Here is a 144179-nt window from a genome sequence, read left to right as displayed (position 1 = left end):
ATCAGCTGGGAACTTGAAGTAATACAAATCCTCAGGTCCTAATCCAGGCCCACTGAATCAGAATCTTTGGGGGTGGAGCACACGACAATCTGCTTTATAACAAGCATTCCAAGTGATTCCAGTGCCTACTAAAGTTTGAGACGTACTAGTCTAAGCCTATTTTGATGAGTTTGGTTCCTGCTTTCCCAGCCTCCCGTTCAACAACAGGTTGCCATGCGACCCACTGCTGGCCAATGAGACCTGGAAGACTTGGTTTCTGAGAAGGCCTTTATTTTTTCTCTTTCTTTCTTGCTTTCTTCCTTCCTTTCTTTTTCTTTCTTGCTTTCTTCCTTCCTTTCTTTTTCTTTCTTTCTTTCTTTCTTTCTTTCTTTCTTTCTTTCTTTCTTTCTTTCTTTCTTTCTTTCTTGTAGCTTTATGGTTTTATTAACACAAATATGATGCATATAAGCTGTCTGTATTCATTTTCTTCACTGTACAGCATGGCACTGGGATTAGTGACTGATCGCCAGCTGGCTGCTTTCCACATGGCGTTGTGGTTCTTGGAGGGGACACTGTGAGCAATCTCTGCACAGTAAGATCCGTTGCACATCAGGAGCACTTCAAGCTCCTTGACGTTATGGACTAGGAACTTCAGGAAGCCACTGGGCAGTATGTGCTTTGTTTTCTGGCTGCTTCTGTAACCAGTGTTGGGCATCAAGATCTGGCCCTTGAATCTTCTGCACAACCTATTGTCAACGCCTCTGGGTTTCCACCAGTTGTGCTTAATTTCGACATATTGGTCTGACTGGTGCTGGATGAACTTCTTGGTCCTCTTTTTAACAATCTTGGGCTTCACCAGAGGTCTGAGGGCAGCCATGATGCTGAGTAGGAGATGGCTGCCACCTCTGCAGTCAGTGTGGAGGAAGACAGCAGGTTCTTACTTTCTTGATACAAGGGAACAGACAACGCTGGTAGTGTGCTCCTGCTTCTTCCTCCTTTGCCATTTTGAAAGTAGGTAATCCCTGGAACTACAGCTGCCATTTGGGAGGCATGAGGCAAAGCCCAAGAGAGTCACAGAGATACTGACCCTAATGTTAGCACACTGTTGACCAATACCAGCAGTAACCTATCTCCAGACTCCTAGTTACGGGAAAAATAAACCCCTATTTGTCTAAGCCATTGCTAGTAAGGTTTTATGTTGGTTGCAGCATAACACAATTTTACCCGATAGAGAATCAGATCTTCAAGTACTTTTTAAACATGGAGAAAACTCGGAATTAAATAGAATATTTATATTTGGAGCTAATCATGCTGAATTTAAGGAAATGTCACCTTCTAATTGTAGTATTCTAAATACTACATCTGTGGATCCCAATAGATTTACATGAGAAATGATTCGTGAACCTCACCCTAGTTGTACTGAATTGGAATCTCCCAGATTTGGACTGGGAGACTCAATAACTTAACAAGGTAACTATTTATGCCCCCAGCTGCCCCAGTCTACAGCATGGCTAAGGCTAGGGGGAAGTAAGTAAAGAGACTAAGGTGCACAATTTAAAGAGGTGTTTACTCTTAGCATTGTGCAAGTGTAGGGTCGACAGTTGCGTGACCCTGAGAGTAAACCCCTCCTTAAATTTTGTGCCCTAAGCACCTCATCTAGCCTCACCCTAGCCTCCACTCTGATTCAGATAAAATTTAACAGGTAGTACCTGTCAAATAATCCTTTATACAAAACAATCAGTTAGATTACTGAAATAGTTAATTTTTCAGTGGTGGTTCTAAGTATCGTAAAGCCAAACACATTTACCTAGAAATGATGCCACATACAATTTAATTTCAATTTGGGGTATGCATCTTGGTATCAGATGACATCAATATCCCTCTGAGTTAAAAAATAACTACAGCACTGATTGTCTAAGTCCCTGTTCACCCACATGGAAACCGGAATGTGATCCTGTGAAAAAAGAATTTAATTAGGTGAGTCAATGGGTGTCAGATAGCATGGTGGTGGCAGAATCCAGGACTAAGATCCTCATGTAACTACTAAGTAGTCAAGTATCTGTTACTCGAATTAAAAGTGGAAACTAGTAGGTGTTTGTAAAAATGTGTCAAGCTTGGCTATTCCTGTTTCCCAAAAGCATTTTAGGACACACATATGTAGTGGTCTCCCAGAAATAGAAGTGTGGGTAACTTAACCCAAAGTGTAGTTCCTGTGTCCAGCCTGTGTTGGATGGTGCGTCAGCAGAATGAATGGCGAAGAATCTCAGTGGGCTGACATTCTGGAGCTTCTTAAGAATGCCTTGTTAGGCCTGGCATGGAAGTAGGGGTGCTGGCCAGGCAAAGGAAGGGAAGTCTGCATGTTGAAGCAATGCCAATGGATAGGACTAAAGCTTTAGATGGACCTGTTTCACCCCACGTTTCATGACTCTGACTTACGCTTTTATAGTGTAGTATTGATGGAAACAGCTTGTGGCTAGTAGCAGGAGGACAACCTCAACCAAGTGACCTAAAAAGGGCCCCCTCTTGTCACACCCTCCTTGTTGCAGAAGCGGTATTAGAGCACTTCTCATCTTAATGTGGCTTGTGGGCACTCCAGCATCGATTAGGCAAATATTTAACAAGTAGTTGCTAAAAACAACGACTACTCTTTCCTGCCTGATGTGTGCTGGACACTCCAACTGACTCCTTCTTACTCTGTGATTGTCTCAGATTTATGGCAGCAGGACTCTATGTCCTGTACCTTACTGTAGGGAGGGGATTGGTTATGGTCCTACCTGTGAACCAAGAATTGAGTAATTGTTATCTTAAGGCTGCTTCCCTACTTCCTTTTCTGACAGTCTTTATGCAGGTAAGGCAGCACTCAGCAGCAACTGGCAAACCGGTACTGGATTAAATCAACACCCAAATGTGTCAGAAAGTTTGGACGGAGTCCAAAATGTGTTTGCCAGCCAGGATGATTAAGAACCCACACCTGGTGCCAGAGTGCAACACAGACCTGCCAGTGCACTCGGACAGATCTGTGGTGCTCACTGGAATCTGTGCTCCAGCTATAGGGAAGTCCCAGGTGGCTCTGCCTGCAAAGTCACACTCCTTCAAATACAAAGGTTGGGTGTTTTTATGAGATGCATCCTGAAGTATGAAGGGAAGAAAACATGATATCTGGGATTTGCTTTAAAAATATTTCAATATAAGAACTTCAAAGGAAAAAAGTGATACAAGGGGCTGGATGAAATGTGGCAAAACTGTGATTATTGTTGAATCACGATATTTGGTAAATAGGGATTTATTATGCTATTCTTTCTAATTTTGAATATTTGAACACTTTCATAGTTAAATCTGTTTGAAAAGTTAAGTTGATCATGATAAACCTTGTTAATCTTGCAATAAGTCTACACATAACTTTGCACACTACCCACTTCTTTGAGATGACAGCAAGAAATAGGGAGTCAAACTCTGTGAAATCTGATTTGGATTGTCCTTTCTACCCAGCCCCAAAACCCCCTTGCCTGTGCTCAGGGCCCTTATTTTGCAGTGAAAAGACGGCAGGAATGGGGCTCAAGAAATCTGGGTGCAAGTTTAGTTTGTTAACAATGAGACCTTAGATAAATTGCTTGCTCTGCAGCTTCTTTCCTTCCTCTGTAAACTGGGTATAATCTCTAATAACATCAGCCTTGTGGGTTATTGGAGGATCATATGAAATAACGTACCTTGCGAAGTGTTAAGGAAGTGTTATCAACACCAGCAGCATGACCTTAGACCAGATGGCCAAGTGCTCTGACCTCTGAGTCCTCAGTTATGAGGGCAGAGAATACAACAACATTCCCAAGGCTGTGGGAGAACCACCCAGGAAACTTGTACAGCTGATTCTGCTTTGCAGCCTAGTTGGGGGACAGCTGAATTAAGTAATGATAGTGGTTCTTTCGAGCTCTAACAGTGCAATGGAGGTTGGGGGATTAGGGGTTTGCTGTGCCAAGGTATTTGGATGACTAGGTAGAGGTCACAGTTTTGGGGTAATTTCATGGTGATAAATAGTTAAAGAGAACCATAATATATGAGGAGGAAATCTGAAGTAGTCTGAAGTAATTTCATGGTGATAAATAGTTAAAGAGAACCATAATATATGAGGAGGAAATCTGAAGTAGTCTGGTGTGAAACAAGGTCCATATAGCTAGGCATAGGCAAACAAATTAAGAGTGGAGGGGGTCAGCTGTTCTGCTCATGCCACTGTTAGGTAAAATGACTTGTAAGGGGGTTTTCCTACACCATCTGGGAGAGCTGATCAGCAGGAGAGCAACTGCCTCAGGTGAGAGAAACACCCATAATTTCTGCAGTTCAGGGGCCCTTTGGGGTGTTGGTGGGAGGTTGGGCCACATGTGGGAGGGTGACCTTGTAGTCCTGGCACTAGGCCTGTGCCTTCTTCAGTGTTAGGCCCATGAGATTGACTGCCCACCATGCCCATGCCATCTCACTGGCTCCCTCTTTGCTTTTCTTTGCAGCATATTCCAACATTTGTGCATATTGCTTCCAAGTTGCTTTTCCCACATTCTGATTTCTTTTGGAATTCTTGTTTGTCTCATGTGAAGAGCAATGCAATTCAGTATTTGTTGACTGCCTGTTATGTTCGAGGCCTTGTGCTACTGACCTCAGATGATAGAAACAAGAGGAAAAGGGAAGTTTTTCCTTGAAGCCCCCGTCTAATGTGGAGAGGGAGTAGAGACTAAGACAAGCACACAGGTAATCCCAACACACAAAGAATCTGGCTAATGCCACAGAATGGTGAGGTGGGAAAAGATTTTAAGGAGAATGGTCATATTCAAAAGACTTGATGGAGAAAGTGTATTAGAGATGGGTCTTGAATGGTAACTAAGTTTCTTAGAGGTAGAGGAGAATGGGCAAAATACTTGGGGAAGAGTTGGAGCAAAGGCACAGTGGTAGGAAAAGGTGGTGCATGTTTGGAGAACAGCAAGCAGTACCATTTATTCTGGGTCCTGGAATGAGTAGAAGACCAAGAGGACACAGATGTAGGCTGGGGCCATTCAGAAGAGGCACTTACTTCAATTTTCTAAGCAATAAGGGCCCCTGAAAGTTTTTGAGAGAAGGCCAGAGATGAGTACTTCAAGAACATTGACTTAGTGCCAGTGTGCAGACTGGAGAGCCAGATGGACAAAGCTACTTAGTGTGGAGAGAACAAGAGACTGGTGGCCCTCAGGACAGGCCACAGAGGGCCACATGTTGGTACACAGAGTCCAGGAAACCATGGAGTCAGGCTAAGGAGGAGATGTCTCGAGGTATTATTCTTAGGACTGTATTCTTAAGACTACTTTTTCTGAGGTAAAAAGTTCCCTGTTTTAGACATATTCTTGAGGTCTGGAGAGGTCAACATTTTCCTGTCACACAGTGGAAACACAAAATAAAGTTTTCTCCCCAAGTGGATCTTCTTTCGACATTGACAAATTCACTTTCCTCTAATATCAATAGCTATTCCACAGGTATCAGTAAAAAAAAAAAAATGGTTGAGCTGAAGGCCAGGGTAGTCTGCCTTCTTTGTGCCTCAGAACTTCTTTTTTTTTTCCAGTTTTAACAAAGAATTTATTTGCTGATCCCCAAAAAGCAAGAATCAGAAAACAGCCCCACCCCCTCACTGCAAGAAGAGTTCTTTTTTTTTTTTTTAAAAGATTTTATTTATTCGACAGAGATAGAGACAGCCAGCGAGAGAGGGAACACAAGCAGGGGGAGTGGGAGAGGAAGAAGCAGGCTCATAGCAGAGGAGCCTGATGTGGGGCTCGATCCCATAACGCCGGGATCACGCCCTGAGCCGAAGGCAGACGCTTAACCGCTGTGCCACCCAGGCGCCCCAAGAAGAGTTCTATAATAAAACATTTTCCATCATCTTCTCCTCTCTTCCTGAGGTGTGCCCTTGCTTGCGTCCATCAGCACAGAGTAGACCACAGATGGAATTACTTTGTACAAAAGGCACACGGCAGCCAGCACACCTCCCCAGCAGGCAAGTGGAGCCTTCTCCACAGCCTCCCTCTTTTGAGAGAAATTTATTGAAACATTTTCTTTATAGCAAAAATATTTAAGGATATTTCCCCCTGTTCATCCTACTTCAGTTACCTAATGAAAAAGCATAGAACTGAAAGGTTTTTTTGCCCCCATTGTGGTCCAAACACTGAACCATGAAGAACATCTGGATATTCTCAGTTTTGGGGTTATATACTCACCTATCACAGAGGAATCTCAACCTCAAGTTCTGGATTTGATTAGAACAGCTGAAAAATGGTGGGTCAAGGCAGGCTTTTTTAACCGTACTACCTCAGTGATCCCAAATCCCGTAGCGATCCAAGATTTGAGCCTCTCATATAGACTATATTTCAAAGAGAGTCAGTAGAGGAGAGTGCTAAGGTATTTGAATAGAGTTGAATGCTAGTGAAGTGTGCCTCAGAACTTCTAAACAGCCCCTGAGTGTAAATGACTTAATTCTTTCATGTTAACAGTTTCCTTCCTCCTCCCCCGCCCCCACGCTCTCAGTTCTATTCCTCCCTGCTTTTCACAGAGTCTGCGAGGTCTCCCTCTTGAATGGCTCCATCCCTCTAATATCCATCTTGCTGCTTCTCTCTACTCCTCCTGCTCCAAACCACCATCTCTCACTTCCATCATTATAAGAAACTCCTCATTGTTGGCTTATGCTCTTGTACCTTTCCTGGCCCTACCCTTTAAGCCACAGCCAGATAGACATCCAGAGCGGTCCTTTTCAGAGTGAAGTAACACCACATAGCTGTCTTATTTCAATCCTCCGACAAGCATGCCCCCACGGGCTAACATCTGAAGTCTGTAGCATGGCCTTATATGGTCCTTCATGACCCAGCCCCTGGCTCCCTCTTTCCCTTGCTCTGCAGCAACCCTGGCCTCCTTGCTGTTCTCATGTCCACCGAGCATGTGCCAGACTCAGGCCTGGCCCTTGCTTTCCCCTCTGCCTGGAATGTTCTCCCTCAGATATTTTTATGGCCCACTTCATCATTTTAGGGTTCTGTGAATGCCACCTCCTCAGAGAAACCTTTTTGGACCACCCTGTCATAATCTCTCCACTTAGCCTGCTTCATTTTTCTTGGTAGCACTGACCACAATCTTTGTGTAATGTCTGTCTTCTCCAGTAGAATGTAAGCTCCATCAGGACGGGATCTTAGTTTTGCCCACCTCTGTTTGTTCAGGGCCTGGATGAAAGCCAGGTTCTCAATAAATATTTGTTGAATGAATAAATTTGGAGATCTCTCTAGAAAACACTTTCCTTTGACTCTGCTTCTGTTTCTTGGTCCTCATTTGCTTTGGTCTTTGAAGGTTTTGACTTAACATAATGACCTTGCCCCTTGACTGGCATGGAGCTAACTGTTTCTCTTCCTCCATCTCCCACCATTTGTGATACTTTCATGGACTCCCTAAATTTAAATTTGCTCCAAGATTTACTCCTTACTCTCCTTTTCTCCCTCCCATCTCTTTGTGCAGATGATACCCTATTACTTTCAGCCTAGACTTCTCTAAACTTGGTCCTTCCAGTGCCTACTGGACATCCTAGTGGCATCTCATATTTCATATACTTAAAAATTTCTTCCTCTCCCTCACCTTCCTATGTGTGTTAATAGTACCACTATCTTCTTGGCTCCCAAGTTATAAGTCTTAGAATCATTTTTTAATTCTTCCTTCAGACCCCTTTTCCTAGTGGTCACCAATATTACTGGATCTTCCTTCTAAATGGCTCTTAACTCTCTCCAGCTATTTCCATTCCCATAATCACCACCCTGATATGATTGTTGCCTGCCTGGCCAGAACAGCTTGACCTCTTTGATGGTTCCCTTCCTGCTTGTAGGCCCTAATTTAAGCCACCCCCCTGCCCTATATCTCTTCAAAAAGTCCCTGTAGACTCTGCACCAGCAAGCTTCACCTCACTGATGATCATACATTTCCAGTCCAGGTTTGGCTTTCTGCTTCTCCCTGCACTGCCCAAGGCTCTCAACCCTGCTCTTCACTGGATGTCTAGGGGCCATGTAGGCCAGACCCACTCACTTCACAGCCTAGACCCCTGCTCTCATTTCTCAGGGCAGTGAAGTTTAAGGTTACCTCTCCACCAGCCCCCTGCTTCCATTCTCCCCTCCTAATTCCAAGCTTCAAATAAAAGTCAGAATCATTTTTGAAAAAGTTGCTTTAAGCCTTGTCTACCCTACTAAAAAATTAACGGTACTCTATTTCCTATATAATGCAGATAAAATTCCTCAGCTTGAAACTCAAGTTGGACTGTGGTCTACATTTTTTAGCCATAGAATTCCTAAAATAGGCCTAGGATACAACAGCTTAAAGGGGTTGGGAAGGCAATGGGAGTGAATAATATATGGGTCCTGTATAACTTCATAAGGAGTGGTGGAGACTGTGGCAAACTGGAGAGCCTGTGTCCTGTTTAAAGAGGAGGGCCAGCTGTTGGCATGAAGAAATTTGAGCCTAGGATTGCCACATGTTCTGATTATTCCACAGAAATGAGAAATCTGAGGTTTTAGGCAAAATTTCTGGCCTAATATATATATTTACATATATAATACATGTATTATATATTATATATATGTTGGCCTAATGTATATATTTACATATATAATACATATATTATATATTATATATAGATTTATATTTATATATATATACACATATATATATGAATATGGTACAGTACAAATCATATCTTCAGGCTGAATCTGTCTACAGAGCCACCAGTTTGGAATTCAGCCTCTATATCTCCCAAACTAGTCAAAAGTTCTGAGCCTACACTTGTTAAAACAGTAATAATAGCAATCAGCAAGTGTTAGAACAGTGTTAAAGATCTAGCTCCAAACTGAGACCTTTTCCTTGGTGTAATCAGAAGGAAAGAGAATTAGAATGGTGGTAATTTTCTCAGGATGTGAGTCAATGGCATTTGCTGCCCTGTCAGTGTGCAACCTAAAACCAGCCTGTAGCATCAGCAGCAATGGCCCAGTTTATGAAAGCACAGACAAGTACTTCCCAACCTGGAATAAGGTATATGAAAAATGCTTGTTGTAGTAAATAGGTGGCATTTCTAGAGGCCTATATGTCACCATTCTTCAAAGAATCTGTGTTCCATACATTTGTTTATCAGAGTTTTGTTTTTTTCAACATGGTCTCAGAAACAATGATATATATAGGGCCACAAGAAGCAATACCACCAATGGATTACTTTATATTTCAATGAAAAAGAGTAGCAAAGAAGCAAATGTATGGTGTGTTGGTTCAATCCCACAAACTTCCTCTGCCCTAGTGGCCCGGGTCAGAAACAGACCTCTGGTAGGCAGGCCTTCAAAGAGGAGCATGGACACAGGGATTGGGTAGGGTGGTTAAGAAAAGTGTTTAACAGAAACATGGTTTCTGAAGTCCCTCTAACCACACACCCTGGACTTGCCATTAGCATTGTCCCTGGAATGGCCCTTCTTTCTGGGGGGCTTTGGGGTTTGGCTGGAAGTAAAGAAGGTAAGAGCAGGAATGGGGGGAATATTCTTCCAGCTGTCCTGGAGCTGAAAGGGGCCATGGGACAAGGCAGTTTTCTTTCCTGACAAGGGTGCAAGTGCAGTGAGGTTGAGAGTGGGAAGGGAACCACATCTGGAAATGTCTCTAACTTATTCAGGTCAAGGGTCCCTCTCAACTCCCAACTCCTCCCAGTCCTGCCTCTCCCCAGGAGCAGGCTGAAGGCATTTCCTTTACCTAGTATTTCACTCTGTCTCCAGAAGTTCAGCAAGTGGAGCTGACAGCACCCCAGGGGACTCCTACCATTTCCTCAGTCTCCAGGGAGATGCCTCCTGAATGAAAGGATCTAAAAAGAGATACACACACATTTATATATACGCCTTCCTGTTCTCTCAAGCACCAGAATATTTTCTGCTCTGCGCTCCCACTCCACAGCCTCATTATCTTCTCTGAGATTTTTCTCTCCTTCTTCATACCTCTGCCTCCACTGCCGCCCCCACCAGACACACACACACACCCCCCGTTTCCGCTGTTATCTCTGAGGGCTAGGAGAGCTACTGAGAAGAGAGGAGCATTTCTAGAGCTTCATCTACCTCAGTTTGGTCTCAGCTTCAATGTGTGAATACCAAGAAAGCTGTTCCCAGAGGTGTTGGAGGGAACATTGCTCTTTCCCCAACCCTGTTCACTCTCCTCCAAACACCCCATCAATCACTGAGCCCATCACTCATTTCAAGGCTTCTTTTAAACCTAATTCTCTTCAGTCAAGACAGCCACAAAAACTTTGAGCTCCTTTTCCTCTTCCCCCCTCTCCTACCCTTTGCTCCATTCTCCCATCCCCCTAGTTTGGGAGACTGTGCTGGTTTTTCTATTTTTTCCCATTGGTGAGATACAAAGCTAACAGTAAGACAGCACAGGCTGTTCAAAAGTCAGATACATTTCTTTATAAACAGTATTTTAGTTACTTTCCAAATAATATGCTAAATGATTTTCTTCAACCTCCAAACCCCTCCTCAGGTGAAGCATCTCTAAATATAAAGCAATGGGTCCAATTGTTAATCTGGAAAGTACAATAAAAACACTATGAATGGGGGCGCCTGGGTGGCACAGCGGTTAAGCGTCTGCCTTCGGGTCAGGGCATGATCCTGGTGTTATGGGATCGAGCCCCACATCAGGCTCCTCCGCTATGAGCCTGCTTCATCCTCTCCCACTCCCCCTGCTTGTGTTCCCTCTCTCGCTGGCTGTCTCTCTCTCTGTCAAATAAATAAATAAAATATTAAAAAAAAAACCCACTATGAATGCTCTTCTGCCATTGTCGCCACCATCCTCAACACAGCTCACTTCGCTTGGATTTGCCTTGGAAAATCCACTGCCATCCACTACCATGATGAACTTCATAGTAGACCAGATCTGGGCCATCATGGAGAAGAAGGCCAACATCTGAAACATGTCCATTATTGCCCACAAGGACCATGGAAGTCCATGCTGATGGACTTGCTGGTGTGCAAGGCCAGTATCATTGTCTCTGCTGGTACTGGGGAGACCTGCTTCACTGACACATGAAAGGATGAGCAGGAACACTGCATCACCATCAAGTCAATGGCTATCCCTCTTCTATGAGCTCTCAGAGAATGACTTGAATTTTATCAAGCGGAACAAGGATGGTTACGGCTTTCTCATCAACCTCAACTCCCCCAGGCATGTGGACTTCTCCTTGGAGGTAACTGCTGCCCTCCATGTCACTGATGGTGCCTTGGTGGTGGAGGATTGTGTGTCTGGTGTGTGCATGCAGACAGAGATGGTGCTGTGGCGGGCCACTGCTGAGCATAGCAAGACTGTGCTGATGATGAACAAGATGGACTGGGCTCTGCTCAAGCTGCAGCTGGAGCCTGAGGAGCTTACCAGACCTTCCAGCACATCGTGGAGAATGTCCGTATCATCATTTCCACCTACGGCGAGGGTGAGAGTGGCCCCACGGGCAACATCATGATCGACTCTGTACTTAGGACTGTTGGCTTTGGGTCTGGACTCCATGGTTGGGCCTTCACTTTGAAGCAATTTGCAGAGATGTATGTGGCCAAATTTGCTGCCAAAGGCAAGGGCCAGCTGGAGCCTCTTGAGTGGGCCAAGAAAGTGGACATGATGAAGAAACTGTGGGGTGACTTGTATTTTGATCCAGTCAACAGCAAATTCAGCAAGTCAGCCACCAACCCTGATGGTAAGAAGCTACCACAGACGTTCTGCCAGCTCATCTTGGACCCTGTTTTCAAGGCGTTTAATGTGGTCATGAATTTCAAGAAAGAGGAGACCGTAAAGCTGACTGAAAAAACTGGACATCAAGCTAGACAGCAAAGACAAAGACAAAGAAGGCAAACCACTTCTGAAGTCTGTGATGCGAGGCAGGCTACCTGCTGGGGACACTTTGCTGCAGATCATTGCCATCCATCTGCCTTCCCGTGACAGCCCAAAAATACCACTGTGAACTCTTGTATGAGGGGCCTCTGGATGACAAGGCACCCATGGGCATTAAAAGCTGTTACCCAAAAGCCCCTTTATGATGTACATTTCCAAAATAGTGCTGACCTCCGACAAAGGCTGGTTCAATGTCTTCGGCCATGTGTTCTCAGGTCTGGCATCCACTGGCCTGAAGATCAGGATCATGGGGCCCAACTACACCTCTGGGAAGAAGGAGGACATGTACCTGAAGCCCATCCAGAGAACAATCCTGATGATGTGCTATTATGTGGAGCCAACTGAAGATGTGCCTGGTGGGAACATGGCAGGTCTGGTGGGTGTGGCCAGTTCCTGGTGAATACTGGCACCATCACCACCTTTGAGCATGCCCACAACATACAGGTGATGAAATTCAGTCTGAGCCCATTGTCCAGGTTGCTGTGGAGGCCACAAATCCATCCGACCTTCCCAAGCTAGTAGAGGGTCTCAAACAGCTGGCCAAGTCAGACCTTATGGTGTGTCATTGAGGAGTCAGGGAGTATACCATTGCAGGGGCTAGAGAGCTGCTCATGGAGATCTGTCTGAAGAACCTGGCGGAGGACCATGCCTGCATTCCCATCAAGAAATCTGGCCCCATAGTCTCATACCATGAGACTGTCAGGAGTTGAATGTGCTCTGCCTATCTGGAGATCTCTATCCAAGTTCTCCAACAAGCACAACCAGCTGTACATGAAGGCACAGACCTTCCCTGATTGCCTGGCCAAGGACATTGACAAGGGCGAGTTGTCCGCCCACCAGGACCTCAAGCAGTGGGCCCACTATCTGATCAAGAAGTATAAATGGGATTTGGCTGAGGCTCACAAGATCTGGTGCTTCGGCCCTATGGCACCAGCCCCAACGTCCCCACTGATATCACCAAGGGTGTGTAGTACCTCAACAAGATCAAAGATAGTATGGTAGCTGGCTTCTAGTGGGCCACCAAAGAGTGGGCTCTGTGCAATGAAAACATGTGTGGCATGCACTTCAATGTCCATGATGTGACCCTGCATGCAGATGCCATCCACTGTGGGGGTGGCCAGATCATCCCCACTGCCCAGTGCTGCCTTTATGATAGGAGGCTGACCACCCAGCCCTGGCTTATTAAGCCTATCTACCTTGTGGAGATTCAGTGTCTGGAACAAGTGGCTGGTGGCATCTACCAAGTCCTGAACAGGAAGCAGGGTCATGTCTTTGACAAGTCTCAGGTGGCTGGCACCCCCATGTTTGTTGTAAAGACCTGCCTGCCTGTGAATGAATCCTTTGGCTTCACCGCTGACCTGAGGTCCAACACAGGTGGTAAGGCCTTCCCCCAGGGTGTTTTTGACCACTGGCAGATCCTGCCCGGGGATCCCTTCCACACCACCAGCCATGCCAGCCAGGTGGTGGCCGAAACACACAAGTGCAAAGGCCTGAAGGAAGGCATCCCAGCCCTGGATAACTTCCTGGACAGTTTGTAGGCAGCCCTCCCCTACACCCTGGGGGGGACTCAGCACAGCCCCTACACCTGGCTGACAATCGACTATAGCAACAAGCCTTCGCATTCTCCATGATACCTTGAGACTGTCCAGACAGTGATATTCCACCTAACAGGTGCTGGGACACACTCAGTGCCATCACTCAACATGAACACTTGATGCCATTTCTTTCAATATTTATTTAAAGATTTCAGAAGCAACAGAAATGCCCTGGCAGCAGGGATTTATTTGGCTGATGGGGGTGGGAGAAGTAGGGATGGGACACTCAACACTTTTTTTTTTTCCATTTCAGAAAGTCAAATGTCCAAAAAACAAACAAACAAACAAAAGGAACATTAATTCACTAAGAGGTTTATTTTGGGTAAATGGCCCATAGTGGATTTTCTCCCAGAAAGGAGGAAGGAACAAGTGGGTAGACCTTTCTCTTTGGACAGGAGCTAGAAGGCAGGAAACTGTGCGCTGTCACCGTGATCACCTCCAGCTGTATCAGAGCCATTAGAATAATAAATTTGACATGGTGGTGACAAAAAACAAAAAACAAAAAAAAACCACTATGAGAATGTCCAAAAATTCGGAAACATAGATAAAATTGTGTATTCATTGTACTTATTTAGATTAACAATTAAGCCCACTATTTTAAATGGAATGATTCCCCACCTGAAATGTAGTTGTAATTGAAAAGAGAAACATAAGTTTCTCCTCTGCTTTTTTAAATTATGTTCAACTAGCCAGCATATAGTATATCATTAGTTTTTGATGTAGTGTTCAATGATTCATTAGTTGTGTATAACACCCAGTGCTTTCTGACACTAAAAACACCCTGCATATTTCCCTGTGATTTAAAAAAACTTAACAAGTGGACAATATGATTAGTACGTATTCCCCATATAGTCTTTGGAGCTAAATGGATTAACATAAGAGCTATTAATCTACACATAAATCCTCCCATGAGGATGACCAATTCAAATTCAGAGTAAGCTTATAATATATTTATCATGATATACCAAAAATAAAGATGATTTTGAATTTTGCATTTTAATGAAATCCTGGAGACTCCAATGAGAAGCCAAGTAGAAAAGGGTTATAGTGTCCTATTTCTCCTTTGCCCTAAAAATAGAATTTCTTTTACATAAATATTCTATCTGTATTACACAATAAATCTAAATAAGTGAGAGAGAACTTGTGCTCACAATCTTGTCACCTCAGCAGAGCTAAATTTTCTTTTGACCCTGCTCCCTTCTAGCTCCGGTAAGTAATTGCAATGACTGCATTCTCCCATTTTCAATTAATACTATCTCAGAAGCATGTTCCATGTTGCTATGTAGTCTTTGTAATTTGAATTTTAATACCTACACCATATTTTTAATTATTCCCCAATTGCTGGACATTTATTTTGTAATCTTCTCCATAATATTTAACACTGTGGCTAATCTTCATTTATATAGCTTTTTTCCTTATGGATTATTTCTTCAGAACATTCTAGGAAGTAGGATTAAATAAAGGTCAAGAGTGTAGATGTGAGGAGGTTTTAGCTTACTCAGTGACCAACGGGCTCTAAGGGCTCTGCCCATGGCCTCCAACCTTTTCCATCGAGACAGACAATTCTCTATCAGAGGTTTATCAAGTGGCTGCAGTCCCTTACTAGAATGCTGGGACAAGTTCAGAGTCCATTTCAGAAAAATATAGGCTTAAGTATTATGACCTTTAACACAAATGAGCTTGCTATATTTTACGACCACATGATTCTCAACAAAAAGTAACAACAGCACTTTCAGACTATAACAATTTCACTGAAAAAAAAAGTGACCAAGGAGTGACATTTAGAAAGTTGTATGCCCCATTAATAAGTGTAAAATGGTTCTCATTCTTTTAATTTGCATTTCTTTTATATTAGAGATTCAACTAGCTTTCATGTATTTGTTTACTAGTTATTTCTTCTTGAATGAAGTGTCTCTTTCTTTCCCCACTCATTTACTTGTGAGAATCTACTATTTTTGTATGAGCATTTTATATGACATAGATTTTAATTCTTTTAAATATGAGCTAATGTTTTCCAGTTTATTTTTTAATATAATTCTAACATTGTGTTAATGAGCTATATCCACCTCCAATTCTCATAGTATTGCTTCAGAAAGCTTTGGATATAGACTTTGGTTCAAAGGGCAATTTAACTTGTGTAAATCACTAACATATATGTTTCCAGAGCCAATAACACAAAATTGTCAAGTGTTCAGATTTTTACAACAAGCCAGGATTAAATGATGGAAATATCTTTGGTCAATGCTAAATTTATGTAGTAACACTTTTTTTTTCTTGGTACCATATAAACAGAATAATTAATTAGTATAGGCTGGGACTTGAGGGAACCTCAGCGTAGGTAATGGGGTTGGGGCTCTGGAATGTGGAGAGAGAGGATTTGGGCTTTCTTGGGATGACATGAGATAAGGTCATATGGTTTGGGATGGACAGAAGATGTGAGACTGGGAAGAACTGAGTTAAGAGGAGTTTCTCTTTCCTGTCTTTCTACATTCTTTCTCCAACCCCTTTCTGATCACCAGATCAGATTTCCATAGGAAGTGTTTACAAATATTTTTAGTGTCTCCCTTCATATCCTTTCTCCCTTCCTCTCTTCCCAAACTCCCATGATCCTTCCCTTTACTTTTCTTATAGCAGGACAGTGGAGTCAGACAAGCTAGATCCAAGGCCCTATCATCTGATTTTTTAAATATTTATTTATTTGAGAGAGAGAGAGCGCAGGAGGGGCAGAAGGAAAGAGAATCTCAAGCAGACTCCACGCTGAGCATGGAGCCCAACGTGGGGCTCAATCTCAAGATCCTGAGATAATGACCTGAGCCAAAATCAAGAATCAGATGTTTAACTGACTGAGCCACCCAGGCCCTCTGCTCCATTTGATTATTACTTGACTTTTGCCAGGTTACATTTTGAGTCTCAGTTTCCTTATCTGTAAAATGGAGACAATAATAGTACTTATTTCTAGAAGGCTGCCATGAAGATTAAAGAAGAAAGTGTTTGAATTCTTAACACAGTGTGGTAGACTACTTTATTCACAAATATTTGATGCTCCCACCTAGGGGAGGATTACATTCTCCAATCCTACTGATGTCAGCGTTGGTCATGAGTCTTGATTTAGTCAATGAAATATGGAGGTAACATATGGCACTTGGAGGCAGAAAATTTAAGAGCCAGTACACAGTTTGCCGTGTTTTCTTTTCCCTCTGCCATAATGATCACAATGTTCCAGACAGAAACTGTTCTATCATTCTGAGTCTCAAAGTGAAGAGGACATAGAATAGTCACAGTCAACACGCAGTGCGCATGTAGCATGAGCAAGCAAAAACAAAACAAAACAAAAAAAACTTTGTTACAAGTTATAAGCCACTGAGCTTTGGGAGTTGCTTATTATCACAGCATAATCTAGCCTATATTGATTGATAAACACAGTATTTGTCATATTGTGAGAGCTTATATAATGACTGGTGAAGTGTTAGCCAATGTACAGTGCTCAGATAGGTGTAAAAAACATTTGAGTTCTGACCAGCCAGAACGGGGTATCCTTGATCACACATATAAAAGCTTCAAAATACATGAAATGAACTGTATGGGAAAATAGGCAAATCCACAATTATAGTCAGAGATTTCAATACTTCTATCCCAACAATTAAGGGAACAACAATCCATCCAACAATAGCTAAATACACATTATTTTCAAGTACGTACAAAGCGATCATCAAGATAAACTATGTTCTGGGCCATTTAACAAGTCTTAATTGAAATCATTCAGAGTACATTCTCTGACTACAAAGGAATTAGAAATCAATAAGAGAAAGATATCTGAAAAAGCCCTAAATATTTGGAAATGCACAAACAATTCTATACCTGCATACCAAAGAAGAAACAGGAAAACTAGAAAACATCTCAAACAGTGTGAAAATGAAAGCACAACACAGCGAAATTTGTGGGGTGCAGCAAAAGCCATGCTTAGAAGATCTATACCTTAAAACCTTATATTAGAAAAGAAGAAAGGTCCAAAATCAAGAATCAAAGCTTTCAACTTAAAAAGCTGTAAAAAGAAGAGACTTTAAACCAAAGCAAGCAGAAGGAAAAAAATAATAAAAATCAATAAAATACACAGACAAAAGAGAAAATGAATGAAACTAAAAGCTGGTTCTTCGAAAAGATCAATAAAATCGAGAGACAAGAAGAAAGAAGACACCAATATTATAAATCAAAAAAAGGACATCACTGCAGCTTCTATAAATACTAAAAGTATAATAAATTTATCAGTAAATTTGACAACGTAAATGAACAAATTCCTTAAAAGACACAATCAACAGCGATTCAAGAAGAAATAGAAAACCTGCTTAGCTTCATATCTATTAAAGAAATTAAATTCCTAATATCTATTTTAAAAATTGAAGTCCTAATCGGAGCCCAAGTCTAGACCCAGAAAACTCTACTAGTGAATTTCATCAAAAATTTAAGGAAAAATATCATCAGTTCTACATAAAGTCCTTCAAAAAATAGAGGTGAGGAAGGAATATGTCCCAACTCATTTTATGAAGCCAGCATTACTAATATCAAAACTTGTTAAAGATCTAAGAAAACCACTGACCAGTATCATTCAGGAATGTGCACGCAAAGATCCTTACCAAAATATTAGCAAATTGAATCCAACAATATTAAAAATTATACTATACCATGATCCAGTAAAGTTTATCCCTGGAAAATGAATTTTAAATCAACCACAAAAACTGGTCAGTGTAATTCACCATATTAAGAGAATAAAGGAAAATACAATATGATCATCCCCATAGATAAGTAAAAGCATTTGATACGTGTTTCATTTATAATAAAATCTATCAGCAATTCAGAAGAAGGGAACTCCTTAAAGCTGTAGATGAGGACATCTACAAAAGCCTGCAATTAACATCATACTTAATTGTAAAAGACTGCATGAGAAAACATGGGAGAAAATCTTTAAACCTGGGATAGGCAAAATTTCTTAAAAATAAGGGAAAATCATAAAAAGTGATAAACTGAACTTCACTGAAATAAAAAAAAAACCCTCTGTTCTGAGATAATATTAAAGAAATAAACAGACAAGCCAAAAATTGGAAGAAAATATTTGCAAAATGCACATTCTACAAAAGACTAAAGAACTACAACTCAAGAGTATGAAGATAAAACAATTCAATGAAATAAGGAGCAAATAATCTGAATAGATACTTGACAAATGAAGATATATAAATGGCTAGTAAACACATGAAAAGATGCTCCATATCTTTAGTCTTCAGGGAAGTGCAAAGTAATACCACAATGGATCACCACTACATACCCATTAGAAAGGCTAAAATTTAAAACTGTTGGCAAGGACATGGAGCAACTAGAGGGGTCATACACTGCTGGTAGGAACACAAAATGCTACAAATCCTTTGAAAAATAATTGGGCAGTTTCTTAAAAAGTTAAACATACACTTACCATACAACCCATAAATCCCATTCACAGTTATTTACCCAAGACAAATGAAACTTGTATCACAATATGCCTGTACGTGAATGTTTGCGGCAGCTTTATTCACAGAATTCAAAGGTGCAAATAACCCAAGTGTCTGTCAACAGATGAATTGATAAATCACGAGATACTCATCGAGTATTACTCAGCTATTTAAAGGAACTACTTAACTCATGCAACAGTGTCAACGGTCAAAAGAAACTAGACATAAAAGAGTACATATATATGAGTCTACCTGTATGACATTCTAGGAAGGCAAAATCTATAGTTACAGAAAGCACTTTATTTGCCTAAGACTAGGAGTTGTGGGTCAGGGAGCCTGGACTGAAAACGGGTACAAGATGATGAAAATTTGTGGGTTTTTTTCTTTTTAAGAGCTTATTTATTTATTTGACAGAGAGAGACAGCCAGCGAGAAGGGAACAGAAGCAGGGGGAGTGGGAGAGGAAGAAGCAGAGCAGGGAGCCCGATGTGGGGCTCGATCCCAGGACCCTGGGATAATGCCCCGAGCTAAAGGCAGATGCTTAACGACTGAGCCACCCAGGCCCCCCAAAATCTGTGGTTTCTTGACTGTGGTTGAGGAATGGTTGTATTTACGCGTTAAAACTCATTAAACCATAACTTAAATTTGGGTGCATTTTATGGAAATTATACCTCAATAAAATTTATCTCCTTAAAAAAGTTACAGATAGTGCTTTAAGGGCACACACACTGAACCTATCAGCTTGGGTTGAAAATCAGCTCCCACTCTTGTTAGTGGTGTGACCTTGGACAAATTACTTAATCTCTCTTTGCCTCAGTTTTATCACCTGTGGCAATATGATAATAAAGGTACCTACTTCATAGGATTGTTGTAGGGATTAAATGAATTAACACACATTAAGCTCTTAGATCAAATGGCAAGTATTAATACTATTACTGGCATAACTTTTATTTTTATTTTATTTTTATTGGTCCCCTGGCCATTCACAGAAAGGCACAAATAGAGGCGCCTGTGTGGCTCAGTCATTAAGCAGCTGCCTTTGGCTCAGGTCATGATCCCAGGGTGCTGGGATACCCCTGCATCGGGCTCCCTGCTCCGCTGGGAGCCTGCTTCTCCCTCTCCCACTCCCCCTGCTTGTGTTCCCTCTCTCGCTGTCTCTCTCTCTGTCAAATAAATAAATAAAATCTTTAAAAAAGAAAAGAAAGGCACAAATATTAAAAAATGGGCCACTCTGTTGTTCACTCTTCTTCAACACATCTTGCTCATTGTTCATCTCTAGTATCAAGCACAGGATGATAGACATAGTAGGTATTTGATAAATATTTATTTTTTAGTGGATGAACTGTTTAATGAATAAACACTTATTGGACATGTTGCATAAAATATATAGTGATAGAGAGTTTCTGTTCAGGGTGATAGAAAAGTTTTGATGATGGTTGCACAACATTGTGAATGTGGTTAATGCCACTGAAATATATGGTTAAAATGGCATATTTTATATTTTGTCTATTTTACCACAATAAAAGTAAAAATGTATATATAGCTGATGAAAAAGAATCTACAGCTTTGGGTTTCAGCTCTGCAGAGGCTATATAAAACCTCAGAAGAGTCACTACAGTTCTTTGTGGCTTAAATGTGGAGGAAGATGCTCATTTGTAGTGTCCTTTAAGNAAAGAATCTACAGCTTTGGGTTTCAGCTCTGCAGAGGCTATATAAAACCTCAGAAGAGTCACTACAGTTCTTTGTGGCTTAAATGTGGAGGAAGATGCTCATTTGTAGTGTCCTTTAAGGTCTTAAGATGGGTATATTATGAACACTTTGACAGAAAAAGTGAAAATTTGGATCTACCATGGGGTGAATTAACAACCAAAAAAGCTTGATCTATCAAGCGTTTATCTAGTAAGATAAAATTTCCACCAACTAAACTACAGCTTACTTCCCACACTAAAGTTATAAAAATATAGGAGATTCAGCACCTGCTAGTAAAATTACGAATTGAAATATCTTGAGTTCCGGTGTTAAGTTGCTCAGTAACTATACGATTAACATTCTTCTTCTTTAGAACTTATGTAACATGATTTGCTTGCATATCTTGAATACTTCTATAAAAATACCAATTTTGTTGATATGGTCAGTTTTTAGGAAATGTTCTCAAACTGACAGCTTGGAAAATATTATTAGTTTATTTTGGACACTTCGAGCACTTGAACGAGTGTTCATCTTATGGCTATAAAATATTTACCTGTTCCTCCTTCCCTTAGTGGAAATTACTTAAGAACTAATGGTGTCTAAAATTATTAAAATCATACAATAAGTACAGAGGAAAAAGAGTTTTTAGTGGTTAAATTAGTTTTGACTAGTATAACTATGCAGTTATACTTCCTATCATAAAGACAGAAAAAAAAGATACTCAATAGTTCCACTCAAAAGGAAAGTTTTATTCATTTCTTTCCTCCCCATTTCTCTCTCTACTGCTGCATGGCAACCATTGGAGAAAAGAGGAGGCGTGTTAGATTCCATGGTGGCATCTGCATTGACACAGAGCAGTGCTCTGCCGCCTGTTGTGTATTTTGGCTCTGGTAGAATATCTAAACTTCCATTACCTTATTATCAAAATACCACAATGATAAGAGTTTCTCTCCCCCAAGGAATCTAATTCACTTTACAGTTACTAATCAGCAAAGAGCCACAGGGAGATTTTTTTTTTTTTTTGGAAGAAAAGAGCTAAATGAACCATGTGTATTATTTTCTTTACATAGGCTAAGGCTTTGAATAGAATAGGGGTGGGACTTTGCAAGATATTTTAAATATTTCAAAAAGCCCAGTAAAAATTTTATCAATACTAAGACAAAGCTACCTGGCCCTGCTTTTGGATTCCAATTTTCATAGCATGCTCATTAAATGCTCTAATTAGGGGTTATAATATATCTAATTAGGAATGGAAAAGTAAATTATTACAGGATAAATGTAGTTTGTTTACTAGACAGATGTTTTTAAAAATATGAGGTCCTTATAGGAAAAGGAAAATAAAACAAATCCTTGGTGATGAAAATGATGGGAACCAGCAGCCCATACTAATTTGGTAAGTAGACATCTTTCCATACTGCTGCTGCCTGAGTATTTATTATTTGTGGTTTATACCCTACCATTTTCTGAAAACATTTAAATTATCTCATGCTAGCTAAATATTCTTTCAATATTTTTGTTACTTTCTTACTTGCCCAGTGAGATGGTAGAATCCCTAAGGAAAAGGAGGACCAGTCTTAGATGTCTCCTTGAACTTCATTCTGTTTTTCTAACAGGCATTTTCTGGCACAGAATAGGTGGTTTCACTTTGTCCTACTTACTGACCAATGGGTCGTTGGAGGAATTTTCTGGTCAGATCCATTTGTTGCCCTATATCAGCAAATACTTCCTGAGAGTCTACTGTGTGTCAACCCCTGTACCTAATGTCAAATGTAATTAGGTGAAGGGAATACACATGAAAGGAGTAGGCAGAGTGTTCAAGGCAAAGGAACAGTTTATGCAAAAAGGCATGAGACAGGAAAGAGCTGGGCTGGTCTAGGGAACTGAAAGGACAGCAGGTTTAAGTTCTGTTGGTGCAGGAGAGCACAGAATGAGATGAGCTTGGAGAGGTTAGTAAAAGCCAAATCATGCATGGCCTTGTAGGTCATAGTAAGGAGCTCTTAAGAGTTTACTCTCTGACTGTCCTGAGTGAAGAGACTGGGGCTGGGGCAAGGGTGGTAAGAAGTGTGTCAGAGAAATCAGTCTGGAGACCAGGTTTGGCTTAAACCAAAGTGGTAGAAGGGGGAGGAAGAGGAGTACATTTGAGATTTATTGTGAAGGTAGGAACCATACGGTTTACAGATGGATCAGGGAAAGATGGGGAGATGGGGGAAACGGAGAAGTTTCTGGCTTGGGCAATTGTATGAAATGGAAATGGAACACCATTTACTGAGTTGAAAGACTGGAAAAGAACAGGTTGAGCTGGGAGGCCTTGAAAGGGAATCAAGGGTTCAGTTGGGGCTATGTTATGTTTGAAATGCCCGAGAGACATTGAGAGAGATGTCAAGTTAGTAGTTACATTTACAAGTTTGGAGCCTATTAGATATATGGTTGATCAGCATATATTGATGGTATTTAAAGATATATTAGAGGAACTCCATATTTTGGAGATTGAAGAGGAAAATGTAAGGAGACAGGAACAGGGAAAGGAAGTAGAAAGAAACGAGAACGTGTAATGTACCAGAGGCCAAGAGAGGATAATGGTCAGCTGAGAAGTACACAGCTTGATGCTACTGAGGAGTGAGCAGGAGGAGAGTAAAGTGACTATTAGACTGATGCCACCAGGGTCACCGGAGGCCTCAAGCAGGCAGTTTCAGAAATGTGAAGGATACTGAAGACATACTGAAGAGCAGGTGAAATGGAACAAGGGAGTTTGAGACAGTACAAGCAAATAACTCTTTAGGAGAGCACATAAAAAGGAAATTCAAGAGAGAGAGATTTAGGGGAGGCAGATGGGGCTGAGACAAACTAAATTTTAAGGTATGGTGAGCTTCAGGTAGCTGTAGAGCATCCAAGTGAAAATGTCTTATAGAAGGCAGGATTATGACTGGAGAGAGAGTTTTGAAACCATCTATGTGCAAAGCTGGGACAAGAATCTCTGGACCAGATGCCTTTTAATGAACCCTATCGATGTTCAAGATCCAATAGAAAAAAATTCAGCACATAATCCCTCTTCCAAACATTCGTCTTGGACTACTCAGATCAGCTAGTAATTACTCTAACCTCTCTCTAGAATCTACAAGCCACCTTAGTCCTTTACTTGGCCCTTATGGGTTTTTCTGTAAACTAAATTTCTAGAGTAGCATTTCTGGGCTGCAAGGTATGTCTTGAACCAGCATGTCAGAGGGCAGCTGCACCCTGTTATGGACTATGGGAGGTTGTAGTAAGCTTAATGAGATATGCTGCCTCTCTTCGTTTCTGCTGTGAGTAGCATGTTCCTTCTGCTGGTTTCTGCAGCCTTTGCTAAATAAGTCAGGAACTTAGTCCCTCCTGGGGCAGTTAGTGTGATATCTAGGCCATTCTTTCAATATTGGGAAAAAGAGGGGCACCTGAGTGGTTCAGCTGGTTAAGTGTCTGCCTTCGGCTCAGGTCATGATCCCAGGGTTCTGGGATTAAGCCCATGTGGAGCTCCCTGCTTAGTGGGGAACCTGCTGCTCCCTCTCCCTCTGTCTCCTGGCTCATGCTCACTCTATCTCAAATAAACAAAAATTTTTTAAAAAATATTGGGAAAAAGAGAAGAGTTATGAAAATCAGAGGAGGAGGAGGGCTTTTGGAAGCGGATCCCATTACATATGACTGCTGAGAAGTTTCTTTGGCGCTTTGATGAAGACTTTTAAGATTCCTCATGGGAATATTTCTTGTGAGAGTAGCACACAGGTATATTTTATAGGCTTCTTTTCCTTTTTCCAAAATAACTTTAACATTACACCTACTCAAATAAGTTACTGTCTTATATGAACTGATTCATTTGTCAATAGTAATTGCAGAAGCCAGCGCGTGGGCTCACAACTCCAACAAGAACACAAAGTGTATTGTGTTTCAGCTTAAGTATGTGGAGAGACAGTGAACTTGTTCTTGTTCTAGTGACATCCATTGATTCACATACGGTTTCTTTGTGTCCTGAAACTGTAAGTTCAACGGAAAGGGGACAGGGACACAACATGGGCAGAATGTAAGAGATCATTTATAATATACCAAAAAAGGAATATCTCGTTATATTAGCTTCTTCAGCCTGCCATAACAGACTGTAATAAATGCGTGGCTTAAAACAACAGAAATGTATTTTCTTCCAGTTCTGGAGGCCAGGAGCCCAAAATCAAGGTGTCACTACGGCCTGGCTTCTTCTGAAACTTGTAAGGGAATCCTTCTTTGCCTCTTTCTAGCTCCTGGTGGCTGGCCAGAAACCTTTGGCATTTCTTGGTTTACAGTTGTGTAACACCAATCACTGCTTTCATCCTTACATGGCATTCTCTGCATTGGCACGTGACCATCTTTTTTTTTAAGGACACCAATTATATTGGATTAGGGGCCTACCCTACTCTAGTATGACTTTATCTTAACTAATTACCTCTATTTCCAAATTTGCGTGACACTATTTTCAAATAAGGTTACATCCTAAAATACTAGAGATTAGGACTGCAACATACCTTTTTCTGAGGAGACACAAATCAACACTTAATACTCATAACTTTTCACAAGAGAGTGGGAAGGAAGGAAAGAAGGAGGGAGGGAGGAAAAGTAGTAGTTATGGATAATGGGTTAGGCAGCTACTTGTCCCCATTACCGTTTCCAGACCAGTACTTCCTTACCCTTTTATAACAAAAAATTGCATCCTAGGGGGCCCTGCTAAACTACCCTCTCTTCCTTTTTCTGGTAGATACTGTTATATACTGACCAGTTACTTCTCTCCACTCAATATTGGGCAGTGGTTCTCAAACTTTGTTGTATATTCCAGATCACCTGGGAACTTGGTAAAAATATATAGAAGCCCAAGCCCTATCCTACTTCAACAAGCCTGTTTCTTGTATCTTTTAATGGCTCTCTAGGTAATTCTAATACACTCTGAAGTTTGAGAACCACTGGCCTTGGGCACATGGTTTGTAGTCTTTCTACCCCAACACTTGCCATCCACAAAGGGACTCATCCAACACCAGGTCTATAATTTCTTGACCTCTTCACCCTCAAGGACCTTCTATTCCACTCTATCACAGCCTGCCACTCCCATAGCCACACTCTGGACCTTGCCAGCATTATCTCACTAATCTGGAGTAATTAGTATTATAGGAAATGAGCTGCAATTCTTGAGGGTGGAATTATAAGGTAAGTTCCCTTTTTGCTCTCAACTGCCCTTTCAACTCCCTCTCTAAGCTAGTTCTTGTTTTGTTTTCTTTGTTATTAGAGCAGACCGCTAACTTTTCTGGCTTTCAGGTCATAAAAATTATTCTCGGAATTCTCAGTCACAAGAATAGTCTCAGTGCAATCATTAAAATGTTCAACAGAACTTGAGCCACATTCAAAGCTAACACTCCTCTCCTCCCTCATCTTGTTACTGCTGCTTGCTGGAAAGCGTGTGGCAGGAGAAAGGAGTACCTATGTTCGGTGCTCTTTCCTCTCCATCCTACTTCCAGTTCGGCTGCCTCTGTATCCTCCAGGATTGGATCAAGAGGAGAGAGAAGAGGTTGTCAAGGTTTCACTTGGTTGTCATGGACACAATCCACCATGGCAGCCTTTGGGATGGCAGAATTCCACTGCTTACTCTATCCTTTGATGGCCATTTTTGTGAGTTTTGAGGAGTTATTTCCTTACTCCAGTAAGCTCCCATGATGGAGGCAATGTCTCTCACCTCCTACTGGCTTCCTACAATTTCTTCCTTAGCCCCTGGCCATCTGGTGCCCACTCCCTCAAGCTAGTCATGGAATCTGGGATGACTCCAGACTGGTTCCTGCCATAGGCCTATATCTGGGCCAGGAGAAATACTCACCCACCCTTGCCTAGCTGCTGATGAATATATAGCCTGCTCCCAATGCAGCCTTACATACCACCACCCCATTCCCCTTACATATACCTAATTTGGTCTGAGCTTCTCTTACCAGTCCTCACACTCTTCAAACTCAAGGAGGCACATTTGAAGCTCTACAAATGGTTTTCTTAAAGTATCTTTCTCACATCATTTGAGAGAGGAGCACCACTCCCTTCACCTAGGACAGAAGGGAAGAAAACGCCAAGGTACTCCAAAAATTCTCCACACTTGTCTTTCAATTTTTCAATTCCAAAGCTTGCACACACTCCAGATGGATGATGGATTAAGGGTCACAAGACCGGTTTGACCATCTCTTTGCAGGTCTCACATAGGTGATATAATGCCTCATTATAGCACCTTTTTTTTTCTTCTCAGTCTTTAGGGCTTCAGCCAAAATTAAAACCGAAAGAGCTTCAATTAAACATCCTGCTTACACAGAACACTGCTCCCTAATTTAGAAAATGGCTAGTTTGCTTGTTAAACAATTCTCACTAGGACCATTACTTGACCTCGAGGGGACCCTTATCTGATTCATGGTCCCCTTAACTTTCTCTCTTCACTAGCCTTCTCCTGCTTCCCTCACTGCCAGGTTAGATTTCATAGTGCATACTTTCGGTACTTCTCTTGCCAATACCATAATTTCCTTTGTCTCTTTATCATTTCATAATATCAGTCTGGAAGAACTTCAATCTTAGATGAACTCAACAGCTCATATCCCCCATGCCGGCCTCCGGGCAACTGTGTACCACAACTGAGAAACACAAAAGGGCAAGTTGATACAACTATAATTTTCGGGTCACTAGCTCTGGGCCCTCAACTCAACACTGCCAAAATTCTATTATATTTACTTGGCCAACTGGCTCTCTTGATCTCAGGAACGGTCACTTCATGTGTTTCCCATAATTCACAACCTCTAATGCCCTACCCTAGTGCTCACTCTCAGAAAATAACTCACCTTTTATATCCTGGAGAATACAGAAGTCATTATCTTATGATACCTTCTCCCTCACAAATTTACTACCCAACCTACACCTGTACCCATCCTATTCTCTTTCCCTCCTGTTAAAATAGAGATGTTCTTTAGTCCAAGAACAACTCCTCTGTTCCTTTGGACCTTATCTCCTCCCACCTTTTTTTGGAACTATACACCATTAATTATCCCTTCTTACAACTTCAACGTCCCTCTTCTGGATTCTTATCAATATCTAAACATATTAAAGTCTACCCCATCTTAACAAACTAGTCACAGCTTATACTATAAAGTAATTAACTATATACCACTATTTTTCTAGGTATTTCATATATCCAAATTATTTAATCATCACATTGTCCCATGAAATAGGTAGTATTTTTATCTCCATTTTCTTTTCAAGAGAAAACAGATTCAGAGAGATTACATAACTTGCCCAAGATCACACAGCTGATGGATAAAGTGGGATTCAAACCCAGGCGGTTTAGTTCCACAGCCTTTTCTATTCACTGCATACCCTGTTGGTCTGTTTTTATCGTCTGTTGTTTCTCTAGGTTTTTATTGCATTGTCTTGTCTCCTCATGACCTATTTCCTTCCTCCTGCCAACTTGTATTATGGTAAGTTTAAAATTTACAGTAAAGGGATGCCTGGGTGGCTCAGATGGTTGGGCATCTGCCTTTGGCTCAGGTTGTGATCTCCAGGTCCTGGGATAGAGCCCCACATTGGGCTCCTGGCTGGCTCGGCAGGGAGTCTGCTTCTCCCAGTCCTTCTGCCTCTCCCCCTGCTTGTGTGCTCTCTCTGTCTCTCTCTCTTAAGTGAATAAAAAAAATCTTAAAAATAAATAAAATATAAAAGGTACAGAAAAGCTGCAATAATAGTATAATAGAACCTCTAAATCCTTTATAGAGATCCACACACAAATCTAGGTATACAAACACATACACAGGCAGTTACACATGGAATGATTCAAATTTCTGTTACCATAGTATACTAACTATAATTGCATTAAGTACAACTTCACTGCCAGAGCTTCAATCTTCAATATAATTAACAGATGCCCATCATGATCAGTGACAGTGTCCAATCACAACACTTTTTTCAAAATTTGAAAAATTTTGATTAGTCACTGCACATCTGTTGTTCAGTTCAAGCACAGACAGCAAAGCATCCAATTGTGTTGCCTTCTTTTCTTCCAGTGATAAATTCACATGACATTTTTAAAAAAAGATTTATTTATTTATTTTAGAGAGAGAGAGAGAGTGCAAGTGGGGGGGAGAGAGGGAGAGAATCTCAAGCCGATTCTACACTGAGTGCAGAGCCCAATGTGGGGCTCAATCTCATGACCACAAGATCATGACCTGAGCTGAAATCAAGAGTCAGATGCTTAACTGACTGAGTCTCACATGACACTTTATAAAATAATATTTGAAAGAGGAAATTGACCAAAAAAGACGAAAGTGCAGGAAAGAAAAGTGATAACACTGAAAGTGAAATTTGAATCAAGCACAGATGGAGTTATAGAAGAGATAACTGGGAATATTGATATGCAGCCAGAGGAACTTACTGAATGCAGAGTTATCGAGATTAAGGAGGAAAATGTGATGAAAAGCTTAAAAGTGTCTCAGAGGAAGTGACAATGGCAAAAAGTTCACATTAAAAGAACTTTTGAAGATTTCACAACATTGTAAATGCAAATGATAAAATGATTCAAGCTGATCTAAACTTAGGAATATGACAATTTGCCAATGTACAAAGAAGATGCTTGATCCAAAGAGTTATATGATCAGAAGAACTGTTCAAACTGCTCTAATTTTTTAAATACAATACTTCAATCCTCAGTGTTTCTAATATTTTAAATTCTAGTGTACCAAATAAAAACTAGTTTTACTAGTTTTTTAATTTTCCTACATTTATAACTGACCATCATAATGTTTTGACAAAAATATTTAAAGGTCATGAAACAATGGTAATTTTTCCCACTAATTATGAAAATAATTTTGCACAATTTCACTTTACATGGTCATTTGAATGCTGCACTACTATGCAAAGTGAAGAGTGCATATATGTATAAATTTTTTTTTCCTGAACCATTTGAAAGGACTCTACAGATACCATGATGCTTCACCCTCTAAATAGTTCAACATGTATCTTTCTCTTACGAACAGGGACATTCTTCTACATAATCACAATACCTCTTATGACTCTCAAAAAATTAAAAAATGACACCATAATATATGTAATATTCAGTACATATTCAAATTTCCCCAATTATCTGAATGATATCCTTTATAGCATTTTCTTAATATCCAACATCTATATGAAAATCAGACCTAGCCTTTAATTTCTTCTAATCCAGAATAGTTCTACTGCTTTTTTTTTCTCTTCCTCTCATGACATTGATACTTTTTAAAGAGTTCTGTAAAATGTCCCACTATTTGGATTTGTCTGATTGTTCGCTCATGCTTAGATTACAAATTGATGTTCTAGAACTTGTTTCTTCCACCTGCCCTACTCCTACTCCCCAGACAGGGACTAGGTAGCTATAGTAAGTTATTGTGAAATTTCTGTAATGCTCTTCTCGCCATCTTATTCTTTTCTCTCTCTCCTTAACTAACCAACAAATAACCAACCAACCTTCTTCTCTGCAAAAAACAAAACCAAATGACTCCACAACCAAATCCCTCAACCCTCCCATACTTTCTTAAGAATGAGTGAAATTCATCATCCCTTTCTTCACTCGATTGTTTCAAGGAGAGTCCCTCTTTTAATCCCTTGGGTGCTCAAATGCGCACATGTTCTTTATCCCAATCAAAATCTACTCTAAAGACTGAAAATCCTAAACTAAAATTGAAATGACTACCATCAGTTTAAAGGGACACATCTCCCAGGGGATGATTTGTCTTTTAACAAACTTCTGTGAAGATGTGTGCCCAGTGCCCATCCAGTTTCCAAGGCATAATAGACGCTGACATTTTGTTGAAGTGAATTGACCTTTATATAGCACAGTGGGCAAAATTTCCAAAAGATTTCCAATCAAACTGTCTTAATTAAAGCACTGCTTTCAGACTTACAACTGTTTCTATTGATAATAGTTTATACAGGAGAGTGCTAGAGTCTTGTATGACCAGGTAGGCATTTGAAAAAAAAATCTCTGAAATACTGTTGATTTAATCTTGGCCAATAATTCTTGTTAATATAATTATCAACGATGGCTTATATCACCAACTAGTTTATAAACTTGAATTCAAAAAAGGCATTATTACACATCTTAAGGTCTTATTCTCCATAGCTCCTAAAACATGCCTTATCTGCAGACTTCAGTAGAAACTTGCTAAATTAAAAAACATATATATGTATATTTATTTTACAAGAATACCACATGGATGGTGGTTTGTCCTCCTCTGTTCACCATATCAGAAGGTATATAATGTCTGTTAATGGTCATTTTAAGTGTGATCATTTGTTTAAGGTGGTATATGTCGGATTCCTCTATTGTCAAATCATCTCTTTCATTTTGTTATTACTATTGTATAAGGAGATACTTGGAGACAATGTGAATATCCTATTTTCTAATCGACCTGTTGGTGTTAATATCCATTAATAATTATTTCCTCATCAATTATTATTTTGGTGGTTACAAAATGATTTTTTTAAAGATTTATTTATTTTAGAGAAAGAGAGTGCATGAGTGTTGGGGGAGGGGTCAGAGGAAGAGAGAGGATCTCAAGCAGACTTCCCCCTGAGCACAGAGCCTGATGTAGGGCTCTATCTCAGGACCCTGAGATCATGACCCAAGCCAAAATCAAGAGTTGGGTGCTTAACCGACTGAGCCACCCAGGTGCCCCACAAAATGATGTTTTAATGCTATCAACCCATCTACATTTATTAACTGGCATTCCTCTGTAAAGATGAGTTTTCCCTCCACTCATTGTACCCTTGCCCTTTGAGTATTTTTATCAACTCATGGGCTCTTTTTCATTCAATATGTTATAATGAATTGCCATCCTTATTTTTGTCATTTAAATTGCCCTATTTGGGCCAGTAGGAGAACCTTCAATCTGGCTTCTGTGTCCTTTGACATTTTCCTTCAGTTCGTGAATGCTTATCTGGTTATTTTTAATTGAGTGTCAGATATTGCATTTAGATAAATGTAAAAATAGTTTGAGGCTTAGGATAATATTATCTTCTTCCAAGGAGGATTTATATTTGCTTCTGGCAACAGGTTAAGACCACAAACAATCCTAGATCACCTTAATCCAATTGGAGGACTTGAGAGGATTTGAAGTTGGGAAGGTTAGTCTATTTCTGGTTTACCATTACTCCCAATGCAGTCCTTTGGGTCCCAACTTATAACCTGTCGTCACTCCCTTTGACCTTCCTCAAACTTCAACTTTTATACCCTTCCCCTAATAGTCTGTCAAAAGTTCTGTTCAGCTTCTCAGCCACCTCTTTGGGAAAAGCACCTCTAAATGTTCTGCTCACCTCTCAGGGTTTCCTTCTCTCAGATCTTGTTAACTTCATTCTTCATTTTAGCTCCTAGAATGATTTTAAAAATATTTTGTCCAAATCTTGTGGGTTTTCTCAGTAAGAATGTAAGCCTGAATTACCAAATCTATTACTGGAAGTGAAAGTTCCCCTTACCTTAGAGTTGACTTTTAAAAATAAAAATATTGTCATGTCATTTTCCTAATTAAAACATTTCAATGACTGCCGATTTTTCTTTTTTCCTTTTTTTCTTTAGACTCACAATCCCAAGATCAAGGGTCACATACGCCACCAGCTGAGCCAGTCAGGTGCCCCCTGCCTATTTTTCTTCAGAATCTTTAATTAGGCCTGAAGGTCTACATCCCCAAATCATCTCCAGCCACTCTCCCTCTTACATTCTACTTTCCAGATCCACTGGCTCTCTTCTGCATCCCACACTTTCACAATTCTGGCTTTGCACACAAGGTTCCCATCCCCTGACCATCATTAATTGCTCCCACCCATCTCCCTCTGATCTAGTTAATGCTTAATCATCAGAGCTCAGCCAAATGTTCTTCACCAAAGAAGCCCTTCCTGGCTCCCCCAGCCTAGGTTGGTATCTGTCATGGCACTCTGCTCTTCTTCATCAAAACATTTACTGAAGTTTGAAATTATACATTGATTTGAGTAAAATTTGCTTTCTTCCAGATGCTAAATGTAGGCATGGATCCTGTCCATTTTGTTAACAATTGCATGCCCAGCAACTACTTACAGCAAGTATTCAATAAAATAGAGAATGAATAAAAATGATCATCACTCAACAAGTCCTTTTCTCGGCCACTTATCTATGCAATTAGCCCATTTATTTCCACCACCAGGACTGCACCTAGGGTTTTGGTGATACAGCTAAAATTTCCTGGCTTTTAAAACTTTGAAGTCTGATTTTTTTTAAAGTTTCAGTTTCCATTTTTCTTATGGGCTCATTGATTTCATGTCCAAAGAGCATTATTTTTAACCAAAGAAACATTGTTTTTTGGTGACTTCAGAAAACTTTCAAACCAAGAGGTTACCTTGGTTTCAGTGTAAACATACTTATCATTGAGAACAGGTCATTCAGATTCTTGATTTCCAAGTTAGTTAACTTTTCAGCAAGTGAAAAATAAGAGTTTCAGGCAGGTGATGAAGTCAAAATACTATAGCAAATAATATTGTAAATATTTTCTTTTGCTTAATATAGATTTTCCTGGTAGAGTAAATTTCCATCTGTTTTGCATTTGAAAATAAAAGACAATTGCTTCTTAGAGTCTGTAGGCAAGAAGTCAATAAATAATGGGAACTCTAATTGATAATAAAGGATTTTGTTTTAAAACCAGATTTATATTTATATTACTAGAAACTTAGAAGAGCCTTCAATGATTTTTTTTATTTTCATATTTTACTATGCTAGACTCTGAGTTAGCTATATTTTCCCCTCTAAACCTGTAGACAAACAAATGTCAACTGTTTCATTTCTTTAGCCTCAAAGTAATTTCTTATTCAGTCAACTTCCCTGAATGGGATCTTCACTGACAAACTTGGGTAATGGGAACTGTAAGTTAGCTTAGGTTTAAAGGAATTACAGTTTGCCTCTGCTGAAGAAATGAGTGGACACACCACCACTGGACAACAACTTACTTCCAAGTTTTGTGAAAATAAATCTCTTCCTTCTGCATATGCAGAATACAGTCCAGTACTTTTTTAAAAAGATACACTTTTAAGCCCTCCTAATTAACCTTCATGTCAAATGAAGGAATAAATATGTTTGCTCTATAGCTTTAGAAATGGGACTATCCTTAGATACAGTAGCAAGCAGTGCTAGCTTCTCCCTTTACCTCTAGTCTTTGTTACCCAACTTCCTACTAACCATCTCCAGCTGGATATCTATTATATCTCAATCTTAACATGTCCAAAACTACACTGTTTCCCCTTGGTGCCAAAAGCCTGGTTCCCACAATCTGCATCATCTCAATGATTGACAATTACATTCTTCTAACTGCTCAAGCTACAAACTGAGGGGTCATTCCTGGCTCTTCCGTTTCCCTCATACCCCAAATCCAACTCAACGGCAAATCTTCTCAGCTCTACCCTCAACATGTGTCCAGAATCTAATCACATCTCATCACTGCCATGGTTACCACACTTGTTCATTCCCTAGACTATTAACTGATCTTCCTGCTTTCACTCTTGCCATCCTACAGGGTTCTTCTACACATAGCAGCCAGAATTATTCTTTTGAAATGTAAATTATGTAGATTTCTGTCAAGGTAGAATCCAAAGTCCTTACCATGGGCCTAAAAGGTATGAAATCTGCCGCTCCTCTGACCTCTTCAGCACAACTCTTTTGTTCATTCCACTCCAATCAAATTGGCTTTTGTGATTTTCCTCTAACTTGCCAAATTTACCTCTACGTCAGAGCCTCTGCATATGCTGTTCTGTTTACCAGAATGTTCTTCCCCTAATATCCTCAAGGCTAGCTGCTGTGTCTTCCTCAGACTTCTGCTTAAATATTTCCATTAGGAAATGCCTTTCCTGCACAGCACATCATTTTTAAAAAGCACCTCATTCCCTTATTCACAGCTTTTTAACACCTTAGCCAGAGTGACTATATATCTCAGTTTATCCAGGGCAGTCCTGGCTTCATCTGCATTGTCTTGACATAATTATAGATAATTATTCTCAAAGTGTTCTTATTTGATAAATTATGTGATTGTATACCCTTACCATGTCTTATTTTACCACTTTCATCATCACCTGATACCACTTCTATCTCTTCCCATTAGAATGTTAATAAGAATTGACCATTTTATTCTCTGCTATATCCCTAGCACTTAGAAGTGCCTAAAACATATACTCAAATATGTGGTAAATGAATAAATGAACAAATGAATGTATGAGTTGGGGTCATTAACTACCTGATTATGTTAGGTGCTCTTTTCAGAACTAGGGAGGACAAGATAAATCAGACATAGTTCCTATTCAATGCACAAGCTCCACCTGAGAGATTCTGATTTGACTGGTCTTGTGTAGAGACTAGAAATGTTTATTTTTAAAGTGGCTCAAGTAATTCTCATGTATAGCCCAACCTGAAAACCTATGGTCCAGGAGTTATCTGCCTAGTGGAGGAGTCAAATGAAAGGCAGGTAGGCATCAAAACCATCCCTCTTCAGTGAATGGCAAGGGTAACCAGTATGCCAAAATTACCATGTTAAATTTAGACATCAACATGAAAACTTATACTATGTACATGATACTTCACAGAGTGGCTGGCCAGGACTACTGATAAATTAAATTCCTAAATTCCATTTTGTTACTGAGAAAAGTCTTGACTATTGACTTTGTAGAGCCTGAATGGCAAAAAGAGAAACTATTATGGCCTAGAATGTCTCATGATAGTATAAGTGAGGACAGGGAAATTGTCCCACAGAGAACTGATTCTGGGACTTGATAAAAATGAGCACTTGGACACAATTTATTTGCAGGGAACAGCGTTGTAACCAAACTTGTGCATCTACCCTAATTATATCCTTAAGATAAACTCACACAGGTAGAAATGCTGTTAACTCAGATGGATCCCTGAACATAATTTTCATCAGCTTTAATTAATTGGGAATTCACTTTTTCAAAAAGTAAATGGCTTTTTTTCCTTTATTAAATGTAGGTTTACTCCAAATAGAAACAACTGAGTTTCTTAACATGCTAAAGAATAATAACTTTAGATACTTCAAGAAATCTGCTGCTGGTAATTCTCTCCTCTGACAATATGTAGTTAGGCTTAACTCCTCCTCTTTATATATTCTTAGCACTTTGCCTGTATACCTCTATTTTAGCTCTTACACAACATAATGTATTTGTTTGTTTTTCTATTTGGCCACAACCCCGAAGTCTCCTTCCCCTCCCAGTCTCCCAGCCCATCTCAAGTGTTTTAAAAGACTACGAACTCTTAAAGCGCACCTAGGGAACATCTTCAAAGCTGAGAATCCCTTGCCCTCTGAGATTTGGATTCAGAAGGCCTAGGATGGGGCTTGAGAATCTGCAGCAGACTTTCACAGGTCATCTGGGTGGTCAGTTCACAGACTTTACTATAAGAAACTGACAGAGAGTAGGAACTATCTTAGTCATCATTGCATAACTAGTGCCCAGCACACACATACCCAATTAATGTGTACTAAATCAACTGAATGAATGATCCAGAAAATATCTGGGGACTTCTCTGAGGGAATAATTTTGTATAGACTCAAAACCAGTTAGATCAAACAGCACTTTGATTATGTGCTGTAGGAATTACTCAACAGGTCCAAAACTGAAGGGGAATTGAACAGCATACTTGATTGTCATGAATCCTGTGAGGAGAACAGTTCAGTAGATGATTAGACAGTTGACAAATGCAAATCTTAGATAAACAGAATGATTTATGATCTGGCATAAACATTTTGGAACTTACGCTATTCATATTTTATCTATTTAATTTCTACTTGGCCTTATATCCTCATCTTTCTCAGAGGTACCTTACTGCTTCATCAGAGAGAGAAAAATTAGTTTCAAGAAAGAGGAGATTACAAAGGAGAAATATTTTTAAAACCTGAAAATGGTCCTTAAAGTGAATATTCTATCATTTTATGAAAATATGAATCTTGAGTTCACATTTATTTGTCTGACTCTGAACCAACTTACCTCTGATCTTTGAAGTAATTCACCCTAAATTTGTGCTGATTAAATTCCCTACTTTTGTTCTGACGTATTCTCTAACAGCATTTTCCAATGTTTTCCCATCAACACCATATTTAAAATCCACTTGAGGTAAATAAATTTCAGCCAAAATCTTTTCTTGCTCTAGAATCTCAAGAGTGCATCACTCCCTCAAAGAAATATAGGAAATCTTTCTTAGGTAGGTTTCAGGGGTTGACCCATTAATAACAACATCAACACAAAATTTTCAATAATAGATTTTATGTTTAAAAACAATAGTAATTCAGTTGCCTAGATAATAAGTTTGACTTTTCTTTCTCTTTGAATATAAAAGATACCTGCACATGTGAACTTCCTTTGAGTTAAAGAATTAAGTTGTCTTTATATAAACATAGTCAGAAAACATTACAGCCTGGACTTAGCACTCGTAGATAAAGAATTGCCAGTCTGCCATTTATGCATGTTGGTTGCATTCTCCATGTAACCTCAGTATAGCATTGCTAAGACCTAAGTCCTCTGTTTTCAAATCTCGGGTCTTTCATTGTACTGAGTCACATTAGTCACTGTTTCCTTCTTGATGTGGTAACCAGAAATGATTATCCTTCTACCAGAAGGATGTTGGGGAATTAACTATTACTAATAGTTGTGAAAACAGAAAGCAACATATTGATACTTATACTTTAGAGCATGTATTATGCTAATGAAAATGGGAGGTCTTGGGTCACTTGAAATTTCAAGTGAGTAGTCTTGGCTTTGGTATGAATAAATTCCTCATTGAAAGTACTCTACCAAACTGTGATCACCCATGCCAAGGCAAATCCAGCAGACAAGGATAAAAGAAATTAGTGATAAAAGGAAAACATGGAAAGGAAATTAGAATGTTTTAATCCTATAAATATATTTAAAAAGAATTAAATGGCTTAGGGCCATATATAGAAAGTGCATACCTACATATGCCATATATGTTGCAGGTATAGGTTTGTGCTTTTTGTAGTTTTAAAGAGTATTCAGAGAGAAGCCACTTACTCATGTATGTTTACTTATAATATTTAATCCAGGGACTTGACTGTGGTAGATACTCAGTGAATAAATTTTTTCTTTAAAGAAGTGAATTGACAAGTTCTATGATAAGGAACGAGTGAAGTAAAACTTGTCATACTTACTTGGAATATTAGATGGCTATTTGTTTAAAAGATTGTGCTAACATGGAAAGCTCCTTATAATATAGCGTTAAACAAAATATGAATATACAGTAATGTTGTAACAATGGGGGGGAACCCTTTGAATAAAATAAGACCAAACACAACTGTAGCAAAATGATAAAATGGGACTTTAGAAGGTTCAACTATGGGTATTCCAATGTCTTCTCTGTACTTCCTATTTTTTTCTTTAATAGACATATATTTCTTAATCATATAATTTGCTATACCTGTGAAATTGGCAGGAAATGTTATAGGAGTTGATGTATTACTTTGTGACAGCTCTTATATTTCTGACATATGGTCGTGTTGCTATATAACTGGTAGAGTTTGCAAGCAAGGAAACTAGTTAGAAGATAACTAACATAGTTTATGTATTAGCTAGGACCATGTTTAGCTACACATAACAGAAAACAGTCTTACCAAATTGGGGTTACAATGAGTTCAGCCTAGGACTGCTGTAGCAGCTTCAAGATGTCATGAATGACGGAGATTCCTACCTTCCTGCTCCTGAATCCTTAGCTTGTGGATCCCATCTTTATATTTCCCACATCATGTTCACTTTCATTTTTGTCATGATGCTCCATCTCCATCCTATGTTAGTATTCTAGAAAGAAGAAGAAATGGAAGGTGTGTCTACATATGTTAAAGAAAAGAAATGCTTTTCTAGAAATCTTCATCATATGTCTAGAACTATATGCCATGGCCACTCATAAGTGTATGGGATCTAGGAAAGTGAATTTTTTAGCTAGGCACATTGCTAGCCCTCCCCCACCCCTGCCCCAAAAGTATCTATTAGTAAGTAGTATCCGCTGTCCCTTCTCATATAAGGAATTCATTCACCACCTCCCTAAGAGAAACAATCTCAAAGTCTCATCCAGTTACTATAATGAGGTCAGAGTCCAGGATCCAGAGTTCCAATGATATGGAGTACTCCCAATCAACTGTGTGGCTCTTCATGCTCTGGCAACCAACTTTTAAAGAAAAGTGATTTGCCTCACTACTCCTAAAGTAAGTAATGGTAGATAGACAAGGTACAGGGTGTTGGTAAAAGTCCCATTCAGGAAAGGGGAAAATGGGAAATACACAGTGGTCACTGGTCCAAGAATATCTCCAGTCCTGTTGGATAACTGTACCAAGAAATCTCTACCCTTCGTCAGTTAATCTGCCAATTCCTGATTCTGTTCTGTAGGAAGACCTTCCTATTCCATTTCTTCCAGGGGTCACATTTGAGGTGGACCTTGTAGAAAATACTTTCTCTGGAGCAGTAAAATTTTAACAGTCTGAGAACAACCTAGATCCAAGAGCGGTAAATTCAGAATCTGGTGCCATTTTTCTCTTTGGGGCAACTGACATTCTGAAAGTCGAAGTGGAGAGGCTGAGAACTAGCTAGAGTTTTCAACTGCCTCAAGGGAAGTGGGGTAGGGAAGGTGAAAGATTTGTGTTCAGGGCCTGAGGAAGAAAGACTTTAAATTGGAATTCCAAAGCGCTACACACTGGACGTAACTTTGAACTAGTAGCTTTTAACTATTAATCCCTGGATTAAGGTGGTCTGCCCTTAATCCAAGTGACCCCCAGTGAACCACTCCTTCTCATATTCGTATTCATGGTCTCTTGTGGGCCCCTCCCACATAGACGCTGAGTTTGGTCATGTGCCTCGTTTTGGTGAAAGACACATTCACGATGCAAGCAAAGGCTTGCATATTGAGGCTTGTCTTCTTGGACTGCTCCCTCTTGCAACCCTGAGATTATCATGCTATAAGGAAGCCCAAATGAGTCCTGAGGAGAAGCCTTGTAGAGCAGAACGAGGGAACCCAGCCAATTGCCAGAACAGAGGCCCAAGACATATGGCCCTAGTTGAGCCAGGCCCAGCCATTTGAGCCACCCCAGTTGAGGCCTTAGGCATCACCAAGCAGAGATGAACCACATGTACTATGCCCTGGCTGAATTCCTAAGCCAGAGAATCCAGAATCATGAGCAAATGAGAATTGTTGTTTTAAGTCACTAAGTTTGGAGGTGGTTTGTACACAGCAATAAATAACTGAATCTCTACTAAAAGAATAAAGAATGCATAATTTACTTGGTGTGAAATAATAGAAATAAAAATATTTAATCCAAAAGAAGGCATGAAATGAAAGGACCATAGAACAGATCAAAGAGCAAACAGTAAAATGGTAGATTTAAACTTAGATACTTGCTTCTAGGTAACTCCATGTAGGAATAGGCACAGACCAGGATATTGTCTTAATACGGTTTTTAAGCCTGAAAATTCTATTTTACCTATTAGTGTCTGAATTCTGTCCATATCATTCCTATCTTAGTTGAATGGCCATGACTTGATGCAATTTGAAATAAGCCTGCTGGGGAGGTACTATCTTTATTTATTTATTTTTTAAAGATTTTATTTATTTATTCGACAGAGATAGAGACAGCCAGCTAGAGAGGGAACACAAGCAGGGGGAGGGAGAGGAAGAAGCAGGCTCATAGCGGAGGAGCCTGATGTGGGGCTCGATCCCATAACGCCGGGATCACGCCCTGACCCGAAGGCAGACGCTTAACCGCTGTGCCACCCAGGCGCCCCTGGGGAGGCACTATCTTTAATCTTTTTTTTTGCTGGTATGTCACCCAGTCTGGTTTAGAAGAGTTTAAGAAAGCTTGAAACCATTATCTCTATTACTACTGCTGCTTAGCTATTTTTATAGGCTTTCATGTTTTGTAAGGTAATATTCAACCCACAAAGTCTCCGAATTGTGGAATTTAGTCAGTTTAGATTTCAGACCACGGGTAGAGAGCATCTCTTTGCAAGCTGTGTTCCCTTCTCCCTTTCTGCCAGCTGTTGAGGATATAGCCATAATTAACTTTGAGCAAAAGGGTCTTTCTCCTCCGATATACAGTGATATGAATTTAACGTCGTGTTTCTTCCTCCGCCACTGAAAGGCTATTCAATATAGGAAGGGCTTACCATCCACATTTTACAGTCCACAAACTATAGCAAATTCACATGCGGTGTGTATTTTAAAGATGAGTACATGGTGCTATACAATTCCATGAGGGCAGGCATGGCGTCTGAGCTGATCAGGGCTGTAGCCTAAACCTAGTTGCATGCCTGACACACAACAGCCACTCAACAAACATTTGTTGAATGAATAAATTAGTCACTACGGTACTTAAGGGCTTTCCAGGACATATTCGCACCTTTACTGTCAAAGCCCCAAAGCGAGGTTTCCCTTCTGTTAGGATGTCTACGTTTTCTGTGAAACAGGAGCTCCTGCGACCGCGTCGGGTAGGGTGCCCACCGGGGTGCGCGGCTATGCCCACCCGTCAGGCATGGGGCGGGCGACCCCGTCTGGCCGCAGCGGCGGCAGCAGCCGTTTGTCTCTTCTCGGGGCTCCGCGGCTTCAAGGGCAGGAGGCGTCTTGTGAGGAGGCAAATAAAGCCAACCGCACAGAAACGGCTCGTTCCGTTTCACATCTTCTCTCGGGTGCCTGGGTTTCCTCGGAACACAATGACCCTCCATGTGTCTGCAGGCAGGTAGAGACTGCCCCACGCGGCACACACTTTCCCCCCTCACAGCCGCGCGCTCCCTAACGCGCGTAGACCCGGACCCGCCGGTACTCAGCTGGCGCGCGGAAGGACACGCCCCCTCGCGGGAGCACGCGGCCGCCGCACGCACACTTCGCGCGCCTCCCTGCGAGCGAGCGCGCACGCGCACGTGGGGCGGGCCTCCTTCCCGGCACCCACTGAGCGCCCGGCCCTCTCACCCCACCCCTCTCCCCCGCTGCCCAGGCTCCGCCTCCGCGACGGGGCAGCCGAGAGGAGGCGACCGGAAGCCACTTTAAAGCAGAGCTCGGGGTGACAGGCGAGCGAGCTGGATCGGAGTGCGGTCGCGGCTTTCTGCGCTCCAGGCGGCGGAATGGCCCGTTCGCTGCTTGTCGTATCTCCGGCCTGCGACCCTTAGACGCCCAAGCCCGCTCTCCGCGCCAGTCCTCCGGCGCGGACGCTGCCAGCGAGCCGGCGGTGCGGCGACCCGGCTCCTGCGGTCGGTTCTCTCAGGCTGCGCGATCAGGTAAAGGGCTCCGGGTGGGCTCTGAGGGACGGACGAGAGACCCTAACTGGGATGGCGGACGGGGACGCCGGCCTCACAGCCTCTGAGGGATCTAAGGTGATTGATATTTAGACTGTGCGGTTTTTTCTACCGAATTCACTCGGATCCCGTCAGTACCGGGATGGGATGGGTTTACATTTCTTAATCACTTACGGCCTCGGGCAGGTGTATAAATCGGAGGAAGACACAGGGGTTTAGTCGTCACCGGCGTCTCCCCGTTCCCACTTGGTCTGGGTGGGCGCGGGGGGCGCGTCTATGCGGCCTCCCCCGCCGGGCGGACCCCGAGCGCTCTGAGGCTGAGGAGCATTTCGCAGATCGAGGTGCCGGGCACGGCAGCTGAGGGGAGCCTTCCGGCAGACCCGCGCGCGTTCCGGCTGCAGCCCAGAAGTTTGCAAGCTGTTTTCAGATCAACTTTGAAGGCGCAGAAGTCTTCGCTTTCCTTGCCTCCATCCCGAGAGGCGCCGACCGCGTTTCCCCCTGCGCTTCTCGGCTCATTTCTGCGAGCCTCCGAGACTCGCAGGACGATCCACTCAGGAAGGTCGGTTGAGGAGGTGAGGAAGAAATTAACTGTGGAAGGCGCGGTGAGGGGCTTCTGGGGTGGACGGAAGCCTGGGCGAGGGTTGCTCGTTGGGACGAGGCTGCAGCGAGGGTTCGGGGGCGCTCCGGTTCCTGTCGAGGGGGAAGGTGGGGGTCGGATGCTCCGGAACGCCGGGAATTGGCCGAGCCGGGCGGCGCCTCAGCCGCGCTGCGCGGAGTTGGCGCGGCCCGGGGGGCGGAGCTGCGAAAACCGCCGTGGCCTGCAGGAGGCGTCTCTCGGACCCGGGCTCGGCGTCCCGGAGTCGCGCCGCGGCTGGTTGGCGCGAGTCCTGAGTTTGCAGCGGGTGGTTTCCGTGCACGGTGCCAGGGGCCGGGAGTGCGGGGAGGACGGGGGATATCACGAGGCGAGGGGTGGAGCGGTAGGTCGCCTGCAGCGGGGGACCGGAGGAAGTGTCCTTCCAATCTTTATTTTTATGTTATGCAAACTAATTGAGGAACTAGGTTCTAGTGACTTCCCCACTCCAGCCACTCCTCAGTTCTCTACCTCTTCCTCAGTTTTATTTCCGAGCCTGACGGAGGGCAATAACAGGAAAAGTTATAGTGTGTGTGTGTGTGTGTTGTGTACACCCCTATAAATAAAATTGGTTCAGTGTCTGTTTTCCCTTGATTGGATGTGATAGGAGTGGCGCGAGCGCGTGCGCGCGCGCGCGCGTGTGTGTGTGTACGCGCGCCCGCGCTCACAGACGCGCGAGGGAAGGCACAAGCGAGTTTAGTGTGGTGGAGAGGGAATACCACAATCTGTGCCAATTGTGCCTTGAGGCAAGAGCACCGAGTGATGAATAATAACGCCTGGCTTGGCTGCTTTCCAGTTGATTTATGTCTTATGTCAAGTCCCTCCTTGTGAAGCTTTCCCTAACAATGCCAGCTCACATTGAACTCTTTTTTTTGCCTTTTTCTTTTGTACTTATTGTGTGCACTAACACCTGGTTATATACAGTTGAGCATTGAAAAACGGGTTTGAACTTTCCGTGGTCGCCTATATGCGGATTTTGTGCAGTACTATAAACATATTTTCTCTTTTTTGCTATTTTCTCAATAACGTTTTCTTTAGCTTACTTTGTTGTAAGAATACAGTATGTGATACACAGAACACAAAACATATGTTAATCAGTGTTGATTCTGGTCAACAGTAGCCTATTAAGTTTTTCAAGAGTCAAAAAGTTAAAAGCAAATTTTTCCCGGGGTGGGTTCCTTGAACCGTCCCTACCCTGGTCTTGTTCAAGGGTTAAGTGTATTGTGTTTTATTTCTGAGTTTGATCATTAAGAACTTTTTATACATAGATTCATGAATCTCTCCACTGAGATTTTTAATATTCATTTTTTGGGGGAGTCATTTTTATGATTTTGTTGTTGACCTGTAAAGGCTAACGGAACTAGTTATTTAACAGGTGCTTTTTCTTCAGTAATTTAATTAATAAATATTATAGAGCACCCACCGTGTGCGTGGTACTGATACCTGGGAGGAGTTATTTGATGAAGTGTGGACCCTTGCATCAATGATCTCTTTTTTAGTCAGTTGGCCAAGAGAAGATTAATTGCTCATCACCAGCTCTTCTACCTCATACAGTGCTTAGTAAATCTTTTCAGAATTGGTTAATGAATGTTAGATTGTGAAGGAAACACCATTTGTCATTTTACAAAGTTTTCATTGCTTTTTACTGTAAGTTTTAGTTTTTTTCAAGGGGTCTGATTCTTTGAAGAGAGCACTCTTCTTGGTCTCAGTAGTTCATTAGGAATTTGACATTTGGTGTGTGTTTTATATTCTTGTGTTGTTTTTCTATAATATGCCTTCATTTGTTTTAATAGATAAAATCATATGTGTAAGTCTTCTGAAAACAAGAATAAGGAGGCCCTTTCTGTGAAGTTGTGTTTGGTTTCTAAGACAGCGTATAGTGGTTGCTGCTGATGTAGCTTCTGTTGCTAAACAAGCAACTGGTATTCTTCCTCCAGTAGTGGTAATGTTTTGGGAATTGTAAAAGTAGACCCTTAACATCCTCCGGGAATATATTGGAATTTAGAAATGCTTCAACATGCTCCTGGGTTTCTCCCATATAACATTTCAGTTGAGAGTCCTTGTTTCTTGAATATATCCTCATACTTTAAATTCACTCACTATTTAACTTTGAAGTTTATCCTTCATTTGGTGAACTTTTTTTTTTAACAAAGAAACAGGTTTTGTCACCTCGTGGGGTAGGTGATAAAGAAACAACTGTGAAGAGATCCACAAAGCAGAGATGTGGTTTCCCTGTTGTCATTTGTTAGCCACACTTATTTCTACCCCTCACCCTCCCACCACACCCTAGACTTACAGTAAAAATTCATACCCCAGCAGAATTACCCATTGTATATTGTCCACCAATAAATGTCAAGAGCCTGGTGGAAGGTACAATCTCTTTACGTTTACCTGCTATGGGCTTTTGAATAGCCTTAGCTGCTTTGGAGCCTTAATTTCTCAATAAAATTTAAAATTGACCTATAAAGATGAAATATGGTATAAGAGGAGTGACTTGAGGGACTTAGTCACAGACTAAAACCAAACATTTTGATGAATGAATGGGATCCAGTTTTTGTCAGTCTGTAAATGATCATCTTCTTTCCTTTCCTGGTAGGATTTTTAGACTCTGAGGAGCAATTGGAGCTAATCCACACCATGGAAATGGAAACCACCGAACCTGAGCCAGACTGTGTAGTCCAGCCTCCCTCGCCTTCTGATGATTTTTCATGCCAAATGAGACTCTCTGAGAAGATCACTCCATTGAAGACTTGTTTTAAGAAAAAAGAGCAGAAGAGATTGGGAACTGGAACCTTGAGGTCTTTGAGGCCAATTTTAAATACTTTGCTAGAATCTGGCTCACTTGATGGTGTTTTCAGATCTAGAAACCAGAGTGCAGATGAGAGCAGCTTACATGAACCTATAGTGAAAAAACCCCTGGAAATCAGTCCGTCGTGTCCACCAGCAGAAAACAGTATGTCTGTCCTGATTCCTGATGGGACAAGTGTTGGGGGCCAAATACCAGAAGCCCATCCTTCCACTGATGCTCCAGAACAGGTGGTTCCAATCCAGGATCACAGCTTTCCACCCGAAACTCTCAGTGGGACGGTGGCAGATTCTACAGCAGGGCACTTCCAGACTGACCTTTTGCATCCAGTTTCAAGTGATGTTCCTGCTAGTCCTGACTGCATAGACAAAGTCATGGATTACATTCCAGGGGTTTTCCAAGACAACAGTTTTACAATCCAGTACATTTTGGACACCAGTGATAAATTGAGTACTGAGCTCTTTCAGGACAAAAGTGAAGAGGCTTCCCTTGACCTTGTGTTTGAGCTGGTGAACCAGCTACAGTACCATACTCACCAGGAGAATGGAATTGAAATTTGCATGGATTTTTTGCAAGGTACTTGTATTTATGGCAGGGATTGTTTGAAGCACCACACGGTCTTGCCATATCATTGGCAGATCAAGAGGACAACTGCTCAGAAGTGGCAGAGTGTATCCACTGATTCCCAGGAGCACTTGGAAAGATTTTACTGTAACCCAGAGAATGATAGAATGAGAATGAAGTATGGGTATGTATTTATAACTACTTTAAAGCTGTTGTTAAATCCGATAGAGAAGGTCAAAAGGCTAAATGCTTAGTAGGGTGGTTTCTTTCAGTAGTAACCTAACAGGTTTTATTCTTTTGGCTGTATGCTATCCTGATTTTTCATGTTGGTTCAATGCAGACTATTTACCTAGCCAGACAATGAAGGTTTTATGATTCGAACAGTTCATATGTCACTCTACAATATGTGTGTGCCTGAGAAGTTGCATATACATTGAATGCTGTGAATCAGATTTTTAATCGTACAAGAGAGCTTGCTTTTGAAAGAAAATCCAAGGTTAATCTTATAATAGCATAAATAATGAATACCAAATTTATCTAATTTTAAAATTTTGCATATTGAGTAGCTGCTGTTTTTTAAAGGGAAATAATATTGTTTGGGGATTTTTGTGGTCCTCTTTTCATTTTGAATGGTACAGTTTTGTGTACTTCTTCCCAGACTTCTGAATCCTGCCCAAACATATTAAATTTCCTTTAGTTTCCTTAAGGCTTTTTACCAGTAAGTTTATTATTCTACTTATCTTACAGATAAAATTGTTCTACAATTCAGGCTGTTTTCTTAGATCTGAATAATGAGTTGAAGAGAAAATTTATCTTAATAGATATGTTTATCGTTTACATAAAAAACAGTTATCCTCAAGTTTTGTATTCAAGGCATGTGCATAAATAATCCAGTTCTTTTAGGTGTGGATGCCCAAGCAATATTCACTCAATAGGGAACTGAAACCAAGAGAAACTGAAACCAAGGAGCTGAAGTCCAAGAGAAACCCTTTTTTTTCCTTTTAGATTTATTTATCTATTTGAGAGAGCAAGAGCACACGCACGCAGGTGTGAGGGGTGGGGGAGAGAGTCTTAAGCAGACTCCATGCTGAGTGGGTTGGGGCTGGATCTCATGACCCTAAGATCACAACCTGAGCCGAAACCAAGAGTAGAGCACTAAACCGACTGCGCCATCCGGACACCGGCAAGAGAAACACTTTCTTAAGAGTCATCTTTGTTCATTGTTCACAGATAACTTGGGTTACACCAGCCCAGGTGTCTGGAGACTCAACAATCAAATGGTGTCTGTAAACCGTTTCTAAATTGTCTAATTTTATTAGTTTTGATGTTAACCTGTGTGCAACATAGTGCCAGGGCATTGTTGGCATTGTAGAAACCAGGTTTTTGTTTTGTTTTTGTTTTTAAACTTGCTCCCTTTTAGTATTACGTAAGTGGTTTTCTCTTAATATTGCATTATTTCAGTTGTATAGTACACAGGTCTGTGTGTCTTTTTAGCAACTTAATTATCACGAGACCAGAACTTGCATTTCAAAAGAGATGCATGAACCAAGATAAGAAACAATATAAGACCCAGGTTTAAGGCATTATTATATAGGAGCCCCTTGGAATAAAAGTAAGATAATACCAAAAATGTAGCTTAATTCATGGGCGGCTCAGTCGGTTAAGCATCCGACCCTTGGTGTCGGCTCAGGTTATGATCTCATGGTTGTGGGATCCAGCCCCACACTGGGCTCTGTGCTCAACGTGGAGTCTACTTCAGATTCTCGGTCCCTCTCTTGCCCTCTCTCTCCCTCTTTCTTTTTCTTTTCTTTTCTTTTCTTTTCTTTTCTTTCTTTCTTTCTTTCTTTCTCTCTCTCTCTCTCAAATAAATAAAATCTTTTTTTTTCTTTTAAAGAATGTAGCTTTCTAATCGTTAATGTATTATCTTGATGGTATTAGGTATTCAAGATTCTATCTTGCTTGGGTAGCAAAATTCTTAGATCCTGTAATAAAGCTAAGTACTTTTAATTTTTTTCTTTTAAAGCAAGCTTTGGAGGAGAGAAAAATGTTTTCCATTTTATCTTAAAAATCTTTTTAATAAGGTATTGTCCAAAATCTATGTTGTCCATGAGCTAGCAATTCTAAATTGGTATGTCAAGATAATTAATTTTATATACTCTCAAAGTCACTGTAATCCTTCCATCTGCAGATTGCAAAACTGCAGAATAGTGGCCTCCCACTTCACTCTTATGAAGCAAATTTCCAGTCTGCTGAATACTTCAGCATCTTGGTACATTAAGTTTCTATCTGTTTGAATTGGTCAGGAGGAAACTAGCAGGATTATTGTCCAACACATTACATTCTGTTACCATGAGAAGGCAAGACAGGTATTTTGATCTCAAAAAAATCCAAGAACTCAGGTCAGCAGCATATTGGGTATTTTATTCTTTGGTAAAATTACTTGGCTAGAGAATTAGACCTAGATATAGGCCTGTAAGTGTACATTGTTGGATCAGTTATAAAGTAGTTGCAGTGAGTGCTTGATTTCCAAATCTGTTTTAATGAACTAAACTAACATTTACTTCTCACTTGAGAGACAAAGTATGAGTGAATTATTGTAATTACTAATGCTGCTGCTACATTGTTAATGGTAGTAAGTGGTCCTGCTCTGATAAAAATAGCAAAACGTGGGGCGCCTGGGTGGCACAGCGGTTAAGCGTCTGCCTTCGGCTCAGGGCNAAAAAAAAAAAAAATAGCAAAACGTATTAACAGTTAATTACTAGTAAAGTGAAGTTCTCCATAGACAACGGTAAGAAATATAAGATTGTAGATAGCTAAGTGTCAAAAATTAGGCTTTTGGGAAGTTGACTTGTGGTCATTGCAACCTGGTTTTCCTTGTATTCCAAAGCGATGTTGTGTTTCCTGGCAACAAGATGCAGATAACGGCATGTTGAGCCTTGCTGAGAGATTCACAAACAAGCTGGAGCAGCCCAGGTTCACATGGTTACCACATTATTTGGCTAAAGCTATTAATCTCTGTGGTCAGGCCTGTAAAGCTGGTCTATCTGTACAGATTGCACATAACCAGGAAGTGTGTGTTCAGCTGTGTATATGCCCAAGTCTAGCCCAGAAATGTGGATTCAGAAATAATGAATGACAATTGTTTATCCCACTTGTTTTCAGCACTTTATATGACTTGGAAAATCATTATTATATACCGTATCCCTGTTACTTCATTGAATGGAACTTGGGGAAAGCTCATAGTTCTGGATCTCTAGAAGAGACAAAAGTTCATAGTTTCAAACTGTGCAGATAAAATTCTTTGTTTTGCAAATGTATTGGATTTAACATCTAAATTAATCCAAATTAGATGTGCAGTATTCATTTTATTTTCAAGAATGAAATTGGAAAGGAAGTTGAGCTAGGTAAGTTCACAGGTCCCTTCCAACTCTTTAGTCAAGATCCCTAGAAACTAAAAACATTTAAAAAAGGATTTCAATAGTAAATGCTTATTTGGTTCATTATAATGAAATTATTTTAATTATTCTTTTCCAGTTTTGTCTTTATCCCAGAGTATGATACAGTACCACTTTGCTCACTCTGCTTTTATATATCTCCAGATGTTTATTGCTGACATCAACTGGAAACTAGTTGTATGTATGAACTCCCCATATTTAGATGCCAAGGCTTCTTTTGCACACGGGATGGGCTTTGGAGAATTTCCAAATTCCAAATACACAGTTAAGAAAACAACATTGAATGTTTTGTTTTCGATTAAGAAAACATCGTCTCTGACAATTTAGGCACTCGTCCTTAATAGGAAATGATACTAAATGGCAGGACTAAGCAGTTTTAAAAGAGCTTTACTAACTATGTAGAATACTGTTGTGGTTAATTGAAATTGTGAAGGATGTGCAAATTTCTCTTTAGCAGCTGAGATCACCACCGTTTTTCGTATTATATTCATGTTAAAGTGTGCCAGAATATAGAACAGTCTCCTAGATATTACCACCCATGAAGGAAAGGCACTCTGCAAACTTTACTTGTAGGTAATCTGTAGGTGAAAATAAGTCCCAAGTTAAGTGGTAATTTCTAATCCTGAATTCCTGAAAGAAGGGGAGGGTGAAGAAGAAAGTACAAACCTAGACTCCATGGTTAATTTTTCTCAGAGGCCAGTGTTCTTTTCTCCTCTTTTGGAATTAAAGCTTATTGATTCAAGAGGAAGTTTTTCTAGTTTATGGTTTAAGCGTAGAGTGGTGTTATAGTCTTACTTTTGAGTGATTTTGATTGTTAATTGCTTTTAGAAGGTTGTTTTTTTTTTAATCTGTCCAAGGGACAATACCATTAGATAATAGAGCATATGCTGCTGTTTTCTATTTGACTTGCAGAGTGGATTGTCTAAAGTAGAATGAGCTCCTGACTGAACTATACTGGAATAGTTAAATTAGCCAAGTTAGCTGTGGTCTGCACAGCTGTGATGATATAGGAACTAACTCATTATGTGTTACTGATAACACTGGAGAGAGGAGAACAGCTGAAACTTACTATGCCTTGTGACTTTTTTGGTATTTCTTGAATATACACAGCTGGATGAGTTTGAATTTATTTTAAAAATTCCTGCCTAAGAGAGAGAGCTCCATAAGCAAGAGCTGTGTTTGAAGTGACTTTCAAAATGTGTGCCTTCTGCTTTAGGATAAAGCAATCCAATGAATTATTTTTTGTACCTCTTTATGCTCTATTTACATATGAAATAAAACTAATTGGCTTCTGTCTATACTAATCCAGAGAAGTTACTGGGTCTGTGTTGAGCTATCATGGGAATCAATAGCAATCATCCATTTATTCCCTTTCTGCTTTTTCTTGGCAATAAGCAGATTAGACTTTTTAAAGCAGCTGTCACCTGGCTTCAGGTTGGGGTCAGTCTGTTCCTGAAGTATTTACAGTAATGAAAATGAACCTTGCAAAAGCCAAAGATGTATAACTTTTAAATCAAATAGTTGAAGGAAATAGTTTATAAGGTTATCTGGCAGTCCCTAAAAATAATTGCATGATACAGTATGCATTTTCTTGAGTTGACTCTAGAGCTTTTATGTTTTATTGTAAATAAATGGGGAAAAGATGAGTATGCTCATCATTTAAGATTTCATTCTGTATATGTGGAAATGCAAAAACTGCAATCTGACTGATTAACTCAACTATATTCCTGTAAATCTATTTCCTACTGTTATGCTAGAATTTCTAGATTCTGGATCTGCATTCTGCCATAAAGCAAGTAAATTTATAAATTCCATCTGTGCATCTCTGATCTTAGTTGGTGATCCTTAGTTTTATATTGGGCCTGGGAACTTTCTAAAGGGTGAAACAGTATTTAGCTCATACAAACCTGGGCTACTCAAGAAGTACCACTAAGATGCAGCCATTTGAGATTATGACTGGTTTCCTCGGACCTCTTTTATTTCTTATCCTCTGATATGAGACCACCAGATTTTGCATCCTTTGTCTGATTGTAATAATTTTGATCACTTTAGGACCTGAGGTCCTCTTAATGTAAATCAGCAACCTTTAATAATTACTAGTGTCCTGTTTGAGAGTTGCACTTGTCTTTTGGTGGAAGGAAAACTTAAGTACATGTATGCATCATTTTTGCAAAAAGAAAAAACACATTTTGAACTATAAGATGATTCTTGATTACTCTAGCATAACTTTATAAGGCTGGTTCTGGTAATTAGATACTGGCAAGTTTTGCAAGAAATTCCCTTCATAAAAGCAACAGAATGTCCCTTTTAAAATAAAACTGGGAGTCTTAAACTGAAGCGAAGTGAATAGGAGTGATTTTATATCTTTTTGAAAGATACTAGAGTGCAGAGGGTTGAGCTATGTTCTGTTTCATTTTGGGTTTGAAATTTTAAAGTAATAGCTTACGATCTGGAGTTGAACTGTACTTTGCAACACCGTAAGCACAAACTATACAAAAGAATAAAATACTTTTATAAAGTTCACCGTTTCTAGGAGCAAACAAGTTACATTTTAGATATGAAGAACTTCTTTAACAAAACCAAATGTATTATTCTTATATTTATAGATTATTTATGATAGTGCTTTTAGGGACCAGGAATTATACTGCACACACTTGGCTCCCTTGAAAATCCCTGTAAGTGTTAAACCTCATCCAGCCCAGTCCCTGACACATGAACTAAAAGCCTTGGAATTCTAATACAGATTAATTCCTTGTTAATAGGGGACTTTAAAATTGCAAGGGTTAAGTTCTGAAATACATTTTGAAATCAGTAGGGAAAAAAAGGATTTTATGTATAATTCCATGTATTCAACTTGGTAGTTTATAAGTTTTTTATTTGATTTGTGCGAAATTACAGTATTGCGGTCTTATGCTAACTATACCAATTCTGTGATCAGTAACTTAAATTTTAGAAGTTGATGATATTAATAAACTTCTAATTGTAAAACTTACTATTTTCCTTGCTGACCTACCCTGTTACTGTTGCTAAAACAAGCATAGAAGGGAGTTAACTAAGCATTCCTATTTGCTGTGTCCACAACAAAATCTGTCTGTCTCCTTGATCTTTCTCTGCTATGTGCTATTTACTTACTGGTAACACCCACTTGGCCAGTAAAGAACCTTTGCATGGTCATCACAATGAAAGGGTAAGCTCTTAAATAGTGAGAATGCCAGTGACTGTTCCCTCTCACATTTTACAGAAACCAGTGATTTGCGAGTATGTGTGCCACAAAATATGTCAGGAGTGTATTAGAATCTCCCATGACTAAGTTATTTGAGAAGGAGTTCAGGAAATTTGTATTCTTTATGCAAATGGATGTCCTTTATTTTGGCTCTGTTGCTTCTGAGCAGAAGGAAGGATTTGTGAATACTCTTTATGTGAAACATAGCACTTCTCACATGACTGGAAAATATGTTTAGGCCATACTTACAGGAATTTCTCTTTGTTACAGTTTTTTTTTTTCTTTCTGGGGGCTCCTGGGTGGCTCAGTCAGTTAAGTGTCTGCTTTCAGCTCAGGTCACAATCTCAGGGTCCTGGGATCAAGCCTGGCATGCTCCTACCTTTTCCTCTGCTGCTCCCCCTGCTTGTTCTCTCTCTCTCTCTCTCTCTCTCTCTCAAATAAATAAATAAAATACTTTTAAAAAATTTATTTTTCTTTTTGTATTGAGATTTTTTTAACTGTCCTTTCTCATTTGACATATAGCCATAGAGTTTGGGTGACCTTCTTTGCTTGAAATTTTTACCAGCACTGAATAGTCAGGGAAGAATGGCAGGGTTAGAGGCCCAAGGGTGATTTTGCTTGCAGTAATGTGTATGCTTTCAGAATCTTGCTTGTACCTTGTGATCTTCACAGCTCCTGCAGCTGATTAGGGCGTAGAGAGGGCAAATGGCACAAAATACTCTAAATAATTTCCTGCTGCGGTTGGTCTTTGGTTTCTGACTGTCACCTGGCTTTACTCTTTCATTTCCAGGCATTGAGAGAATAAAAATAAGCACAGGAGAAACAGTAGATTTGCCTTCTGAGATAATAAAAGAAAGACATCCTTGAATGGGGGTAAAATATGTGAAACAGAAGGCACTTTGCTTGCTTACTTTCTGACGTTTCGATTGTCCAAATGCTGCCACACATCAGAAGCATTGTATAAAATGTTCTGCAATTAATTTGTTACCAAAAAATAATTTAGGCTGTCTTAACTATTGATAAAATTGAATCTGTCAGAGAAACTTGGCTTCATAGAATCCTCTCCCCTAGAAAAAGTTACTGATTTAAAGCCCTATTGAAAAGTTTTGTGATCATAGTTAATGAAATGGAGACAATAAAAAAAGTATCTCCTAATACGTTTTCTGTAGGAAGTCTTTTTTTTTCTTTGAGAAATTTGCTTAAAAAAACTCTCAGGAAGTGATGAATTCTCTAGATGGTTAGTTTGCATACATTCAGATCTCTAGTCTTGAGAACTTCTTAGTCATCTCTGGATTCTCATAATCCATCAAAGTGTATATTCTTAATTTGTTCATTTATCTTTATCTTTATTAACTGGGGAAAAAGACAAGGCTAAGTTGAGAAAATTTTGAATAAAACCCTTTTTTAAGGAGTTTGTAATTTTAAAAGTTGATCTGTAAATTGAGCTAATTGTATTTTTTACTGGTGGTTATTAGAGGATGTATTTTATGATAATTATAATTAGTATTTCATTTACATGTAAATGAGTTCTGAGTTATTTGAGGTTACTTGAAAGCAATTATTATAAAGTAATTTTATCATTTACATACAATTGATTTTATAATCAAATAGAAAAATTATGTAAACAAATATTTTTTAGCCCTCTTCCAGTGTTGTCAAATTCTATATTCACAAAATGGAATTAATCAGTATGGTGCCCTAAGTACATGGCAAACAATTTTTATTGTCTACTTTGAGGTAAGATAGAAACTTCACAGTTTAAAGAATATTTCACTTAACAAATGAAATGTTTACTCATCTTCATAGAAGTCAGTAACTGCATAATTTAAGGCAGTTTAAGGTATGATACACATTTTTAAAAAATCTGTTGTGTGCTTTCTATCTGAGCCCTTCTTGTAGAAATTTAGGTTTCACTTCCTCTTTAGGCCATGGTTGAGAAGTATTTCTCACTTAAGTTACCTTCTAGGAGCCTTAGGACATGTGACTAAACTTGGCTAAAAGTTAAGGCTGTATGACGTTTCTGATGTCTTCAGAGTGCAAAATTTAATCCCATGCCTCTGTAAATAGATAGCAGTGAGATCTTCTGATCTCATAAGTGTAATTTTTATTTATGAAAGATCTTAGGCTTATCCACATCTTACTAGAAAGTTCTTCTGTGTTCTTTCCTTTGATCTGGTAGTTTTTCAATAAAAACAAACAAAAAGCCCAACGTAACAAAATTTAGCAGGTTCTTTTCCTCAAGTGAATATTATAATTTGCTTTTAGTGTGGATAGGGCAGAGGGGACTTAAGTGTATGGTATTTTTTAGGGTTTAGAAAGCACTTAGGTATACTCAAATGTGTCTTAGTACAAAGGTTATTGAGGATAAACTATGTTACGTGTTTGTTTAGTTCCCCACATGCTTTTGGAGAATATAGAACTACAAAAGCTTAAAAATGGTATTCTTTCATGTAGGAAATCTGCCTTCCTTTTTTTCTCCTCTTATTTATCCTCTCATTTCTGTTTCACAGTGTTCATTTCTAGAATGACTTTAAGACCACAGTTAGATGTCTCACAATTTGTAAATCAGACATGATCTTTAACACACAGATCAGTGTGAATCTAGACAGCATCCACTCACTAACTTGCTGCCTTCTCATTCACCTGTTTCCAAGATGTCTCAGGAGGCACCAAGGGAGCAGCACAGGCAGTCAGATTTTTGCCTTGAAATGCTCACTGTTTTAAGAATTGATTCCTAGAAACTCATTGTATCTTAAAATGAAGAATATTTTTACCTACCCAAAAATCATTTGAGGTATTTAGAACCAGAAACTAAATCCATGATCCAAGTTTGATGTTAATTGTTTTACAGAGTGAGCTGAGCCTCAGGAATCCTGTCTTGGTTTGGTTAGGGTGTCCTTAGAGGTAGACAGATTTAATTGTCAACATTTGATTCTTAGCCTACCCATAACTACTAAGGGTCATATACATAATAATGTAAACTTCTAATTTTGATTTGTAGGCATGTCTGTGTCTGTAGTTACTTCTGTATTTTTACAAAGGGGGAAATCAAGTTGGTACTAAGACCCACGTCCTAGTGTAGAAGTTAAGTACAGAATTTTAACCTCTGCTAAATATTGAAAGATATTGCCTTTTATGTAAGAATTTTACAGAAAATTTTTTATTGTCCCAGTAACTCTGTGCTGTTTGAGTCAGATTAGCAAAAATCTTAATTAGTAAGAGAATAAATGACAGTTTACTATGCTTCTGAAGCATAAAGTTAGAATATGTAGTCCTCTAAAGTTTAATAACTACACTGCTCTCACAAAATATGTTGGTATTGTATATGCCATGGCTCTGATTCTCATCACCTTGTAACATATTTGAAGGGATATATAAGCTGCTAGATATTCCAGCATTGCTAAATGAGTTCTGGAAACATCAAAGCCAGGTATCAAAAGCCAGCTATATTTTGTGTGCCTGTGAAATTTCTTTAGCAGCAGCAAACATGTCCCATCTGTCATGCCTGTCTCAAGTCCATAGCAGAAGAGCCTAAATACTCTCTACTTTATTTGATCTTTATCCTTCTATTGTTATGACCCTCAGTTTTGGGAGAAATTTTCACTCTAGATCACAGTAATAAAATAAGAGGACCTATTAATTGTGTCTAGTTAGCTGATTAGGGCAGGTGTTAATTAGTTTAGGTCACAGGTTTATCCTTGTAGAAACCAGTTAACTCCTAGAGGATGGAAGCCAAATTTCCGAAATCTAGCCCATCTGGTTAAAACTGTACAGAGTAGGGTCCAGAAAATTTATATTTAATTGACCGCTGCTTAAATGTGAGTTCTGTATTTTAGTTGCATCATCTTCCTACTTAAATGTGTTCCACCTCCTACAATTCCTATCTCATGTAATAGCACCTTATCCAGTCATCCAGATCAGAAACATGGGACACATCCTACTCTACATTCCCTTCAGCCTCACATGTAATCCTATTTTATGTAATTAGATTTTAACTCTTAAATACCTCTCAAAAACACCCTACTGTTGCCTCCTTAGTTCTCTATCATCATTTGTCTCATGCAATTCTAATAGCTACAGATGGCTAAGCATAAGAATAAGTATTAATAATAATTAACATGCTAATAAATATTTAGCAAGTAAGTGCCTGTCTCCACCCTTCCCCTCACCATTCCCCACCCTCTCCTACCAAAGATAAACAAATCAGTCCTCTGTACCACCACTGTTGGAGTAGGTTTTTAAAAGGCAAGTCTGAACTTTGTTGAAAATACACCAGTGATTCCTACTGCCCGCAGAATCAAGTCCTGACCTCTTAACCCAGCATACAAAGCTTTTCATTTCCAGTCCAGTCTTATCTCTTATCATCCCCCTCACACACCCGTACACCCTGACCTCCCATATGAACTGTATGTACTGCATGCTCTTGGGTCTCTCGTGCCTTGTTTGGTTGGCTTCTGTACATGTCAGTCACTCTGCATGTGATGTCCTGCCTCCCATTGTTTGCTTGGTGGCCAGCCAGACTTGGCTCTCATTTCATCTACTCTAGGATACCTCCCATGAACACTTTTCCTCACCCCTTTTTCAGCAGAGGTAGGCCCTCTGCCTCTGAACTGTTCCCAGAGCACCTTTGTGCCACATTTCACACCATTGGGTTTGCTTGTATCCCCTTTCCTTACTGACTCTGGCCTTTTTCATCTTATCCCTAGCACACAGCCCAGTGCTTAATAAATGTGTCTACTTAAGATTTTTTTGTTTTTCACATTTCTTTCTTGGATTCAAACAACTTAAAAATACAGAGAAACTGTTAGGTTACATTCCTTACTGAGCTCCCAAATGCATAATCCCAAGAACTGTTTACCTGACAAAGAAAGCATGTTCTTACTAATTTCTGTTTCATTCAACTTTTTAAAAAAATAGTTTTGGTTTTCATTATAGCTCTGTTTATTATTTACATCATGGGCCCTGTTTACTTTCTTTTGTATTTGAAATATACATAGAAAAAATGATGGTTGTGGGACATTCTTTCTGACTTAGTGTGGGTGTTGGTGCTCTTTGCATGGATAATAAATATTGGAAAATGTCTTACTTGGTATGTCAAGATATTTATTGAGTAGGAGGAGGAGAATCATTGTTATAAAGCATCTGAATTATGAGAATGGGTGTTCTTTTCAGAATTTAGATTAGTTTTGTGTCTAGATTCTTATGTTGGTATGTGTGATGGTGTGTTTGTTGGTGAAGCATGTGGAAACAATTAATATTTCAGCAATTCTAGTTCATTCTTCCTTTCGTAGCATAAATCATCAATCTGTTTATAGGATTTTTTTTCCTGATTCATCATGATAGGGTTTTATCTTGGGTAAGTCAGTACTGATTGATTTAACCACATTATATATTTGGTCAAATCTAAATCCTGCACCATGGCTATCTCCCATACTCTCTCTTTTCTGGCTATCCTTTGGTGGGGATGTCCTCAGGCCAGATAGGGTTCTCATCTACCAGGATTATTGCCTGCTGCTTTTACAGAGCCTCCCTCTACCCCCGAATCTCTAGCATTGTCTGTCTTTCTCAGTCTTCACACATCCTCTATGTACTGCTTCGACCCTTTATCACCATCTGTTCAATACTCTAAATTCGTACTCTTAAATTTGAGGCTCTGAGACCCTGGGCTTATTTCCTCGGTTCATGGCCAGACATCTCTCATGTTGCCTATTTTATCTTGGTTCACATTTCCTTACCTGTTTTGTACCCCTGTTTATAAGATTTCCTTTTCCAGCTATTTGCACTGCTCCTGTCCCTCTCTCTCCCTACCCTTCTTCCAAGAAGCAAAATGCTTAAAGAACTCTTTTTCTTACTCTTTCACATAACCCTTTCTTTACTGGTATTATTTCCTATTATTTAAACTGTACTTAAAATTCTTTCTCTTAGAAAGCTATCTTGAGTTGACACAGTAACTTTTCCTGACCTTTATCCATTCCTAGACACCAGTAACCACCTCCTGTCCCGTAATGCTGCTTGCCTACTCTTTATCCTCTCATTCCCAGGGCGTACTTGCCACTAATGAGTTTAGATAGGCAGATGTACGGACTCTGGTTTTGTGTTTTGTCAGTTATTTCTCTCTTGAAGCCCCTGGAAGCCAGGAACTACATCTGTTTAATTCTTTGTGTATTGCCTAATACAGCCTACCATCACCATTACCACACATACATGACTCATAGCTGATTTCTCATAATAGGAAACAATGGTTTGATAAAGAAGAGTGGTGTATGTTGAACATTTGGCATCTGTATTGCATGCATTTTTTACTGATGCAGATGGAGGAGAAAAGAAACTCTTGGCTTTGGATTTTTTAAGCATTCCCTGTTTAAGGGAGAGCAGGTGGTAAAATTAATCTTATAAAAAGATAATTTAATGTTTTTCAGATTTGTTGTTTTGTCTCTGCAAAGTCTAGAAAAGCATATTGAAAATCAAATAGAGCTAAAACAGTACTTTGATACATCAATCCAAAGAACAGTTGATTGTAGTAAATTAGGATTTGTCATAGAAATTTCATAATGCCCAATGGACTGAAATGCACAGAGGATGTGGCAAAAGCTGCAGTTTTAGATGTCTTTCTCATGCAAATCATTATCTATGAAGTCTTAATAATACAGGCTTACACAGAAATTGCTAGAGTGATGTCCAGAATAAAATCTTGTACTTTAACAGCAAAAAGCATTGGCTGTTTATAATGCATATTAACATAATAACTGCTGTTCTAAGAATTCCTTAAAGAAAATACTGAGGATTTAACTCATAATTGGGAACAGTTACTGGGAAATGAACTTAAAGCAAGAAAATCTGTTTAGAACTGGAAATTACGTCAAGAGGGCGAAACAGGTTAGTATCTCTCAGCTCAATATCAGATTCTCCTAAAATTAAGTGAAAATTGCTTAAAGCAACTTGATGTGAAGTTTAGTTTAGGTATAGGAGTTCTGGTTTTCAGTGTTTTTTCTTCTTTTTTAAAGGATTTTCCAGAAACACTTTTCTTTTGAATTAGATACCCTTATTTTACATAAATCATTTTAAATAAAGAGGTGTCCAAATGTGACTTTAAACTACATTTTATTGTCTTATTTCCATTTCATACTTAATTAAAAGTATATGTTCCTTTTAAGATCATATCCTACTAGTAGTACTCTTCCTTTTTTCAATTCTTTTTCTGTTTTCTTTTTTTTTCCTTTTTTGTCAATACTCATTCTAAGCAGGAAATTAGGGTTTGGGGAAGCTCTTGAGGAATATTTAAAGGAACATACTGCTTTTTATAAGTTACGTGCTTCATGGCACCATTAGTTGGATATATGACTTGATGACTTGTGTTTTTTTTTTTCCAAATAGAATCTGTTTCAAAAATTATGAACATTAGGATGGAGGGTGAGAAATAGATGTTCTTTCCCTGACATTTGCCAGGGGTGTTTATTGAGAGATGTTAATAGGTATTCATGGAATAAAAGGAAGAGAGCATTGTCACAGCTTTAGAAGGATACCTTATAGCCCTCATCATGGTACTTCAATATTTACCTTAGCATATTAAAGGGACTGAGGAGTGGCTGCAGTAAATAAATTGTTTAACTTTGTGTAAACAAGTTTTTTTCAAATGTTTGACCACAGAATGCTTTTTACACAGAATTCCTATTAACAGTCCTTGAAACAAGTGTTCCAAGAGCAGAATTTAGAAAGTGTTGTACTAACCAACAAAACTCATAGGTCAAAATTAATACCCTTTTCAAAATCCTAATTTAAAGCCGGGAAATAAGTTAATTATTGGGAATATTTGTTCAAACACCTGGATTTCACATGAACCAGTCATTGTGAGTGCCACTAGATATGGAGTATCCTGTGTATTATAGACATCCATTTAGAAATCTGTTGTGGAAAGAGTAGAAAGATGAAGGAATGTGTTTGGAAACTTAGTCACTCTGCTGATACCTATGATGTTACTTTATGATGTGTTTTATTTTTCATGTGTTCTTAGGGACATTTTGAATCATACACAAAAAGAACAGTACAATGAACATTTTTCCAGTTACTTAAAATAATGGTTCAGATGTTTCAAACACTAGTTGAAGTTCCATTAAAAAAGAAAGATAGGTTTTAATTGGACCACCCATTATAATTTCTTAAATGATATTGATTCATATAGTGGGATTTTACCCCAGTAGAATTGAGATATTTATGAAGTGTTGATTCAGCAGCAGCAGACCAGATAACAAAATGACAAAAACATTCTCATAGCTAAACTTCATAATAATCCAAACTATTTTTTCTCTTCATGTTTTGCCAACTACTCCCCCTCTGGCCCCCGGGGTAAAGATAATATTGATATTAGGTAGAATAGCAATACTGGTCTCATCTGGATTTTTTTTTTCATTTTTTCCTTTTTTTCCCCTTTCATCAGGCAGTATTATGTATTCTGTGTTGATTCCGGTAAACTGACGCCTCTAAAAAAAAGGCAATCTTCAAGAAAAGTTTCTTTTGTTTCTCTGCCTGCTTTCCATGTCAGCTTCATCTTAAAACTGACTCCCTGATTGGCTGAAACCGAGGGTGGGATTATATTGATTGGTTTAGGTCTGTGATACTGTGGGATAGCATCAGTCAGTCCTACCATAACTCCGTGGCCTGGAACCTTCGGTCTTGTTAAGAAAAGGCGTGTAGGAAATGGAGAAACAACCGGTAAAGTTCTTTTACTCCAGATAAGACAAGTTTTGAAAATTCTACAGCATGCTCTAATACATATTTTTAATGTCTTATGAGCTGTTTAGATATTTTTATTTTGCAAATGTATTAACAGTTCTTTTTTTTGGGGGGTGGGTCTTTTTAGAGGACAAGAATTTTGGGCAGATTTGAATGCCATGAATGTGTATGAAACAACTGAATTTGACCAACTGCGAAGGCTGTCCGCACCACCCTCTAGCAATGTAAACTCTATTTATCACACAGTCTGGAAGTTCTTCTGTAGGGACCACTTTGGATGGAGAGAGTATCCTGAGGTATTTATAGGTTCTTTTTCTAAAAAGTGAATTTAAATTTTTCTTGTCTTTCATTGTCCTTTCCTCCTAATCCTTTACAGCAGTGACTAGACAGAACAACAAATCAAAGAGCTTACTGATGTAACATTGAGTCTTGTTGATATAATTAACATTATTCTCAATTTTTCTGAGGATGTATTTCTTTCCATTAAATCTGGAATCCATATATACCACTGTTATCAGAGAGGTAAAATGCTTTCCCCAGTATCTTATACTGTAGAGACCAAGTATTTACATTGTAAGTACTCTGACTCAGTGCCCCTTTGAAATAATTTTAAGGAGATGAGCACCGGTGTAATTCTGGCTATTTATGGCTCCTGGGCTCATGTTCATTGGATCATGTGTTACACTTAGCATTTCGGAAGTCTAATGGGAAACAAGCACTCTTAAGCCCCTGGAAGAAATACTTGAAAATGTTTATTGAGCTGTGGTCAGGCAAATCAGTCATTTAAAATTCTGTCATACGTGTACATGTATCCTTAGTCTGAGATGGTAAGAATAGCTCATAAATCACAAAGTAAGGTTTTAAAATGATGGTGGGTTGACTTTGCCTCTGAATGAGAATTCTGAGTCAAGTTTTAAAACAATGAAATGGACTTTAGAGATTAATTTCACATTCCAAAGATCTGACTTCTTTGATTTGATTAAATTCATTTCCAGTGTTACAAAAAGGGAGAGCTGATTTATTTACCCTTAGGTTTTCTTTAAAGGCAATAGCAAAAGAAAAAACTACCTAGTATGTTAATTGCTTAATAATACACAATGGAATTAAGATTTCTGAGACTCTTTTAAGTAATCACTAGTATCTAATACCTTCCAAGGAGAATAAGAGGCTGTTTAAAATGTATTCTCAGAATACTTGGGCTGTCCCTGTGTTTTTCCTCTGAAAGATTTCTTGGATTTGAAACTTAACTGGTTTTTTTGAACTGTATACACTACCATCTTTAATCCTCTTCTGAAAATTCCCTTAAGAAATAGAAACAAAAAAAATCTCTGGGACGTTGTTAAGGCCTCAAAATAGAATCTGGGCCTCGCATGTTTCATAAGGTAGAAATCCATGCTTTTCTGAAGAAGAAGCATCTTTCTATTCTGTTTCTTTGCCCTCATATGCCCCCTCCCTAAAAGTCCTGTGTGTGAAGGGAATTAATTTGATTCTCTGTACTTTATTGAAACCTTTCTGATGTTAACAGCAAGGTTAACTGTTTTTGCCTTTAGTTATTATAGTAACATTTTTCATATTTCATAGTGATTGCTTTTTTCTAACTTCTTTTTCCTTTACCTTCTATTTTCTACTCCAGTCTGTTATTCGACTGATTGAAGAAGCCAACTCTCGAGGTCTGAAAGAGGTCCGATTCATGATGTGGAACAACCACTACATCCTTCACAACTCATTCTTCAGGAGAGAAGTAAAAAGGAGACCCCTCTTCCGTTCCTGTTTTACACTGCTTCCGTATTTACAGTAAGTGTTAATGGAAAGCCTTATCTTTACTTTCATTTACAATGTACAACTGAATGCCAAAAAGTAAAATATTTTAAATTAAGAGATTAATATGGTTAGTCTAGAATGTGAAGTTTTGAGTTATTCTATGGGTTTAATTCTTCAAAGAGTAGAGTTCAGATAAGCTTACAATTAACCTAACTAAAAGAGTGATTAGCCAATGGATTTTTTTGAACTGAAAAACAAGTAGAAGTAACGATTTTGTACCACAAAAAGTAATTATATTTGGAATGAGGCAGTTTGCATTTGCTTCCTTTGTGGAATATTGAGTTTCCTGATGATAACCGTCCATGTAATGGGACTACTTCCAGTACAGGTAAACTGCGAGGGCAAGTAGGGAGAGTTCTTCAAGGTGGCATTCTCCAATTCTTCCTTGAGTGAATTTTCATGGGAAGAATTCTTTTCAAAGAATTTGCATTCTCATTTCCTAAATAAGGCCCACCTTCCTGTAATATTCCACTAAAATTACCTATCATATTCCTAGGTTGAGACTGAATTCAATCTTCTGAATTGTAGGTGAGCTCTTCTTCCATTTTCCCAAGTGCCATTTCTTCTTCCCCTGCATAGCCCACCAGCACATCTCCATTGATGCCAAAAAGGTGGAGCATGTTACCAAGAGCATTGCCATCTTTGAAAGTTAGTAACTCTAGGGAAATCATTATGTACTCTTATCAGATACACCATATTTAGAGCCTGATTTTTAAAATAATGCTAGGTTTACTTGGTTTTATGGACTGGGGAGGTCTAGAGTAATATTGTTTTTTCTCTTCTACTGATCTTAGAGATGCTGTTTTATCTTCTTACTGGTTTTTTTTTTTTTTAATTTCAGTTTCAAACTGTGTTTTTCCCAGATCATTATGACAGAATTTTAATGATTCTAATTATGAGATTGCAAAGGGAACATTAAAAACAAAGTACAAATGAATAAAAATCCCTGAAATGCTCAGTATCCAAAAGCAATTTTTAGTAAGACTGATTTTAGAAATATATGTTGGCTTTGGGTAAATGTGTGTTTTCTTCCTAGTCCAAGTGTGAAAATTTTTACCTTGCAGGGTTTTGTTTTTTTTTTTATTAGAAACTAATAAAAAGGCCATTTCTGTGATTTCACTAGCACAGCTGGAGATAGTGTCAGCGTCCAGTAGTTAGGAACATATTGTCCTCCTAGTGAGACGGTGGAACTCATTAGTGAGACCAGCAGCTTGGCATGCTGAGCCAATCAAGCAAGATGTAGCTTCTGGGTGAGAGTAAGAATGCTCATTCGAGTGCTGCATTGTCCAGGGAGTTTTACAGAATGGTGAACATTGATTTGTTTCAATCCTAAGGCAAGTAATTATGGAATAACCCCTCCCCCCTCTTTTTAGACTTAAGCTTATTTTGTAAAAGTATGAACTATGAAAATAATATAAGCAGAAGTAGAATTAATGCCACAAATTTGGCACCTTACTATTTGTAACATAGGCTTACAAGAGAACAAAGAAAGTCACTCTTTTATCTCTTCCTTTCTCTTTCTGAAAGTTCCTGTTTTAGTCTTCTTGTCTGAAAGAGTGATAAGCAGGTATAAAGTAAGAGCTTAGCAAATCAAAAAGATTATGCAGACACTTCAGTGAGAAAAGAGCAAAGAAGCAAGCAGCAAGTTCACCAGGGTGGAATGGGTAAATGCAGCCTTTCCGTTCCTGTCGGCCCTAGAGTCTGGGGCTATGAGGCACTCAGACTGGCCTAGTGGGAAGAAAGTAGAGGGATTAGTTTCAAAAAGCAGACTGCAAAAACAGATTCCAGAGAGACCATGATTTTAATCTTAGCCAGGAAGAAAGTTTTGTTTTTAAGTGTTAGTAAATGCAGAAGGTCAGATTAAAACATAAGTGTCAGAAAGGCCACAGTTATCAGGAAATCAGAGATGCCTAGGAATTGGGAATGCCAGAATAAGGGAGGTGAGGAGAGGGGGCTGGTTTACTTAATCTATGAATTTCCTGCAAATATGACTCCTCATAAATGAGTTTCCCTGGTGTTTTTAATTCCAGTTTCATTGAGCTATAACTCACATATAACTCTGTCAGTTTAAGTTTAAGGTGTACAGCATAATGATTTGACATATGTATATATTGCAGAATGATTACCACAATCGAGGTTAGGTAACATCCATCACTCATAGTTACAAAGAAAATATTTTTTCCTTGTGCTTGCTGCTTTTTAATGAGGCTGATAAAAAGGAGCTTATTCTTTAATATTCTTGGAATACTTGAGCTGAGGCTGCATAAGCAAACAAATCTCAGATTTAGAGGTTTAGGAGTTCATTTCAGCTGAAAGGACATCTATCCTGTGCAGTCACCCTATGGTCATGGGAAAGCCTGATAGAGTTTCTTTGACTTCTCCCAAAAAGGATGATATGAATTAATTTTTACTTCATCACTGAAAGTGGGTTAAGAAACATCTTTTGCAATGGCAAGGGGAGGGAAGGAGAGTGTAAAAGATGACCTTGAATTCTGAAAATCCATTCTTCAGAGGTCCTTGAGTACAAGTTCCATACCCTTCAACTTTGCCTCTCTGAAGAAGGCTGGCAACAGCACTGTGAAGCACACGGTATGTCATTGAAATGCCCATGAGCTGAATACAAACTCAACATCCTCAGAAAATAAAGCCACATTTGTAACTGTGCTTCGAGTATATGTTTCTGACTCGTGGCAACTGGAGTGTAAAAGTCCATCAGACAGTTGTCTATATGCATTTTTATGTTTTAGCCCAATTAGGATGTTGGCTTATTAAAAGTAAGCATCTGTAGATAGGAGTGGATGATAATTATGAATATAAAATTTAATTTAATGTTTTAGGATGGATAGGATTTACTTACACAGGCTCATCTTCAAGTATGTATGAGTCTTCTTTGGTCATCAGTGCCAGGATTTCAGTACGCCTGTGACAGCAGCCTAAAACCTATTTGGGGCAGGGTGTTTGGGAGAATCTTACCTTCTTCCCCCAACTCAGAAACCTCTTTTGGTAACTTCAATCCCTAATAATACTGGAAAATCTGGTAGGTTGGTACTTACTCTTTCTTGCAGAGCAGGAATAGCGGGAACAGCTAAAAATAAGGAGCTTATACTCTGTGTTTCCTGCCATTCTCCAGAATAGTGATGGCTTTTGAAGGAGTTACCTTTCAGAATCTGATTAAAGCAGTGGGGCCTCTCTTCAGAAGAATGTGCCAGGGAATGAAGGCTCTGGAGAAATCTGTCAGAGCTTTATGAAAACACTCCAGAGGACAAGAACTATTATGCCTCTGCCAGGAAGGTTAGAGAAGCCAGTGCCCTTTCAAATTGACCCCTGAAGTTAAAAGCATGTGGGGGATTCTGTAAGTCCTGGCTCCTCCTAGAACTCCTATCTGTGTCTCCCAAGGGACCTTGAGGCATGCTAAATCGTAGGCGCAACCACTTGAAGGGGGCAGGTGTTAGAGAAGGCAGTTGTGCTTTTTAGCTTCTTATCAGGCCATCTCTTAAAAGTCAAAATACTGTGTGAGGTGGCAGTGGTGGTAATGGGAGTCAGGCATACCTTCGTTGCAACCCTGGTATACATCCATCACTTTCAAGCCTTAAGGGGAAAATGTATATATATATATGTATATGTGTATATGAATTGGGAAGTATATAGTAGTGGAAAGAGTATACGTCTAGAAACTGTGTAGATAGGCCTGGATTCAAATCCTGTCCCTGTTCTTTGCTACTATGCTAGCAGTTTCTTTATTTGAAAAGTACAGATAACCAAGCCATCTTGCAGGGTTGTTACGACAATTAGTGATACTGTGTGTAAAATGCCTGTCCATAGTATGTGCTTACTATAAGGTAGCTATGATTATGAGGAGGTAAATGGTAAAATATGCTCTTGGAGATTAGATGAACGTTCACTCACAGTTGTAACCACTGTGTCACAAAGCTCTTTTGAAAATTTTAGTTTCCTAATCCATTTGGCAGACTTGTTGTTTCCTTGTGACCACTCTATGCTGAAGAGTGTTACAGTACCCTGGCCCTGAATCTGGGTCTCAGGGCTAGGATTTCCTTTCTCTCTTAATTCTTCCTTTTTGCTCTGTTTTGAAAATGGCCAAGAAATGTAATTTAAATTTAAGCATTTAATTGGGCAGGAATAATTATTCGGCTGCTACTTACCGAAACTCACCTGTGAAAGTATAACAGACCTGAATTTAAAGGTTCAAGGATCAACATTCTGGTGTCTAAAGCTTAAAGTAATTAGCTCTATCTTAGGCACACCTAAAGTTATAAAATTTGAATACAATTGATGACTTTGCTGTTACATATGATATTGAAAAACGAAGCAAATGCCAAATGTCAGCTTTCAGTGCCTACTCCGATGATTTTTGTTTGTGTTTATACAAAAAGTATAAGCTTTTTAATTTTTTAAAAAAGATTTATTTTAGAGAGAAAGAGAGCTGCGTGTATGCGTGCAGGGGCAGGGGACAGAGGGAGAGAATCTTCAGGCAGACTGCCCCCTGAGCGTGGAGCCCGACGTAGGGCTTGATTCCACAACCTATGAGATCACAATCTGAGCCTAAACCAGGAATTGGACACTTAACCACCTGAGCCACCCAGGCGCCTCTAAGCTTTTTTATTTTTAATATTTTATGTCATCTTCCTGTAAGCCCCCTCTTTCCTGCCTGCCTTATTTTGTCTCCACATCAATCTGCTCCCCCCACCTACATAGCCTTTAGTAAATTTTCTGCTTAGTACAGCAAAGTTTGAAGACTACATATAAATTGTCATTGTTCTCTTGAGACAGTTTCTTTAACTATATTGGCAAAAGAGGAGTCTAGGGTTCAAAGTAAAGATATTTATAAATTGGCTCTTGCTTGCTTGCTTGCCTTGCAGCAGTACATCCCAGAGTTTTCTCCACAAAGAGGAGGCCAGGAAGAAGCTAATAAAGGTTATCTGTGTACAGGCAGTGTTACTTTAAGATTTTTTTTAATACATAGCATTTTCTATATTGTTTTTTAAACAAGCACTTAAGCTGTACAAATTACAATTTTAGATACTGCATTAGAGCACTATAATGTGAGGTGTACCTAAATGTTTTACATTGACATTCCTCCTCTCCCTCTAGGACACTTGGTGGTGTTCCCACACAGGCTCCTCCACCTCTTGAAGCGACCTCGTCGTCACAAATCATCTGCCCCGATGGGGTCACCGCAGCAAACTTTTACCCTGAAACTTGGGTTTATATGCATCCATCTCAGGACTTCATCCAAGTGCCTGTCTCTGTAGAGGACAAAAGTTATCGAATCATTTATAATCTTTTTCATAAGACTGTGCCTGAGTTTAAATATAGAATTTTGCAAATATTGAGAGTCCAAAACCAGTTTCTTTGGGAGAAATATAAAAGGTGAGTCCACAGTATGAAAAGTTTAAGAGTTTTTCTTAATGTAGTTAATGACAAATGCAGAACATAATAGTAAAGACTTTCACAAAACCTAATATGTTTGTAGTTTTTCATGTATTAACTCACATATACTCTTCATAACAGACCGTGAGTTCATTAACTTGCCACAGGTCATACAGCTAGTAAGATATGTGTTGGAGTTTGAACCCTAGCAGTCTAACACCAGAGGCTTTGCTCTTGATCTCTTTCCTATGCTGCCTCTCAAGTCAACAAACAAATGGAGTACAAAAAGAATACATGCAGGTTTGAGTAATCTCAGAATTAAGGGACACTCAGGTTGGTGGAATTAGACAAAGAAGTTGTCCTGTGAAAGTGAGTTTGTGAACTAGATTGGTAATGGAAGAGAGAGCAAGTGAACAGGTGTTGGGGGAAGAAAAAAGGGGGCGGGGCTTTTCTTGCCTGCAATGGAAAAGATAAGTTTAAACTTCTAATATGATCTTTGATGGCATTTTGCCCTTGAAAGCTACTTTAACATTTCCTCTTCATTGAAACTGTAAAGAAAAGTTTATGACTACATCTTGCCTATTAAATTGATCTATACCTTCCTTCTGAATTCCCTGTCCACTCTTTGCATTAGGAAAAAGGAATATATGAACAGGAAAATGTTTGGCCGTGACAGGATAATAAATGAGAGACATTTATTTCATGGAACATCCCAGGATGTGGTAGATGGAATCTGCAAGCACAACTTTGACCCTCGAGTCTGTGGAAAGCATGCTACAATGTTTGGACAAGGCAGTTATTTTGCAAAGAAGGCAAGCTACTCTCATAACTTTTCTAAGAAGTCCTCCAAAGGAGTCCATTTCATGTTTCTGGCCAAAGTGCTAACTGGCAGATACACGATGGGCAGTCATGGCATGAGAAGGCCCCCTCCTGTCAATCCGGGCAGTGTCACCAGCGACCTGTATGACTCTTGTGTGGATAATTTCTTTGAGCCTCAGATTTTTGTCATTTTTAATGATGATCAGAGTTACCCTTATTTTGTTATCCAATATGAAGAAGTCAGTAACACTGTTTCCATTTGAAAAATCTTGGTACTGCTAAATTATTTGATATGAACTCAATCCAGCATTTGTAGCAAGTTTTGGATGGGCGGGACAGAGTGGAAACAGCATTGGACATTAATAGGGCACTTTTAAGACCCATTTTTTAAGTGCTAGAAAGTGGAATTTTTTTTTAAAGAAAACACAAGTTTTAAAATGACCACTTATTCTTTAATTATTTACTAATTGTTGTTAGTGTACTCAGTGTGGAAAAGACTACCGATTGCATACTCTTCTTTTCACACTTGTACATATAGGCAGCAATGGTATTAGAAGCATTTTTAAAAAGAAACTGAACAGCCTAACTAATTAAATGTGACTTAAGCCTGGTAGAAGTTTGGCCAAATGAAATGGAGGCTGTGAGCAGAGTGAGGATAAAACTGACTGGAGCTAGTACTACCATACTTACTCCCTGTCCAAAGCGTCACTTACAGTGTAGGATAAGTTCATGAAATTCTGGTGGGTGGAAAGAAATTTTTATTTCTGTCAGCAGAACTGAAATGTATCACCCAGTCAGAGAGCATCAATGACTTTAACTGTTCTGCAGAGTTTGCCTGAAGATTCAGAGGAAGTAAAAAAAAAAAAAAGAACCATTTGAAAAATTTTTGTCACCAGCAAAATTTTTCACTAACTGGTTTTATGAAACATGACTCTTGTGTTGTTAAACTTCAGCCTTAGAAAACTCAGTCTCTTCCATTATCATCTACCCCAATCTGAAGGAGTTGGGCAGCTAATGTGGTTAAATCCAGTGTTGAGGATTAGTAGTATTACTTTATTTTAGAGTTCCAGACGTAGGCCCTGACTGAAGGTTTTAGAGAAAGGAAGTACATCTGTAACTGAATTGGTAGGGTTTATCACTGTGCTTTGCACAAAGTACACTCTCAAAAGTATTTGTTGGCTTGGAGATATTGTTAAAGGTGGTTATCCCACCCCTATGCCTGCTCTGCCAGATGCAGCTGGGTTCCCTGGCTGACTCTCTATTGTACACTACTTAATGGAAACACAAACTTGGAAATTGTGCCACTGGCCCAGCTGGAGCAATGTTCGGTGTATGTGCTAATGCCTCAGTTCGGAGAGGTAGCAGCTAGGTATACTTTGCCTTAAGCAAAGCAAATACCTGGATTTACAGAAGTGGAAGTGGTTGTTCGCAAAAGAATTCACTGTGGAATTCTTTCAGATACCAAGCTCTCCTAGTATGTTTGTGGTTATTTCATTTACACAAAACTTTTCAGGAACTGTGTTGTTTAAAGCAAGATATATCTATCCTGATGTCTCAGTGAATCAGTCTGTTCAAGCACTTATCAGGGCTTCCACACAATTATTTATTTTGCCCTAGTTGATCTTGTTGTTTGCTGCCATTGGCATGAAACAGCCAACCGTGGCTGTTAACGGTTGTTCTTTCATTCGATTATAACTTGTAAACCAGTGATTCCCAATCTTTTTCAAGTTAAGACACCTTACCATTGCTTATTTGATTTTATGAAACTTGTTCCTTTTTTTCTCCTTAAAGGAAAATAAAGCTTTATGACATATTTATTTTTTTAATAAAACTAAGCAAAAATAAAAGTTCCGGTAATTCTTTAAAACTTCTGTTGTTTTGGTTCCATTTAAGATAACTGAATTCAGCACATAGTGAATGATCTATCTGTAAATGCTGGTTGATCAGTTGAATGAATGTGTGATTGAGTGACTGAATGAACAGACCCAATCAGAACCTGCTGCTTAAACTTTTGTGCTCTAGGAATCAGCAGAAACTGTGTTAGGTCGCAGTCTAAGTCACGAGACAAGACTGAATATTTTATTTTGCAGGTAAATATTTGAGGAAAAGGGACAAGTTGTATATCAGCAAACAGCTATAGTGAAAAATGTGAGCAGGTTGTCCCCAGCAACAGGTGCTGAAGGAAATATGAAAAGGAATTGTAGAAATCTCGTCAGCTGTCAAGCACCTTAGCTTTCAGCCAACTTAAAGTGATCTGATTGGTAAATGTGAGCATCTCTGTCTGACAGTACTTTCCCCACAGTGTAATAATTTTTAAATTCCTGTATAGTATTTTATGTTGTTTTAACTAAGCAAGAGCTATGGAGTCAGTCTAAATTTTGTAATGGTTCCATGGCTTTAAAACATACCGAAAAGCATTCAGTAAATCTTTCTCCCTACTGACACAACTGTAATTTACACCATTTCAGAAAGCTGGAATTTAGTCTTAATTTAAACTGTGGTTAAGATTGCCAGGGAGAGGCTGCAAACTCCTTGAGATATTCCAGTGTCATACAGTCCTATAGACAGGAAGGTTTTTTTTATATGCAAAGTTTATAAATATTGGATCCTTCGTAATTGTAAATTCTAAAACCCAACTCCGTGCTTTTTGCAACAAACCTGTTTATTTTAGTAAATGATTATTTAGATATTAAAGAGAATCATGAGGGCCTGAAATACTGATCTTTAAAGAGGAATTTTTATTATCATAGGTCTGAAAATGACTGAAAAAGAAATGTATTCAGCAGCCAAACAGTGCTATACGGTCAGTTTAAATCAGAGGGGTTTTTCTTCCTTCTTTTAAGGAAGGTAAGATGAACCACAAAATGTTCCTAATTTTCCTTACTTGGGATCAAATAATCAAAATGTATTTAGAAAATTCTGTATGACACTTCTAAAATCTAATCCATATTGCTTATGTTGTTACTATTGTGCGTGTGTGTGTGTGCACGCGTACACGCATGCTTAAATAACTTAAGCTCTTCCATTACACTATATTTTTTGAAAAATCACTTAACCTTTCATATGGTTAGTGCTCTCATATTTGAAATAGAAGCTTGTTTTTTTTTTTTGTGGAGTTCTTTTTTTTTTTTTTTGAAAGACTACAAAATAAGAATGATCTAACTTTGAGATCCTATAATGCAAAAATATTTTATAAAGTCCTATACAAACTGATAGTGTTTGATCTACAAACTAAAAGCCAGATACAGGGGTGCCTGGGTGGCTCAGTCAGTTAAATGTCTGCCTTTGGCCCAGGTCGTGATCGAGTGAGTCTGCTTCTCCCTTTCCCCCTGCCTCTCCGCACTCCCGTCCCAGCTTGTGCTCTCTCTCAAATAAAATCTTTAAAAAAGGAAAATGTATCTGTCTTTTGTTTAAAAAAAGATTTTGTTTATTTGAGAGAGAGAGAGGGAAAGAGCGGGGGGAGGGGCAAGGGGAGAGGGAGAAGCAGACTCCCCGCTGAACAGGGAGCCCAAAGTGGGGCTCCTCGTGGGGCTCGGTCCCAGGATCCTGGGATCATGACCTGAGCTGAAGGCAGATGCTTAACTGACTGAGCCACTCAGGTGCTGCAGATATATTTTCTTTAGAGAAGACAGTGTTGGGTTTTAAAACATGACATATCCAGTTTATTGGTTTTAGGTACTCTTACTGCAGGCAAGTTAAAGAAATGAAAGAGTACTTTTTACCTTTTGCTAACTTTTCTCATAAGTCATCATGATAGAAAACTTTGCTATTGAAAGGTTTCATCAGCATTGTTAGTTGGTCTTACTTGATATGTTATTGTTTAACTCAGTGTATCTTCTGGGAGCCTGTCAGATGGAGCTCTTTTAAAGCTTAAATCTTACATGAGTGGAAGTGTTTGTGTGTTAGAAGCGTCCCATAGACACTTTACTAAATTTTCCAAGCTAGAGCAGAAGTGTCCAACCACTCTGAGAATATCAGAATTTCATGGATTTAATTGCCCTTAAGCACCTAATGATTAATAAAAGGAAAAATGATCAAAAGCTTCTATGAATTCAGTGGTCTTTTAATGATTAAAATTTTGTGTTACTTATCACAGCCATATCTGCATTCGATATGTAGGATATATTTAGTCTACAGACAACATTTGGTGCTCAAATGGATTAATGGGCTCTTTACAATAACTCCCATATGCTGCTAGAGTTTATAGCCAACAGGCTGGAAGCCGCTGGGCTAAACTATTTCTATATTCAAGTTTTATAACTGTATATATCTCCTTAATTGTATCCAATCTTTAAAACGCCTTAATTAAGTCAGACCACTAAGGGGCTTAAACTAGTGTTCAAGAGCCTCTAACCCTTCTAATACCTAGCAAGTTTTAGGTGCCAAATTATCATTTGGCAGGCCTTCTGTTTAAATGCATCAGCTGCCCTTCGCAGTGTTTCACAGTACAGTAAGGACTGTGTCTAATATATGTGAGTGGCAAACATACACTAAACAGATGCTTCTCAATTACATGATAATGAGAGACACTTCAATGCCCATCAGTTTATAAATCGGTTTTTGAGCAGCAGTGATGGATTTGGGGCATTAACCCATACTTTTCTGATGAAGGCCCTACTTTAAGGGCTGTAATTCATAGTATCTTCATCAAGAATTTACATCCTAGGGGCGCCTGGGTGGCACAGCAGTTAAGCGTCTGCCTTCGGCTCAGGGCATGATCCCGGCGTTATGGGATCGAGCCCCACATCAGGCTCCTCCGCTATGAGCCTGCTTCTTCCTCTCCCACTCCCTCTGCTTGTGTTCCCTCTCTCGCTGGCTATCTCTATCTCTGTTGAATAAATAAATAAAATCTTTAAAAAAAAAAAAAGAATTTACATCCTAATTTCTAAGCTGAGTGCAATAAAATGTCCCACTTAAAAGAGTAGCAACCGTAAATCTGATTCCTATTGGGTCCCAAGGATCTAAGCTAACTGAACCCAGTAACTACAGCTTTAGTTCCAACCACTCATTAATGCAGCTTCTTCCTTTTTTACTTTCTTCCTTTTCTTTTTTCATTTCTCTTTTTTTTCTTTCCTTTCCTTTCTTCTCTTTCTTTCTTTGAGAGAGACGGAGAGCAGCAGGGAGAGGGAGAAGCAGGCTCCCTGCTGAGCAGGGAGCCCACCACGGCTCGACCCCAGGACCCTGGGATCATGACCTGAGCAAAGGCAGCCGCTTAACTGACTGAGCCACCCAGGCGCCCCAATGTAGCTTATTTCTAAATGCACCACGTGGTTTACATTTTTCTAAAAATACAAGTTTGTAATCTTTTATAGTTAACTTGTAGGCATATACAAATCAGTGCTAGATAGGAGTGGGAATGCAGATTTTGTGAATCATTGTTACTCAATTTTGTGATGAATTACTGTCATTTATCAGAAAGCAATGGCTTAGTCACAAGCCTGAGAAAGTTATACAATCTTAGTATGTGGCTTGTGGACTAATTGAGATTTAAAAACATAAAGCAGTTAGCCCAGTGCCTAGCTCATGGTATACAATAAAATTTTAGCCAGTGGTAGTAATAATATAGAAGTAGTAGTATGGTAGGCCAAATCATGACCCCTAGGAACCTGTGAATATGTTATGTTATATAAGAGAAGAGGCTTTGCAGTTGTGATTCAGTTAAGGGTTTTGAGATGGGGAGATTATTGTAGGGAACCCAATATAATCACAAGGCTTATTGTAAGAGGGAAGCAGGAGATCAGAGAGAGATCGGAGGATGCTATGCTGCTCGCTTTGAAGATGAAGGATGAGGCCATAAGCCAAGAAATGCTGGTGGTCTCTAGAAGCCAGAAAAGGTAAGGAAACCGTCTCCCCTAGAGCCTCCAGAAGTACTGCAGCACTGCTGACATACTGATTTTAGGACTTCAACCCTCAGAACTGTAAGATAATGAATTTGTGTTGTTGTAAGCCACCAGGTTTGTGGTAATTTGTAATAGCAATAAGAAGGTAATGTAAGTAATAAATACTTAAAGAATTATCAAGAACCTCATATAAATTAGCAGTTGAAAAAGAGCACTACAAATACAAATTCCCATGCTTGGGGTGCCTGGGTGGCTCAGTTGGTTAAACGTCTGCCTTCGGCTCAGGTCACCATCCCAGGGGCCTGGGATGGAGCCTCATGTCTGGCTCCCTGCTCAGCGGGGAGTCTGCTTCTCCCTCTCCCTCTGCCTGCTGCTCCCCTTGCTTGCGCTCTCTCTCTGTCAGATAAATAAATAAAATCTTAAAAAAAAGTGGGGGGGGGATTCTCATGCTTGTCAGAAATTTTACAAGGTTTGTTTGAAATTCCAAGAGAGTAAACCACCAGTGGCTTTCTGAGAGTGTATATACACATGCTAAAGACAAACCTCATTTAAAATAAGGCTTCTTCTAAGGGGCATTTACTGAATAAAGACAAGCACTATAGTCAGTCAGATAGCCCAGTCCTCGTGAAAGACAGGGAGAAAGCAAACTGCTTTGAGAATTTGTGAAAAAGAGGGATGGCAAATTTTAGTACCAAGACTGTCTAAGAGTGGGTTTTACAGATTCAAGCCCCCTTTGGGTGATCTTTTGTTCTTACATGGGAAAGAGTACACAGCTATTTAGAAAACATTTGTTGACTAGCTTCTAGAACCCTGGGAATTCCTCTTTGAAAGGGCACTGTGCTCCATGATCTAAAATAGTTTCCTTTGCCTTAGCAAGGTACAGGTTTTTTTTCAGCCCCTTTTTGGTAAGGAATACCAGAAACCCTTGTCTTTGTAAAGACTTCGATAAAGTCTCAAATCTTATTAAGAATAACTCTACTCCTAAATGTGTTATTTTCCTGTATTCAGGAACTTCTTACCAAAAGGCTACATTGAGCTTTGCTTTGAAGGAAGGGACATCCACTTAGTTAGCTTTGCTTTGCTTTTCTCTGTTGTACCTTCTTCCAAAGTCTTGTGGAATGAGGGTAATCAGATTGTTTTGGTAAAAACGCATGAGAGTGTCTTAGATCATAATGAATATAATGAATTCTTTATCATAACAAATCCAGAACAGGTTATTTCAACACTGATTAATTCAGAAGTGCAACATTTCCAAAGATTCTGTGTCATTCCCTTGGTTCTCCCCTCATGGTTACAAGATGACTGCTCTAGCCTCAAATACTACATTTTTTTAAAAGATTTTATTTATTTATTTGACAGAGACACAGCAAGAGAGAACACAAGCAGGGGGAATGGGAGAGGGAGAAGTCCTCCTGCTGAGCAGGGAGCCCGATGCAGGGCTCAATCCCAGGACCCCAGGATCATGACCTGAGCCGCAGGCAGACGCTTCACGACTGAGACACCCAGGCACCCCTCAAATACTACATCTTATTTGCAACATCCAAAAGTAGAAAGGGATAAGCTTCATCTAGTGCCTTTTTTTTTTTTTTAATTTCAAAAGTTGGAAAAATCTTACAAAAGCACCCCAGTGGTCTGCCATTTTTGTATTGTCCTGGGTTGTATCTTGTGTCCATGCCTAAACCAATCCCTGGCAAGGAAGACAGAATCACTATGAATGATTTGGACTAATCAACATTCACACCTCAGGGCAAGTGAGTGATCCATTAAGCAAGTTGTCACCCATCCCTGAACAAGATTGGGATTTTGTTAGGAAGAAGGAAGGTGGCTGTTGGGGAGAAAGACCAACAATTATCTGTCACACATACTGTTTTTTAACATTACATTGAGGAATTGCCTTAAACGGCACTCCTTAGGAAAGTTTTCCAGTCTATTTCACAAAGACTCTAGGTATCCATTTCCTTAAAGACCAAACGGTTATGGAAGGAAAAATATTGTTCCAGAAAGCCTATAAACTGACTTAGAGCTGGATTTACTACTGTCTGATCTTGAAACTTCCAGATTCTAAATGGAGCTATTTTTAAAGAGAAGCTTTGGCCTTCCTAATAGACTGACATTCAGAAGGCTTTTGCAACATGGGGGGCAGGAACAAAAACTCTTACATTACTTAGGTTGGAATCCTACCATCATTATCTCCATGTGGGGTAACTTGAGCAGGTTAGCATCTCTAAGATTCCATTTCCTTATAATAAATAACCTCGTGGTCTATATAAGGACTAAAGGAGAATTCATGTAGAACGCATCGCACAATACTAATGCTGACTTCTTTTTACTTAAGTCCAAGGACTCAAATGAGGCCAAATTGAAAATCTGTATTTGCGAGTAGGGATAAACCCCTGCAAAGTTAAAGCATACATTTTTCTTCGGGTTTAGACTCAAACTCCTACTTCCTAGTTAAAAAAAAATTATTTTAATATATATTTTATTTGGTGTCATATATGTAATCAGTATAAAAAATTGATGAGATAATTTACATTCTTTTCAAAACTAGTCTTCAAAATCTGATGTATATTGTACTTTTTCTTTTCTTTTTTCTTCTTTTTTATTTTTTCATGTGTGGGCTGTCTTTTTTCCAAGGTTATCTCACATTATTCTCTTAATTTTCTTTCTTCTTTTTTTCTAAAGTAAACTCTGCTTCCAATGTGGGGCTTGAATTCACAACCCTGAGATGAAGAGTCGTGTTCTCTACTGACAGGCAGCCAGGCGCCTGCCCCTCTCTTAATTTTCTTAATTCTCTATTTTATTTATTTATGTTTAATTTAAATTCAATTAATTAACATATAATGTATTATTTGTTTCAGAGGTACAGGTCTGTGATTCATCAGTCTTATATAATACCCAGTGGTCATTACAACCCTAGTAAAAACTCTTTAAAGTGTAAACTACAAAGATAAAATACAGGTAAGCAGAATATAATGAAAAATAATAAATTAACTGTCCACCATCAAAGCCAACCCCCTAGCTTTAGGGAACTGCTATGAAAGTCTGGGGTTCTCACTCAGAATTTGGGAGGGGAAGTGGGGTTGGCAATGGGCAGCATCAGAAAGGGACTCATCCTTCAGTTTTGCTGGGATGTTACAGGCTTGAGCTTGTGATGGAGGTTAAGATAAGCCTACTCAGAGATGAGCAATTTAAATCATTACCAGCAAGCACATTCAACTAGCTCTATTCATTAATGCAGACAGACATCTGATGGAATTAAGGTATTACCAGGCAGTATTCTGATAAAAACTCAGGAAAACCCAATTCTGGGTATGCCCAGTTCTGCTTTGGATCAGTTACCTCACCTTCCCACAATATCTTTAAGGAGGTATTTGTCCAAAGGAAGGAAAGTAAACAAACTATTATTAGTTGGGGTCTTGTCTCCAATCTCTAATACAGAAAACTAGACTGAAGGTTGGAAGGCTACTTTGTCTGTTATCAGTTAGAACTAAATGCCCTCAGATCCAGCAGGCTATGTAGGAGCCTTGCCTCAACTCTTCCTTATTTCTGATGCCCTAACTGGGGTATCAGGTTTTACTTCTATGACACAAAGAAAGACCAGTTCAACTCACTTTCCTGCCAGCTCCTGGAAAAGAGAATTATTCATTATTTAAAGCAAGGGTTGATGAACTTTTTGTATAAAGAGGCTGACAGTAAATATTATAGACTTGTGGGTCATACAAACTCCGCCACTATAGCACAAAAGCAGCCATAGACTCCGTGTAAGTGAATGGCACGGCTGTCCCAGTAGAGCCTTACTTCTAGCCTGCTGCCCCCTATGCTATATACCATCTTCATTCAATCTAAATAACTGAACCAAAGTTAGTTTATTTGATTTGTTACTTGGGATGTCCAGGTGCTATATCAAATATTGGCTTCTAGCTCCTACTTTAATTGTGCTTCTAATTACAGGGCACGTCTTATTATTACCTTCTAAAATCTAATTTCCTTTCCCTCCCTGTCCTGTATGAGGCCATATTCAACTCCAAAAGGAGACTGAAAGCCTTTAGGAAGATTATGCTTTGTGCTGATATTTATGAAGGCATGGAGCAATGCTTCTGTTTTCTCTGAGGGCAGTGGTAGATCATGAGGCCATTATGAAAAGGCTTCCACCATTGCACTGATACACCCACCGGTTGAAAGGCAATCTTCTCCTTGCTGTTCTGGTTTAGCAGAAACCTCCCATCAGAGGGCAGAGTGGACAAGAAACCAACTGGCTCCAAGAGTAGCAGATAGTCAGTCTCTTATCGGGATGCCAATTGGATGGAAAACTTTCCTGACTTTGAGGTTTTCTGTCATAGGATGACCAAGGACATAAGCCCCTAAAGGCAAGGTGGTCACTTATAATTCCCACCCCTCTTTTTCAAGTTAGTGTTGTCAGGATTGTGGTTGCCGCCTCACCCCAGGGCCAGGAAATAGATCAGGGAGTTTTTCTGGAGATGTAGGGAGACAACAGGATGGAAAGGGTAGAAACAATATTACTGAACTGCAACCATATGTTTGACAAGACTCAGGATCAGCCCCAAGTCTGAAGAGGCCAACGTCAGAGCCTGCACTTGGGCTATATGGAAGCAAGACATCAGGACTGGGACATGAGTTTTGTTCTATTCTTCCCAGAAACGGGGGAAAAGTGGTATTTGATAAGCAAAAAAAGTGGGAAGAAAGAGCTGGCAGACATGCCTATAGGCTTTCCAAAAAAAGGAACTCTAGAAAGCTGTGGCAACTTCTCACAGAATTACCATAAGGCCTCAGGAAAGCCAATAAGGAAATAGTGGTGGCTACAGTGGTGGTGATCACGATCGCTGGGGTGGTGATGGTGGTCCTTCATGTTGATGGTGACTGTGATGGTAGCAATGGTGATACGGTGGTGATGCAGAAGGAACATGGTGATGGCGATGGTAGTAATGGTGATAGTGATGATGTTCATGGTCAAGGTGGTCATGGAGGTCATGATGGTGGTGGTGATGATGATAGTATTGTTGCTGTTTGTACTGGTGGTGGGAGAAAGGGAAAGAAATCAAGACCTCAAGTGGGGGTAATTACATTTTTATTGCCCGGTGCCACTATAAAAACTCCTAGAAGGGAAGTACACAAATTTTGACCTTGATCTCTGCCTCAGAATTCAGTTTGATAACTTTGGAGTTAGGAAAGAAAAACAGCAAACTCACAAGCTTCTATTGATTGTTTAGCAAAAGATAGAGACCTGTGGTAAATGGTTTTTTATTTCAATGGGCTTCTTGATTTTGAAAATAAAGTGTTTTTTAATCCACCTCCACTGTTGATGGAAAGCATCAGGGCTGCCTTACTGTACAGTTCCAGGAAGCTTTCACTCACCAGTGTGACCGGTACTCCCAGAGGACTTTAATGCCCAGAGTGTAGCTCTGCTTAACGCCTTGGCATAACAGCCTGAGGAACGGGACTGAGCCCTGAAGGAAGACCTAAGAAGGCAGAAAGTTCTCAAAAAGGAAAAAAAAAAAATAGGGCAAACAATGGAGAGATAGGCCAGGCCTAAGGCTGGACAGAATCAGGAGGACAGTCCCAACAGTGGACAGCAGTCCATGAACTTAGGAAGGGTGTAGTGTGATACCTACATTTTGAGTTGTTTCCTATTCTGAACTATATTTACCCTGTGTTCTCTGCAAGTCAAGTTTTACAACAGCCTTGAGTCTTAAGGAATGCTCAAAAGAAGCTGTTCTTGGAGTCATGTGAAGGAGTAGGACAAAAACCTCCAGGTGATAGACAATTGAGCCAGGAGAGAGACATCGGGCAAGGACTACTGGTCATCACTATCAAAAACATGTAAGTCCCCTCTGTAGAAATTCAGGGACATATCCTGGCCTTCTCACAAATAAGTGAGATGGGAGGAACTGAGTTATTTCATTGGGTATTAAAGAAGGCTGGAGAACCTGGAGATATTTAGGAATGGTAATATTTACTCATGTTTATTGAACACTTACTGATAATTATTGAACATTTACCGAATGTTAGGCTCTGTATTTAAGTGCCTGATGGGCCTTATCTCAATTTACAGTTGAGAAAATAAAGCCTATAACAAATTATTTTGATCAAAAGAATATAGCCAGTGAGTAACAGAGCCCTATTTAAAACTGTGTGCTAAATTCCAAATTTAGCTCAATCCAAACATTGTGATGATACTTTCCTATCATTAAAGACTTGGGGGGGGGCATACCCCATTGCACATGTATTTATTTACTCATAAATTATGTATATCTTCTTTTCCACTAATAAATTATATATTATAAAACAGACATGAAAATAGAAATAAAGCAAGAAAAAGATGAATAATGTAAAACAAAAGATAAAAAATTTTAAAAACAAGAAATGTTTTTGTATTTATTGAATGTACACAAATGTATTTGTTCTCACTAAAAAAGTACTAATAATAATAGTTGAAAAAAGTATATCACAAAGGTACTTGTAGCCAATAGAAGTCCATCACTGACTATACTTCAGCTAGTAAATATTCCTATTTCCAGATGTCAATCAGTTATCCTTGCAAACTAATATAAATATACTACATTTTTATATATATTGTACATATTATACATACTATATTTTTATATTTTTACCATACAGCTTCAAATTCCATTGAAACTTCATTTAGACAGTATTTAAACAAGAAAATTCTACTTCTGTTTCTGAGAATGCATATGTGAACATTTTTATGTGATACATTTACATTTTTTTAAAGAAGCAGAATAACATAAAATGGAAACACATCAAAATATTCTTTTTCAAAATGCTCTCTCGCAGGTTTCTTGTGAAATGCATAAGTATTTCTCTCTCCTTTAAAAGTGGAAAGTTTCACTTGAAAATACAGTTGAAATGTGTGGAGATTTTTGGTTTGTGTATGTGTGTGTGTTTTTTTTTTCGAAATATCTTCTAGGTCACTCAAATCAGCTACTTGTCATCAGAAAAGAAGGTCAACAACTTTGAAACATTAGAATTTTCTTAAAATAAGAATGCGTAACTGATCTTTAATTTCCCCTTTCTTTGAAGAACTTTGTCATGAGATAACCAGTGAATCTAGGTGCGATATAAAAATTTTTGTGACCACAACCCATCTTACAAATTTTAACAAAAATTGAACTATTTCAGACAGGTTTTGGCAAATATTTTCTGTCAAGGGCTTGCTTGCAAATATTTTAGGTTTTTCAGGCCATGCAGTCTCTGTTGCAACTATTCAACTCTGCCCTTGTCTGAAAGCAGCCATAGGCAATATGTAAACCAATAAGCGTGACTGTATAAATAACATTTTATTTACAAAAAGAGGCATCAGACTGGATTTGGCTGCGGTCATAGTTTGCCAACCCTAGACTTAGGATGGTATCACCTTTAAGCCCACTCAATGAAGCACAGATAACCTGTGATATGTTGCAATCCTCTGAAAGGGAAAAGAGTGCAGATGCCTCCCTCTGCTCGGGAACCCCTCACTCTTCCTTGAGGGGACCACACCTACTGCACGTGACAGGTGCCCATCCAATAGGCCTCTTAGGGTACCAATGTCAGAAAAGGGAAAAGTTGGAGACCCTTAAGATTTTTCTTTAAAATTTTTTAGGCAAAAATGGATGTATTTTTGTCCTTCGTCTCAGTTGATCATTGTTTATACCCCATTTCTGAGATGACTTCAAGTTTCTGCACATCTACCCACAAAAGTAGATCATTGGGATAAAAACGGGAGGTGAAATGAAGGAGAGGGTATGTGGGACCTTTCCTGTCTCTAACACTAGCCCCCTGTCAGATGGGGTAGGCATAATGTGATGGCAGGGTTGCCTTTGAGGAGGAAGGTCTAGAAGTACAGAGATGAACTAAGGGAAGAAGAAATAGAACAGGGCCTGTGTGTGGCCTTTGGGGGGACTTTCTAATGGCCATCCAGACCAAGTCTGTCATGCCTTTACCACACTACATTGTTATTATTTACTTAAATGTAGACTAAGCTGTGAACTCTTTGAGTGTATCTTTGTATCTTTAGTACCATTTTTAGAAACCAGGCGTTGTGAACACTCAGTAATAATGTTCGGTGAGTGAGTGGATGCGGATGTGTGGAAGAAGAGCCACAAGATCTTGGGTCCCGTTCTTAAGGCGTAAGATTAATTTAAGATTATCTAAGACAGACACCTAAACATATAAGGCAGAATATGTCCCCAAAGTGTTGCTGGGCATCACAGCCCCACCCCCTGTGAGGGAAGGAAGTTAATCACTGTGACTCAGCAGAATGGGACATTTCCTCATCACCAGGAGACGAGTTCCATGAAGAGATGTTTATTTATTTATTTATTTATTTATTTATTTTTTAAAGATTTTATTTTATTTGAGACAGAGAACATGAGTAGGGGGAGAGGGGCAGAGGGAGAGGAAGAGCGAGAAGCCGATTTCCCACTGAGCAGGGAGCCCCATGTGGGGCTCAATCCTAGGACCCTGGGATCATGACCTGAGTCGAAGGCAGAGGCTTAACTGACTGAGCCACCCAGGTACACCAAGGCACCAGGTTTTTAGATTGTCTTTTCACAGATAGCCAGAGTGGCAACAATTTTGTTGATTTGATCAATACAGACTTCAGGACTGGAAAATTCTGGTAAAACACAATCTACTTAATGCCAAATTATGTGGTTTGTTTAGACCTACTAAACTGGAAAATGCCAAATTCCTTCTCCCTTGGTGCCACATGAATGTTACCTGCAATGATTAAGTGCAGAATCCCAAAGCATGTCAAGACATCAGCCCGCTGATGGTCTTAGGCAGGCATGGCTTCCCCTGAAGACACGGGTTAATCTTATCTTCTGTATGTCATGTATGTGAGCTGGTGTCAGTTTATGACTAAAGTGTTATTAAATCTGGACATTGTCAATTAAGGTTACCTTTGGTCACACTAAGCTTGGTGGGCTCTTATGTAGGTCTGCTTGCTCTCTCTCTCTCTTCTTCTCCCTCTCCTTCTCAGCTCAGCTTTCCGAAAGTTTCTGCTGAATCAACATATTCACTTGTCTTTGGGGCAGGGAAATGGACCACACAGTTTGAAAGAGAGTGAATAGAGGTGTGAGTAGAATGTGTAAGTAGAAAATTACTTTAAATAGCAAAGGACTCTGCTCAGAGAAAGAAAGCATAAACTCTAGCCCCAGCTTCCCAGAGAGCTTTATCCAAGTTACTTAATGCTTCCAGGCCTCAGTTTCCTCATCTGTAAAGTGAGTGAGTTGGATCTCTACTGCCCCTTCCGACTCTATGATTCTAAGACAAATTAACAAATAATAAATCTATAGCTTCAATCATTAGTACTAAGACCTTGACCTTAGAGACATAGAGGTTTCATGAGGAAAGTCATCTGATTCCAAGCGGAGTGACTCCATAGAAAGATCTCACCAATGGAAGGTGGAAAATCCAAGTTGAAATCCCAGATTATTCCCACGTGTGACTCTGGTCACCACAGATATATTTGCTGCCTGTGATAGAGGAGCCCCTCCCTGGGACAGAGCCACTTTCAGTCTTCATTTCTAGAGCCCCGTCTGAATCATTCGCTCTCTTTCTTTCTCTCCATCTCCACTTGCCAGCGCCCACACCACTCCCCTTTCCCTCCCTCCTCCAAGAATACCAGACAAACTGTGTCCTCAAGAGCCACAAAAGCCTTCCCTGAAACCTTATCCTGAGGGCAAGGGACCCTGATCCTTAGTTAGGCAGCCCTCTGCAGTGACCCACTTTTTAATAACTTCCTCCCCAGCGACCAGGTTCTGCCCCCACAGATAACAGGGCTGCCTTGGGGAGAGGCCTCCTGCAATATTGACTCTGGCTTTCTCTCCCAGGGCTCCTGCTGCTGTCAAGACCAACGGCCAGTGTTCAGAAACCCCTTTCATCCGCACCCAGCCAAGCATTGGTGACACTCAATGCTTGAATGGAGCTTTCAAAACTGCGGTCCACGTGTTGATGGTGAGCTGTTTCTGTCCTGTTTGCCCCTCCTTGGTCAGGTTGTGCTGACTCAGCTTCACATGCAACTGTTCTCTGGGGTGTTACCAGGCCTTTTTCTAATGAGCCGTTTCTCCTTTCTGCGGCCCCACCGAGACTCAAGCCGCAGGCCACTCTACAAAGTCCCCAGGCTCTGCCCCTGCATGCATTCTTGCACCCACCTTGCAGCTGATGGAAATTTTGCCTACAAGCTAGTTAGCTCCTCGTGATTCGACTAGATTCATATTTAATGCGTTTTTAAAATAGATACTGAATGTCATTTCCTTGGCTATTTCAGATTATTAATGGCACATTTTCTTTTAAATAAAACTTTTATATGTACAAATGATTTATTTAACATGGGGAAGATTTTATTCCCAGGAGAGTAGAGGTTCTAAGTCTGATTTGCTGTTCTTCCCTGGCACAGCATTGTAGGAAACCGCAGGGACTGTGCTTGCAATACAGACATCTGAAAAACATTTGATTTTCATCATATTTCTTAAAATTTTACTAGTAGCTGAAGACTCTTATCAGTCCATAATCATAAATGGACCAGAACATAAAATAGCTGTGAGAGCTAAGAAAAACATTCTTGTTGGAACAAGTTCATTCTTAGAAAACAAGGTCTGTTCTAACTTAGAAGGAGGAAAATGAGAATATTGCATATGCCCTGGGAAGTGTTTTTAAAGACGAATCGTATTTTTTTCGGTTCTCTCTCTGAACACTGGTCGGGTCAGTTGTTCAGATATTTGAATGGATTAGAAATGAGTGCACAATCTTCCCAAAAGGATATTTGTCGTAAAAGAAAATGCCTTCTCTGAAACATTTCCTAAACTCCCTCTCCCAGAACCCCAACTAAGCTTAGGCTGTGAAGTGTCCTGACTGACTTTAGGAGTTTGGCACTTTGAACACTGAAAATTCATTCTGGCTGGATCTGTGACATAGAAGGACACATAAAAAGAATTCTGTATGAATATTATGTACTTGTTTATACTGTGAAGCTTCGATTGTCAAAACATGTTTATTAACTAGCTAAGACATGCAATACATAAAAAATGCCAATGTTACAAAAGAATACAGAGTCTCCCTGATTCTCCTCTAACCCCAGCTAAGGCAAAAACTGCTATCAGTTTCTTCTATCCCCCTACAAAGATAATATGTATAATATGTATGGATATTTTAAAAGGTGATAGTATATTGAACACATGGTTCACGCACCTTGCTTTTCTTCACTTTGTTCATCTTGGAGCTCAACCTCATTCTTTTTAATGGCTGCAAAGTATTCTTTGCTATGGATGTCCTAGAATTTACTGATGAACTTTTGGGGTTGCCTGCGGTCTTCTGCTACTACAAGCTGTGCTGTGGCGAATACCCTTATACATACATATACATATGTTTGTATATTCATGCATATGTGCATTATTTGTAGAGACAAAAGTCCTAGAAGTGGGGCCCTTGGGCCAAAGGACAGGGCATTTTAAATTTTGATAGATACTACAATGCTGACCTCCTTAGAGACAACCAATTTACCATCATTCCCCCCATATCTCCTCCCACTCAAAAAACAAAAAGTATGAGAGGACAATGCTTTCCTAATCACTCTGTGCTCTTTGAGTATATGTCTTTGTGGAATTGCTTTAAAAATAGAGAGGTATAGGGGCACCTGGGTGTTTCAGTCAGTTGAGCATCTGACTCTTGATTTTGGCTCAGGTCATGATCTTGTGGTTGTAGGATCAAGCCCTGTTGGACAACTGGCTCAGTGGGGAGCCTGCTTGAGAGTCTCTCCCTCTGCCCCTCTTCCCGCTTGCGCACGTGTGAGGACTGTCTCTCTTTCTCAAATAAATAAATAAAATCTTAAAAAAAATAGAGAAGTATATCTGATAGAGCATGACACGATTAACATAATATTATCATTCAGGTCTCAACTAAACTGCTATTCCCTAAGCAAATCTTCCATGACCATCCAGAACACACATCCCCAGTCACTCTCCATTATCCTTTGTGTTGTCTTCCTACGACTTTTCACTATCAGAAATTACTTCTTTGTTTCTTTGCTTATTTTTCTCCTAACCTGCCACCCTCCTCTAGAAGATGGACCTTAGGAGAGCAGGGAACCTGACCATCTATGTTGTTTACCCAGTACTTTGAACAGTACCTGGCATGGAATCAGCACCCTGTACATGTGTGTTGAAAGAAACTCTGGGTCCAAAGGTACCCTTAGTACCCACGGATGTGAGTTTGCTCTGGAGTAACTTACCGGAGCCCTCCAAGAAACGAGGGGGTGCCAGTGGTGGTAGCGCTTCTCAGAGGAGTTTCTAAGCCATTCTGGAAATGTTACAGGCTATGGAGAAAAAACAAGGCTCACGCCATTCAGGGAAAACAAATGGGGCTGGTGGGAATTAACTAGTCCTTTGACATGGAACTGAAGAAAATTAATCGCATTGTCCTTGGTTCTGGGCAAAATAGGAGACAAGACGGAAAAATAATTAATATTTGTAAAGTGAAGAGTATCGAGCAGTATTGCTGTGACTGTTAGAGAACAGAAAGCTATTCCTTAATGAAAAATAAAGCAGAGGTCTCGGACTTTCAGTGTAGGACACTGTTTTGAGGAAGCTCTGGCAGGCGGTATCTGCTGTGGAGGTGAGTCACTGAACACAGGTAGTCATAAATGAGTGTTCGTCAAAGGGGTGTTGCTAATCCTCTAAGGTTCTTCAGCTGGGGGCTGGGTGTGGCTGGCAGGTTTGGCTGGGCCTAATTAATTAGACTCAGCCGCGAGGAAAACTTTGGTAATGACTGTTGGTATAAACACTTCTTGCTGTGCATTCACTGGCGTGGCACCAGGAAGACATGAAAATGTCATGGAGCTTTCTAGACGTTATATATTCTGGGAGATACAGGGGATGCATGTGAATTTTCCCACTGGAAAATCTTTCCCAGTCTTGATTAATGAAATACATGAAGTAGGTCTGTGTTAATGGCTGGAGAATGTGCATTTTTCAGAATTCTTAGAGAAGTCTGCCACTCCATTTCTCAAATACAAGTGCATCCAGTCTTTCATACATCGGTGCCATGCCAGGCAGGTGGCTGTTGGGTTTAGACCCCCATACTCCCCATTACAGTCACTTCCCCAATTCCTTCAGTGAACGATTAATGTTTTCTCAAGCTGAAGGTGCTAGGAAGGTGCCGTTTCCAAGACAAGTCTTCTAGCTGGCCCCCACTTCCAGCAGGATGGCTGTCTGTGAGCTCCCCCATAGAGCAGTTTTCCAGTCGCCCCAGGCATGGTCCTTCAGCTCTGCAGACACTCGAGGAAGCAGCCATTGCAGAGCGGTCTGTGTGAAGACAGCCTCTCGTGGCGGCTCTCTACTTCTTTCTGGCGGACATACCACCTCCAGGGAACTCATTCTTGGTAGCCTTTCATAGAGTTCCCTGCTCTGGTCTCAGCCAGCCCAGGGACCTAGTGAACTTCTGACTCTGTGGAAGAATGTGGCAGGACGGGGTTACCCCAGGTGGGACAGAACCAGCAGCACCAGGTTCAGGAGACTTTTCCCAAGTCTGCCAAGTGGTTTCTCTTCAGACCCAGGCTCTATGGGTGCCAACTTCCAAATATTGTAACACCTAGCAAAACGGCCCGATAGTCACACAGGACCCTCTCAGGGCTGTGCAGAGCCTCCCCGCCCCCCAGCCTGGGCATTTGAACAAGTGCCCTCTCCAAAGCTGGAAGGAAGTATGATGCCAAGTCGGGCGTGACTGGAGACATTCAAACTTTCTTTGAAACTTGTGATTTCGAAGATGTAAGGACCAAAACTGATCTGAAGGGCTCAAGATGCTCCTCCTTTTCACAGTCACGTATTTTCCAGACCTTCTGTGAAATACCCCTCGAAGAAAAATGAACCACATATTTCTGTGTAAAACAATGTACAAGATTTTTTTAAAAGGTAATTTAAGATTCTCCACTGTATTTCTTTGCAGGTTATCACACATCCCTCTGCCTACTTCAGATTTTCTGCCCAGGAAATCAGAGTTTTCCCACAGATAGCTTCGGTTGCCTAGGGAGAAGGTAGAGAGAAACACAGACTTTCTAGCAAGTGGAATGAGGAGTGATGTTATGATTCCCACTCATAGGATCCACTGATATTCGTTCTGAAACAAAATGCCTTCTAATTAAGAGAGCTGCCCCTTACAAAGGCTCATTTTGCCAGGCCTGGCTTAGAGTTTTAACAACGTCTTCCCTTAAAACGCATACCTAACAAGAACCTGTGCATCGGCTCAGTTTTCCAGAGCTGAGGGCACAACCGTGAGGGCATGGCTTTCTCTGGAAGCCCTCTACAGAACTGTTCTGCCCAGGACTTGTGGACAGGGCGACCGGTGTGCCTACGACTGAGACAAAGCTCTAGTAGGAAAGCCAGTGTCGGGTATTGTCTTAACTTGGACGGTCGTAACAAAACACCATAGACCAGGCGGCTCAAACGATAGAAATGTATTCTCTCACTGTTCTGGAGGCTGGAAGTCTGAGATCGGGGTGCCAAAATGGCCAGATTCTGGGGAAGACCCTCTCTCTGGTTTGTAGATGCCCATCTTGTCACTATATCAGGAAGAGAAATTGAGAGAGACAAGAGAGAACGTGAGACCCCGACCCAAGGGCCCCACTCCAAATACCTTCACACTGGGAGTGAAGGGGCTTCCCTGTATGAATTTGGGTGGGACACAATTCAGTTTATAGCAGGAATTAAAACAGAGGGAGCTTGAACAAACCATTTTACTCCTATATACTTGTATAGACTAAGACAATCTGTAGCAGAGAGGCCATTCTAGATGTGGTCTTCAACGAAAAGCTTTCTTAAGTGACTTTTATCACTGAGGTAGATAAGGAGTCCCGGGCTCACAAAGGCACCAGGCAGGCAGGGCCCAGCTCTTAGCACCGAAGGCTAGCAGAACACGGTCGAGATTCAGCCACCACTTGGCTCAGATTTATTGAGCCCCTGCTATGAGCCAGGCACAGGTCTAGGCACTGGGGACACTGCAGCCAAGAAAACATCAACATTCCCTGCCCTCAAGAAGCTTGCATTTACGTATCACACCGAAGGGCTGGCCCGCAATAATTCTGATACCGGTTTTAGAAAGCTAAGGTGTGGGGGCTCAACCAGTGCAGCATTTTGCAAATGTACGCTGCCCAATGTTTCCCTTCGTCAAGGTTCACGATACCCCAAGAGTATGTGCTGTTCTGAGGCGGTGGAGCTGCCCGGGGTGGGAGCAGAGGAACACGTGCCTAGGCCCCACTGTCCTCTTTGGCGCCATGGCTGACATGCTTGCCGTGCGGCCTTGGACCAGGAAAGCTCCTTCATTGGTGAAGAGGAGATGACGCTATTTGCGTGTATCCTGGGGGTGTGTGTGAATCACCCACCAGTTGGTGTTTGGAAAGACTGCTTCTCAGACGTAAGGACAAGTAAATGAACTGAGCTTTGCAACTCACCTCTGCGCAGCTCACTTGCTCCCTGCCTTTCTGGAGATCCGTGTGTAAACACAGGCCTGTGTAATTAACCTGATGTCAACACCAGCTGTACAAAGGCTCCAGACGGGGGCCAGGTGGCCCAGGAGAGAGAGATCCAGGCCGACTTTGGGAGAGAAGCAGCCCTTTCCTCTGGCTCCTCATTCCGATTCCTTCAAGGGAGGAATGACCTACCAAATGTGGGCAGGTGGTTTCCAGGACTGGTGAGTTGGAAAAGAACAAAAGTTGACCCCTGGGGGGCATTCATTTTCCTAGCCCTGGCCAATCAGTGGCTGAGGGCACTTGTCCAGATACTTCAGGTGGTGGCTGCCCTTGTCTGAATTACCCCCAGTGAGTTCTTTGATACGGTGATGACCATTGTGCTGAGTGGGGCCTGGAAGATGCTCTACCTTTGGTCCCCTGGCTGTTGACAGAGTTGGGGGAGGGGTGGAAGTGAATGGTTAAATTTGTATCCCCCATTTTATCCACTGTTTTTCTTCATTTGGGATAAGAATATTATGATGAAATGATTTATAATGAGGAAAGCAACTTTAAAATGGAAGGCATGAGAGAAAGTCATGCTGTCATTACAGTAACAAAAAATACAAAGGTGAACGCAGTATGAAGTTAAGACATAAAGAGCTTCAAAGATTGTCAGAGAAAGATGTGGCTTTGCTAAGGGATTCTTTCTCCGACACTTTATCAATTTAAAGGGAAACTTTTTTTTTTTTTAGCCAACTTGTTATCCCTCCTCACCTCAAATTGAACGAAAAGCTTATCCCAAGGAAGTAAACCGTCCTAGCAAATGAGGAAATGATTTTGGTTTAAACTAATGTAAAATAGGAGCTGGACTTCTCGATAATTTGTAACTTGTGGCCAACTGCCCACCCTTCCTTCCTTCCCTCCTCCTTTCCTTTTTTCCTCTTCCTTCCCCCTCCCTGCTTTTAGCCATGATTAACAGGTTTTAGTCCTTTAACTAAACCATGACACCTTTCTGACCTCTCTGTCCTCTGAGGTGTTCCAAGTGCGTCACATGCCCAGTGTGACTGAAAAGTAACAAGACAGAGTTCCAGACCTGGCTCTGAAGATAAGTCTCATCACTTTGTAGTCAGGGGGTGGGGGGCAGGGGTTTATCAACATCCAGGGAGGGAGCTGGGCGGGCAGGCAAGTGACCTGGCAGGAATGTGAGTATGTGACAGACAGTGCTCTGGGTTAAGTTCACAATAAGCCCCACTCCCGCTATAGAAAAGCCATCCTTCTAGAAGGCTAAGGAGGTGTGGGTGATGAGGGGTGGGATCAGGAGCTTTGCAGCCTTCTTTGGATGTCTGACTGTGTGTGTGAAATTTCCTTGGAGGTTTCCTGGAGAATTCCTGAGGTGAGCAGTGTCAGAACAAGATAACCAAGCATGGCTTCCATACTTTTGATGTGATTTGAAGTGGTGGGGTTTGGAGCCCACAGCCAAGAAAAAACTCTTGAGACATCTTTGGTGCATCAAAGGTAGTTTTATTAAAGCATGGGAACAGGACCCATGGGCAGACAGAGCTGCAATGGGGTCATGAGGAGTGACTGATTATATAAGATTTTCTATCCTATGGGGGGTGATGTTAGGGCTCCAGGAAATTGAGTCTATAGGCTTCTGGAGATTGCTTTTTTCTTGTAAATCATTAAGACAGTTGCAAACTGATGGAGACTCATGTCCTGCATGGCTGTGATCTCTATCAGTTCACCATTTGTTTTTCCCTTTCCTTTGTTCTTGGGCAGCTAGGAGAGCCTGAGGAATGTCACACAGATCCCACAATGGGGGGGGGGGGCTTTGCAGGGTGTCAGCTTGTGCTTTGCCCTCAGCTTGCCTTCTGCTCCCTCATTGCTTTGAGTGTCGTGTCTTCTTTCCATGGGCCCCAGACTGACCGCGACTTGAGTGGGCGCCTCAGGGCTGCTGCAATTCCCTTCCCTGCGGCCCGAGCCCCCAGGAGACATCTTGTGCCCTGGATTCATAGAAGCAGCCCTGGATGGTGCTGAATTCTGATTTCTATTCCGAGGTTAGCAGAGCTGAGTTCTGAGCTACGCTGCTGGTTTGTTTCTTCCTTCCTATTTATATTTTGTTTGGGCTTAGAGTCAGGTTTTCTAGGCTGATCTGCTTCCCATTCAATGGTTAACTTATGAGTAAATAAACATTAGGAGCTGTGAGTTCCCGCTGGGGGTCTTAGTACCTCAGACTGAGGATTCAAGAATTATGAGCCTTAGAAACGAATGGCAAAGACCCCACGTCCCCTTGCATATGTGAGGACTGCCACAGGTTGTCGGGAAGAACGTCCTTCACACTCTCGCATAGCAGACCTTTCAGCCAGCGCACCAGGCCCAGGACTCCGGCCTCCTCAGTGCTTTTGCTCCTCACTCTGATGGAGAGCTGCTCTGACACACTTTTCTGCATAAAACATACAGTCCGGCCGGAGGGGTGGCCTGGGCGTGAATCCACTTTATGGCTTTCCCAGTTTGGAAACATAGTTGTCTTATTTGGAGTTAACTCTATAATACCACTGACAGTGTTCAATGTGGTCCAGGACATGGGCTTCTTTGTGGACATATCTGTGGGCCTGGGCCCTGAGTTGTGATGATGAATTTTGTAGGGTCAGAATGGTGTCTGAGGAGAGTCACCACCATTTAGCCGTCAACGGGGTGCTGACCTATAGTGGGTTTTTCTAGTATATGTTATCCTCCTTCCCCAAAACTGTAGCATCTGTTCTCAGAAGGTTTAAAATACCAAGCATAGGTTACCATGGGGATCATTACATTTCTTACTACCTAAAAAACTTAACAGAATTACAAGAAGGCAGGGCAATATGTCAATCCTCAGAAAGGCAAGGTAATGGGTACAGGAAGAGTTATTATACTATTTTATGTACTTTTATATATGTTTGAAAGCATTCCTTTCTTTCTTCCTTTCTTTCTTTTTAAAGATTTTTTATTTTTTAAAAATAATCTCTACACCCAATGTGGGGCTCAAACCCACAACCCTAGGATCAAGAGTTACGTGCTCTACAGACTGAGCCAGCCAGGTGCTCCTGTTTGAAAGCATTTAAGTAAAATTTTTAAAAAGATTCTGGCAGTGCCTGGGTGGCTCAGTTGTTAAGTGTCTGCCTTCGGCTCAGGGCGTGATCCTGGCATTCTGGGATCGAACCCCACATCAGGCTCCTCCGCTATGAGCCTGCTTCTTCCTCTCCCACTCCCCCTGCTTGTGTTCCTTCTCTCGCTGGCTGTCTCTCTCTGTCAAATAAATAAATTCTTTAAAAAAAAAGAAGATTCTGAACACCCATTTGAAATGATACAAAGACATTTGGCATGTGCAAATTCTTACTCAATACTAATGAGAACTATCATTAACTGAGCACGTAGCCTTGGATCAGAGAACCTTGTGCCAGGCCTTTATGTGCATGATTTCCACGTGCACAACAACCCAGCAATTAATCCGATTTACAGGCAAGACTCAAGGAGGCTAAACGCTCAGCTCAAGCCACGTGTCGAGTAACAGAGTACAAAATGCAACAAAAATCAAACACAGATCTCCTTCTCTAAGAAGCACAATCTTCTACAACCCCACGAGACCTGCAGCTTTGTGTGGGTGTAGAGTGCAGTGATTCCCAAGCCCAGCTAGTCACAAAAATGACCCAGAGCACCAACTTCTAGATTTCTCCCCCAGAACCTCCAGGTCAGCAGTAAGGCTGGGGAGGGCAGGTTTTATGCACACGCTCCCACTCCAGTGATTTTCATGGGGAGGAGAATTTAGGACATTCTACCCTGCCCCTAAAAAGAAAATTGTTCCTACAAAGTGCCCCCCTCTTTAGAGGTTGTCTTTTAAAATGTATGGTTTCATGTCAGCATAAAACATTACAATACAATTCGCTTATTACATAGCCTTGTTTTTTCCCTGTTGGGAGAGAATGTCCTTAGAGTAGGGACATTTGGGGCAGGGGAGTCACTGAGAGGTGGTAAAAGGTTGCAAAAAAGGAAGGTGGGGAAATTCAGTGTCCTTTCCTTCACAATTTCATCTAGCACCAGCCAACACCACACCCCTATGGGTGTCTGTTTGCTCTTTATACACTGTAAAATCTAAAAAGAAAAGAAATATCTTTGAAAGAGAATACTGTGCCCCATTACGGCAGAGGGTTTGAATCCAGTAATCAGTTGTATTTTTCAAAGGATGGTTTTGATATTTAGATCTTCTTCCTTGATGCCTCTTCCTTGTCTGGTGCAAGAAGTGTTTCTAAATGGATGCAAGGGTCAGTTCCAGGCCAGAAAGAACAATGGGCATATTAGAATTGCCAAGGGTCAGAAACTGAAGCGTTTCACATCATAGGTCTGCGTTCCAGGAAACTGAAATTCCTGAGCTCTTTGGAGATACTGGCATTCAGAGAGGCATGGATGATTCCAGCTTCATTTTAGGCCTCGGGGGACTGCACTGGGTCGTGAAAATCTGCACGAAGGAACACACACACCCTATCTGTGAAAACCACATAATCTCAGTGACTCCGACGGTCTTGAAAAACATTTATGCTTCCCAATACCACATCCACCCCCACTAAGAAGGATCCAGAAGGGCCTCTTAATTCGCCCTGTGAGAGAAGAAAACACACAGTGGATTTCCCCCTCCCGCTTGTTTGCTTGTCAAGGTTAAGAAAACAGTGAAGCCGATGGCTTCTTCTCTCAACCAGCTGAACCAAGGGCAGGGGAGCAAATGAAAGTGGGATCCTCAGTAATGCCCTCATCTGACCTCAAGTCCAAAGACGATGACCTTCTTCAAAGGAAGAATTCTTTGAATGTGTCCTGTGTACTCCTGAGACAGGGGATGAGGGCAGCTGAGGTCTGTGGGCACCTGGAGTAGGAGTGGATCTTATGTCCTTCCAGCCAGGATGCCAAGTGGGCCAGAGAAATGTAGCTGTAGGAATCAGACCCACCACGGAGATGTCGGGGGCCGTTATTAGCAATCACCCTGAAAAGAGTGCATTGTCAACCACTGTCCCAGACTACCCCCTTCCGGGCCCTGACAGGGACTCTGAAGGCATCCAGTAGAAGCCCCAGCAGTTTCAACAGACAACCACCTCAGAACCAGTTCTAAAGTTACAGAATCTCAGGCCTGGAAGGCACCCCAGAGCCACATTATTTTGCCGGGTTCTGGGATAAGACGGATCTTGAAAGTAACATTTCTGCTTATCCTTTTATGCCCTAAGAAGTCTCCAGGAAGCCACTTTTGAAAAAAGCATTTCTAAATGATGGTACCTACTAACCTGTTTTATTAGATAGGTGTCACCAAGCCTATGACCTTTTCTTAATACCTGGACATCACCCTGAAGCTTCAGTTTTCCCATCTGTGAAATGGGGCAAATAATAGCTCCAACCTTACAGGGTTGCCAGGATTCAATGAGACCTGACGTGGAAAATGCTAAAGTGCGTACTTAGCACCGTGCCTTCCCCACCGCCCGTGTTAATCAAAGAGCAGCAAGAACCAGGACACCGCTGCAAACACCACTGCAGTCTTAGCAGCTCAAACCGTCGGGTGTCTTCTCTGCCAGCAACATGGTGACTCACCGCCACGCCCCAATCAGTCTGTTATTTCTTATCTACCTCGGACTGCGGAGCTAGAAGATTCAACCACGACCCCAACCACATGTTTATATGCTCAATTAGGATCTATATCCCTTCAAATGGGCGGTTGAATGTACAGCTGTGTGAGTGCTTTATCGGATCTGCAGAAACTTTTCCCCACCCAAGAACACAGTCTGTATTTCGAAGGGTTGAATACATCATACATCAGCCATCCAGGGTCTAGACGGGTGAGCTGTTACTGTATTTATTATACCCTACTTATACAAGGTCATATTTCTCTTTAATGCTGGGAAGTTACTCTCTTTCCATCTGCTGGCAAAGAGACACAGGAGAGGACACTGGAAGTGAGGTATTGTGATCAATGTAAACCAAAACCGTGGCTCCTTGAAGCACCTTCCAGATTAGGGATATCAGAGGTTTATCAAACCAGGAGAAATCTCTAGCCTTGGCTGTGCAAAATAAATCTCCCAGAGGAATGTCTAGGTCTGGTTCTGTAAGAAGGGTAATGGAAAACAGTGATGTGTTTCTGAGTCGGAAGTTTGGCGTTGTCAGTCTTCATAAGGGGGTGAGCGTAATGTGATAAAATTTTCTGTTATGGAAGCAGACAGAGAGGGATTTGCTTTTGTACTGAACTGTGGTTGATTTTGCCAGCCCAGCATCATTCGCCCGTTGTTGTTGTTGTTGTTGTTATTATTGTTGTTATTGTTACCCCCACCTAGGCTAGGGATAAGCACGTGACTTAAGCCTGGCCAATCAGTACCATATTTGAAAGAGATCGCAGTGATTGGTTGAGAAATAAATATTCTAGCCAACAGGAAGCCCCCTGGGATTTTTGTTGGTGCTAAAGGGGAAGAGGCAGTCTCTTTCTCTTCAACTGGAAATTCAAGCCTGGAGCTACTGGTGGCCATCCCACTCCCACAGGAGGAAAGCTGATCTGAGAATGAGAGGGAACCCTGGGAACATCACTAAAGCACTTCCATCCAGCGACATCCAGACTTTTCGGTTATATGTGCTATAACATTCGGTTATATGTGCTATAACATTCTCTTTTATTTGATTTTTCCTGAGACAATTTAAGGTAGATTTCGGTCACTTGCAACTGACAGATTTCCAATCATACATTCTGATAATATGTAGCACCTGACTCTGTGACCACGTGGTAGCCAGCCTCCAAGATGGCCCCCAATAAACGTTGCCTCCTAGCATTCCTGGTATTCACGGAGTAGAACTCCCTCCCACCCCAAATTAGGGCTGGTCTGTGTGACGACAGAATACAGCAGAAGTAGAAATCCGTGACTTCAAAGGCTCGAGCCTCTCATTCTAGGGCAAACCAGCCACCATGTCATGAGAACACTCAGGAAGCCTGTGTGAAGAAGTCCACATTGAGAGCACTCAGGCCTCCTAGCAATAGGCAGCACCAATTAGCCAGGTGGGTGAGTGAGCTACCTTGGAAGTGGACCTCCAGCCCCCGTCACACATTCAAATGAACGCCGCCCCGCTGGTATCTGGACTACAAGCCCATGAGAGACCCTAAGCTAGAGATACCCTACAAATTTGGTCCCAAATTCCTGACCCACTGTGGGAAACTGTCAGGGATAATAAATAATTGTTGTTGTCTTAAGCCAGTAAATTTTGGAGGAATTAGTTACACAGCATTAGGTAAGTGCCAGGCTCTTCTGCTCCGTCTCATCTCCCAGGGAGAAACACAAGATACTGCAACGCATATGTGCCGGGCTCTTGTCCTTCAAATCTCACACCGTTTTTGAGAGTTCCCAGAAGGGAAGTAGTTGCCATAGTGGAGTCCCTACCATCAGGCACTCTCACCACTCCTGAGTGCCACCATCACCTCTGCTGGGCACCGCCATCACCTCCCTGGGGACCAGTGTCTCTGCCAAGTGACCAGACTGTCCCCGGGAACTAAGGCCTCCCTCAAATTCCTAAAGCAGAACTCGGGCCTCAGGGACATTTATGAGCTCAGGGCTCACCATGTCCTCTGCAGTCCTGGGGCTGCTTCTTGTCCTCTCTCGGTGACGTCACTTTAACTTTGGACTTGCCCAGGAAGTTTGGAATTTGTCATTTTGACCATACCAGATGATAGCTCAGAAGTCCAGCTTGGCCAGTTTCTCTGCCATCATTGGAACAAACAGCCTTTTCTCTGAAGCAGAGCAGCCTAATAGAATTTTTTGCGAGGGTGGAAATGTTCTGTATCTTCTCTATTCAACACAGTAGCCACTGGCTGCATGGGTTTACTTAGCACTTGAAATGTGACTAGTGCGATATAAGAGGTGAAGTTTTAGTTATACTTAAACCGTCACAGATGACTAGTGGCTTCTGTACTGGACGGCACAGCTGTGGATGCAATGGTTGCCGAGCAAAAAGGTTTTCATCTTGAGCACAGAGTTTGCACTGAGATAAAGGTGACTGTAGAGCAATGCTTTAGCGCCAGTATCTTACCCAATTTGAATGGAAGTTTGACTTTCAGTGCTTCCTCCCACCTTCCCCTCAGGACTCAGACAGGAGCCCAGGATTGACTAATCCCACCATCTTTCAGACGTGCCCACACACAACTGAATCCCGGTGACGGGTGTGGCCCTCTTTCAGATGGATACCCTGCTACAGTGAAATCTGGCATCTCAGGGTGGGAGAGGATCTGGAAGCTTCTCTAGTCCAAGCTTCCATAGACCCCTCACTGCTTATGATTCCATAACCATTCACTGAGCAGTCTCAACTCAGCAGGATAAAACATGAAATGGTTTTCCTTTTTCTAATCACTACCTTCAAATTTGATTTGTTTCTAGCCAAACAAAACAAACTAACAAAAAATGAAAAGCTTCTCCCTTAGCACAGCTCGGGCAGATTCCATTACTCTCTTGTCACTTGCAGTCCAATTAAAAACCTCATTCATGTGCTGAATTCAGAATTCTCTGTCAGGCTCCTTCTCTTGCTCAGTGTTAAGCTCCCCCAGGCTGCTGGGGTAGGAAGGGGGAGGGAAGAAGGGACACAGGGTTCCCTGATGTGGGCGAGCTAGTTTGGTGAGGCCTCTCCTGCTGCCTCCCAGTTTTGGGGCTGGGTTCCTTTGCCAGGGGGCAGCCCTCTGGGTGAATCCTGGCAAGACAGCTTAAGACCAGCGATCTTTCTGGGTACAGACCCCCTGCCACCATCTCCTGCTCTGGTAGGCCAGGGGGAGATCTGCAAGTCCACAGCCTAAGCAGATGTCTACCTGGCCAGTGAGATGCCACCCTCCCTGCGGCCCCTCCCCCCACCTTCTTCACCCTGCTGCAGGAGTAGGCGGTGGGGGCAGGGAGGGAATCACTTCTCACTGTGAACTCTGCCCAAGGGGGTTGACCTTGATGACTCCTCCTGCTCCCCCCCCACCATAAAAGGAGCATTGAGGTGCTGGTGGTGGCTGGTGGTGACTGTGGAACCCAAAATGCTGTCTCACAGGAAGCCCAGGGAAGTGAGGGGCAGGGGAGGAAGCAGATCCGGCTTTTGGTTTCTGGTAAGTCTCTTGAATGTGAGGCATTTAGCACATCTTCTGTTCAGCTGCGATGCTAACTGCCAGTTGCAGAGTAACAGGAAAACTTATTCCACCCTCCCCTTTCCCAGTTTTGTCTGCTGTAGGTTGTCTGGAGCAGGAAGTGTGGAGCTTGGAGGAGCTGCCTGGTGGTCCCAGGGGAGCTGCTGGCAGAAGGACCATAGGCAGCAGGCAGCGCTGGCCCCGGGGTCCTGGCTGACGCTTGGAAGCTGGACAGAGAGCGCAGCACTGCGAGCAGTAGCTCCTGGCTTTCCAGACCATGACCCCCCTGTTCCAGTGTCCTCACGATGGGCAGTGGCTGGGCAGCGGCTGCCGTGCCCCGGCAAGGCCAGGCAGAGGGCCCCCAGCACCCTGCTCTCTGCTAGTCTCTGTGGACTCACAGGTGGGCAGTGGGGGAATGTTCCAGCCTTAAGTGGTGTAACCCTTTGGGATCGGAATGCCACTTCTGGGCACAGGGTGGCTCAGGAACCAGTGGTGCTTGAATCTCGCTGTGAAGCAGCCCTAAAGGGCGGATGTGGGGGGCAGAGCCTAGAGCAGGGCTTTCTGGGGGGACCGTGGACGCCGACAGAGCTGGCGAGTTCCCAGGGGTTTGTGGGTGTGGGTGATCTGCATCACACTCAGTCCGCCAGTGACCTGCACGCGTTACCGGGCTGAACGCGAAGCTGTGGATGGTCTTCCTGACTTGCACACTCAGTTCTTGTACTCAGACACCCGCAGCGGCCAAGAGCCCGGGAGTGACGGTTCCGGACTGGTGCCAACATCCCTCTGCCTCCCCTCGACCTGAACCACCATCCTGTCCCGGATAGCGAACCCTGTCCCCACACTGCCCAGGAGGAAACAGCCCCTCTGCCCTTTTATCCATCTCTTTCTCCATCCTCCCCTTCCTTTTTAAACCTCAAATAGGAGGAACAACTCACGCCATACCCACCATTCTCAGGGAGGCTCACTGCATTGATTCCAGGGTGATTTCCCGAGCTAGCCTATATTTTGAAATATCTGGCACTTGTCTCCTAAGGAACAGAAAAGGAAAAGAAAATACAAATTAAATCTGCAGGACATGGCTCTGCTCCCTATGCACACATGAATAAGAGAAAGGAAAAAACACCACTGCTCTTAAAGCAGTACCCTCAAGCTGACTGTTGGCAGTCTTCTCGCAGCCTGAATATGTCCCCATTCTCAATACCATCTGTTCTCACACACCTGCGACCTTTAAATAGGCCAAACGTTCCTGTGGCAATAGGTAATAGGAACGATTTCTATAAGCAACAGACCCCATCAGGGAAATGTGGTTTCTTTAGACTCACTGGATTCTGGAACTTATTTATAATGTATACAGAAAACATTCCAAATGAATTCTTAGTAAAAGATATAAAACATGGTTGCCTTGCATCTTTATTAAAAAGAGGCTATAGAGCTGAAAGCTGGGTCAACCATTTTTTCCCCCTCTCAACTGAATTGTTTTTTCCTTGTTGTTTGGCTAACTTCAGGAAGATTTTCTTTTTTCCTAAAAAAAAAATGTTGGTTCTTAAAGATGAGAAGGTTTCACTCACTGCACTCAAGATCACATTTTAATTAGAATTATGGGGCATTTTAGATTGTTCATTTTCTCATAATAGAGCCATGAAACAGTAATGTCCCATTTTATGTATGAGCAGACTGAGGCATGGAAATTTCAGAAAATTTCTCCAAGGTTGTATAATCACTGAGTAACCTAAGATTTTCAGTCATCATGCTCTCCCAAATATTTAAGCAGTTATGCCACTGTTGACTTTCTGACTAGCTGAGATGTTTTCCTTTGGCTCTTGATGCCAACTCTTTGATCAATGTTATCATTTTATTTTAAGTTCTCTTGGAAAGGTTTAGATTAATAAGTACGTTAACTGGAAGTATCTTGACTTTTTTTTATAGTGACTTAAGGAAATATTTAAGTAAAATGTCCGGCTTTTGTCTCGACTTTTTATGTTTTGATTCAGCATTTATCTTACTGGCAAATCACATTTCTAACTGCTTCTGTTTTAAATGGGAGACCTTACTAGCCTCCTGGAGTAAACATTTTAAGATACTTACCACACAGAATCCCCTCCTCAATGTTTATCTTCTATATGAATGGATTTTCTTTTATGTTGTGCTTTCACGTGTCTGAGTAACACTTTGTGTGTTCTTGAATTCTTTTCCTGTTTGGTTGTCTTTGTTTTCCCTAAAGCCACCCAGATTTTCCCTCTTTTTCTACAGACGCATAGTCCACTGGCACGCTGTTTATTTTTCTTACTTCTTTTCTTTTTCTTTAATCTGTAGTGTGTGCCCTGCAATAGGAACAGGGGATTTAGAAAACGGCGGCATTTTTGGCCTTGGTCACAGCAGCACCAAACAACACCTCCAGAGAGTAAATGTTTGTGCTTCCAACTGCTCCACATTCTCAAAATTCGGGCCCGCAGTGTAGGTGGGGGCTTGTCATGTTTCCTACAAGATTAGGAAGTGAAGTCGTCCCTGGTGCCTGTGTGGGGGGCACCCTGGAAAGCTCTCCAAGGCCATCTGCTCTGTCAGAAACTGGTAGGAATCTTTTCTTTCCAGAAACCTCTTTGTGTGGTTCCTGGGACATGGCATCTGAGGAATGTGGGTGCCTCGCCTACCTGCTGTCCTTTGACCCAACCTGGGAGTGCTTGCCCCTACCTGACTTCTCTGAGTCCCCATTTCACTCTTTTAAATAAATCACCAAATTGCCCTTCTCTTTTAGGCTGTGGCAGGTCCAGACTTCAGCCTGGAGCAGTGGGGAGTGGTCTGAAACCATGGGGACCACCTAGAAGGCACAGAAGCTTTGGCAGGTTGAGCGCGAGCTAGTGGCACGCTAGCATGGCATCGGGAGAGACAGAGAGAAGACAGATTCTAGGATCGAAAAGATTCTAGAAACCATCAAGTTCAGCAGTCCCCAAAGCTGGTCTCCACACGGGGAGACACTGTCATTGTCAAATGACCCACAGAAGGAAGTGCTGGAGGCAGGGGAGGGGACTTGCAGAAATGGATTTCTGGTCTCCAGGTTTACCAACCACTGGGAATGCAGCCCTCCCCCGATCTCCTGTCAGGTGAAGCCCAGAACAGGTGTGTGTGACTTTGCCAACATCTGTGACTGTTTAGTGACAGAACTAGAATATACATTCTCCCAAATTATTAATCCATTATTCCTTCTAGTACAGCGCAGAAACAATGTACCGCAACCGTGCTTGGGGGAGGAGGAGGGATGTTATGCTAACATCATAATAAGAGCAAAAGCACCAAGCAAAAGCTCAAGGTAAAAAGGAAAAGGGGCAGCGGGGGAAGAGGAGGTCCAAGGCAGATCACAGGGCGCTGTTCCTATGCAAACCTGAAAGCATACAGAGGCCAGGAGTGCACACAGATCACACTAATTCAATCCAGATCTGGGAACTTATTGCCCTGAATACGTATGTTTATAGCCCCTGCTTCCTCCTCCCTCCCTTGCAAGGCTTGGGCTGGTCCTGGTGTGTGAGGTTAGAGAAATTCAATGGGAAGGTTTAGACACCCAGAGCCAAGATCATTACAACTCTTGCGCTCCCAGCACAGAAGTGAGGGGAGGAATGTATGATGCAGTTGTGTTTTGTGTTTAAGAAAGAAGAAGAAGAAAAAAAAGCCTGTGTGGTCCTGAAGGAAAGAACATTTTAGGTCAAATATTAGGAAAAACTTGCTAACACTAGAGCCATTCCTCTGAGGATCTGAGAATTTCCTTTCCTGCCATATTCCGATCATGACTTTTTTTTTTTTCCTCACAGCAGTGCAGCAACAAGGCAGAAACTACCATTTGCAGGACAAATTCGGGTCAACCTTTGGGATGTCTGTCTTGCTTCTGCGCTTTAAGAAATTTGTTCAGTCACTGTAGCAGGCCTGCAGCCCGAATGGCCTTTCCCCCAGTTTTAGTTAGCCCCAAGCATCACTGCTATTCAGGAATGGGATCCTCTTTTAACCCTTCAGAGGGTGCCAGGGCAAAGTCCTCAGTGTATTCATGAGTCAAGGAACAGCATCTCTGGCGTGGAGATGTCTGGCAGGCTGGAATTTCTGGATGGCTTTTCCCATCGTAGGGATTCAAGCAAACCATTGTCATTTTCCCTCTCTAGCAGGAGAAAGAAAAATCCCAGCCCCTTAGAGCATATTCGTTCTGGCTCAAGCACATGGGTTTTCTTTCCTGGAAACAGGGACTGGCTCAGTGAGACGCCCCCAGAGTTGTGCTTTGTGTTGCCAAGACGCCCGTTCTGGCAAGCTACAGAGGAAAGAGGCTGCTGGAGAGAAGAAGTCTCGATGCCCCCCAGAAGGACACAAAACCTTCATTATTTAATAGTTCTCCAGCATCCGAGAAATTTTATCCCAAGGAAAAGGCTTCGATAACTTCATTAATAGGAGTATTTTAAGAATTGTAAGTAGAAATTAGATCACATTAAAAGGTGCATTTCTAAGCCAAGTACAAGTTAAGTTGCCTACCGAGCTAAAGAGCGCAACAAGCGGGCTGTGGATCTGCACGGTTGTGTGTCTGTAACTGGCAGCACGTGGACTGGGTGAGCCAATTTCCCAGTCCCCCGGCCCAAGGCCTCACAGGCGCCCCAGCACCGGGACACTCCAAAGGCTCTTCTGTAAAGCCCCACCGTGACAGCTGTGCCTGAGGCAAAAGCAACATTGATTCAGGGGAGAGGCCAGACCACGGTGTGACACAGAACTCAGTCTCTTCAACAATCACTTCATCTCCAAGGTTTCTGCTAGGAGCCTTCATTGGCTGCACGACCACCTAGGGTAGCAGTTCTCTGAGGGTGGGCTGCAGACCCTTGGGAGGTCCAACCCTATTGCAGGTGGCCCATGAGTCAAAGCCATTTTCATGATAATATTAAGATGCTCTTTGGCTCACTTCACCGTACTGACATTTGCATTGATGACATAAATGCCATGGGGGAGAAAAGCATCAGTGCCTTAGCATGAGTCAAGGCAATGGCACCAAACCGTTCCAGTGGGCACTGATTCTTCACTGCCTCACACCTGCAGTCCGGAGACACCCCTGCTCATTTCCTTTAAGAATGTTCTTGGGGAACCATAGGAAATACTCATTTTATTAAATCTCGACCTTTAGGTACCGGTCTTTTTAAAGGTCCATGTCATGAAATGGGAAATACCCTGGAAAACTCTGCTGTATTCCAAAGTACCACGTTTGTCCCGAGGAAAAGCAGTGGTGCAATTGTTTGAGTTACCAACTAAACTCGCTGCTTTTCGAGGAGCACTACTTCTACCTGAAGGGATGACCGAGAGACACATGACAGCTATTCAGACTTGGATATTGGGCAGACATTTTCTCAAAAGTTGGCAAGTGAGCCCATCACTTCAAAGAAAATAACTGGCAGTATTTGCTGCCAGTGGTAGAAATGAAGGCTTCAAGCAAAAACTGGAACTTTGGAAAACTTGTATCAGCTCCCGCGAGCTTCACAGCTTTACCACTATTTAAAGACTTTACTGATGATATCAATTGTGATCTTGATAAACGCAACGTTTGATACTGTATGAGTAATGTCTCAACATTGGGAATGTCAGCATAACTCAGTGAATCAACATTTTCCAAATGACCAATGCCTGATGCTACAAAATTATGCATGGGTAAAGATCACTTCAAAACATAAGACAGACCAATGGATTCTAATGCAATCGAGATGAAACTGTTATTCATTTGATTTCAGGTTCCACACTGCAACTAACTTTTAAACAAACTACCACTTGTGCAGTTTGGGTATAGTATCAAAGAAAATGCAGTTTTCTGCAAAGGCTCATAAAATACCCCCCTCTTTTCCAATGATATATCTGTGTGGAGTCAGATTTCTTTGTATACTTCAACCAAAACAACACATCACAACAGATTGAATGCAGAAGCAGAGAGAATCCAGCTGTCTTCTATTAAGCCAGATGTTAAAGAGATTTGCAAAAATGTAAAGCAAAGTCACTCTTCTCACTATTTTGTTTTGTTTGGGAAAATGTAGTTATTTTTCGTGAAAATATATTTATGTTAGCATGAAATGGGCTAATCAATGTTATTTTTAAATTAATTAAACACCTTAAATTTCTCAGTTTTAATTTTTAATGTTAAATATCGATAGATATAGCCTAAATAGATAAAAGCACCTTATGACCTTCAATCATTTTTAAGAACATAAAGGGATCCTGAGTCTAAAAAGTTGAGAAATGATGACGTACTGAAACTTCCCAAAATAAAGCCATTCAAACTAGAAAGCATGGAAGAGTTCATAGAACATATGCTTTCGAGTCAGACCCAGGTTCAAATTCTGGCTTTACCACTTGTTAGCTATTTGACTTAACTAAGCATTGGATTGCTCTGTCTCCTCATCTGCAAAATGGGAATAACAATACTTGCCTTACAGATTGCTTGAGGGTTAGGATAGTACTTGTAATGTACTTAGCATAGTGCCTCACAGTAGGCGCTCAAATACTGATTGAGTGAATATAGTAAGATATTCAGTGTATCAATGAGAACTTTCGGTTGCAAAGAACAGAAATTGCTTAAATGATTAAAAAAAAAAACCAAAACTTCCCTTCTATAACTAGTCCAGAGACAGAAGAGCTCAAAGATGTCGTAAGGCCCAGGTCATTCCCATCCCTGCTCTGATCCCTCAGTGTTGGCTTTCTTCGTTGGTCAGCTAGCAGACGGCAGCAATGGTTCCGAGGCATGTCATGGAGGCAGAACATCTTGAAGAGGAGAGAATTTTTCCTCCCTTGTGGCTTTTTCTCAGGAAAGAGAAAACTTTCCCTAGATTGCTCCCCAACATACTTACCCTCTTATTTCATTAACCTGAATTTGGTCATATGCCCATTCCTGAACCAATCCCTGCTAGGGGTGGGGGTTGTGGAAGGGGATGTCCCTTTGACCGATCAGGTTCTGGGGCTGGAGGTGGGGTCAAGCTTCCTTGAGGGACAGGCTTGGTGGGGGAAGGGCTGATACCTGAACAAAATCCGTGCTTTGTTAGGCAGGGAAAAGGGATGATAGAAGGAACCATTAGGCAATCACACAGGGTCTACTAGATTCCGTAAATGGAAGTCTAGAGCACTGGGTCTCCAATGCTGCCCAGCAGACTGGTTACATGGGAACCACCTGGGAACTTATTTAAAATCACAGTTCAAACTGTACTATGCATACGAATTGCCCTGGGATCTCGTTAAAATGCAAATTCTGTGTCTACAACAAGTTCTCAGATAATGTAGCCACTACTGTTCGATGAACCCCACTTTGACAAACAAATGAAGATCTGCCACCCCCAAATTCTCGACTCAGTCTCCCAGGTGACCCTGGTTTGAGAATTGGGTTCGATGCAGAACATCAACCATGTACAAGACTGGCATGCGTTCATCCACTCATTCATTAATTTACTCGTTCAGTAAGCAGTCACAGAAACCTAGGCCCGAGCGAGCCCTGTGTTATTACCGAAACTGCAGTCCACAACTTGTTGGCAAGGGAGCAGGCAGACCTATAAGCAGATGTCTTTAGTATAATGTGAGAAATGCTCTAATAAAGTGAGGCACAAAGTGTCCTGTTACTGAAGGGCAGGTGGCGAAGGTGGGGTGACAGGGAAAGTTGCACAGAGGAGGACATTTGAGCTGGGCTTTCTTTGGTGCCCAGAGTGAGACAACCTGTGTGCATGAAAGCATAGCAATATGCACGAGTCAAGTACAGAGGGCACAATGGAAAGGTCTCTGCACCTTAGGTACGCTGAGATGGGAGTGAAGGAAGGAAAGGTCCAATGGCTTGGCTGGGACTCGATTATGAGAGGCCTTGAATGCTGCATTCAATCACTCAGCAGCTGTTCTCAAGTTTGCACATTAGAATCACTTGGAGAGCCGTAAAAAGTCCCAATGCCCAGGCCACACCCTTGGTCAATGATCACACTCTCTTGGTGGTGCGGGTGGGGGAGGAGGCAGGCGTCAGTACATCTGAGAGCAGGTGATGCCACGTGCAGCCAAGTTGAGAACCACAGCTCTGGAAGAGCCAGTGCCTGCCCAACCTGTTTGCATAGGACATGCTTTTCAGTGTGGAGTGAGCCTCTCCTTCCTAAATGCACTTTTCATTTCAATTTGATATTCAAAATCAGAATTATTAAAAGGCTTTTATGCCACAGAGGCCATGTGATGGGCATTGGAATGGAGCCCCCCCTTGCACAGGGGCCTGTGGGGTGCAGGCCGATGAAGCCTGCCCTTTGTTCTCCTGCCTGCATCTGTGAAAGCTGATCCCTGAGACGCTGCAGCCAGGCCCTTCCACCCACAGCCTAGACCATGGGGATCTTGGACCAGATAAGTCTGCAGAGTGTGGGCCGAAGGAGAACGCGTCCCCCCGACCCCCTTTTACTAACTGAATACCTATTAGGGAATTTGAGCATATTTCTCCTGGATAAGATGAAAAGACGAAGTCTCCACATTGCAAAGCTGACAGAAGAATGTTTTTGTAGGCACTTCACAGTATGAATTTGGGATGCCTACTCCTGGTTTTGATCTCCGTATTCGGCTGCTAAAATGTTCTAGTTAATAAAAGTCATCCCTTCTCCCATTTATCACCATTAAAGTCCCTGAAATAAAGTCTTTAAAGTGTCCAAATGTTGCTATGAAACTTTTGTAGTTGTTGTTCCCTCAAGTTGCAGAATTTCAGGAGTGTTTTGAATTAAAAAAATATTTAAAACTATTCCATGTATAAAACATAAACACAGCAAAAAAAAAAAAATAGCACTCCAAACTTGTTTACCAACCAGCTCAGTCCCCCAGTTTTTAGTCAATAAAATATTCAGCCGTCTTCAGTGGAACGAAACCAGCCTTCTGGGGGGGGGGACCGAGGAGAGTGGCGGCCGATGTCTGCCCAGGCCACCCCGCCCCGCAGGCTGCGGGGGGCGCCCGCCTAGCTTCGGGCTGACTTCGGTTTGGCTCCACGACTGTTCTGACTGAGTCCTGTTTTACAGTTCCCCACCCAACACACAGGAGGTGAAGTGCTGTTTTATTTTCAGAATTGAACTGCTTTCTAGGAAGCCTGGGGTCCCCTTGGCTTCTTCTCAAAGAGGGCCCCTGACTGGGGGTGGGGGGGGTGAGCTGCAGCTTCTCCCCAGTGATTCACAGTTTTCCCTGCATAGTTTTCAAATAATTCACCCAGTCTCTTCCTTTCCTGATAGCCGAGGCTTTCCTCACCAACAAACGATGTGTAATCACCTTGAAAAGAAATATAAAACAAACAGTCATCTGCCGCTCCGACTCCAAGAACTGGCTTCTATGGCAATGACAGGCTTTCATTCTGGCTGTGCAGATGTGACTGGGAATCCCTGCCATAGCTCATGCAGAAAGGGAGCTGGCCTCCGTGTGCACAGACGTGCCAATGTGTGGGTGGCCCAGGGCAATGCCGGCCCCTCCTGGGTAGGCCTCGCCTGGGTTTGCGTCCCTGAGCTGGAGGCCCTGCTGATGCCTGACCACTTATGCGCAGAATATATAATTAGCAAACAAAACCTCCACGGCCCCCCGCGCCCTGCCTGCATTCCCACCGCCCCAGTTGCGCAGCGGCCCCCCATTCCTGTGGCTGTGGCCACTTCGCCGGAGTGCCTGGCTCTCCCAAGGCCCTGCCTGGAGACAAACAAGCTGGCCTTTGATGACAGGAAGGGAGTGGAGTTTTAATCTTGGTTCTGGGGGATGTTCCCTCCCTCTTTGTGGATCAGCAGTTGCTTTCAAAAATACTAGGAATCTTTTTTTTTTTTTTTTTTTTTACCTTACAGGGTGATTGTGTGCCATAATTAATTTAGCCAAGGCTCTTAGAAAGCAGTAAATGCTGAGTGGCCTTATTAGTCCTCATTTTAAAAAGCACTTTAACATCCCCGGGCAGCAGGTCTGATGAGAAGTGCTACTTATCGCAACGCTCATGTACCTTCCTTCCTTCTTCTTAACTGATTCTCACAGGGCTTTTTAGTCCCTCTGATGAGTATGCACTGGGTCCAAATGAATCATAGAAAAATTAGGCAGGGAGCTGAATTTTATCTTCAAAGTAGATCCATTCCAGTTTCTAATGATGGAAAAAGAAGACATAATTTCCTGACTAGAAGGGAGACACATAGCCTGCATTTTGGAGGGGATAGGACAAGGGTTTGGGTTTAAAGTTTAATTAGAAAATGTCTGCCTAAAAGGAAACCCATTCTGAAGCTTGCTCACAGCCTGGGGCTCTTATCTCAAGCTGTTCTCATCTCTTCTCTCTGCTTCCCCTTTCCCTTCCTCATCCCCCCCCGCCACCACCAGTGTGGAATATAGCACGGGCCAAGGGATGAGTCTTTACAAGACACATTAGTACATCTTGGGTGGTGCAGAAAGGCAGGGATTACACAGACAGAGGATGGGTTGGCAGTACGAGGTGCCTTGCCCCAGCCCAGGAGAGCAGCCCCGGTTGCTGCAAGCCCATACTGCCAGCCGCCCCAGGGGTCACCGAGTGCCTTGAGAGCCCAAGGGTTTCTGGAAGCCTGTCCAGGTGTCCAAGCTGTACCTCTGTGTCTGAGGACGTACCAGGACGTGCCAAACTCTTACTCTGTTTGGCAGTTTGAAAATCGCTCTTTACGTGTGCTTTTAATTTCTATTTAACAAAGGAATAAATACTTTGTAATTAAAGGCCAGTTGGTGATTAGTTTTATTGATGGCTAGCAAACACAGGGAAGAGCTGATATAAATCTTTATGAGTTCGGGAGGCCCAGCTGCTTGCCCGCAAGCCCTCCTCTCCTGAGCGTGTTTTCTCTGAAGCCGCCTGTCTCTCACTTTCCCCCAACTTTGTTTTGGTCCTAGTAATTCTATCCTGTTTACACAATTGCTCATCCTTTATCCTCCTGTTTTTGATTACCAACTGGTGTTTATTTTAAATGTAGTTACTGGCCAATTAAATAGAAATTAACTACATTTAGAGACAGGGTTCCCGATTATTGCATTAGTGCTTCTTCCTTTGGCGAATATTCATTCTTCTTCAGGCCATTCTGAGAGCAGAAATCCCAAAGGCGAAGTCCGGCACCCTTTGCCAGGGCTCCTTGGGGCAGCGACCTGCGAGACCCAGAGTTGCCGGAAGTAGCGATGGGTGGGATGCTCGGTTTGCCCATTAGCACTTGGAGCAAGCCGGGGCCGTAACCAGAGCTGTTTCCTGTTGTGATTCGGTTAAACCATTTCTGATTCAAGACAGACTCTCCTACCAGAAGGTCAGGTTTATTTCACTGAAGCAAAGGAAAACTGTCCCATCTTCCGCTTGTCTTTGTTTTTTAGGACAGCTGGAACGCATCTTCCTTTCCACCCAAACACTGAACACTGCTCGGTTGGGTGAAGGAGAGGTTGGCTCCCTTCCTGGGCTGGGCGGAGCACGTGGGCGAAATCAGTGCGCTTCAGGGAACAGCGGAGCCCAAGGCTTCCTACTTCCAAATCAGACCCATTGTGCTAATCACCTGGATAATCTGATATGGGTATCATTTATTCTAAAATGAGAACAAGAAGCAGATCTGTGACAGAAGTCATTAGTCCAAGCCTTTTTCAGTCTCAACATGTGCATCTGTGGATTGCACAGATGTCTATACATTCTGTATGGGTGTGTCTCAAGTGATATTGCCTCCTCAGCAGGAAACTTCTTCTCCTGGCTTTGCCTGACATAAATCTACCCATCCTTCAAGGTTCAGCTCAGGCCCATCTTCTCCTTTATGAAGACTTGCCCTGAGATATTGGGTCAAGTCCTAGCTCCATCACTTAATAGCCATGTGGCTCGGGGTTAACGGGTGGAAGTCTTCTAGTTCTCATTTTCCTAATGTGGAAAATGGGGAATTATTGTTAAGATCAAAAGGTTTAATAAGTATGGAGGTATTGTTATTCTCCACACAGATGGGAGGTACCATTATTCCGTTATGACTCATTATGATTGCACCCTAGAATGCTCTTTGAAGCATTCATGATATCCTACCTTATGTCATTTCTTAACTATTCCTGATAAGCCTGCCTGTTCCCTTTAATTAGGTTGTAAACTTTGAGAAAGTAAATAATCAAAGATAGATTTACCTATAAAAATCATTCAACCTTATTCAAAACAGTAAAAAATGGAAAGTTGCTTAACAGCAAAATAATAAGGCATTGAGATTGGTTAAATAAGGCATATTACACATTCATTTAACCTAAGACAGTTTGTCCATTAAAATGAGAGGGAGGGGCTTTGCTCTGTGATGTAGAGAGCTAAAAGGAGCATCCCTCTCATCCTTACAAGGAACGTGACTGGGTTAACGTCAAATTTTGTACATACCATCAGAGAGCTGAGGTCATAGAGCAAGCAACAGGTCCCAAACCTAAGAAGAAATAATGTCTGCAGAGAGGAAGAGAATGCAAAGTACTCATTTGGGGTGGATGCCACTGGACACCAATTAGAAGAGTTTGACTAAAATAGTTGATAAACCGTTGAAGACTGAATATGGGATGACAGGCAAGTATGAAATCCCTGGGGGCCACAGAGTTTGGGGCGTCTGCACTTCATTCAGGCTTTTTCCAAAACCCCAACAAGTGCTCACAGAAAAGACTGGAAAGCTCTCTTAGGTGGGCCCATCATGTTGCAGACCTAGGAAAGTGGTAGAGCAGTTTTGTGGGAGGAGCAAGAAACTCCAGTTGGATTTGTCTCTCTTATCTCCAATAGAGGCAAAAAAACCTCAGTCTGTAGAGGGAAAGCATACCAAGCACGACTGTCCCAGGGCATTGGTGAAAACTCACTGCACCTGGGTGAAAGCAACCAAAGCGGAAAAAAATCAGGGAGGGACAAGATTATTATACACTGGGCCCAAAATACAGCTGGGGTAGAGACAAGAGAACTGAGAGACACCCTTTCTCTAATCCAGAAATAAAGTACGTGCCCAAGACTTATTCAAACCATGGAGAGTAAACTCCCACACTACCCCTCTCCCACTGTCAAGCCAACAAGCTTTGAATAACAAATAACAGAATACTACTGAGAGAGAGAGAGAGAGAGAGATGGGAGAGAAACCAGAGCACACAAAGAGACTCTCTGAGGTACAATGCAAGGAGAAGACCTAAAATTCAGAATCAAACAGCTAGTGCTCTGGTAAATTCACTTCCATGCACCCAAAATACAAGGTATCCCTGTCAGAATTTCAAGCCTTGAGGATAAACATGGCAACCCAAACCTAGTTTAATTCATGCCGCTACATTAAAGGCCTAGAGGAAGGAAAGGTGCCTCTGTATTATGGCTAAAAATTATTTACTCCAGTCTCTACCAGCTGATACAAGATGACTGGCTTTCAACAGAAAATTACAAGGCATATAAAAAGGCAAGAAAAAATAGATTCCAAAAGAGACAGTAATCATCAGAACCAGATACAGATACGATATAGATGCTGGAACTATCTGACAGGAAATTTTAAATAAGTATGATTAATATGTTAATGGCCCTATTAAAAAAGGTGGACAACATGTAAAATCAGATGGTTAATTTCAACAGAGAGACAACAGCTCTAAAAAAAGAATTAAATCAAAATGCTGGAAATGAAAGCCACGATAATAAAGAATGCCTTGGAGAGTTTCATCAATAGACTCAGACCGATGAGGCAGAAACAGTGAACTTAAAGGTAGGTCAATATAAATGACCAAAATTGGAAAAGCAGTGAGAGGAAAAACAGAATATAACACCCAGAGTCTCAGGACATTATTAAACATTCTAACATGTGCATAATTAAAATCTTAGAAGTAGAACAGAAGGAGAGGGACACAAGAAATACTGGAAGAAATAACGACCAAGACTTAATCTAAATTTAATGTTAGATCTGAGAAGCTCAGAGAACACAAAGTAGGGATGATCTCACACACACACTCCTAGGCATATCATCCTATTCAAAACCAACTGAAAACCAATGACAAAGAGAAAACAGGAGGGCAGCCAGAGAAAAAAGAAATTGCATACCGTGGAACAAAGAGAAGAGTTGCAACAGATTTCTCAGAAATAATGTAAGCCAGAAGATGTGAAGTGACATCTTCAAAGTGCTGAAAGAGAAAAACAAACAAACAAAAACCTGCCAACCCAGAATCCTACACCCAGGACAAATCTCTTTCAAAAAGAAAAAGAAGTAACAGACTTGTTCAGACTAACAAAAACTGGGGGAATTTCTTACCAGAAGACCCATTGTATAAGAAATGTAAAAAGAAGTTCTTCATGCAGAAAGAATATATCAGACTGAAACTTGGATCTACACAGAGAAATGAAGACCTTGGAAGTAAATAAATAAAGGAAAAATAAAATTCATTTCTTTTCTTATTTATGATTTTTCTAAAGGATAACTTTTCACTGTGGAAAACAATGAGAGTGCAATGTATTCTGTATTTATAGCACATGTAAAAGTGAAAGATATGAAAACAATAGCACAAAGATGAAAGGGAAGAATTGGGAATACACGGCTGCTAGGTCCTCATAAAACATAGGAAGAAGTATAATAGTTGAAGGCAGACTCAGATTAATTAAAGATGTATATTGTAAACCCTAGAGAAACTGCTAAAAATATTTTTAAAAGAGGAATGAATAATAAGTCAATAGGAAAGATAAAATGGAATAATAAAAAAAATTCTCAATGAACACAAGAAATCACAGGAAAAGGAAAAAAAGAAACAAAGGACAGACAGAACAAGTGAGCTCACCTTGATTATAGGGACAGATTGGTTAAAAGTAAAAGGATAAAGAATAATATGCCATGCAAACACTAATTAAAAAAAGCTGGAGTAGCTATGCTATCAAAGTACACTTCAAAACAAGAGATACTATTTTAGGGATAAAGAGGTATAATACATAATGATAAAGGGTTTAGTTTTCTAGAAAATATAACCAACCAAATTGTGAATGCAACTAACAGCAGAGCTTCAAAAGACATGGGGCAAAAGAGATACAACTAAAAAGAGAAATATACAATTATCTCTCAGTAATTAATAGAAGAAGCAGACAGATAATTATTATGGAAATAGAAGCCCTGAACAACGCTATCAACAACTAGACCAAATTGATGTATGTAAAACACTCCACCCAATAGCAGCAAACACACTTTTTTTTTTTCAAGTGCGCATGGGACATTCACCAATATATACCATATTCTGTAAAATAAAACAAACTTAAAAGAATAGAAACCATTCAAAGTATGTTCTCAGGCCACAATGGAATTAAACTAGAAATCAATAACAGAAAGATATTTGGAAAATCCTCAAGTATCAGAAATTAAGCAATCTCCTCCTAATAATCTATGGACCAAAGAAAAGTCTCAGAGGGGTTAAAAAAGATTTTTGACTGAGAGAAATTAAAAATACAACATATCAAAATGTCTGCTATTCACTGAAAGGAATGCTTACAGAGAGATTTAGGCGTTAAATGCTTAGAAGAGAAAAAGGGTTCCAAATCAATTATCTAAGCTTCTGCCTTTAGAAACTGGAAAAAGAAGAGCAAAGTACACTCAAGTTACACATAAGCTAAGGAAAGAAAATAATAACATTTAAAACAGAAATCAATGAAATTGAAACAACAATAGAGAAATATTAATAAAACCAAAAGCTGACTCTGACAAGACTGTTAAAACTGACCAAGACCAAAAAGAGAAAAGACATAAATTACCAGTGTCAGGGTCAAAAGAAGGAATGTCGGGGCCCCTGGGTGGCACAGCGGTTAAGCGTCTGCCTTCGGCTCAGGGCGTGATCCCGGCGTTATGGGATCGAGCCCCACATCAGGCTCCTCTGCTATGAGCCTGCTTCTTCCTCTCCCACTCCCCCTGCTTGTGTTCCCTCTCTCGCTGGCTATCTCTATCTCCGTCAAATAAATAAATAAAATCTTAAAAAAAAAAAAAAAGAAGGAATGTCATTACAGACCTCACAAATACTAAGAAGATAAGAAGGGTATATTATTAACAATTCTGTGCCCAGAAATTTGACAACTGAAATGGATTCCTTGAAAGAAACAAATTACTAAAGCTCACTCAAGAAGAAATAGATAAACTGATAGTCTTGTATCTATTAAAGAAATTTAATTTGTACTTTAAAAACTTTCCATAAAGTCTCCAGGCCCAAAAGTTTTTACTGTTGAATTCCACCAAATTTTTAAGAAAGAAATAATATCAATTCAGCACAACTTTCTTCAGAAAATACAAGAAGAGGAAACCTTCTCAACTCATTTTATGATACTGGTACTCCCTAATACCAAAGCCAGACATGGTCATCATGAGAGAAGAAAACTATAGAACAATATCCCTCATTAACATGGATGAAAACCTCCTTAAACTCCTTACCAAAATATTAGCCAATTTAATGCAGCACATACAAGAGATAATCATGGTGAAGTGGCGTTGGTCTTAGGAATGTAGGACTGGTCAATGCCTGAAAATCAGTCAAAGTCACCAAATTAACAGACTGAAGAAGAAAATAGATGCAGAATAAGCATTTAACAAAATTCTACCCTCGCTCATATTAAAACTCTCAGTAAGCTAGTTAACAGAAATTTCCTTAACCTAATGAAAGACATCTATGAGAAACCCATAGCCAACATCATACTTACGAGGAAAGACTGAATGCTTTCCCCTTAAAATAGGGGAGAAGGCAAGGATATCTATCCCTTCTCACTATTCTTATTTAACATAATACTGGAACTCTTAGCCATTACAGTAAGACAACACATGGAAATAAAAGGCATGTCATCTTTCCTCACAGATGACAAAATTGTCCATGTAGATAGATATTCCTCAAGAATCTACACAGAAGTTCCCGGTACTAATAAGTCTAATAAAGTTTCAGGACACAAAGTCAGTGCATACAAATCAATGATATTTCTATATACCAGCACTGAACAACTGAAATTCAAAATTAAAATAACAATACTATTTGCAACAGCACCAAAAAACACCTGACTTAGGTATTAGTCTAAAAAAAGTTTCAAAATGAAAGAAAGGATAAAGATGTGGGAAGCTGCAAAGAAAAAAACGCTAAAGAAAAAAATCAAAGAAGACCCAAAATAAATGGAGAAATGTACTATATCAATGTATCAGAAGGTCCAGTATTATTACGATGTGAAGTTTCCCCAATTTATTGTATAGATTCAATGGAGTTCCAATTAAAATTTCAGCAGGCTTATCTATAGATATTGGACGTCAGCCTGTTTCTCACATCTCATCAAAAGTTAACTCAAAATGGATCATAGACCTAAAATGTTATACACAAAACCATAAAGTTTCTCAAGAAAATATAGGAGAAAATGACATGCACGACCTTGGGTTAGTCCAATGATTCTTAACAAAGTCATCTTTATACCCCAGGGAACATTTCGCAATATCTGGGACATTTTTGGTTGTCGTGAATGGGGGTGGAGGTGCGGCTAGGGGTGGCGGGGAGGGGGGAGCGATAGGCATTTAGTGGGCAGAGGCCAGGGCTGCTGCTGAACGTGCTATGATGCACAGGACAGCCCTCAACCCCAGCAAAGAATTCTCCAGTCCAAAATGTCAATAGTGCCATCACTGAGAAAACCTGAGTTAGGCAGATTTATTAGACATGACAACAAAATCACAGTCCATGAAAGAAAAAAGTGAAAAATTGGACTGTATTAAAATAAAAAATGCGGGGGGCACCTGGTGGCTCAGTCAGTAGATCGTGAGACTCTTGATCTCAGGGTTGTAAGTTCAAGCCCCACAGTGGGCAAAGAACTTACTTAAATAAAATTTTTTTTTGGCCCTGTAAAAACTTGGTTTTTTTTTGTTTTTTTTTTTTTTTGATTACAAGAATGGAAAGACAAACCACAAACTGGGAGAAAATATTTTTAAATCCCATCTGACAAAGGATTTGTATCCAGAATATAGAAAGAACTCATAAAACTCAACATTCAGAAAAAAAACAACTTTTAAAAACAGGCAAGAGACCGAAACAGATATTTACCAAAGAACATATTCAGACACAAAAGAAGCATAAGAAAAAAATGTTCAACATCTTTAATCACTAAGGAAATATAAATTAAAACCACAGTAAGAGACCACCATATGCCAATTTGAAAACTGGAAATGTCAAAACCTGGCAACACCAGGTGCTGGTGAGGCTGTGGACCAACCGGAACTCTCACACGTCACTGCTGCAATGCAAAATGATACACCCACTTTGGGCCACAGTTGGGCCATTTAGTATAAGGTTAAACATGTACCTTCCATAGGACCCAGCAATCCCACTCTGAGATGTGTAGGGAATACAAGGAAAAGAAAGCACATTCACACAGAAACCTGCAAGTAAATATTCATAGCCACTGTAAAAACTGGGAACAACCTAGAAGTTTACTACTGCAAACTGTAGTACGACCATATATGTAAAAGGCTGCTACCAGCAATAAAATAGAACGAATTATTGATTCACAAACCAACACATGCGAATCTTACCCGCGTTTTGCAAAGGGAAAGAAACCTGACCCAGAATCATTTGCTTCTATTCACATGGCACTCTGAAAAGGGCGAAGGAAAAAAAAGGAGGAAAGCATAAAGAGGAAAGCAGAGAGTAGTCGACAGATCAGGGGCTGGGGGCTGGGTCGTCTCTAAAGGAATAGCAGGGGAACTTTGGGGTGATGCAATTGTTGTACGCAGGGCTGTGGCTCATAATACCACTGCAAGCATTTGTCAAAATCAATAGAACCGTACACCGCAAAAAGTGAATTCTACTGCGTGGGGGGAGAAAACCTTAGCAGGATGTGGGAGAAAAGATGGAATGCAGATTGTGACAGATACATTGAACGTACTGCAAATTAATCTCAGAAGCCCACCGAAGGGCTGGGGCAGAAAGGAGCTGACCTAAGTAACTTTGGAAAACTGCATTTTGATTTGATATAAAGCTTAAGCAGCAAATACAAACCTGCACTTCGGTTGGTTCTCACGGGGGGATGGGTTAGGTTTTCTGACACTACTTATTGTGTATACTTGGATTAAACCAGAACTAAATCCATTGTAGATGGTGACAGGTTTGTCACTCTTGCAGGAAGAAGTCACACACAGGAAGACAGGGAAGGCTAGAATGACTCCTGTGATGCTCAGTGGGATTCAGGGATAGCCTATACGGACACATGTTTTAAATGTTAAATTTTTAAAAGTTAAGTATATACAGATAAATTGGTACAGAAATATAGTTAATGTGTATGTATGAGTTAGTTATCTATGCGCGCGCACACACACACACACACACACACACACACGTCCTAGCTCTATCCACTGAAGGGGTTAGAGACAGTGACAAGGAGAACACCTAACTCCCAATGCTATTGGTTTCCAAATACATCGTCCAAATACACAGAATCATAGATCCTTGCAGAACTGCTTTATTCCAGGGATGGAATGGAATATACATAAGCCTAAACATAAGCATTTTACACGATGTCTGACTGTAAGGAAATGCTTTAAAAAAAAAAAAAGGAATACAAAAAATGCACGAGAATCTGAAGGAGCTGCCAATAATCAAAGCTGGAAAGATTTGAGCAACGAAGTAAAAAGCAATAGTACGATATTAGATTATAACAAAAAGAACAAAATAAATGTCCATGAGTCCACATAGATATAAATAAATGATTAAAACACGGGAGAGAAAAGACAGCTCTTCCTTAGAGAGGAATATCAATCAATAAATGTAGAAGGCACGAGGGAAGTAGAAAATCACCAATACCACACCGCAGTAATCATTGCAGGCACGGTCTGCCAATGTATGCTAAAAGGAGAAGGCAAATGTTTAAGTAGAAACTAGATATTTGCATACTCTCCAAGTATCTCTGTGCTAGTTTTTGCAACTCTTCAATGCCAAAATTATTTCAGGATAAAAATTTGAAAAAATAAGGGAGAGAAAAATACTTAGTAATATGGAACCATGTTTATGATGCATTAAATTTTAAAAAGCAGTATGATTTCAATTTAGTGTGCCCCCACACACACACACACACACACACACACAAACGAAATTTGAGACAGAGCTATCTGTTGGTGGTGGTAATATAGGTAATTTCAGTTTTATGTTGTTGTTGTTATTAATATTATTGTTACCATTTATCAGTATTTTCTGAATTTTTCTACAATGACCATGGATTAATGTTAGAATAAAAGATATTTAAAACACTTTTTGAGGGATGTATTACGTATCTTCTGTTATTTTGCCTGAGTGAATTCTTTTATTTTTTTTTAAGAATTTATTTATTTATTTGACAGAGAGAGAGACAGCCAGCGAGCGAGGGAACACAAGCAGGGGGAGCGGGAGAGGACGAAGCAGGATCCCAGCAGAGCAGGGAGCCCGATGCGGGGCTCGATCCCAGGACCCTGGGATCACGCCCTGAGCCAAAGGCAGAGGCTTAACGACTGAGCCACCCAGGCGCCCCATGTCTAAGTGAATTCTTGAATTGAAGCACTGTCTAGCTATTCCTTTTTGCAAAAAAGATAACTATTCCCTTAACTTATATTTATATACAGCACTTTAGTGCTTTGCACAAAATATTCAGTAATAGTTGAATTTTAAATGTAGGTTCTGTGGTATTTGAATTAGTATAAAATGGAGCACACCTGAAAAATAAGTAACCTATACATACCACCAGCTGTATAGAAATAAGAGAAAAAGCATTTGGAGCTAAGTATGCAGTAGCATGCTGTATGCTAAGTGCTATTCTAAGCACTTTACATGTATTGACTTACGTAATCCTCACCACAACCTAAAGGGGAAGAGGGTACTACTATCATCCCCATTTCACAGATAGAGAAACCGAGGCATAGAGCTTAAGTGATTTGCATAAAATCACGCAGCTAGCAAGCAGTAGGCCGCAATATAAAGTATTTCTATATTCATTGTCGTTTTACCTCTCATACTAACTCAGTGAGTCAGGGATCATTACCATTGTCACTTACTTAGAGAAGTAAGTGATTCGCCTGGGTAAAAGTGACAGAATGAGGACACTTGATAGCAAAACTCGGGCTTTTTCAGCAATAGCATGTTACTTCAAGCATTAACATAGAGTGGGCAAACCAAACAGGAAATTACTAGAGAATTGTCAAAACAAATCTCCAGTGGAGAATTCCAAATGTGGATTAGTTCTTTCTCAAGTCCGCTTAAATTTCACACCATCCAGCTGCATGGTTTTTTCTTCCCTCCCGGCTGAGAACGGTGACATTTCTTGTTCTCTGGTTCAAATCAGACAAGTCTAAAGTACTGTAATCCCCAATGAAGCTATATATTCATTTACAGAGACTTTTTTTTCCTCCTTTAAATTAAAAAGGCAGCAAACGGTACAATCTTGCCTCCTTTCCTAGGACTCTGAGAAAGTCATTGTGGGCCTTCTCGGGCAAAAAGAAAGTAACTTCATTTTTAGAAAGTAATGCCCTGTTGACAAGTTGGCAGGACTGCCTTGTTTGGAAAAGAATGTGCAGAAAACCTGCAAGATAATTAGTGTGTGGTAACCTAACAGCACGCAGCAGGGCTATAGCGTGCCTGACAGAAGCAGATGTGGCCACACAGTTCATTAACGCTGGAGAGTTTGTTTAATTCCAGTTGGGGCAATTAGAGAAGGCTCTAGAACCTGGATAGAACTCGAAATAAACTCTGAGCTCAGCTGCAGTGGGGTGGATCTAAGCCACCACTGTGGGCTCCGGGAGATTAGACTAGAATTCCTCATAAATCTATTTGCTTTTCTCTGACAGTCATCTCTGTATTGTCCATTGTGATGGAGGAGAGCAGTAATGACATAGATGGTCAAAATAAAGGAGAATGTTTTAAAGGATTTTATTTTTAAATAATGTCTACACCCAACATGGAGCTCGAATTCACGACCCCGAGATCAAGAGTTGCATTTTCCACCGACGGAGCCAGCCAGATGCTCGTAAAGGAGAATTTTTAAACTAGCTTTATAAGGCTCTATACAGTAATTCCATCACTGAACTTACCTTTTAACTCATATTTTGCTTGTCATTTAAAATCACAGGTGTTTCCAATTTTACAGAGTGAATAAATTTTAGTAAAATTGTTTATCAAGTGGTTATCTATTAAGGTAATTCTGTTCTGTTGATAATTTCTTTTAATAAAATTAAAGATATGTTTCACTGGAGGGAAAAAGTAGCTAAGCAGGACTGATATTTTTGTATTTTGAAATGCTTTATTGCACTTTAAAACTGTTCTTTACTCTCCTGATCTGAAATTTCTCCTACCCCTACTTTCTTTGTTCTCTCTTCCCTGCCTCAGACCACGGAAATCCTTCAGTCGATCTGAATCTACTGAATGCCTGTGCAGTGACAGCCTCTAACAAGGTTGGGGTGCTCTATCACGTACAGCCAGTGGGTGCTGCTCTCAGATGTGAGGGGCCCCACCCCGTGATGCCCTTTACTAGTTCTCTCGTGCAAATAGGTGCTGCATTCAATAACTTCACTGACCTTGAAAATTAGATGACTTTGTTTACAATGCTATATTTGTAGTGTGCATTCTCTGATCCTAGCAACTGATGGAGAGGGAAGGAATTGGGCACTGTGCTGAGCAAACAGGGAAAGCCAAGCTGTTGCTAAATATTTTCCAAAATTTTTCCTCTATGAGGTTAATCAGCCGACAGATAAGCAAGTGACTTTGAGTCTTTTTTTAAAAAAATTAAATAAGAACAGAATTTCTTCTAGGTTACATGTATAGCCCATCAGGGCGACACAGAGCTACTTGCTAAATGCCCATAACCCCTGTCTTTAGCAGAAGAGAACACATGAAGATTTTGGTTTTGGCTATGGGTCTGTGTGGGGTGTCACTGATCTGATCAATAGCACCATATGCCTTGGGCAGAACTCTGGCCTTCCAGCAAAGGATGGCTGTATCTTGCCAGGGTTTTGTGTCGAGCCATTATGTACATTTTCTTTCTACCTGCCTTTTCCTGACTATCAGGATGGAGTAAGCTGGCTTCAACGACTCCTTTATACTCCTACATCCAGGTTTTTTTTAATGGACCAAGGAAAAAAACAAAACAAAACAAGAACAAAAACAAAAACATCGTGAGACCTCTTTCCTACCCTTCCAGAGAAGAAGGGACCAAAATCCCCAACATCAGGCTTATAGCTGGTTCCCTGCCCAGCATGGCTTCTTGTCCCTAGTGAACTTGAGTAGCTCAGGGAGAATGAGACATTACCCAAAGCCAACTCCATTCAGCAAATGGCGTAGGCTTCCTGGCTTCATTTCCTCCGCTCTGGAGCTCATCACGCCATAAACCACAGGGACTTTGTAGGCATGTTCTTGTATTAGCAGCATATGGAGAATACTCATGGAACTCACATGCAGAACGTGTGATGTCAGACCAGTTTACATGAGCCCAAATTTTGTGCAGCTGTTAGACTCAGATGTCTCATTTCATTTTTTATGTCAGCACCATCCCAATAAATCCACCGATCCTGAGACTGAAAAGTAAAGAGAGTTCGGTGGGCTCACATGTGTTTCGGAGCTGCGAAACTCTGCGCCACATCTGTGTGGACCTGCTCTCGCTACCAGGGGTCACGTCAGAGCCTCAGCTCGTCTTCTCGTAGAAGGGCAAGCATGGCTGTGGGAATCAATGGAAACGCAAATACAAGAGGACAGCAGCCTTCACATAAATGAGACACTATTACCTAGGATCAGATGTGTTCTTAAAAATAGATTCTTGCAAAGGAAAATTTCAGGAAAGATACCGCAGTTTCTTGAGAAGGCACGTGGTAAAAACTATGCACCCAAACTAATTAGCTTCTGACAAGGAAAAGTGTTTGCTAACAAGTGTCCCTGACTCTACCTCTCAGAGAATCAGCAAGCCTGTCTTGGGTTTGCCTCAGTCAGAGCAAGATGAATCACTGTCTTTCACCAGTAAAGGAAAACCTTCAAAGGTTGCCACCCAAATAACTCTGATCTTCAAAAATAAATAGTTCTCAACATTTCCTTGGAATTAAGTGTAGAAGTCTACGTGCATTTTTTTTAAAATGCCTGGATTTTTAGATTTATATATGCGCATTTATGACTCCTCCTAATATGACCACATGTGTTATTTAAAAATAAATGTTGAGAACTGTGTATTTCCTATGATTCATTTTGGATAAGTTGTGGCTCTTCTTAGTTTGGTGAAAAAAAGAGAACTTTGGAGATTTAAAAAAAAAAGAGCAAGAATTCTCTGCTTTTCTGGACTGGCACAGGCACCGTTTCTGGGTATAAGTTAAGAGAATGATAGTAGGTTTATCTCCCCCCAACCCCTTTTCACAAGCTCATCTCCATTCTTTGTGATGCGGCAGAGTAAAGCTTTGCAAAAGCTTTGCATTTGCCTGTGGGAAAATGGCTCTTGCGTAAGAAACATTTGTGGAATTGCTTGTTCTACACGTCTCCCCTACCCATTATGTTTCATCGTATGGATTTTTCTATTTCAGAAACAAACAAACAAACAAACAAAAAACAAATCAAAACTACTCTAGTTTATCTTCTGGAGAAGAGAGAAAACATTCAGCTGCAACATGCTGTGAACATTTTAGGGCCTGGTTCTCATTCCAGATGCATGGTGTGCCTAGCTACTTAAGACTTAAAATCCCCTGCCGTGTTCTCTAAGCAGGCACACAGAGCAAATTTTGGGAGCTCCTGGGCACAGTTTAGACTCTAGCTCTTAATGCTCAGTCATTCCAATTGCTATAGGAGGTGGAACTCTCTTGGGGGTTATTTGGGAAGATCACACTAAGCAGCATCTTCCCAAATATGGTGGAGGAAGGACTGGATCTCACTTTAGCAACAAGGAAAGAGAGGGCATGGCGTGAGGCTTAATCAGTTTGGTTTGGAAGGTGTTACTTTTGGAGCAGAAAGCTTTGCTCCTTTGCACCATCAGCTTCAAAGATTCCCCAAACTCTCTGGACCTGGGGAGAGATGCTGAAGGGTTCACAGTCCTTTTTGAATTCTGTGCTGGCTAGATGTTTTCTCTAAACCAGGCTAGGTAAGTCACGCAGCAGCACATCACTGACAAGCAATTGCTGGAAATTCTCAACTAGGAAGATCAGAAGATTTGCATAAAGGCCTGTCCGCAATTGTAGCAATTATACAACTGCTCAAGTGTGAAAGTTACAACCTTGTGAAAGGTTCAACTCTTGGAGAATGAGACCCTTCTGGATTTTTTTGACTCTTTTTTTTTTTTTCAATAACGCATCTCGCATAAGACTAAGCTGCCACCACTCTCTCAACAGTCATATTGTTTTTCCATGTGATAAATAGATATTCATTTAACGGGGACATGTAGGAATTTACAGCATAAAGTAAACCTTAAAAAAAAAATCTGTTCTGCACACCTGATTTCTGGAGGTGATTTTATTCCTATATTATTTCTTTTTTTTTTTTCCTGTATCTCTTGCTCTTAAACCCTCATGCCCTTAAAGAGATTACTCATCTTTGAGTTGAATTAATCCATTAACTCTTTCCTTACAGAAAATCCTCCAGGCTGTCCCAACCCCGGGAATGAGAGACTTACTATCTGATATTGACACGTACATAATAACACATAAAAGTTAAAGGTGGACTCATCAGCCTCCTTTTTATTTATTTTTTTTTATTTTTAATGATTTTTTTTTATTATATTATGTTAATCACCATACAGTACATCCCCGGATTCCGATGTAAAGTTCGATGCTTCATTAGTTGCATATAACACCCAGTGCACCATGCAATACGTGCCCTCCTTACTACCCATCACCAGTCTATCCCATTCCCCCACCCCCTCCCCTCTGAAGTCCTCAGTTTGTTTCTCATAGTCCATAGTCTCTCATGTTTCATTCCCCCTTCTGATTACCCCCCTTTTCTTTATCCCTTTCTTCCCCTACCGATCATCCTAGTTCTTATGTTCCATAGATGAGAGAAATCATATGATAATTGTCTTTCTCTGCTTGACTTATTTCACTTAGCATTATCTCCTCCAGTGCCGTCCATGTTGCAGCAAATGTTGAGAATTCGTTCTTTCTGATAGCTGAGTAATATTCCATTGTATATATGGACCACAGCTTCTTAATCCAGTCATCTGTTGAAGGGCATCTCGGCTCCTTCCATGATTTATCAGCCTCCTTTTTAAACCTACCATTGACTAAATGTGCAGCTTGTATGTCTGGTGATCTAACTTACAATATTAATTGCAAATATTTAATATATTTTTCTTTAAAACTACATGCAGTTGTCAATTTTCAAGTACCAATTTTTGGTTTAGAAAATATGGTCACTGAAAACATAGGACCTTCCTATTTTAATTGGTTAAACATGCACTGTGGAACCAAGAGGGGACACTTAAGTTGGAAAAAGAGTTGACCGAGTCCTTCATTCCAGAAACATAGGAAGCCATGGCTGGATTTGCTAAAATGGGGAACAAGGGTAGCATCTGTGAAACCAAGGTGAGCCCTTTTGAGAGGGATCCAAAGGTGAATCCCAAGGCCAGAAGACAGACTGACTTTTATGAGTTCAGGAAGCTGCACATGAAATAGTTAAAATTATAGATGAAGAGGTGGCCCAGGCCCAGGTGGCTTATTGGCAAGTTCTAGCAAGCTTTCAAGATACAGATAATTCTAACATAATTTGATCTGTTTGAGAGCACAGAAAAAGATGGAAAAACTTTCAAGATGGCTAACTAAGCACTCCACCGAAAATCTCATTGAAATGATACAAAAAATATAAAAAGTAAGAATAACTGACAACAGAGGTAAGAAGCCAGAAAGAGTGTCATTCCCAGGCTCAGAACAGCGAAAACTCTTGAAAAGTATATGAGATAAAACTAGCAGATAATCTCCTAAAACTGAAAAAAATGAAAGCTCAGGAGATGAAAAGAAGATGTTCTCTAAAGGTGAGTTTTTCAGCAGAACTCCAGTAAAAGGCCAAGATCAGAAGCAGCAGATGTCCAGGAAAAGAATGGACCATGAGCAGGGACAGGTAAGTATTTAAATGACACAAATGAGCTGCATCTGAATCTCAGTCCCAGTGGAGTTGCCCGATGTTTGTCACCAAAATCAAGCCAGCAAGATCGCTTTCTAGATGGAAGTGGGAGCTTTCACGTAGAAAACTCTCAGAGTGGGCCCTGGGACCAGAGAAGAGATGAAGGCTCTAGATAACCTAGAGTTAATTAAGATCAGTGAAATGAGGTTCTGCAGCCAGATGCTAATTTACTTGGACTCCTTAAATGAAAGTTTCCTGGCCCACACCTACCTCCTTCCCAGCCATCACTCTCGTAAACAGAATCCGCCTTTTAGCTGGTAGAGGAATAGGGATTCTACCTACAGTTGGGGAATTAACCACCAAAGAAACAGAATTTTTTGAGAAATAGATAATAATTTTAAGGCAAGTATAGTTAAGATTCTCTGAGAGATCCAAAAGATATTGAATTCATTAAACAATAACCAGCAGACTATTATGAAAAAGAATTACTTCTTAAAAACTAAAAATATTTGCAGGCAGACCTAGGTGTTTTAAAAGAAAAATTGAAAGTATTTATTTCAAGGATCTAAGAAAAAAAAATAATGAAGTAAACATCTTGGAAAAGCAAAAGAAAATGAGAAATTATACAAAATAAAAGAAATTAACTAAAAGGAAAAACAAGCAAAAACAAAGCTAACATGAACATTCAATAGAATACAAAGCTGATTCCTTGGAAAGTAAAACGCAAGATAAACCTTCTAATAAAAAAATAGGAAGTACAAATAACCAATATTAGGAATGAAAAAGGGAGAATTAATTATAGATATAGGAGAGATTTTAGCAAGTCAAAATATGTTGAAAGAATAAAATACTATAACTAGTTAGTATTTACCTAAAAATGCTAGAATGGCCTAATAAATGTTAGGAAATCTGTTCAACATTTATAAGATAAAAGAGAAAATCCATACGACCATCTTAGTAGATGCTGTAAAAGCATATTAAAAATGAATGCCTGTATCTTCTGAAAAGTGTTAGCAAGTTAAGACTGGAATGAAAACTTTCTTACTTGATCTCAGATACTACAGTAAATATTATCCATAATGGTAAAACATTAGAAGCAATCCCATTAAATTCAAATTTAAAAACCCCACAAGGATATCTATAATTATCATTACTATTTAAGAATGCATAGAGTCAATATAATAAGGCAAGAAAAAGATATTAGATGTAGATGGTAAAAAGAAAAAGAAAAATCATCATTATTTGTAGTCATACAAATCTACTTAGGGAATCCAAGATAACTAAGGGAGAAAAAATAGAATTAATGCGTAAAAATTTACTGAGGTGGCCACATATTAGATCAACATACAAAAAACCAAGCACTTTCCTATAACTGATCACCAATGACCAATTAGAAAATATAATGGAAATAAGTGCAACTACAATAGCAATAAAACACTGTAGAGATGGTCAGCCACAGAAGAGAATAAACCTAACAAGAACTAGACAGGACCCATGTTAAGAACACTATAGAGGTGCTGGATGGTTCAGTCAGTTAAGTGTCAGACTCTTGGTTTCAGCTCAGGGCATGATCTCAGTGTTGTGAGAGCCCTGCATCCGGGCACCGCCCCGGGCATGGAGCCTGCTTAGGATTCCCTCTCTACCTCTTCCTCTACCCCTCCACCCCCTTGCCTTCACCGTCGTGTGTGCACGCTCTCTCGCACTCTCTCACTCTCAAACAACAACAACAACAGCAACAACAACAGCAACAGCAACAACAGCAACAATAACAAACCATAAAATTTAACCAAAGAGAGCACCTGAAAAATGGCAGAAACACCCATGTTATCGATGGACAGACTCAAGATTATAAAGGTGTTGATTTTTTCCTAAATTAGTATCTAAATTTAATAACCTCTAATAAAGACCCCATTTGTACTTTTAAAAATGACACTTGACATGTCCATTCTAAAGAAAACCTAGAAGGACAAATGGTAGGGATAGCTAAGATAGAGTTGAAAGAGAACAGGAAAAGATAACTTACCTCACCAACTAGAGCATTCAAACATAAATAGAAAACTGTAGTAAATATAAAAAGTGGTTTTAGCACAGAAATAAATCAATAGTTCCCCAAAATGGAATCAAAGGTCCAAAAATAGTTTATCATAAATAGGTAGATGAAGGGCAGGTTTTTCAATATATATATATCCAGCTTAATAACAAAGGTGGCATTTTAATGGAAGGAAAAATAGATTATTTGCTGATTGGTAGTAGAATATTGCTTCAATTAGAAAAAAAGTAAAGCATATCTTTACTTCACACAATAATGAATTCCATATTCATCAAATATGAAAAGCATTCAAAGTTTAAAAAAAAGGAGTGTTTCTGTAATTTGGGTAAGTTGAAGGATCTCTCTAAACGACATATAAAAACTAAAAATTAAGGACAAAGATTGACAAAATTGATTACAAACATTTTTAATATTTCAGTATGGTTAAAAACTCCATGGACACAGTTACGGGAGAAAATACCTGCCATGTATATAACAGATAAAAGATTACAATATATATGAAATGTTCCTGTAAAATGGAAAGAAAAAGAATATGAACAGATAATTTAGAGAAAAAATACAAATTGCCAAAATTCCAAGCTTCACTAGTTATGAAAGATGTGAAGTATAACGCCTAGGTTTGGGGTTGTTTTGTTTTGTTTTTTACATATATCTTGCTTGGCGTTCTCTGAGCCTCCTGGATCTCTGGGGGGTTGCTGTCTATAATTCATTTGGGGAAATTCTTAGGCCTTATTTTTCAAATATTTCTTCTGCCCTATTCTCTGCTCCTTGCAGCATTCTAATGACACACACGTTAGCCCTTTTGATAGTGTTCCAAAGGTACCAAATGTTCTGTTTTTTAAAATTCTTTTTTTTCTCATCGAGTTTCAATTTGGGAGGTTTTTATTGTGTTACCTTCAAATTCACCACTTCTTTCCTTACTGTGCCCAAAAGATGAGCCCACTGAAGACATTCTTCATCTCAAAAATCTTACGGTTTTTCGTTTTTAGTATTTCCTTTTGATTCATAGTTTCCACCTCTTTGCTGACATTACCCATTTGGTCTTACATGCTGTCTATTTTTCCATGAGAACTTTTAACATTTTGGTCAGAGCTATTTGAAATTCCTGGTCTGATAATTCCATCATCTGTGTCATCTCTAAATTGATTCTGATGCTTGCTTTGTCTCTTCAGCCGTGTTTTTTTCTTGTCTTTTAATATGCCTTGTAATGTTTTTGTTGAAGCCCGATCTGTTGGCTTAGTAATAGGTCCTGAGGTAAACAGGCCTTAACAATGAGGATTTCTCTTCATCTGGCTTGGAGTAGGGCTATGTTGAATATTTGTTATAGTTCTACGTTCCAGTGGCTTCAAATTCCTCTTGCGTCCTGAGTTTTGTCTCCTCTCTTGGCTTTGGGGCTTCCCCTTGTACTCAGATAGTCTGGGTCTTATAATGCTTTCTGCTGTCAGCCACTGAAGGCTTACTGGTATGGTGGTAAAGTATGGGGGAGGGAAGTGTTCTACCATCTTCTCTGTAAGTCTCAGTCTTTTGGTGGGACCGTATCTTGGAAGTGTGGCCTTCACAAGTGTTTCTGTCTCTCCTCCCTGAGTATATGACCCTCCTCCCTTACATTCCATTCCTCGTGTCTGGTGAACTATGATTTTTGGGTTTGTTGTGGGTGAGACAGAAAGGCTAGGTGCTGGAGTAGGGTGGAAATGCCTGCTTCCAGGTTAGACAAGCTCTCCTAGTGTCCCAGGACAGTAGACCTTGGTTATGGAGAAGGTTCCAGGAAGGTTATACTATTGCTATTCTTCCCATCCCCCCTGCCGTGGGCAAGAAGGGATTTTCCTCAGATCCTCACATGAGAACCTGGGGTTCCTAGGGAGGAAGGACCTCAGATTGTGGGGCCCCCTTATGATTGAGGCCCCGGGTGTTTCTCACTGTCATACTAGTCCACATTCAGCCTCCAGCAATTTACCACAATTACTAGAGAAGTTAAGTGGTCCCACCCTTATCACTCTGGTGTGTTCCGTTGTCTCTCTGTGGATCCACTTGTCTCTCCAGATTCCAGAGCATGGTTTGAGTTGAAACTTCAATTATCTGATGAATCTAAGAAAAGTCACTGACTTTCAGTTTGCCCAGGTTTTTCTTGTTGTGAGGATGGGAAGGATGACTTTTAAGCTTTTTACGTGTCAGAGTGAAAACCAGCAGTCTGCAAACTAAAATGTAATCCCATTTTTTGCCTATCAGATTGGCAAATTTAAGAATGAAAATATTCAGTAGTAGAGAGAGAGGAAGGAAGTGAGCATTCTCATATGTTGCTCATGGGAATCTAAATCGGGTGTCATCTTTCTTTTTTCTTCTTTTCTCTTCTTCTTTTTTTCTTTTAAAGAGAGTGAGCACACATGTGAGTGGGGGTGGGGGCAGAGAGAGATTGAGAATCCCAAGCAGGCTCCACTCTCAGCGCCAATCCTGATGCAGGACTCGATCTCACGACCTTGAGATCATGACCTGAGCCGAAATCAAGAGTGGGCCACCTAACTGACTGAGCCACCCAGGTGCCCCATGGGTGTCATCTTTCTTAAAGGCAATTTCACATTATCAGGGGCGCCTGGGTGGCATAGCGGTTGAGGTGGGGGCAGAGAGAGATTGAGAATCCCAAGCAGGCTCCACTCTCAGCGCCAATCCTGATGCAGGACTCGATCTCACGACCTTGAGATCATGACCTGAGCCGAAATCAAGAGTGGGCCACCTAACCGACTGAGCCACCCAGGTGCCCCATGGGTGTCATCTTTCTTAAAGGCAATTTCACATTATCAGGGGCGCCTGGGTGGCATAGCGGTTGAGCGTCTGCCTTCGGCTCAGGGCGTGATCCTGGCGCTACGGGATCGAGCCCCACATCAGGCTCCTCTGATATGAGCCTGCTTCTTCCTCTCCCACTCCCCTGCTTGTGTTCCCTCTCTCACTGGCTGTCTCTATCTCTGTCGAATGAATAAATAAAAAAAAAAAAAAANGTCATCTTTCTTAAAGGCAATTTCACATTATCAGAGATTAAGATGCACAAACCCTTTGACCAAGCAAGTCTATTTCCAGGATTCTCTTCTATAGATGAGCACACACAAATGTGACAATATGTATGTACAAGAACACTTAATAACTGCCCTTAATAGCAATGAATTGGATACAACCTAAAGTGCTATCAATAGGAAAATGGTTTCATATACTAAAATAATAATACTAATAGCATGTCCGTGACACATTACTACATGAAAAAAAATCAAGTGACTGAACAGTATGTGAATATATTATCTTTGTGAAAACAAAACAAGCAAAACATTGTGCATGCATGGCGCACGGGGCTGGGTTTACATAGACATGTATTTGTATCTGCTTAGAAGAGAGTCTGGAAGTGTAGACACCAAATTCCGGAGTTCAATAGCTTCTCCTCTAGCAAGGAGGAGAAGCTTCCAATTTTAGGTTAGATGAACACATTTTAAAGCAAGCGTGTGTTATTTTTATAATTAAAAACGCAAACACAAAGGAAGCAGATCCTATCCGTCAATTAAAGAGAAAGCCGTCTGGGAAAAGACGGCAATAACCTTTAGTTCATATTTCTAAACAATTCTAGGAATCTTCAACAAGTTGCATTTTTGTCTAAGTAAAAAACCTCCTGGGACTGCAGCAGGGAAGGAAAGCCACTTCTCTGCCAGTGGAAAGGGCTGGCTAACCTTGGCCCGTGCAAGAGTGAGTGCAGAACTGTGACCGTCTTACTTGTCATGGTCACTCCCGTATCTGCTCTATGTCAGGCACTTAGCATGGTCGCAGTATAGATTGGTTGAATTAATTAATGAAACGAAATAAAGGCAATGGTCCTGTGACAAATAACTCTACCATGGATAACAGGGAAATCCGGCAAGCGGTTGATTGGAAGTTTCTCTGTTCTTACCGAGTTTAGATACCAGACGCATATTCTACAATAAATAGGAGTTTCTAGCACCATGGCAATGTTGAGGAAATTAACCCGACTGAGAAAGAGTGCTGCTCATGGACTGAGACTCTTTCTCGTATTGAAATAGCAGAAGTTGCCAAGGTAAGTTTCTCCCTGCTGGCTCACAAAAAGGATCACTGACTCAGGAAATGACCTAAATGTTTAACATTTGAGTTTTAGTTTTTACGTTCAAAAAGTAACGTAACAAACAGCAAATGGGGCCAGAATCAGGATTACCTGGGGTTTCCGTGGGTTAGAGTGTGTTACCACAAGCTCAGGGATAAAGAGAGAGAGGGGAAACCAAGGTTTATTGAGCACCTCCTGACTACTCATTGAGGGACGGACGAGGTTAGTCACTCAGCACATGGTACCTCGTTAAATGTCACAACAAGCTTGGGAAGTTTTGTCATCGTTTTATAGATGAGGAAACTGGGACTTGGAGAACTTGGGTGACTCATCTCAGGGCACAGGGAGCGAGGGGCAGAGCTGGGATTTGAATGTAGATGGGCCTGGCTCCAAAGCTCACAGTCATCCAGAGCCACTGGACCGTGTCCTGGCTGGTGCAGGCATGGCTCACTTCTCATGCTAACGTGAGGGCAGTCCCCGGAAGACCCTGAGGGGCTCTGTTACTAAGAACTCACCAGATTGGACCATCCCCTCTGGAGAACTAATCTGGAGATTTTACACACATACGTAAGATCCCCACCCCGTCTTTAAATTCTAGAAGCGAAGGGGAAAATGACTCAGTATTACCAAACACAACTCTCCAAATCTTGAATAAACACAGGTGTGCTGTCTACTCCCCCAAACTCATCCCAGGATATAGAGCACCGCCCCCCGCCCCCCCTCCCCCCGACAAATCCCTGTTCCCAAAGAACTGCTTACCAGGGTGTCAGTGATGCGGAGACAGTCACTTGTTATAAATACCCTCATGGAATAAAGATCTTCATTTACTTTTCCATAATATTTGCTAACTCAGATGAAACGCTTTTCATCTTTATTTTCACCACAGCAGAAAGTTGACATATCAGACTGCTGCAGCTTTGTCTGTTTATGTCACCTTTGATTCTTTCTCGCATGTATTTTATGCTCCATGTTCAGCCTCCCTTTACAGCATGTTAGGTACTGTATCTGTTTCCACAACACGCTGTCCTGACCGTCTAATGTTCAAGTGCAGCATGGCCTGGTCCTGGACTTCCTACTTTCCTCCCCCCGCCCCCCGGCTTTATATACCTTCCACACGCCCCTCGCACCCTCTTGGATCTCACCGGCTTCCATGCTTCCAGACAGATGGCCAACAGCAATCTCCCATTGAACAGAGCTTCAAAGAGTCTCGCTTCCTACCTTCATCTCAAACCTATTCCTCCCCTCCACCCTGAACGCAATTCTCCCCGTTACGACATCACCATCCATCCACCCTGTTGTTCAAACCTAGAATTTTCCCGGTTGCCAACCTTTCCCTCGCCTCCGTATCTAATTCTTCGACAAGTCTGGAGGCTCTGCCTCTAAAACATCTCAAATTCATCCACTTTATTTCATGTTACTGCTGGTACTAAGCCACCAATCTCTTGCCTCAACTACTCTAAGCTGGTCTTTCTGCTTTCATCTGTTTCCTGTCAAGCAGCTGGAGTAATAACTTTGAAACATCAATAATATTAATATTTTGCTTAAAATCTTGAAATGTTTTCCAGTTTTTCTTTATCATGGGCTACAGGACTTGCATTATCCACCCTCTACCTACCTACATGACTTCATCTTCTGTGTGTCCTTTAACTCACAGCCTTGCCGTCACGTTACCGTTCTTCTTATTCCTTGAACATGCCAAGTTTTCCCTTGGGTTTCCTTGGATGCTCCCCAGATTCTTCCCCCTGACTTTCCATGGATAGGCCTCCCTTGTATTCAAGTCTAAGCTTACAGGTCACCTCCTGAATGGTTCTTCCGTGACCACCTTACTTTGCCGCTCATTCCTTATCATGCATCCTGTTTTAGCTCTTTTTAATAGCAATTATAATTATCTAAAATTACTTTTTCAATTATTTACTTACTTATTGTTTGCTTCCCCCTGTAGAAAGACCCCTCCCCAGGAGCAAGGATTGTCTCTTGTGCAGGGCTGTATTTCTAGACCTACGACTTTATCTTCCTGAAACAGTAGAGGGTGTCAGGGCAGTTTTCTCTTCTGTCAGCCTCCAGAGGAATAGATCACGGACTCAGGACATGACTTAAACAATAGTATCTTCATTTTAATGTTTGCATTAAAAAATAATGTAACGAATGGAGCCTGAATTAAGGTTCTAATTCAGAATCAGACGGGCAGATAGTTGGTGTTCAATAAAAGTGTGTTGACTCTTGAAGGCATGGTTGCTTGAATGTGATGACAAAGGAGTGAAATGCTGCCCTTTACTAACCTGAGGCTATAATTATGATAAAGGAACATTGTATCCATTTTACAGCATTCTAATTAAATAAAGAATTCTAGCTCCTATTTAAAATATGCATTGCATTATGTCACGACTTACAGGATCCTTTGTCACATCAATTGAACATTGCAAAACACTGACCCCTTGAATTCATCCACGGAAGAAGAATATGGGGGAAATCTGCTTCCCTAATTGTGACCAGGTGGCCTTACTGAACATTCCTGCTTGATTCTCTTCACTTTGAATGCCTCGCTTCACTTCTAAAAGCTGAGATGGCCAAATACGGGCTGCTCTAATGAGTGACCTCCACCTCACCTTGAAAACAGCGCCTCCTGGTTAGCTGAACTGGTCTGTGGCAATCCTGGCTCCTAGCCAATGAGCTGGCAGTAAAGAGTGTTGCTTGCCTTTTGAATGACACCTTTCCTAAGTGGAGGCCCACGGTGAGGACTCACCCCTCTTGGGAGTGGTGGAGGCATTGATTTTGCTCTTTTATTCCCCCTCACAAACAGTAATATATGGTTTATTCTTATCACTCGCTTGTTACCACTTGTTATCTAAAAGCAAAGATGCAAAATGCCGAGAAACACGATAGAAGCCTGAGGTTTCCTTTTGCCTCCTAAGGAGGACTGCTAAATAAAGGCATTTTATAAACAGCTGCATGTTCTTTGGAGAGGAAATTGGAGGAACTGGCTGGCTGAAAAAAAAAAATGAAACACAGAGCTGTATGAGGCCTTTTCTTCTGATAAATCTGGCTAAACCTGAAGGAGCAGACGAGGTAAGCGGTCCTTTTATTATCTGCAAACCAAGCCCAAGGCATGCAGGTTGACCCAGAGCAACTTCTCCAAATTGAAGTGGATCTTCCTTAACTTTAGGTTAAAAAACAACAAGATAAAATTGGAAACAGTCTGGATAAGTGGTAAGGAGGAGCCATTCATTTCCGTTAGATTTCTCCTGATTAGGTCTGTGGATCAGCTAAATTGGGTAAAGTTGTCTTTTGCAGTTTGTAAGAGATTTATTTCAGGATTCTATGTCAACAGACTGCAAAATGAGTTCAAGTCAGATTCCGCATAGATTTGGAGGAAGGAGAACATACGAGTCATCATGAATGAAATAGAGAAAGATTTCCTGAGGAGTCACAGCAGTTAAATTCTTTGGGCTTTTTTTAAAGTCTGGATGGGGGCTGCAAGATGAGTTACACCTGCAAGGGAATTAGGCTCCGCTGTTTGTTCTTGAGACTCGGGAAAGCCAAAAACGAATTGAAGCTTAGCGGAGGTTTCTGCACGTTAGCAGGACTAAAACACACAAGCTCAGAGAAATTCCACGTTAGGGGGACTCTGAGGATCTTCTACCCAATTTATAAATGGGGACACAGGTCCAGAAAGGCTTCCCTCCCGAAGCTAGAAGTCAAGTCACTTTTAGGTTCACACCACTTTCCCCTTAATCTCTTCTCTGTCTACCTCTCTCTCTTTTTTAAGTTGGAAATTCTCAACCTATTTGAAACTACACAGGTCTGAGACAGTTTAGGTAAGGATCTGGTTGGACTTCATGTCCTAGTTGGTGACACACCCACAATTACAAAATGAAAACCATTTCGGAAAACTGAGTTCAATAGGGGGGACTTGTACTTAGATTTTCATGCGTGTTTCTGTTTTGTGTATCAAGGGGTTTCTTTATTTCTGGGACATTTCCAGATGAAGAGAGTGGAAAAAAAAACTTTGGTATGATTCAGTGATGGTGGTTTCAGTTGATTTTAATTTCTATCGACAAGCTAATTATATATGATCCTGTTCCTCAAACCCCAACCACCCCGTCCCCAAAGTCAAATGCCACCTATTTGCTTCCTGCCTCTGGGCACTCAAAGAGAAGCTGGAGGCAATGAAGTTTCAGGCATACAGGTGTACTGGGTCTGGAACACTTGGACACTGACATCTTGATTTGCAAGTCTTTAGGGAAATATTTAAAATTATCATGAGTCAAATTATTTCATTGACCTTCTGAAAACATGATGACCTCAAAAGCATCGCCTAGAACTTAGGCCCACCATCATTGATGCCAACTTAGAAAAATGAGAACTCCTTTTTTTACTAACTCATACTAAGAAAAAGAAAAAAATAATTCTCTTTACAAGAAAACAAGCTCTTTGCACAAAGAAGTGCTCTACTGTGTTAATTGTAGTAATGAATGTTGGAAACCATCTTAGTACCTACTAATAAAGTAATGATTCAATAAATCGTGGCATATAACCTATATAAAGTGTTGTGCAAGAATCCAAGTTGGTAATTATGGAAACCACAGCAATATGGAAATGTTTAATAATTATGCACTAAGTAGACACTGTATTCTAGGACTCTCCTGGGCAGTGGAAATAAAGGAGCTCCTCAGATAGCTTACACTGTAGTAGCAGAATCAGGCATGGACAAGCCTTTCAAGAAGAAAGGACTATGAAGACAGAGGGCTAGAGGTATGTTCTGGGAGTTATAAGCCATTCAGTATGGCTGGGAAGACAGGGGTAGGAGGGAGTGGAGCCAGAGAGGAAGGCATGGGCCAGATTAGGGAGCCTTGGGATTTATTCTGTGGATAAAACAGTGTTATTTTAAGTTTTAGCAGGATAAAATACCTGACTACTATAGTCATGTATTCATTCATTCACTTGATTATTTATTTGTTAATTCAAGGATCACTTATCAAACATGCATTCATTATGACAGACACCGTGACTATAAAGATAATAAAAAATGATCCCAACTCTGAGAGGCTAACAACCTTGGTGGTGGGACACTGTCATATAAGAAAATCATTGTTAATACTGTGATAATCAGCACTTCAAAGGACCCATCTCCCAGGTACCATGGAAGCACAAAAGCAAATGCTTTGATGGGGGGAGTGGATGAAATGGTCCAGAGTGTCCCATATAAGGAAGGAAAAACTGTCTTCCTCTATCCATCTTAGCTTTATTGGCTGACACTCTGTAAATTAGATTGAGAGAAAACAAGTTTGTTAGTGCACGCGTCGCCCGTGTACACAGGAGTACTCAGTGATGAGTGATTCAAAAGGGGTATAAGTTAGACCTTGGGCTTCATGGAGTTTTAACAAACACACAATAAACTTTTAAGAAAGTGACAAGACAAAGGAAAAGGACTGAGTGTCTGAGGTGGCAAATTGTGGGAAGGTAAATATATGGGGAACCAACGGATGATAAGGCCCAGGTAGTCAAGTTCATTACACAGATTCCCTGGGTGGTTAACTTCCGTCCTTCCTGGTAAAGGAGGGGGTGGGGGACACCGTAACAAGTTTATATCTTGGTTTTAGGCAAATAGGGGGAGGGTGGAGAGCTTTGTTCCTATCTGTTTCTTAATTGACTGCCTTCAGCTCAAAATAATCCTTAGGGACACTGAAGTGGCATATTTTGGGGTGGCATATTCTGCTACCCACCACTTAACAGAGGACACATCAGTCAGGAAAACAAAAAACACATTTAAGAATTTCAATAGAGAAAATGTAATACAGGGAATGAGTTAACCAGGTCTTAGAGAGAACTGAAAATACAAAAAAGGAACACTGGGGTTTCATAGAGATGGTAACTTCAGGAAGCAAAACCACCTCTGAGATCTGAGCAAACAAAGAAGACATTGGGGTTATCAGAATTCAGAAGCCTGGGGAGCCTGCTTCTTCCTCTCCCACTCCTCCTGCTGTGTTCCCTCTCTCACTGGCTGTCTCTCTCTCTGTCAAATGAATAAATAAAATCTTTAAAAAAAATTTACATTTCTAAAAAAAAAAAATTCAGAAGCTTGGAGATGGATGACACACAGAGGGGACCCAGGCCTCAGAGGGGATCCTGGACAGTTGGCGCTGGTGTTTCTGAGGAAGGTGGGACGAAGAGGGTTCTGGGAGTGCCAAAAGAAACTGGAGTCTGGAAACAACTGCCATTGTCAGGACGAAGGGTCGCTGCTGGGTGACATTACAGGAAAAGCACAGGTCCCTTCAACTTCCTCGTGCCTTCTGGGCTCCCTTTAGCACCCCCTATTGACTAAACCAAAAGGAATTCTGCTGACAAAAGAAAAAGGTGGTTTGCATAGTCCCAAACTCACAAAAGAGGGAAGAGAAGAGTGGGTTTGGAGCTGACAGAAAACAGCTTCATTTCCAGGTTCAGAGTATGAATCTGATCAAGTGAGGAAGCCGGTTTCCAGGGAAGGCGGTGCAGGCGGAAGGGAACCCCGAGTGCTAAGGCAGGACGCCATCACAGGGCTGCGTGCTCTCGGGAGTTAAGGTACTGATAGCCCTTGTAGTTGGAATGCGAAATGCATTGGGAAAGTATTGAGCGGTGCAACTAGAGTGATTGAAAGGGACCACGTGGCCTAAAGGGCTGGGACTCCCAGGCTAAAGAGCAAAGCAAGATAATATTTTTTAAAGATCTCTTACTATATTTTTCCCTTTCAGTTATCCAGGGTTTTTTGTTTTGTTTTGTTTTGACCCTCATAGCCATTAAGAATAACCTTGAATCGAAGGCTTTTTGTCCTAGGGAAGGGGAGTATTTGATAGAGCACAGAACAATAGGTCATTGCCTACATTTTTGAATTTCAAAATAGTTTTTTTAAGTCCCTAGGGAAACAAGATAGCCTGAGGACAAGCCCTTTTGATTTGCAAAAGTATGGCTTTTTGAAACAGAAAAAGATTGACTCAACACTCCAAAAGCTTTATTAAGAGCCAAGAAACCAGAGTTTATTCTAAGGAGCCATAAAGTAGGAATACGTAGGAGAGGATGGAAGGCACGTCGCGGTTCCACAGGACAAAAAAAAAAAAAAAAGCCCTGAGCTCCAGAGAGGAGGAACCAAACACAATGTCCGATTCCAGCGTTCGTGCTGTGTTCATTCCTCACCCCCCACGTCTGGGTCAGACCTGGGCAGGGCGGGGAGTGAGTGTGTGTGCGTGTGTGTGTGTGTGTGTGTGTGTGTGTGTGTGTGAACCTCCTGAGACATTTAACTCTAAGTTCCAGAACAAAAAGTCTGTTCCTCAATTCCCCAACCAGGGCCTGTTCAAACTGCTCCCTGGAGAAGCCTGGTGTTAGCCTGGGGCCACAATGGCACCTCAGGGTGGGGTTGGGGTAGTGTAACCCCAAACAGTAGAATGAATGGTTTTCTTGTCTTCAAGCTTTACAGAACGGTATACTCGACGCGTGGAACTGGAGTCTCCCATATTATTTCATGTAGTTATTTCAGTTCATTCACTTACATTTAAATATAGTGGATTGTGAGAATGTTCTCTCATTTATTGATCCGTTTCCTGGTCAACGGATATTTGTGCTGTTTCTTGTTCTGACTCTTCCCAGCAGTGACACTGTGAACATGGCACCCGTCTCATTAGGGTGTACACTGGGGTGGAACTGCTGGGCTATAGGCTATATGACTGTTAATTTTATAAGGTAATGCTAAGTTTTCCAGGTTAGTTATACCAATTTGAATTCTCAGTAGTAATTTAAGAGTTTCTGTTGACTACATTCTTGCTACCACCTGGTATTATCTGACTTCTTAATTTTGTCAGTCTAGTGAATGTAAAATGTTACCCTGTTATTGTCTTAATTTCCATTTTCTTAAGGATTAAAAAGGTCAAACATCTTTTCATGTGTCTATTTGCCATTAGAGAATTCCGTCCTGTGAAATTCCTTTCTATATCTTCTGCCTGTGCTATCAAGTCTCTTGTCTTGATATTGATGGGTAGGAGATCTGTAGAGACTTTGGATTCTAATCCTTTGTTATAGTTCTTGCAAACATCCTTTTTTTTGTGGTAGGAGTTTCCACTTTCTTAATAGTGTCTTTTGAGAAACAGATGTTCTTAATTTTAATTTATCAGACTTTGCTTTAATGGTCAAAACTTTATGTCTCATATTTAAGAAATTCTCTACTCTGAGGTTATAAAAATTTCTCCTAAAAGTTTTAAAATTGTGCCATTTATTTTATATTCTCAATCCACCTATAAATTGATATTTCAGAATGATATGACAGAGGGGTTGGTTGATTTCACTCTTTTCAAATTGATAATCAATGATTCCATTTATTGAATAGTCTGCCATGTACTGCCATACGTGAGCGTATGTCAATTCCGTAACTACTTTTGATTTTTAACAAGTCCTGATATCTGAAATGAAAAAATTCATTGGTCTGTGAGAGTAATTTGGCCGTTCTTGGCCCTTTGATTTTCCACATGCTTTTTAGTTTCAGTTTGTCAATTTTTAAGAAATATTCTATTAGGATTTTTACTGGAATTGCATTAAATCCATTCGGTCTCAACCCACTCCAATCTGACTTCAATCTCTAGGACTCCACAGCAGTGATCTTGCCAAAATCACCAAAACTCTCCATATGGCCAAATCGAATGGATTTTTCTTCATTCTCACCTTTACTTGACCTGTTAACAGTATTCAACACAGATAAGAACTCTCTCCTTTTTGTGAATCAATTTATGCTCTGGGCTTCAGAAACATTACACTGTCCTGATTTCCTTCCCAAATTAATGAACTCTTCTCAGTTTTTATAGTGGGCTTTTCACCTTGGCCTGACATCTGAAAGTTGGAGTGTCGCGGGGCCTGGTTTTCAATTCTCCCTCCTTATTTCTCTTCTGGTCCGATGGCTCTAAATGTTGCTATGAGCCGATATATAGCTGACCTGAGCTTGAGACTCATGATCCAAGTGCATAACTGACGTTTCCAGTTAAACTCCAAGTAGGTACTGGAAACGAAATGTACGTGAGAAAGGACTCCCAAATATGCTCCTATCCCCGTCGAGGTAAATACCTCCATCATACACCCAGTTGCTTAACCCCAAAAAACCAGGATCCCAATCATTCTAGATTCCTCTTTCCCTCGTCCTCTGTATCTAATCCATCAGCAAATTTGTAGGGGCTACTTCCATAATATATTTTGAATCCTTCTACTTTACTCTATCATCCCAGTCTGAGTCACCAACCTCTCTTGTTTTCACTACTACGTAGCCTACTAATGGGTCTCTTTCTGTTCTTGTCTCACCATCATTTACTTTTCACTAAGCAATGAGTTAGGGCAAAACAGTTGCTGCCTCTGCTTAAAATCTTCCAAAGACTTCTTGTTGTACTTAAAATAAAATGCAAACTCCTCACCATGGCCTACAAGGCCCTACGAAGCTGACTCCTGCCTTCCTCTTAGGTTCCTGCTGGCTAATTTCATTCCCATTGGCCTCCTTTAGCTTCCTCAAATACGCAAAGCTCTTTCCCGCATCAGAGCTTTCGCGTGTGCTGTAGCTGAGCTCTTCCGCTCACTGCACGCCTCTTACCACCTCATCTTCCTTCTATCCACTGAAATATTCTCAGAGGAGCCTTCTCCAACCCTAAAAAGTCTGCAATTATTTTATTTATGTTTTGGTTTACATATTTATTCCTGATGAGAATTAAGTTCTTCAAGGGCTGGGGCCTTGTCTGTCTTGTTCATCATTATATCCCCAGCACCTGTAACAGCACTTGGCACGTGGGAGGTATTCAATAAATATTTACGAACGGAGAAAAGCTTCTCTCAGAGGGAGTGTGTGGTGTGATAAGGGAAAGGACAGATGACACAGGCTTATAGAGCATTTTACTTTTTTTTTTTTGTCCACTATGTAAAAAAAAAAGGGCAGGCAAATGGACTTGCTATAGAAAGGAGCAAAGAAAAATGAAAACAATTGATGTGTTAGGGTGTAAGTGTTAATGGTATTTCCTTCCTTCTATTGTTATGCTATTTGTGTAATAAATCCAAATTCGAAGAGAGAATTAACTTCTTTGAGTTCTATAGTCTTATAATGAAATGGGCTGCAGCCAGCATATGAAACCAGTTTATATTTATGATTTTGGAAGAAGGAATGAAGCCTATAAGAAAGTGTTCATCTGGGTATTTGCTCTCACCTTGTCTGACAATCTAATTTCTGCCCCAAATACTGAACTTACACATTTGTTTTAAAATCCATAATACTACCTTATTGTTAAGAATGCAGTTCTTTGGGGCGCCTGGGTAGCGCAGTCGTTCAGCGTCTGCCTTCGGCTCAGGGCTTGATCCCAGCGTTCCGGGATCGAGTCCCACATCGGGCTCCTCGGCTGGGAGCCTGCTTCTTCCTCTCCCACTCCCCTGCTGTGTTCCCTCTCTCGCTGGCTGTCTCTCTGTCACATAAATAAATAAAATCTTTAAAAAAAAAAGAATGCAGTTCTTTAACTCAGATGTTTCATATCTAATCTATTTTGGAGAAGGAGAGGTTTAAGGGATTGTCAATATGTCACTTTTGTCTCAGTTTTAATTATTATCTTAGTCATGTTTTAGTTGGATGTATAATTGAAAACATACTATGGCTAACACAACATTCTGTCCAACAATTAGAATATGCTGGAATAGTCATAAATGATAATAAATACAAACTTGTATATATTATTTATTTAACAAATTCATACATCGTGCTTACTACGTGCCAGGCACTGTTCTAAGGACTTAAATATGAAACCATTTAATTCAAATCTTATAAAAACCTTATGACATATGTACTATTATTATCCCCACTTTATACATGAGGAAGCTGATACACAGAGAGATTAAGTAGCATTCCCAAAGCTTACACAGCTAATAGTAGATGCCAAAGCTGAGATTACAATCCAGGCAGTTTCTCGCTACTGGATGTTCCCTATAACTGGATGTTACAGTGATTGAAACTTGGTTATGTAAATGAAAATGTTTTCTTCGTCCAATTGCAATAATTTCCACATGCTTGCCATATGCCTGTTCTTTTGAATAGCTGCTTGTTCTGAAACATCACGAGAAGAGCTAGTACCATGGGTAGCTACTGAAGTGTCATTTAACACCACGAGCTTCTGAAGGATATCACTAATACTCCCATGGTCAGAGCCA

General features: G+C 40.8%; 3 protein-coding genes and 1 pseudogene across 9 annotated transcripts; 3 read left to right on the top strand and 1 right to left on the bottom strand.

The window, feature by feature from the left end:
- Positions 1-412: 412 nt before the first annotated feature.
- LOC109490108 (60S ribosomal protein L32-like) lies at positions 413-897 on the bottom strand. The gene has a single exon (XM_034639352.1). The coding sequence runs from the start codon at positions 854-856 to the stop codon at positions 413-415; it is 444 nt and encodes a 147-aa protein (XP_034495243.1). The 5' UTR covers positions 857-897.
- Positions 898-10879: 9982 nt separating this feature from the next.
- On the top strand, positions 10880-13445 carry LOC100466174 (annotated as a pseudogene).
- Positions 13446-41748: 28303 nt separating this feature from the next.
- On the top strand, positions 41749-71201 carry TIPARP (TCDD inducible poly(ADP-ribose) polymerase). 2 transcript variants are annotated; one of them, XM_034664006.1, is made up of 7 exons: positions 41749-41988; positions 42342-42578; positions 45234-46191; positions 61543-61711; positions 63049-63209; positions 68346-68624; positions 69259-71201. In XM_034664006.1, the coding sequence occupies exons 3-7, from the start codon at positions 45275-45277 to the stop codon at positions 69704-69706; spliced, it is 1974 nt and encodes a 657-aa protein (XP_034519897.1). In that variant the 5' UTR covers positions 41749-41988; positions 42342-42578; positions 45234-45274; the 3' UTR covers positions 69707-71201. The 2 variants fall into 2 exon arrangements, with proteins under 2 accessions (XP_034519897.1, XP_002922478.1); XM_002922432.4 differs by lacking the exon at positions 42342-42578.
- Positions 71202-78139: 6938 nt separating this feature from the next.
- Positions 78140-105869, top strand: LOC109490109. Of its 6 annotated transcripts, none has more exons than XR_004626493.1 (4): positions 78140-78241; positions 80966-81121; positions 85135-85258; positions 99966-105869. XR_004626493.1 is itself a non-coding variant. In XM_034664015.1 (3 exons), the coding sequence occupies exons 1-3, from the start codon at positions 90816-90818 to the stop codon at positions 104234-104236; spliced, it is 618 nt and encodes a 205-aa protein (XP_034519906.1). In that variant the 5' UTR covers positions 89572-90815; the 3' UTR covers positions 104237-105869. The 6 variants fall into 6 exon arrangements, 1 of the variants encoding a protein (XP_034519906.1); XR_002143341.2 differs by lacking the exon at positions 78140-78241 and having other exon boundaries at positions 78264-81121; positions 99966-100276; positions 102629-105869; XR_004626497.1 differs by lacking the exon at positions 78140-78241 and having other exon boundaries at positions 78264-81121; positions 99966-102990; positions 104097-105869.
- The last annotated feature ends 38310 nt before the right edge of the window (positions 105870-144179 follow it).

Source organism: Ailuropoda melanoleuca, chromosome 1, assembly GCF_002007445.2.
Source record: "Ailuropoda melanoleuca isolate Jingjing chromosome 1, ASM200744v2, whole genome shotgun sequence".
NCBI lineage: Eukaryota > Metazoa > Chordata > Mammalia > Carnivora > Ursidae > Ailuropoda > Ailuropoda melanoleuca.
The sequence above is the reverse complement of the archived record's forward strand: the minus strand, read 5'-3'. Positions and strand labels throughout refer to the sequence as shown.

Excerpts from the sequence above, each read along its gene's own strand:
- TIPARP (XM_002922432.4), top strand. The coding sequence starts at position 45,275 with ATGGAAATGGAAACCACCGAACCTGAGCCAGACTGTGTAGTCCAGCCT. Across the intron at positions 46,192-61,542 it reads AGAATGAGAATGAAGTATGG|AGGACAAGAATTTTGGGCAG; the intron begins GTATGTATTTAT and ends GGGTCTTTTTAG. Across the intron at positions 63,210-68,345 it reads ACACTGCTTCCGTATTTACA|GACACTTGGTGGTGTTCCCA; the intron begins GTAAGTGTTAAT and ends CTCTCCCTCTAG.
- LOC109490109 (XM_034664015.1), top strand. The coding sequence starts at position 90,816 with ATGTCAACACCAGCTGTACAAAGGCTCCAGACGGGGGCCAGGTGGCCC. Across the intron at positions 90,983-99,965 it reads GCAGGTGGTTTCCAGGACTG|TTTTGTCTGCTGTAGGTTGT; the intron begins GTGAGTTGGAAA and ends CCCCTTTCCCAG. Across the intron at positions 100,277-104,096 it reads TAGTCTCTGTGGACTCACAG|GGACTGGCTCAGTGAGACGC; the intron begins GTGGGCAGTGGG and ends TCCTGGAAACAG.
- LOC109490108 (XM_034639352.1), bottom strand. The coding sequence starts at position 856 with ATGGCTGCCCTCAGACCTCTGGTGAAGCCCAAGATTGTTAAAAAGAGG.